We start from the raw sequence: 144179 nt of genomic DNA on the forward strand, positions 1-144179 counted from the left end.
CTCTCTCTCTCTTAAAAAAAATAATATTTTAAAATTATCTGTTGTTTACCCGAATTCAAATATAAGCAGGTGACCTGTATTTTATCTGACAAGTCTATCCCAGGGCCAAATGGTTAATCCTCATGTAATCCTGGGGAACTAGGCTTTGCATTTGGGAACAGTAGGAGCTTAACCTCAGAGCTTCACACAAAACTAAGACCCTGTTTCTATCCAAGGGAGCCAATATGGAAATTTGTCTGTCTCTCCTACACCTCTGAGTAGAGAAAATGCAGCCTTAATAAGTCTCCCCATGAGAACATAGGACTAGAATTCAAATTTGTATTTACAGTGTGGTGAAACTATAAACTGAGAAATTAAATTTCTAAAAGATTGTTAGAACCCCTAGTGGCAAGCAGAAAAAAAATGCAAATTCACTTTGAAGGAAAGCATCCTTAATTCAGTCTCTTAGAGTTTCCAAAAATGAAGTTCAGCAGAATATAATTCCACAATTTAAAAAGATAAACAAGTCATCAAGAGTTAGCAGAAATAACCAATTTAGATGACTTAGGACTGCAAATATTGGCATTACCAACTACATAATATAAGCTACATTTAAAATATATGTTGAGGTTTAAAAAAAAATAAGCATTGGAACAAGATGTGATAAAAATAACTAGAAGATTTGAAAGAGACTTCCTCCAATTAAAAAACAATGTCATTGAAATTTAAAATTCAATAAATAATTCATATGGTAAAGGCTAAGCTGCTCTAACCAAATGACTCAACAATAATTCAATGTCTTAAAGGAGACCAGAATTTATTTCCTCTCCCATAATGGCCAGAGGAAATGTTCAAAGTAAAACATTGGCCTCCTTCATTAGGCCATTCAGGAATACAGTGTGTTTCAGCTATCTTTTAGGAAATGGGTTGTCATGGGTTCCAAGGAACCAGAAGGGAAAGAGAGGAAGGAGGAGGTATGGCTAGGTTCTACATTTCCATCTTAGAATTGTATGCATCTTTTCTGTTCACTTCTGTTGGCAAGAACTTAGGCCTAAGTGTGCCCGTTGGCAATACTTCCTCTCACCCCTCTCCAACCCTCTGACTCCAGGCAAATACTGACCTACTCTCTCTTGCTGTAGATTACATTGCGTTTTCCAGAATTTTAAATAAATAAAATTAGATGGTATATACTCTTTTTCTTTTCCTGGCTTTTTTTCATTCAGTAAAACTATGTTGTTTTACATAATACAGACAAAAAATATTTGAGTCCAAATCTTTGCACGGACATGTGCTTTCATGTCTCTAGGTGAAAAGGTTGGGTCACATGTGAGGTATATGTATAACATTTTAAGAACATTAAAGCAACCTTGTATGTGTGGAATAAACCTCACGTGTAGTTCTTTTATATATTATTGGAACAATTTACTAAAATTTTATTAAGAATTTTGGAATTTACATTCAGGAGGGATATTGTTCTGTAGTTTTCTTTAGTTATAATGTTTTTTCCTCATTTTGGCATCAGGGGAAGACTGGTCTCATTAAATGAGTTAAAAAATAGTTCCTTCACTTTAGTTTTTCTTAAAGAATTTCTATAGAATCGCTATTATTTCTTCCTTAAATGGTTAGTAGAATTCATTGGTGAAACTAAGTGGACCTGCAATTTTCTTTGTGGGAAGATTTTTAACTGCAAATTTTATTTAATAGATATTGCAGTGTTGAGGTGATATTTTTTGCTTGAGTAAGCTTTATTAGTTTGGGTCTTTCAAGAAATTTGTCCATGTTATCTAAGTGTTAAATTTACTGACATGAAATTGTATGTAATATCCCCTTATTTTCTTTTTGATATTTGTCTTCACTGTTTGATATGTGTCTTTACTCTCCCTCCCCGCCCCCCTCCCCAGCACAGTCTGGCTAGATTTTATCAATTTTATTGGTTTTTTCAAATTGTATATGCTATTATTTTACTAGTTTCTAAAGATTAAAGAGGAAGTCATTTATTTTAGTGCCAAAAATCATCTGCTAAGTACTTTAACTGTGTTTCACAAATTTTGATAAGCTGTGTTTTCATTTTAATTCAGTTAGAAATATTTTATATTTTCTCTATTGATTTCTTCTTTGTCCCTGGGTTACTTATAAGTACACTATGGAGTTTCTCTATATTAGGAAAATTTTCTAAATTTTTTGGTGATTAGATTTTAATTTTATTCCATGTAGAAAAAACAACAGATTGTAATGAGTTGAATAATTTTAAATTTATTGAGACTTTTTTATGGCAAAGAATGTGGTCCATATTGGTGAATTTTTATGTGCACTTTAAAGGAATGAATATTCTACTGTTTGGAGTGAGTGTACTATAAAAGTTAATTAGGGGAGAAACGAAGATGGTGGCATAGGTAAACACCTGAACTTGCTGCCTCGCACAACCACTTTAAAACTACAACGACAAGACAAAACTGACATCATCCAGAACCACAGGAAGGCTGGCTAAGTGGAAGTTCTACAACTAGAAGGAAAGAGAAAAGCACGCTGAGACTCAGAGGAGCTGCAGAAGTAAAATGCAGAGGTAAGGAGGTGCGCGCAGGCGGAAAGAGCTGGCAACTGAGGACCGGGCTGTCTTTTTCAAGAAGGAGGGAGACAAAAATTCCCGACTGCTCTGAACTCCAGTTCCGGGCAAGACTCTGGGAAGCCATTGCTATTTGCTCTGCCCTGAGACTCCGCCCCATCCAAGCTGTTCACAGAGGCTTTTGCATATGAATGGCCTGGTCCTTTGAAATCTAAACTTACCTAACAAACTGCAGCTGAATCAGAGAGACCCAGAACATCCAAAAGAAGGCCCAAGGACCCACAGCGCTTGCATTGCTTCACACCTGGGCCTTATCTGGGCACCTCCAAAACCCAAACAAAGAAGAGGAATCTGCAGATCTCTCCTTAGCTCCTGCTGGGTGGCCTCAGGTAGAGCAGAGGCTAAATTAGCACCTCCTTGGAGATCCAAGAGCCAGTGTACCCAGTGGTCAGAGTGGGACCATCCAGATTACAACTCCTCAGATCCATAAGAAACACACTCAGGGGGCAGACTCAGTGAGCGCCAAAGCCCCACTGAAGCAAGTCTTGCCTCATAAGGGTGTCTCCAACACAGAAGTTCTCCCATCGTAGACACAGCTGATCCTCACAGCCAATTGGCCTGGAAGTCAATACTCTCCTCCCCCCCCCCCCCCCCCCATAACAACAACAATCAAGGATTAACTACAACAAGACTGTGCACACAGCCCACAAAAAGGGTGCACCAAGAGTGTCCACCTCAGGTAACTGGGGAGACTGAGCCACTGGGCCCTATAGGACACCTAGCACACAAAGCCACTCTATCAACACAGGGAAGTAGCCAAAATGTGGACACAAAGAAACAGATCACAAATGAAAGAAATGGAGGAAACCACCGACTGGATATAGAGTTCAAAACCATGGTTATAAGGTTTTTCAAGAATTTCCTAGAAAAGGCCGATAAATTTAGTGAGACCCTCAAGGATATGAACAAGGACTAACTAGAAATTAAGCATACACTGACTGAAATAAAAAATAATATACAGAGATTCAACAGCAGACTAGAGGATCACAAGAATCAAAGATTTGAAATACAAAGAATCAAAAAACACCCAACCAAAAAAGCAAAAGCAAAAAGAATCCAAAAATATGAAGATAGTGTAAGGAGCCTCTGGAACAACTTCAAGCATACCAACATTTGAATTATGGGGGTGCCAGAAGAAGAGAGAGAGCAAGATACTGAAAACCTATTTGAAGAAATAATGACCGAAAACTTCCCCCACCTGGTGAAAGAAATAGACTTACAAGTCCAGGAAGCACAGAGAAGCCCAAACAAAAGGAATCCAAAGAGGACCATACCAAGACACATTATAATTAAAATGCCAAGAGCAAAATACAAAGAGAGAATATTAAAATCAGAAATAAGAGAAAAACAGTTAGTTACCTACAAGGGAGTACCCATATGATTGTCAGCTGATTTCTCAACAGAAACTATGCAGGCCAGACGGGAGTGGCAAGAAATATTCAAAGTGATGAATAGCAAGAACCTACAACCAAGATTACTCTACCCAGCAAAGCTATCATTCAGAATTGAAGGTCAGATAAAGAGCTTCACAGATAAGAAAAAGCTAAAGGAGTTCATCACTGCCAAATCAGTATTTTTTTTTTCCAAATCAGTATTATATGAAATGCTGAAAGGTATTCTTTAAGAAGAGGAAGAAGAAGAAAAAGGTAAATGATAAAAATTACAAACAACTAATACATATCTATCAACAAGTGAATCTAAAAATCAAGTGAATAAAAAAATCTGATGAACAGAATAAACTGGTGAATATAATAGAATCAGGGGCATAGAAAGGGAGTGGACTGATAATTCTCTGAGGGGAAAGGTTTGTTGGGGGTGAGGTAAGAGACTGGACAAAAATCATACACCTATGGATGAGGACAGTGTGTGGGGGGGTTAAGGGCATGGGGTGGGGTGGGATGCGGGTGGAGGGGAGCTATGGGGGGGAAAAAGAGGAACAACTGTAATAATCTGAACAATAAAGATTTTTTAAAAAGTTAATTCGGACAAGTTGCTTGATAGTATTATTCAAGTCTTCTATATGCTTACTGATTTTCTGTTTATTTCTTCTATCAATTATTGAGATGAGTGTTTTAAAATTTGAGAATCTGTTTTCTCAATAATAGATACTTTAGAAGACTTTGTAAATATCAAGATGACACTTGAAAGATCAAAAGTACAACAAATTTCTTTTAAAACTACAGAGAATAATTTGGAGAGAAGTCTTGTGTTCATCCATGTGTAGGTGACATATGCTTGCAGTATGTCTTGACCTCTGTGGTACACTGTCCAATTCCATGTGAGTCCCTTAGACACAAGTCTTACAGCCTAATCTGTGCTGTGCTAACCAAAGTAGCTTTGCAATCTGGTATCAATTTGTGGAGGAAATTTGTTTCCTCAGCTTTTGGGTAGTTAAAATGGATATTTCTAAGGGAATATGACCATATATTTGATATTTGGAAAGAGGTAACTGGTTTTATTGGAAAGGCATGAGAAGAGGTAGAAGAATGTCATGCTTAGGGTAATAAAACTTTATTCCAGGTCCAGGATCACACACTGGTTTGGGAATTTCATCCATGTCCTTTCACTTCTTGAAGTTAGGTTTAAAAATAATATCTGTTCCTATTCCTCTTAGCAAGATGCAGCTCACCTCTAAATGGGAACATAGGGTTCCAACAGGAGGTCCCTACTCTTACTAAATATTCCTTGATTTGTTTTTTCATCTTTGTTCTTGGGGGTTTTAACTTAGGAAATCTATAATCTCATTAACTTTGAAAAATGATTTATCTTCAAACAACCTGTTTAAACTGGAAGCCATAGTTCAAATTATTTTCAGAGGGTTTTTTTAAAGTAAATTTCACATTTATAGAAACTGAATAGTAGTTTGTGTTGCAATTTCAAACCTTTAAGTAAAATGTTCAAAATTTCTGATTTACCCTAAGTTTAAAATCCGAACTTATATTTCAACTCTTAAACATTTTTTTTATAGAATCACTGGGAAGAAATGAAGAATATCTAACCATCCTGAAGTATAAAAGATTCTAAACTTTACCTAAATTTTTATGAAAATTAACTATTTATTGGCACATAATTTTCATCAAGACCCAATAATATACAGTAATATATTGTGAAATGAACTTCAAAAGTGGAAATTAGAGCTTTAGCACATTGACAATAAATATCTAAATTTAATATATTAGGTATATGCCAAACTGTACCACTTCAGCCCTCTCCATGAAAGAAAGCCCCTTGGAATTGCAATATTTTTGAAATTTTTGTGTTTGTTTTTGGGACTGAAGCTGCAACAGGACGGTGTCAACGATCTCAGGTTGATGTGCTGTCACTAAATTCCTTTCTAACTCAGGCCTGTAGCACTCCAGTGGTCCTGGGACTTCACTCTTGTGTCCACATAGCTGATGAAACCGTGGGCTGATTGAAACATCTATCAATTTCTCTTCCATGTCGTTCTGGGTCCCACACCGCAGGCCAATGTTGTGTCTCAATGGACATGCTCAGTGTTTAGTCTCTAGTTATATTGCAGACTGGGACAAAAGGTAATTTTCTATACTCTAACCTCAATTAAATGTCTGTATTCTATGAGCAATATTTTTTAAAATGGTCAGTTTTACCAAAACTTCTATTTGTGTAATAATTTCTGCTTTTGAATCTGTACACCATTTAAAAATCAGTGAAAAAAAATGTTTTCTCAAACCATGTTTATACGGAACCAAGGCTTTCATACCACACTGTTTAGTGAGCTGATATGGGCCCTCCATCTTTTTCTTCTAAGAGGGTCATCAGTTGAGTACACGAGATCCTGAGACATCTCAACAATACTTGTGACATGAAACAGCTTTATTGATTTCTAAGTAGCAAATGATCATGAAGTGTGAAAAAATTATCTAGCAATTAGGCTCTGAGATCTTTTAACTATTGAATGTATTTTAATTCTCAAATCTATATGTGTATGTATGTATGCATGTATGTATTATTGTTGACAGTATTACAGATGTCTCCCATTCCCCCCTCCACCCAGCCCCAGCCCCATCCCGGGCCTTCACCACACTATTGTCTGTGTCCATGGGCTTTGTCTATATGCATATGAATTCTTTGGTTAATCTCTTCCCGCCCCTCCCGCCCCCCTTTCCTCTGAGATCTATCAGTTTGTTCCACGCATCCATACTTTTGGACCTATTTTGTTCATCAGTTTGTTATGTTCACTAGAATCCACATGTAAGTGAAATCATATGGTACTTGTCTTTATCTGACTGGCTTATTTGCTTAACATTATAATATTCAGGTCCATCCATGCTGTCGCAAAGGGTAAGAGATTCTTCTTCTTTTTTTAAAAAATATATTTTATTGATTTTTTACAGAGAGGAAAGAAGAGGGACAGAGAGCCAGAAACATCGATGAGAGAGAAACATTGATCAGCTGCCTCCTGCACACCTCCTACTGGGGATGTGCCCGCAACCAAGGTACATGCCCTTGACCAGAATCAAACCGGGGACACTTCAGTCTGCAGACTGACGCTCTATCCACTGAGCCAAACCGGGTTTGGCTCTTCTTCTTTTTTAATAGCCACACTAGGAGCCCAGCATGCGATTCGAAATCGCGAGGCGCCTCCCACCCTCAAGTCGCTGGTCTGGCCCTGCCCCGCTCCCTGGGCCCGCAGCAGCTGCGGCCACTGTCGGTCCAGCCCTGCCTCACTCTCTGGCCCTTGAAGCAGCCACGGCCACTGCTGATCAGGCCCTCCCCCAGCACAGGCGTGCGAAGGCCCCCTCTGGGCCCCAGTGCAGAGCTGCTTCCGTGTCTCAGTGAACTTTGCAACCAACCCAAGGAGGAAACCGAGAGGGGAGAGGCCAGGAGCTGTGGATTCCCAGCACTTTAGTCACTTGAAAACAGGCCCCCTTGGAATGCAATGCAGCTGTACATTCAGCTGAGAAGTGAGGGGGCTGAACACCACCGTCACTGGGCTCCGGTTGGTCCAAGGCCTGAGCGTCCACCACGAGAAGGAAAAAAATGGAGGGAGGGGCCCGGAGGAAGGGAGGACAATCGAAGGACATGTGTCTAGACTTTCCCCAGCCCTCTCCCTCTTTCCGCTGCCTACAAAAGCCCCAGGCCTAGACACAGTTCTGTCTCCACCTTTTAGTCCCCTGTTCTCCAACCACAGAGGAAAGAAATAAGAAAGGAGCTCATGCTGCCTCCAGAAAGTATCTATCTACCTGATCAGCTGGTCGCCTCCCACAGGGGAGCGGGCCTAAGCCATCAGTAGGACATCCCAGGAGGGCTCCTGGACTGTGAGGGGCAGCAGGCCGGGCTGAGGGACCCCCCCCTCCCCTGTGCACGAATTTTCTTGCACCAGGCCTCTAGTCTATATTATAAAAGGCCAGTGGCTGTAACGCCGTAATGTTGTAATGAACAAACGACTGGTCACCAGGAGGTGCATGGAGCACCTCTCAGGCCCTCCCCCTGGCCCACGAGCTGCTCGCGGCGGTGGGGCGGGGCTTGCAGCTCACGTGGCATGGCAGGGCTCATGGCTTGCGCAGCATGGCACGGCGGGGCGGGGCTCACGGCTCTCGCAGTGTGAAGTGGCTTGAGGCGGCTAGCTACTTGTGCACAGCGTGTCTGGGGTACCGCCAGTGTGGCGGGTCTAGGTCTCGCAAGATTTTGTGCACTGGGCCTCTAGTTGTAAATAACGCTGCTATGAAATAGGAGTGCACACATTCTTTCTGATGGGTGTTTCGGGATTTTTAGGATATATTCCCTGAAGTGGGATCACTGGGTCAGATATCTGAGATATCAATGAGAGAGAGAGAAAATCAATCAGCTCACTTCATATGGCTACACCTGGAATAGAGATGGCATGTAGGACTTTATTTGGGGTAACAGTTCAATCAGCAAATCCTCTCTCAGTCTAAGTATGAAATTCATGATGTTTAACAACCCATCGTCATATTTTTGAGGACTAAAGTTATTTCTTTTCATGATGCTGATCATCTTTAAATTCTTACTTATTGCCATTGAACATCGATCTGTGCAGTTTTCTTAACTTAGTTTGTTGCCCAATATGCTGTCTTTCAATTTTCTTTCCATACCAAAAGCTGAAATAAACAATAAACTTTAAAGTGTTTAGAGGCAAAGACAAGATCTATGCAATTCTCACTTAATTTTCACCTGCCATTATATCTCTACCTAATAGATTTTATTTGATGACACATCAATTTTTATGGAGGGGGTGTTTAATGGGAGGCAATACAAAGTATAGGTTAAAAACATGATCACTAGCAGTAAAAAGATCTGGGTTTAAATCTGAATTCTGGTTGCATCTTCCACTAACCCTGCCACCTTGGGCAAATTACTTAATCTCCTAATCTTTTAAAGGAGTGTAGTAGTAGTTCATGTCTCATATAATTATTTTAATAATTAATTGAGTTAAAGTATGGAAAGTATCAGCACAGTGATTGGTTTACATAGAGAGAATATTTAGTAAGTGAGAAAAATAGTGTACATGCAAGTGAGAATGGGGGAAAGACAACGATTCTAGAGTGACATACAGTAACATTTGGCAATCCAGCTACCACAAAGTGATGTTTACTCCTCTCTTGGCTACCCCATAACTTGAATACTGTGATGGAAAATTAAAAACTTAAATACTGTGATATAAAGTCAGTAATATATTTTATGTTACATGATAAGGGGACAAGAGAGGAAAACAAAACAAAGATATTTGATATACACACAAATATATTTATAACAAAATAAAATAAGGAAGAAATACTCATTATAAAAAAAGAAAGTGAACATTTCAACATATTTATAGAGAAGAGTTAAGACAGGCATGTTTTCAAAAGTGCTTGTGTTGTCCTCCAAATACTGGCTGTGGGGATTGCCATTATAATAAGTGGTTTCATTCTATGGTACATATCTTAGATTTGATACATAAATATTGGCTTGCTTGTCAGTCTTCACAAGTATATCCCCTAGGCCAGGGCTAAATCTTCTATTTATATACAACATTTAATGGAGTGCCTAACACAGGGTAAGTGCTCAAGGCAAGTTAAATTAAAAAATCTTTAACTCGCACAGTCTAGTAGCACAAAATACAAATACATCACATACTTTAAAAATGCACAAACGATACCTAATAGGTATGTGCTTGTGTGCGCGTGCATGTGCACATACGTAAATTAGTGTAAAACAAAGACAAACTCAAAGTAAAACTAACACATCCTTGAAACAAGAGTTATATCTCACAAGTGTTAGTTTGAAGTCTTCTTTCAGATGTAGGTATAATTCAGATTATATCTTTCTACACAGGTCTACTTTCACAAAAGATATTTGTTGGGCTTATTTTTAGCTAGAAACAAGCCATGAGAGACATTCCCATTGTAGCTTGTTAAAAGAATCATTAGAAGAGACTTGTCTACATGGCTAGGCTCATGAAGGCTTTCTCACATTATTTGTCTATATGACTGAAGGACAGATACCATTAATTCTGAAACAATCACTTTCAAATTTAACTGACAATTTTCTCTTCTCTCCCTTGGCAACGATAGGGGAAATATATCACAGTTTATATGCTTTATTGTAACATAATCTGAGATGTTTCTTGATTGAAATTAGACAGTTAGGTCACACATCTTGTTTTCCATGATCTTCTGAGTCTGAATGGAACAAGTCTGAAATTGAGGCATGTAAGACACAAAAGTCTTCTGACCAGAAGTTCCTACGTTGAAATTGTTTTCTACAAGGTGTGAGCAGCTGTCCTGGAGGATTCTGATGTCAGTGAATAAACAGTGGGCTGGGAGTGGACACAACACCCCTGACTCATCTGTCAGAAACACACTACTACTCTCTTTCTTCATTGAGGTGACCCCTAAATAATAGACAGACTTTTCATCATTATGTTCTTCAGAGAAATTTCCTTCAGAGAAATTCCCTTCAAGGTTCAAAAGTTTATCCAATTCTTCGGAGAATGTAAGGTGTGGTGAAATTATATTGGGGTGCTGATCTGATAACATAAAAAATGCCTGTGTTTCTATCTCCCAAGGGCTAGTAGATAAAGAATCCTTTGTTGGAGAATTTTTGCTAGAGAAGCATTTGCTGACTGAGCTATTGATAAGCCCTTGCTCATCATCAGTTGCACTTGACTTAGAGTTGCAGAGCAGGGTGGCATATTTAACAGAGGATTGTCTCCTGCCTTCATCCTCACAGGTTATTTTGGTGCTGCCCGCCTCAGAGAAGCTAGCACTATTGCATTGGTCATTAATACAAATGGAACCCTTTTCAAGATCTGCAGTTGTCAAAAGTAGAGGAACCAAAGCAGTTTGCACCTTCTCATCTTTATTTTTCCACGATGTATCAACACTGATATCTTCTGAAATGGTTTCAGGCTCCAAAAGAAGAGGGCCAAATGTCACTGATTCTGTATGCTTGATAAAAAGATGCTCAAACGTTTCTGGCTAAAAGAAAAGACACATTTTAATGTTTAATTGTATTATTATTTTTTTTCCCGCTTCATTATGACATCCTTGCAGAAATGGAAGTGTGAAAGATTAATGCTAAAGGACTTAAGTCAACCAAAATTTCACTAGTTTGGGACTGACACAGATATATCAAAATTCAGAAAGGAAAAGCAGCTTAAAAAATAGGATGAGATTGATTTAGGTTTGAGTCCTATTTCTGTGGCCATGGGCAAGTACATTCATCTTTCTGCCTTACATTTCGTTTTCTTCATCTGTAAAAATATGTTCAATACTTACTTCATGGCATTGTGGTGAGGAATAAATTAAATAGCATCTGAAAGTGCTTAGCTCTCAATGAAGACTGATTTTTTTAATTAGGAAGTGCTACAATCTGAAGAGTTCCTTACATTTAATAACAAATTAGATTTCCACAAACTGAAAATGTAAAATTCAACTAAAAAAAGTAAATAGAAATAAAATCAAATGAGCAAAAAACATGACGTAAGATATGATGTGAAGGTAAAATATTTGTTATTGCTAAGAACTTATCTGCCTTATATCCTACTGAGAATCTGTTTAAGATATCAGAAAATAAGAACTAAGAAGGTGAAAAAAAAGATCACAGACTTTTAAATTACTATTTCTTATTAATAAATTCATATAAAATACATGGTATGGGACATGTGAAATGAAGACAAAGACACAAAGCAAATGCATATCATATATTTTATAAGAATGGTGGTTACAGCAAAAGAAAAATCCTCTCAAGCATAACACATCAAGAATATGTGTGCAAAAAATACAACTCATACAATGTGAACATACTGAAAAAATAAATGCAAAATAAAGAATACTGTGGACACATCACATTGAAAAATTAACACAACTAAATGAAGTGCTATAGAAAATGTGTGAAATTTGCATATCATACATATAAGTGAACTTTTGAATATTAAAAATTTTAAACTAATAAAATGAATTCAGATTTGTTACCTGAATTCAAAATGGCAAATCTATTCCATATAAAAACATAATTCATTTAGCAAAGTTTTGAACTGAAATGCAATATATTGGTAATTATAACCATAAAAGAATAAATATACCAAACAGTAAATATAATAATAATGGAATAGGCTTATAAAGATATTAAAATACTGCATAATGACAAATACCATGTTAACATAACCTTCCCATTATTCTATAAACATAATATAGTAAGAGGAATGGTTTCTGTGCCTAGTTTCTTTCTGACAGAAATCTATACTTAAATTTATTATTTCCTTCAAATATTTGCTTGTTCATTTTGTTTTTTCTTAAGGCTACTACTGTATATGTTTTTAATTTCTTAAAATTTTTAATAACCTAGAAATTAAGATCACCAAATAAAGGAATTACATACTATCAGTGTGAAAACAAAAAATACACAACGTGGCCCATGGAATGCAGTCAAACTCACATATGTTTTTCAAATGACATGTTTGGCATATTTAATGCCTTCTAGGACTTCATAATTGGTAACTAAAAACTGACCCAGGTCTACGATTGCATTCATTTTAGATGGAAGACTTCACTAACAAGTAATTAGAAATCATACACTCATATATTATTGAAGGGTATAAAGGGGTCACAAACCTTTATTAAAAGTATGCTTATTCAAAAGCATCTAAATTACTGTATGCATCTAAATTTTTGAGGTTTTTAGAAGAGTCTGGGAACATATTAAATATATGTTCAGCTGTGGGAAATAAAGAATGTCTTTTCTTAATTTCACTCAGATTTTACATTCCAATGATATCTGTTTAAAGTCAATGAAAGGGAAAAAAGATACCATTCTCCTCATTTTTTAGTTTTTGGGTTTTTTACATTCAAATAAAACTATGAATGAAATCTAAATTTAAGTGATCCATGTATAGCCTAAATTTAAAAAAAAAATTTTTTTGGTTCATCAAACAAAGACTTTGGTTTATTTTGAATGTGAGCAACAGAGCACAGTTAGTATGCTAAGTTCATAGACACAGCAGGTGGTCTTTTTCAGGGAGAAACGGTCTGTCCTCGCCATGAAATATTTGTAAGAGCTCCAGAGTCTTCCTTCTTGCACCACTGTGCACTCCCTTGCCTGCCAGAAGCTTTGGGAAGTTCCGTGTAAATATATTAAATTCAAGCAAAAATTTTACAAGGAGGCTGAATTGGAAACTAATGTATTTTCTGGTCAATCTGATCTTGCTATGCCAGGTCATGCTGATAGGAACTGTAACTTTCAGAGGCCTGTGACCAGCACAAACTGTAACTTCTGGCTTTTTTTGAAATGAAATGGAAGTTAGCACTTGACCATTTTCCAGAGTATAGCAAATGAAAACTCCCAGGTTGACCACATGGAAGTGTATATAAAGGAATATGAGGTGGAAAATTTTGAACATAAAAGCATAAACTAAATACTTTTACTTCATCTGTAATTAGAGTCAGTATATCTGCAAAACTGTCAGAATCTGCTGTTTTCATCTAATGACAACATTGTTTATATTTGATGATACCTAATAGATATGTAATAAGAACAACAGTTAGAGTTTTTCAATGTTTCATGATCAAATGATCAAACAAAAGCCAGATATCATGAACACTGCTTTTTAAACTTCAGATGACCTGAAAAGTAATCATACATCCAAACTGAATTGGACTCAGACCTTCATCTCCATCCCAAATTTACCCATCTGTTTTTAGTTCTAAATCAACAGATCCATCATAGTTTAGTTCTTAATAGTTCAACCAAATTTTATTTTTAGATTTTTCTCCCCTTCTTCAAAATGTAAAAATCTTCTAATACTCTATAGAATGTTGGAAAGTTGGTACATTGGGTTCATCTGTAGTGATCATGATTAGACTTCAAAGACTGTCCGTACTCTGTTTAGATAAAATAAAACAAAATAAGAAAGAAAAATAAAAAAAAATTACTCAGAAAACAAAATATAAAAGATTTCAAAACATTTTCTGTGAGGCATGGGTTCTGGACTGTACATTCCTGTGTTATATAACAGTACTGCATCTTTTTAGAAAAGGGTAAAATTTTGAACTAAGGTGACTTCTCCCACTTTCTTAATGCATGCCTTAATATTACACACGTGGACAGTCTTAATTACCTCAGCAAAGGAAAAACTATAGAGGAATAACAAAGTAAGTAAAAAGAGAGAAAAACAAAGAACAGAAAAAATAAAAAGGGTATGAGAAAGAAAAGTAATATTAGATAGTTTGGAACAAGAAAAAAATAGAGCAGTGAAAACAAAAATTTAAATGTTAGGAGGAAGAAGGACTAAAAGAGTGAAAAATAGAATCAGAGAATCATTATCATAATTTTTTAATCTAGAAAAAAGATCTAAGAGATCATCTGTACAACTATTCAACTACATATATAGCTATATACAACTGTTCCACTATATATACAAGTATGTACAACTATTCAACTAAATATATAGCACTATATACAACTGTTCAACTACAAATCCTGCTATATACAATTACTCAAGTATATATAGAGCTGGCTCTATACAACTATTTAAATGAATATGCAGTAGCAAAATACAACTATCCAACTAAATATACAACTATATACAGCTATTCAAACATATATATATATAGCTATATACTACTATCCTATATAATAAAAGGCTAATATGCAAATAGACCAAATGGCAGAACTGGAACAACCAAACAATCGGTCGCTATGATGTGCACTGACCACCAGGGGGCATGTGCAGAACATGGCTGGCGTTGGCCACTGTGGGATGGTGGAGCAGGTGAGCAGGGACACCAGACCAAGGAAGGGTGCCAGTAGCTGTCATTGGGGCGAGCCTCTAGTGGTTACTAAAAATTCTTTGCTCCCGCACACGCCATGGTCCAGCCCAGTGCTCTCACCTGCTGCCAGCGCCGGAGCCGCTGCTCTCACCCACTGCCAGCACTGGCCCTGCTTGCACCCACAGCAGGCATCAGAGCCGCTGCTCTCATCTGCTGCCAGTGCCTGACACCAATCACGATCACTCGGTGCCATCAGTGGGTGTGAGCAGCGTCTGCCAGCTGTGATTGCCCCTGAGGGCTTCTCCACCTCCCCCTGCTCTTGAGGAGCAATTGGGGCAGCAGCCGCCACTCACACCCGCTGACGGCGCCGGCCCCATCAGCGGGTGCGAGTGGGGCCCACTGCGGGCAGACAGGGGACTGGGGGCCACAGTGGGAGAGTCCGGGTAGGGGCGCAAAGAATGAGCCAAGACCTGTCCCTGTGCCCACTGCAGCCTCATGGCCCACATTTCCTTTCAAGGTGCACAAATTTGTGCTCTGGGCCCCTAGTTCAACTATATACAGTTATTCAACCATATATAGATGTGCAGCTATATACATCTATTCAACTAAATATACAGCAGCTATGTACAACTATTCAACCATATATCCTACCTAAAAATAGAGTAATATGCAAATTGACCGCACCTTTGCTATGCCTAAGCCACTCCCACCAGCCAAGCCACGCCCACCAGCCAATCAGGAGCAAATATGCAAATAAACCCAACCAAGATGGCTACAGCCACTGAGAGCAGGAGGGAGGCTTGGGTTTCCACGGTAACAAAAGAAGCCAAGCTTTCCGCGCCTCCTGTTGCCGGCCTAAGCCTCCACTCAAGGCTACAAACTTTCAATTATAGAAGGTGAATTAACTCCAACAGAAATTGCTGCTGGCCGCGGAGCGAGCAGCAGGCTTGGATTTGCTCCAGGCTACCAAGTTTCAATTGTAGAAGGTAAATAAATTCCAGATACCGGGGCCTCCTCTTGGGTCGCCAGGGGGCATGGCCGGCCTGCAAACCACCACAGGCCCCTCGCTCAGGCCGCCCCACGCCCCAAGGGAACCCCCACCCTTCAGGGCAAACCAGTCAGCCCCCACCTATGTACCAGGCCTCTATCCTATCTAATAAAAAGTAATATGCAGATTGACCATCACTGCAACACACAATATAGCTGCCCCCATGTGGTCAAAGATCCTGCCCCCATGTGGACACAAGATGGCCACCACAGGATGGCCAGCATGGGAGGGCAGTTGGGAGGCACCAGGCCTGCAAGGGAGGGCAGTTGGAGGTGATCAACCCTGCAGGGGAGGGCAGTTAGGGGTGACCAGGCCGGCAGAGGAGGGAAGTTGAGGCAAACAGGCTGGCAGGGGAGCAGTTAGACATCAATCAGGCTGGCATGGGAGTGATTAGGGGGTGATCAGGCTGGCAGGCAGAAGCGGTTAGGGGCAATCAGGAAGGAAGGCAGGAGAGCAGTTGGAAGCCAGCAGTCCTGGATTGTGAGAGGGATGTCCAACTGCCCGTTTAGGCCCGATCCGAGATTGGGCCTAAACGGGCAGTCGAACATCCCTCAAGGGGTCCCAGATTGGAGAGGGTGCAGGCTGGGCTGAGGGACACGTCCCCCCCTCGTGCACGAATTTCGTGCACCTGGCCTCTAGTATATATATATAGCCAGGGCCTTCCTTCCCCAGCTGCCTGGTGCCAGCAGAGGCCTTCCTTCATTCAGCACCGCCCCCTGGTGGTTAGCGCACATCATAGCGAGCGATCGACTCCCAGTCTCTAGTCGAACTCCAGAGGGGACACTTTGCATATTAGCCTTTACTGTATAAGAGATATACAACTATATACAACTATTCAACTATATGTACAGCCCTTCAACCTAATATACAGCAGCTATGTACAACTATTCAATGACAGGTAAAACTATATATAACTATTCCCCTTCCCCAAAGCAAAAGAGAGAAAGAAATCATCTGTTCCATGTATCTCCCCTTTTTTAGACAAAACAATTGAGGCTTAAAGTTACACAGCTACTTAGAGCAGCAAGGACCCTAAGTCAGTTTTTTCCAGTCCAACAATCGTTATAGCACAATGGAAGATGACAAGATATCCCAATAACAAACTGTCAGGAGAATATATTCTTTGTTTTGCTTTTCTACTTGCTGTGATAGATTTGAGCTCATCAGTTCTTACTTTCTTCTGGATACTTATAAACCAAGGGTATATGCATAAATATGAAGAGGAACAAGAAAATAAACAAAACTGAAGTCATATTTTAGGGAACTGGAATACATGCTTCTAAGCCCAGTAACGTGCACTTCTAAATAGAACGTCTAACTCAAAACTACACTAGCTCTTCCATACTTGTGCAAGGTCTGCTAGCAATGTCAGGATGCTCTGCCTCACATCTGTGAGGGTGGTGCTCTTCCATGGGCGACTGGGTTTCTTCTTTGGAGGTCTAGAGTAGGCTAAGGAACCTAAAATAGTCTTCAAATCACAAGGAAAAATCCACTTTGTTTTAGCTTTAACACTCCTAAAGGTTGTTAAGTGGAGCACAATCTTATGAAAATGGACATAAATGTAGACAACCAATGAGCTGAGTTAGATTTTAAAAATATAGATGATTTGGAATTAGAGAAAGAAAACAATAGATTAGGCAAAAATGCTAAACAAAGGGATAAAAATGGTTAAAGTCTTTTTAACACTGTGAAATTTGAATTAGAAGACTAATTCAACCTTTTGTCTAATATTCTGACTTTTACTTTACTTTTAAAAATTATTTGTTGAATTTATTGGGGTGAGATTAGTTAATAAAATTATATAGATTATGGGCGTGTATATCTTTCCTCATCAGTCTACCCACATAAGGCAACAATCCCTGTCTATATGCCTTGAGCTTCCAGTCAGCCTGTCTACTGTTTCAGTCTTAAACAAGAAAGGAAAACAAAAGATTATTATCAGATATTTGGGGAAAGTGAGATAAAAAAAAAAAGTAAGGCCAAGAAAAACAAAGGAAAAACATAATCTTAATAAAAACGGAGAATTCAGGGAGTAGAAGAAAAAAGAATTTTTTAAATAAACAACAATCTTCTAATTAATATTTCTAATAAGATTTAACAAAACATTGCATGCATAAAAACAGGACAGAATACTCTTAAAAATAATATTTGGAAACTTACAAATATATTAGTAAATCAACAAGTGAATCTAAAAATCAAGTAAATAAAAAATCTGATGAACAGAATAAACTGGTGAATATAATAGAATCAGGGGCATAGAAAGGGAGTGGACTGACAATTCTTGGGGGGAAAGGGGTGTGGGGGTGCAGGAAGAGACTGGACAAAAATCGTACACCTATGGATGAGGACAGTGCGGGGGGGGGGGGGGTAAGGGCAGAGGGTTGGGTGGGAACTGGGTGGAGGGGAGCTATGGGGGGAAAAAAGAGGAACAATTGTAATAATCTGAACAATAAAGATTTATTTTTAACAAAAGTAAATAAAGTTAAACTGAAACACTGGAAAAATAGGTTATGGCAAAGGTCTCAAATGTAAGACAAAAACAAAGAACAGAGAAAATATAATGAAATATAGAATGAAATATAATGAGAGAGAATCTAAAATCCAATGAATACAGACTCTAGAAAGAAAATCAAAGAAACAAGAGAAAATTGTCAAAGAAATAAGATAATTTCTTAGAGTTGAGTGGAGACAGAATTGAAAGTATTTTCAAATGATGACCAAGTTAAATGAAAAAAGACCCTTCCTATAAAGTACAGAATAGGGAATATAGTCTATAATCTATAATAATAAAAGTATAATATGCTAATTAGACCAGATGTCCTTCTGGATGTCCTTCTAGATGACCTTCCAGACGAATCTAGGGCTGGGAGGGAAGCCTGGGTCCCAGGTGCCAGAGGGAAGCTGGTGCCAGCAGCTGGGGGAAGGAAGGCCTGCTCTTGCACCAATTTCGTGCATCGGGCCTCTAGTGTTATAATAACTATTTATGGTTCCAATTGGGTACTGGAAATATAGGGGTGATCATTTTGTGAAGTATATGATTGTTTGACCACTATGCTGAACACCTGAGAGTAATATAGAATGATACTGAATGTAAACTGTAAATTAAAAAATAAAATTGAAGAAAAGAACTTCCCTAGACCCATCACTAACGTATTTTTCTTTTGTGTTAGAATTGAATATACCACAATTGCCTGTCCATTCATCATCATTGTGTGAATATATGATTTGATTTTTATTGGATATATATATGTAGGAGTGGAATTGTTGGGTCATATGGTAATTCAATGCTTAACTATTGAACTGTCAGATCATTTTCCAAAAGGGTTGCACCATTTTACATTCCCAGAGGCAGTGTATCAAAGTTTCAATTTCTCTACATTCTCACCAATACTATTATCTGTGTATTATATTCTAGCCACCCTAGCTAATGTAAAGTGGTATCTTGTGTTTCGGATTTATTTTATCTAATGCCCAATGATATTGAACATCTTTCCATTTGCTTATTGGCCACTTGGAGAAATGTCTATTCAGATCTGTTGCATACATTTTATTGCATTAAAATATGCATAACATAAAATTAACCCTTTCGACTATATTTTAAGTATACAATTTAGTGGCACTAAGTATATTAAACAATTAATTGTTAATATGGAGTTGATGGTAAGATAATCAGTTTGAGTCACATGAACCTCTGTTTGCACCGAGGCTTTTACGTGTACGTCTGGGTAGATCAAGACAAACTGAATCACTCTCAGCTTCAGTTTTTTCATCAGAAAATATGATGCAATTAGGCCATTGAGAGAATTAAATGAATATAAAAGCAAAGAGCAGTTAGCATATCTACCTAGTACTCTTAGCTAATATAACATGATTTCCACTGTATTATTTTTCTCTAAAAAATAAATTTTAGTTATTTAGGAGATTAAAGCAATGAGATTGAAAAGTTACTAAATTTTAGAAGATTTTTATCATTAGTAAGATATTTGAAATTATATTCTTTTCCACTCCAAATATTCTTGCTATATTTCAAAATCTGAGTTATTCCTAATTGTGTTATCTGTATACCTGTTAAGCCCTAGTAATAAACTAAGCATCTTGAGGGCTAGTTTTGCTTAAAGAATAGCTTATAAAATTATGAAATTAAATATTTGCAGAGGTTTAAAAATCCATCTTACATAAGTGTAAGTTTAATTTTGATAACTAAATTTTTAAAATTGCAGAGTTTAAGCATGGGATTATTTATATAGTTTTTTATTTGATTTAAATAATTATGGAGATAATTATAGGTATTAAAAATACTGATTCCAGCCCTTTGCCTAAGGACAATCAATTTATACCAAAACCCATTCTCCATCAGATTTGATTCTTAATATTCTAATATTTATTTTATTACATAGTGCTGTGACACATAAAATATATGCATATTATTAACTTTCATATGATAAAATACCTATTGAATTTTGTATCCCCCAGTACTAAATCCTTATATCCTGCCACCCTTGGAAATATACAGTAGATTAAACAGACTCCTATTAAAATGAATTGAGTGAAAAAGAACTTTTAAACCTTAAAAATGTTTAAAGCTCTAGAAGGCATATGACATCTAAAATACAATCTTATATTTTGGGTTAAGAAAATTGAAAAAGGGACCTTTTGAAAATTAAGTCCTTGTGCCCAGGAACAATTCTTGGGGTTTGGAACATCATCCCAAAACAGCTTCTTCATTCTACAAAGGAAAAATCAGGCATTAGAATCACAGAAAAGCATTCATATCAAAACTGTTAACAGTTAATGAATGTATAAACTAGAAATTAATCCCCCAGAGGTATGCCTCAGGAGGGGCAGATTCATTTTCACATGCTATCACACGAAGATTTCCACCAATGAGCTGCCTAGACCAAAGTTAATAATCATTTATATATATAAAAGCCTAAGCGACCTTTACGCCCAAATGACTGGAACGACCAGAACCACTGGTCCACCAGTCACTATGATGTGCACTGACCAGCAGGGGGAAGACACTCAATGCAGGAGCTGTCCCCTGGTGGTCAGTGCACTCCCACAGCCAACCAACCTCCCGCAGACACCCCCCCCACCCCCCGGCTGGCCAACCTTCCCCCTCGGCCAGCCAGCCAGCCTCCCACGGCCCCTCCCTGCAGCCGGCCGGCCTCCTTATAGGCCTCAATCGCCAACCAGGCCAAGGGACCCCAACAGTGCACGAATTCGTGCACCGGGCCTCTAGTTATAATAATAAAAATAGCAAAACACTTATTGAAAACTGTGTGCCAGGCACTTTGCATAGGTTTTCTCAGAGAAAATAAAATATTAAAAATGGTCATCAAGTGAGTTTCAGAAACAACTCTACTCGATATGGCACCATCAGGTCACTTGACCAAAAGATAAATTCTAATTCTAAAATGGACTCTCCCTCTTTTGTGCTAGAAGACAAAAGTTTCTACACAGATTGATTCTATAAAACTCATTGGTCCAGACCTCTTAGCACAAACCCACAAGAAATTCAAGGCCATTTGCCAAACCAGACTATCTAGAGCCAGCAGTGCTGATTTTTAAAAAGCAGAGTGCTTATTGGTTATAAGTGAACTGCTCCAGGTAAATTTTTAGCACTCAAAGTCCTCAACCCAAATTGCACAACTCTGAAAGCCATTTTGCCACCTCTAAGAACATACAGCCTAGGCTTTCCTATAATAGGCTTGTTATTTCCTGCATGCATTTCCGAAAAGAAGTCATTTTTTCCATGAAGTTTATGTTGTGCTAGCAAAACAGAATTTAGCTATCTGAAAATAGGCCTTTTCATTTTATGCCATCTTAAGAATATTTAGGATATATTACTTATGATTTGTATTTTAAATCAAGGTTTAAATATGCTACTAAAGGTTCATACCTTTGATGTAATATTAGCAATGCTCCAAGCAACAAGGTTAATGAAGAAATAATTATTGGCACAATTACATATAGACCTGCATCAGTCTGGTGTTTTTCAATATCATCTGGAAAAGAAATGCAATTCACGCAATTCAGAAGCTTAAGGAAAAAATACCTTTCTGTATCAAAATTATAATAGACTTTTTCCTAATTTCATCCTAGATCTGTATGACCTCTAAAATATAAAAATAAAAAAGAGGAAGATAAAATGATAGTTATGATCCCATTAATAAAATAATTATTATTGTGTTCAAAATTATGCTTATTGTAATTTAGTGAAATCTTGTTTTAAAAATTATTTGTGAATTCTCTCCCTCTGCTCCCTTTTAGGTTATGTGAGTCAAAGGGCCAATTAAAGTTGTTATGATGACTCTGTCTGAGCATCTGCTTCTCAAGAAGTCAACCTACAACACCTGCCAATTTCTAGCTTGTTCAGTCCAGACACATTGACCTCCTTGCTGTTTCTTGAATCACCAAGCATGCTCACTCATCAGTACAAAGCACTCCTCTGTACTTACTAGCCCTTGCTGAAATGCTCTTCCCCTTTGTGTTTGCAAAGCTCTACTCAAATATCAATTACACAACAAAAAAGACAAATGTTGGCCATTCTAACTACACCACCACATTTTAAGTCTATCCCTTCATCTTACTTCATGGTACTTTAATCTGACATTATATTATACACTAGAGGCCTGGTGCACGAAATTCGTGCACGGTGGGGGGGAGGGGTGTCCCTCAGCCCAGCCTGCACCCTCTCCAATCTGGGACCCCTCGAGGGATGTCCGACTGCCCGTTTAGGGATCGGGCCCAGTGGGATCGGGCCTAAACGGGCAGTCGGACATCCCTCTCACAATCCAGGACTGCTGGCTTCCAACTGCTCGCCTGCCTTCTTTCCTGATTGCCCCTAACTGCTTCTGCCTGCCAGCCTGATCACCCCCTAATCACTCCCATGCCAGCCTGTTTGCCTCAACTTCCCTCCTCTGCTGGCCTGGTCACCCCTAACTGCCCTCCCCTGCAGGGTTGATTGTCCCCAACTGCCCTCCCTTGCAGGCCTGGTGCCTCCCAACTGCCCTTCCATGCTGGCCATCCTGTGGTGGCCATCTTGTGTCCACATGGGGGCGGGATCTTTGACATCCCTCTCACAATCCAGGACTGTTGGCTCCCAACTGCTTGCCTGCCTGCCTTCCTGATTGCCCCTAACCGCTTCTGCCTGCCAGCCTGATCACCCCCTACCCACTCCATTGACAGCCTGTTTGCCCCCAACTTCCCTCCTCTGCCGGCCTGGTCACCCCTAACTGCTCTCTCCTGCAGGGTTGATCACCTCCAACTGCCCTCCCTTGCAAGCCTGGTCCCTCTCAACTGCCCTCCCTTGCAGGCCTGGTCCTTCTCAACTGCCCTCCCTTGCAGGCTGGGTGCCTCCCAACTGCCCTCTCCTGCTGGCCATCTTGTGTCCACATGGGGGCAGGATATTTGACCACATGGGGGCAGCTATATTGTTTGTTGCAGTGATGACCAATCTGCATATTACTCTTTTATTAGATAGGATAGAGGCCTGGTATAGGGGTGGGGGCCAGCTAGTTTGCCCTGAAGGGTGTCCCTGATCAGGGTGGGGTTCCCTTGGGGCATGGGGCGGCCTGAGCGAGGGGCCTGTGGTGGTTTGCAGGCCGGCCACACCCCCTGGCAACCCAAGCAGAGGCCCTGGTATCTGGAATTTATTCTTCTTCTACAATTGAGACTTTGTAGCCTGGAGCGGAGCCAAGCCTGGGGCTCCCTCTGCGGCCGGCAGCCATTTCTGTTGAGGTTATAATTGAAACTCTGTAGCCTTAAGCGGGTGAGCCCAGCCAGGGTGTGCGGAAAGCTTTGCTTCCCCTGTTGCCTGGGACAACCCTGGCCTGCTCTCTCAAGCTCCATTCTGCCACCATTTCTGTTTGAATTTGTTTACCTTCTATAATTGAAACTTTGTAGCTTGAGTGGAGGCTAAGGCCTGGCAAGGGCAGGCGGAAAGCTTGGCTTCCTCTTTTACCTAGGAAACCTTGCTCTCTGTGGCTGTATCCATCTTGGTTGGGTTAATTTGCATACTCGCTCTGATTGGATGGTGGGCGTGGCTTGTGTGTATGACTTGTAGGTGTGTTGTAGGTATGGTCAATTTGCATATTTGTCTATTATTAGGTAGGTTAGAGGCCTGGTGCATGGGTGGGGGCCAGCTGGTTTGCCCTGAAGGGTGTCCTGGATCAGGGTGGGGGTTCCCTTGGGGCATGGGGCGGCCTGGGCGAGGGGCCTGTGGTGGTTTGCAGGCCAGCCATGCTCCCCGGCAACCCAAGTGGAGGCCCTGGTATCTGGGATTTATTTATCTTCTACAATTGAAACTTTGTATCCTGGAGTAGAGCCAAGCCTCCTGCTCACTCCATGGCGGCAGCCATTTCTGTTGGAATTTATGTTTCTATAATTGAAACTTTGTAGCCTCGAGTGAAGGCCTGAGTCGGCCAGGACTGCAGAAGCTTGGCTTCCTCCATTGCCTGGGGCAACCCAAGCCTCCTGCTCTTCTAGCTCAGTGGCTGCCACCATTTCTGTTGGAATTTATTTACTTTCTATAATTGAAACTTTGTACCCTTGAGTGGAGGCCTGGGCCCGCCAGGGTGTGTGGAAAGCTTGGCTTCCTCCATTGCCAGGGAAACCCAAGCCTCCCTCCATCTCTCTGTGGCCGAAGCCATCTTGGCTGGGGTTAATTTGCATACTTGCTCTGATTGGCTGGTGGGTGTGGCTGGTGGGCGTGGCTGGTGAGTGCAGCGGAGTGATGGTTAATTTGCATATTACTCTTTTATTAGATAGGATGATTTGTTTATTGTCTCTCACTCCCATTGGAGTCCTGGAGGTTAGAGAATGATGTTCACTGTTCAATCCCCAGTGCTTAGAAGAATGCTCATTTGTTCAATAATTCATTAATGAATTTTTTCAATTATTTTCATTCTAAAACCAAGCTAAATGTTTCTCTCTGGAAACTTCATTATTGGTGTGCTTGGATTTGAAGACAATTTAAAAAGTAATAGTAAAATGTAAATATGTCAAATATGGTAAGATGAGTCAGAAATATGAGATGCCTAGTCTATGACAACCTCTCCTATTTTCAGAGGAAAAAATATTTCCTTTAGAAGACTGATTAAAATTTATGGACTCACATATATATGCTCCCAAATATATTCTTTGGGGAAGGTGCATTTATATACATTATATAGAAATGTTCAGAAAAATAATATATTTCTAACTTTATGAAGATATATTTTATTGTATAACTGTGTATTTCCCTTTATTTTGTTTGCATCAACTTTTTGCTCAATTTGAGACTAAAATTTTTACTTACCAATACAAGAATTCAATACCATGCCTGATTATTCTTTCTTACTACCACCTTGTAACCACACACCCTGATTGCATGCACCCTGGGACACATAAGACGCTGGACCCTTGCACTATTTTATCAGGAGAATAACCAGATGACAACATTATTGCTGCACAGGAAACCATTCATCTGCATAAAAAGAAACTGAAAGTAAAAGTTTTACCTTGGGTAAAACTATTAATTATCTTTGGTTTCCCCACTCCTTCCATAAATATTGGGTAAAGACTGAATTGATACTTCTCAATTGGGATAAAATGATCTGAGGAGAAAAACATATTAAAGGGTCATTCTTACTGAATTCATATAAATGAGTGAACTCTATATACAAAGCTTTTAAGTGACCCTCCTATATTTCCAAACATAAAAATTAGTTGTTATTATTGGTTGAAACTGAAAATTAAAGGAGTTTCAAAACAACGTAGGTACTCCAAATTCCCTTAATAATGACAATAATTTTATAAATAACATTTTTTAAAAATCTTACCCAGAGACAGGAGATAGCAATTTTTCAAAGACATGTTCCAGTGATAGCCACTTCGTTCAAGTTCGGGGTATATAAGTGTTTTATTTCCCTGTGCGGGACAGTATGCTCTACCTCTTCTCCTGTATCTCCAAGGTGAGCAATATTCCCTTTACATAGGAATTTAGCTACTTAGTTTTCCTATCCAAGGCAGCTAGAAGACTCAAGTCTTGTGAAATCCTATATTAAAAAGATGGGGGTGGGAACCAGGAATTTCCTTGCAATATCCAAGAGTCTAGATTCCTGAAGGATGGCCATCTCCATAGCAAAGCTCAAAATGAATCTATCAAGTGCTATTAATATACAAAAACGATTTCACAAGAGATAAATCTGTTTGAAACCTGAAGTCCACATGATATAATGAATAGCACAGAGAGTAACCACCTGGATAACAGTGGTAATGAAATTAATTTAGTTCTCTATCAAGAACTTGTTTCTATTTAGCCTAAGGCTAAATTCTAGACCTCTGAAATAAACATATGAGTCTTTGGATGATATTACATAACTAGAAGCCCAGTGCACAAATTCGTGCACTCGGGGGAGAGGGGTAGGTCCCTCATCCTGGATTGCAAGAGGGTGCAGGCCAGGCTGAGGGACCCCACTGGTGCACGATCGGGGCCAGGGAGGGACACAGGAGGTTGGCAAGCCTGGGAGGGACCACGGGAGGTCTCCAGGGCGTGTCCGGCCCATCTCGCTCAGTCCCAATTGGCCGGACCTCAGCAAGCTAACCTACTGGTCAGAGTGTCTTCCCCCTGGTGGTTAGTGCACGTCATAGCGAGCGGTTGAGTGGCCTTAGCATATCATTGGCATATTACGCTTTGATTGGTTAAATGGATGACCCAACACTTAGCATATTAGGCTTTTATTATATAGGATAAGATCATGGCAATCCTTAGCTTCTCTATACTTAAACCTAACTCAGAGCTGGAGATGCTGTATTGTGCACTTAAACTTTGTAATCATCTCCTGGGGCAACTGGTCTACTTTTGGGAGTTTGTGCTGGTTATGTCCCCAGGTCCTAGATCCTCAGACCTTCAGCATGGCACTTCCACTCATTGTGAGTGGAGTTATAAGTTGGTACACAATTCAAGAGAACAACTTGTCAGCAGATATCAAAAGCCATTACAAATTGGTTTAAAGATAAAGCTGAAAGCAATCAAAATAGTTCTCAAATAAATAAACAGTTTAAGTAGATTTTGGCATAAAATGCAATATGGTCATTAAAAATAATAGGCAAAGGGATAGGGGAGAAAATAGAAACATGTTTGTGATATATCAAAGGAACAAATCAGAAGGAAAGTGGTAGATGACAAGGTATGATGACCACTGTGTAAAATATTTAAATGAAAAAGGATCAAATGAAATAAAGTTAAATGTTTATGGTAAGGTGATAAAATTACAAGTATTCAGATGGTAGTGTCATTTATATTTTTGAAGTTTTATTTACTTAACTGGCTTTATTAATTGAATTAATAATCTGTAGTATCATACTAATCCATAAGAGAAACTTATTAAAGTATAGTAAACTTACCATGGATATAATACCTCTTAACAGACGAAGGGATTCTACGCCATTTAATTTCATTGTTTTCATTAAGAATTTTCCACTCAAGAATAAAATATATCAGATTGTAATCACTAAGTGATAGCATCCAGGAAAGAATCACACAACTACTATTTAAAGGATAAGCATTGAGTGACTGCACGATATTTACTGAGGAGAAAAGAAAAATATTTATTTTTAAAATGAAAATCTCCTAATACCCTTGAAGAACATATAAGCTCCAGGAAAGGGAGAGAAGAAATGGAAGGCAGACATTTTCAAGTCTGAGCAATTACTTGCATCCATATAATATGTCATACTATTACATATATTTATAATCCATATAACACATGTATAATCCATATAACACATGTAATTGTGCATATAAAGAGAGAGAGATTTACCTATGACACCATTGGTCCAAAAGCATTAGATTTATTAAAATATTCTCACATTATAATATCATTTCAACCATGTTCTACCACATGAAAACCCCAGGGCCATCAGAGTACCATCTAGTTTGCTATTTTTCAGACAAAGAAGAGATCAAGGTAAAACAGAGACTTCCAGATTCAGGGAATCACAGGCTTCTTGGAAGAACAGGCGTTTACAAAGATTAAATATTTAAAAGGGCACAGGTTTACTACCCTGTACTTTTTCAATTACCTTTGCTCATGGGCCATGAAAGTGTTAAATTAAAATTTGCAAAAGAGGCACCAATTGAATTGACGGCCAAAACTGTCACAGTATGTGTTTGCTCTGTCCATTGGAAAGTGAATTGGGTGTGATTGCCCACATCTTCTGACCATGTCCCATTGCCGGCAGTGTGATGCTTTACTACATATCTTCTCACATGGCACAATGAATCATTTTTCATCAGGGGCTGGAATAAACATAAAACTGGATTAGTTTAAGGGCTACAGTGCTCTTATACCAACTGTGCTCATGGAACTCTTATTATACATTTCTATAGGGAGGCAGGGGTCAGACCAGAGGCAGCACTGTCTATGTCCAGGCTGAGGTATGGGGAGGTGGGGGACGGAAGAGTCTGCCTCTGACCACAGGTTAGGTGAAGGTGTCAGGTGGTATGGAGCATAGCAAAGTTATTTTCCCCCTCCTGGTTTTTGTTTTTTTCTCTTAAGATTCAGAAAATAAATCATTGGAAGATAATAAAATGTATGAATACAAAGTTTTTCTACCAAAAAGTTTCACTCTCATTTTAAAGAAAAGAAAGACTGGCAGAGAAAAGCTGAAAAATGTTAATCATCATCTATTAATCACAGTAAAATTGTCACACATTTTCCCTTCCCTTGATATGTTTCTACTTCAAGTAACAGAGGTTGTCAGAACAGTGTGCATGGCACCCCAGAATTTCAGTCCAAGGCTGAAAAGAAACCATACCAGGTCACTGGCAATTCCAGTGTAAAATATAGATTTAGTCCAATTCTAGTCCTCCACTCTACAGAATACACCACTCCTCCACCACCTTCACCTGTTTCAGGTAAGAATAAGTGCTGCCAATCCTTTGTAAACCCACAGAAAGCTTGACTCTACAACAGACTAGACCAGTCCTGCTCAATTCCTTTCTGTCTTCTTTTTTTAATATTTTATTTTATTTTATTTTATTGTTACTGAGGTTCCTATACTCAGTTCCTATACATCAGATATCAGAAAAAAATAAACACAAGCACATATACATCTATCCCTATAGGGCCTGAAATAATCTGGGTAAATGAGGAGTGATATTTTTGCAGCAACCATTGCAAGAATGAAATGTCTGAAAAGTCATGCAAATTTCACATTTCATTTTTTAAAATCCATGTCAGTTTTCATATACAAATATTTACTTTTGTAAACATCCATTAGAAATGATGGTAAACTTCCTTACTTTTTGGTACTATGAAGCTGCTCTAGACTCATCTTGTGGATTTCCTGCCACAGTCCCAAACCAGCCATTTTTCAAGGAACTTTAGTTCCTTTCTTTGGAGAATGGTATTAGAAACAAATCTGAGTATGCTCCTTGTCACTGGAGTGCTGTTACCTCAAGGCCCTCGCAGCTTGCAAATCATGATAATGTATGTGTGTATACTAATATTCATATGTATAAATACTTCTAAATGAATCCATCTGTAGCCATATTAAGCTAAACAGAAGCTCATACTGATGTCTCCAACTCTAACCCCTCACCACATGGATCATTCCAATCTTCTGTCCCTGGATTCTCTATAACCTGGGTCCCATCATCCACACCCATTTCCTTGATTACTCAATTCCAGTTTACATGTATAGTAGTACAAGAATTGTTAACCCATAATAATTAACATTATCAAATAGAACGCAGTGCATAGTGCCACTTCTTTTGCCCTAGTTTTAAGAATCCATGTATTTACAAAGTTTTTTAGGCCTGCACTTTCTTCTCCCACCTCCTTCAGTGAGGTTTTGCATACACTTGTAATACAGTTAGATTCTTTTGTCTCAGTCTAGATTCCATCCCGGGATCCTCCAACCCCCTAGGTGATTTATTTTTAATTTGCATACATTAAGGTGTGCTCTCTATGGGTTTTGACTAATGCATATGTACTCATCATACTATGTACCCACCATGGCAATCTACAGAACAGTTTAACCACCATAAACAATCCCTTGTGCTTTACCTATTCAAACTTTTCTTCATCAGCCAAACCCCTAGAAACCACCAATCTTACTATCTTCTCTACAGTTATGCCTTTTCCAGAATGTCATGTATGTGGAATCATTATGTAGTCCTTTCAGATGGGCTTCTACCACTTAGCTACATGCATTTAAGATTCATCCACGTCTTTTGGTGGCTTTATAGCAATTTCTTTTTATCACTGAATAACATTCCACTGGATGGAAGTACCATAGTTTATCTATTCATCTATGGAAGAATATCTTGGTTGCTTCCAGTTTGAGGATGAATAAAGCTACTATGAACGTGTATGTGCAAATTTTTATGTGAAGACAAGTTTTCAAATCAGCTGGGTAAATAGCTAATAGTATAATGCCAGATCATATGGTAACACTATGTTTAACTTTGTAAGAAACTACCAAACTATCTTCCACTTTGCAGTCCCACCAGCAAAGAATAAAACTTCCTATTGCCTTGCACCCTTGCCAGCAATTTATTGTCCATTGTTGTTGTTGTTTTTATTTTAACCATTCTAAGAAGTATGTAGTGGTATCTCTACACACTTGGAATTTGTAATTCCCTAATGACAGATAATGTTTGCTGTGGACTGAATGTTTGTGTTTCCCCAAAATTGTGACAAAAAAATAATTCATTCACTTCAGATACAAAATTCATATGGTAGAGAGAATGTTTTGAAAATTGTTAGGCTGAATATCCACTGTTTATGGAAATATCCACTGTTTATATGTCATCATGCAAAAAGAATATCTCTTGTTTTAGATGTCCTTGAGGCATATGAAGAAGGAATCTACTTGTTTAGGATTAAATATAAATAGAATTCTTGGACTTGAAGGGACATTAGATGACATCTGGTGCAATCCTACTTTTATGCAGATGAGGCTAAATAATTCAGGTGACTTTGCCAAAATAGTACTGACATAACTATAATACCTTAAGCTGAGAATAGAACTAAAGTCTCCTAACATACCCTCCACTAGGGATCTTAGCTATCTGTGATCATCTCTCAAAATGGAAATGAAATATGGGATTGCAGAGCCTAAAATTATGAACAATGAAGAATAACATAAAAAAGCAGAAATACTTTCCAAAGTAAAGTGACATTTCTTTCCTTTTTTGTACTGTCTTCATGAATTGTTCTCCAAAATTCAGGTCCTCTGATAGGAACTGCAAAACAACAAGGAGCCCAAGTTGTACGTGTGTTCTCAGAAGTAATACTTCTCAATTGTAGTATTTGAAACACACATTTATGCATTTTTAAGACACGTTTACAAAATCTATACAGACCGTTTATATCCGTGACCACTGTGTAGGCTGGAGTACTCCAATTACTCCAATATCCCAGTCCATCCAGCCTCTTACAGCGCACCTGAGCAGCGTAGACTTCACACAGATCTGGCACCGGGAGACTGACAGATTTTGATTTTGCATCATATACCTCATACATCTGTAACATAAGTCAACGCATTAGATTGATCATGACTAACACATAGGTGGCTATAGGGCCCTGAAGTACATTTTATTTTAAACCTTACCACTATCCCAAATTGAAGAGTGAACTGACTTCATGTCTTCTGGCTTTGGAAATACTCATATCAGGCTTGGATCATGAGTTCCTTCAGGTTAAGGACTATCTTAGTCCCCTTGTTGTAACCAGATTGGGACTGGGTCACTTGCAGCCTCGATTCCCAATCGTTCTCTTAAGCCTATTATTACACATCTCTGTCCACTAAGCGTCTAACCATAAAAACTATTAAGAATTTTAACCAAGTGGTTAATAGGCCTGCTGTAGAGGATCTCTGATATTCAATCTCCTCAATAAGCAGGTAAAGGATCATACTCATTTCAGTTACAATCATCATGACCTAATGATGTTTGTAAGTCTTTGCAGGCTGCCATCAGAAAACTGACACCACAAGTCATCATATGCACACTTGCAACTCTGGGTATGATTCTGGTTATTTGGTAAAAGCAGCTTCTTCCAAAATGTATTTCATTGAATACGTGTACTAAAGAATATTATTAGATGTTGGAGGAAAAGGGGTTTATTGGTAAAATAAGTTTGAGAAGCATAGGGTGATGTAAATTCACAAATAAACGTTTCTTTAATGCAGGACCTTTCCTAACCTTTAATATGTAATAAACTATGACTTTAAACTAGAAACATACAGTGATGCAGGGTTTCCTAAACTTATTTAACCATGAAAGCTTTTTTTAAGAAACATTTTATGGGACCAATGATAAAAGCTCACTTTTGGAAATGATAGATTGTGGGAAATTTTATTTCTTTAAAGGGTTAAACTTAGATCACTGTAACAAAAATAGCTACAGAGGATATACTAAATAAATTTTATGACAACAAAATAAGTTTTATGAAATAAAATTATTAAAATAGTCGAAAATAACATTTAGTGAAGCAAGCTAAAGAAATTTCTAGATAAAAGTTACCTTCCACTGTATTTCTTTTCCATTTAAGCCATAACGAATCTGGAACTGAAGATCATTCTCTGGAAACATTGGCTTTTTCCAAGATATTTTCAATAATCCAACTTTTGCAGTAATTTCTGCTTTCACACTGGATGGAGGCAATGGTTTCACTAGAAATTAAAAAACAACAACCCAGTATATGTAACAGTAATGATGTTTAAAAAACCATTCTTATGATGTTATAATCTCCATACCTTATATTTATAAAGCAGTATCTCTTTTTCAAAAATGTCACATCCTTTATCTCATTTGCTCCCCTACAACTTTATGTAATAAATACAAAAGGGATTATTTTGCAAATAGGTTGATTCTTTAAAAATCAATACATTGTCCATGTCACTCTGTTTATAGTAAGACCTGATTAGAAATTGAGCCCTTGGCTCTGCATGCAGAAGATACCATACTGAACACAGGATAAACATCGAGAGCAAACTCTGTTCCATGTAGAGCTTTAATTAAAGGCAAAAAATTGGCACTGCATCCATTTCCACATGTGTGAATTTCAAACTCTTCTCCTACTATCTATTAGTAAGCATTTCTGGGTCAAGGTCAGAGGTAGTCTTGCAGAGTGAAGACTTGGCTCTCTAAAATCTATGAAAAACAGGCTTTTTTTTTAGCTGTATTTTTTTAATTAATTAATTTTTTTTACAATATACAAAATAAATCAGTTTCTATACGGTCTCCACTTTCAGTTCTCGGGTGTCAGGGTTCTTTCCTGCAAGTTTTCCATTGATTATTCGGGAAGTTTTTCTGTATTTTAGTTGTAATTCCAGTTTGTTCCTGGGAGCATGACCATGCAGCATCCACTTACTCTGCTGCCATTTTTAATCGCCTTTAGTTGTTTTTCTTTTTTAATTTAATTTTATTGTTTAAGATATTACAAATAGTAGTACATATGTCTCCTTTCCCCCTGCCCCCCATTGACCTCCCAGGGGACAGAAATGGAGGCAAAGGTGACTAGAATGGCAAGAACATTTTTTTAAATAGAAAAAGACAATGCGCCAACTCAACATATTGGGAAACCAAAAGCCCCAATGCCCAAGCACAACAATGTGACTTTATGTGGAAAAAGAAATCTAAACATTATGAATTTACCTTCTATTTAACAAAATGCAGGTTTTAACTCTGATGCGTACTAATTATTTGAAAGTATAATGAATGAATCAAATGGTGATTTTTGGCATTTTTCCCAACCAAATAGTACAGAGCTCTGCACAATCATAAATGGATCATTTCTCAAAGATTCCGCAGTAATAATACTAGAGGGATATATCAAATATTCCCAGCGTCCTCTTAATCCTTTGAAATCAAAATGTCTCTTGAAAAGAGTATTTAAAATTTTATCATGAATGTCATCATTCCTTATCTATTTTCTCTTCTTCACTTGACTTTAGCTATTGTGAATGCTGCTCCCTACACAGCTTCATAAATTAAAGCCTTGAGTTATTACTATTCAAATTACAACACCCATCAGAATACCTAAATTAAACTTTGAGATTTAAAAACTCCAAATGTTTCCATAAGTACATTGGGAGAAAAATACAAAGTAGTGCATTATTTATAACTAGAGGCCTGATGCATGAAGATTCATGCAAGAATGGGCCTTCCTTCCCCTGGCTGCCGGCACCGCCTACACTCTGGCCAGAGCCACCTTTTCGCTCTGGCCCAGAGCCGCCTTCCCGCCTTCCCATGCTGCCCAGAGGCTCAGAGTGGCTGGGGCGGTGCAGAACACCTGCGTTGTCACCATGGCAACGACACAAGCGTCCCGCCCCGCCCCTGGCCACTTGGCTCCTGCATATGCAAATTAACCCACCATCTTTATTGGGTTAATTTGCATAATCACTCCTGATTGGCTGGTGGGCATCGCAATGGTGCGGTCAATTTGCATCTTACTCTTTTCTTAGTGTAGATACTATAATGCACTTGGGGGTCCCTCAGCCTGACCTGTGCCCTCTCGCAGTCTGGGAGCCCTCGGGGGATGTCTGATGGCCTAAGCCATCAGTTAGACATCCTTAGTGTTGCCGCGGAGGCGTGAGAGGCTCCTGCCACCGCCACTGCACTCGCCAGCCATGAGCCCAGCTTCTGGCTGAGTGGCGATCCCCCATGGGAGCACACTGACCACCAGGGGGCAGCTCCTGCATTGAGTGTCTGCCCCCTGGTGGTCAGTGCGCAGCATAGCAACCGATTGTTCCGCTGTTCAGTCGATTTGCACATTAGCCTTTTATTATATAGGATTATTAAATTTCACTCATCAAATAGTATGCTGAAAATATTCCTATTGCTAAAGAAATTGTGCTACAAAAATTTTAAAATAAAATAAATATAGTAAAACTTTCAAATGCTGATTGTCTTCTCAATTTCACTGTAAGCAGAAAAAATATTTAAATCTAATATGATCAGAAAATAGTAAAATACAACAACTGCCCTGAATCAACCTAAATCCAAATCTGCTAGTAAAAATGAAGACACACAACAATTTAACTTACCGATGGAATCAGGAACAACACATGTTGGAGGAGAATCCAATGAACCCAGAGAGTGATTGATCCTTATCCACATTGTGTAGCCGGACAATAGAAAGATTGGCTGAAATATGCATTCATAAAAACCATCTCTCTGCAAATGGCAATCTTTGGGTTCAGAGGTGGAATGAATAGATGGAACATCAGAACAATAAAGGCTTCTCCTTGAAAGATATGAAAATAGTCCATTAATATACAACATTGATGAAAGCAGTAAGATTTGAGAATTCTGCTTTGCTGTTTAAAAGGTACCGTTTTTGCTTCATCTGAAAATAGTTGTCCTTATTAAAATAGGTATTTTAGAATTCCCAGCTACATCACAATCTTGACTTTCCATAAAAACAGACAGTAACCCTTATTAAATATTTCATTAGACACTAAGTGGGAATGCAAATAAATTAAATGGCATTGCTCTAACAAGGAGATAATGACCCAGTTAGAGAGAGAAGATATTAACACTTTGAAAGCTAAGCGAATATTATACCTATGTAATACCATTTTAAAACTATAGGCCAAAAGCAGCAGTGGGCATCCCTGAGATGGGAAGGAAAATAATTTCCTTACACTTTCAATACAAATTAAATTCTACAACAAACTGAAAACAGTTGATAGTAATTACAGCGTCCGACTATTTTCTAGTTCAAAGCAGTATAATTTTGAAGATATCAGTTCTTGATTTGCATGTGAATCATACAGTCAAGAATATCATTCATCTTCTCAGAGAAGAAAATAATTTTTTATAACTGAGCCCCTATCAACACCCTGCCTCAAAACATACAAAGCATTTCTCCTCTTCTTTGAAACAGCCCTTCAGCCACTATTTGCTTTTAATATGGCATTAAAATGGCTAAAAGTAACAGTTACTGTTTTCTAATGAAGTATATTCTACTATCCTCTTTCAAGAAGAAAATCTACAAGAATACCGTGATGGCGATATTTCTACAGGAAATTTTTATCTCAACATATCCACACAAAAATAAAAACAGCAAAAAGAACACATACCTATGATACCTCAATTGCAAAGTACTCCCCGCGAGTGATTGGATTGCATTAGTTGACCATCTGCAAGTCATTTTACTTAAGTACCCATCAGTTTCACATAATATATTGATATTGACATCTATTTAAAACACATAAAAATATTAATATATAGCAAAAATACCAAAAAAAAATGCTTAATGAAAATAAATGAGACTCTAATACAGGGTCCATAAGATAAATTTATCTTGTGGAACAAAAGGGAGAAAACCTCAGTGTGCTTACCAACCACATACAATTCAGCATAGCGATGGTGGCACTCATACTCGTTGCAGCAATACACGGCATCGTAGGTGAACTTGCCTCGTGGTCTGGTTGCACTCAAACTGGGAAGAGTAACTTTGCTAACATGGTCCCCCACAATGTTATACTGGCTTTCAGGAATTTTCTCAGCTAAATTCATCCACCAAACAATATTTTTTGAGGAAACAATCTTGTTTTCATTTTTGTAGATGCAGCGAAAAGAAACATTAGACCCAACACTTGTCAGAATTTTAGGTGGAAAGTATATGACATCTGTAATGAGGGAAGAAAGGTAGAAAATCAGATGAAGAAAGAAAAGATTGTGTAAATAATTTACTACGTAAAAAAGATTCATAAAAGCATTCAGGGATGACACTGCCAAAAACAAAACAAGTGTGCTAAGAGACTGCATAACTGTAACTGCCTATTTGTGTACAGCTATTTAGGGTCCCAAGCACTCCCATTCTCAAATACTTGACCTTCCATAAATATCTTCAGTTTTATTATAATACTAGAGGCCTGGTGCACAAAATTCGTGCACAGGTAGGATCCCTAGGCCTGGCCAGTGATCAGGGATGATCAGGTTCCCCACCTCCCTGCCTCCTCCTTCCCTCACTCCCTCAGTACCCCACCGCCGCCACCACCACCGCTGGTCACCTGCCATGTTCCGCACTGCCCCCTGGTGGTCAGCACACATCATAGCAAGCGATCAAACTCCTAGTCTCCCAGTTGAACTCCCGAGGGGACAATTTGCATATTAGCTTTTTATTATATAAGATATGATTTCATGAGTAATGGTCACTTGCTAAGCGACAGGTAGAAATTTAACGAAAGTGAAATGTAGTCTAATTCCACAATGACTTGTCTTCCATGAGACTTTGCTTTAAGAATCAGTGAAGCTTAGGGTGAGTTCTTAAATTTCTGTAAGATAACACCCCTCCACGCCAAAAAAAATGGTGGACTATTGTCTCATTTAGATATATGAAAATTTCAAATTAGCAGGAAAGGTACAGAAATAAGCTTTAAATAAGAAAACTAGCTAGGAAATGTACAATTAATGCACCAATATACAAAGCAGATTTGTATATTACTGCTCTGTAGCATCATTTTGGGTTATTTTATGCCAGTCTCCTGTGTTTGAAGACAAAGGGAACCCAAATTTTTCTAAAATATTATTTTTAATGCCTATACACTATTCCATACTACTTTTTCAGTCCCCTGTGGTTGGAAACATACTTTGTCTATATTTTTAATTAGAAATAGAATAAAAGTGAACAACTATTAACAAAGGAAGAAATTATTTCTGTCAGAGTGCATTATAAAATCAGTATATTTAAGGTAACCCATTTTCTGCTGATAAAATATGAATATCTGTTTTCTTACATAACATTTTTTGGTTTATCCCAAAAAACAAAATCGAAAACACTTCATTGGTTTTTAAGTTTTCTGCAATAGCATGCTAAACTCCAATATCTTTACTAGTATATTTACAATCTACACCAGACATTGGCAGTTAGACATGAACAGGAAAAAACATACTAGCATGAAAGTACTGAACAGAAGCCAGTGCATTAGGTTTATAAACTAGTGTGGAGTGGCATTCAAACCTCATAGTACATTACTTACTGCACACAAGTACCTAGCAGGGACCTGAGAGACCATTAACCTACCTTCCATGTGCTCCACATCTCGTTACTGAGCTGCTTCAAAAGACTCTGAATAATCCATTTTTCAAAAGATTACAAATGAACTTTAAAAAGTTAAGTTGAAGCTTTTTGTTTTAAAGGTAATAAAAACACAAAACATTTCACTTCAAAATCGAATGCGTATAATTATGGCTTAACTGGGAAGTCAGATTAAAGTCAAAGTATTTTGGCATTATTAAGTGCTAAAATGCTAGCTTAAAATAAGAAAGACGATTTATTAAAAACCTAACAATCTGTAAAATTTACATTAAACAAATGTATTGAAATTGATGAGGGAAATGTTGAATATTTACTTTTTAAATAATGTAAATATGGCCCTAGCAGGTTTGGCTCAGTGGATAGAGCGTCAGCCTGCAGGTCCCAGGTTTGATTCTGGCCAAGGGCACATGCCCAGGGTGTGGGTTTGATCCCCAGTGGATGTCATGTAGGAGGTCGCCAATCAATGATTCTCTCTCATCATTGATGTTTCTATCTCTCTCTCCCTCTCCCTTCCTCTCTGAAATCAATAAAAATATATTTTTAAAAAATAATAATAATATAAATATGTATTTTATTCTCATATGAGATACTATGCAATATTTAATTTTTAAAATAAGAAAACAAAAATTATTTTCTTCTCATGGCCAAGTAGCAATACCCTTTCAGAGTTTACATTAATGAATTTTATTAAAAGAGGAAATATTGATAAATATTAGTGAATTACTCAAAAGAATATATAGCAAAACATTTTAGATAAAGTTATTTGAAAATACGCTTTTTTAATAATGGAAAATAGATTTTTTAAATTCTTGGAGCAGATTACCTAAGTTTTTTATGGGGAAAATATTTTCTCTAACTGGTTATAAGAGCTTCCACATGTGAAATGTAGAAACCAGCTAATATCTATTTATCCTCTTCTTTGGCAGCAACAAGAATGCAGTTAATAAAGGTATTATAAGAATTCAGCACTTCTAATGTTTGTTTCCAGTATGTAGCATAACCTCAATGCAATATTATTAGACCAAAAGTCCTAGATTTTTTTCTAAAAGTCCAAGACCTCCCAGCAGCTATAATGAAAAAACTTAGCTAGCCAATTCATTTTACAAGAATCAATAATTCCTTGATTAGGAATAGTCAAAGCTTCATTAACTGTGGTGCTTGGTAGGTATAGCTTTAATATCAATAATATCAATGAATAAAAAGTGGTAACTATAAAGGTACTGATAATTAGCCTTCTGTTTGCTCCGTGGTCAGCAAACTGCGGCTTGCGAGCCACATGCGGCTCTTTGGCCCCTTGAGTGTGGCTCTTCCACAAAATACCACGGCCTGGAGGAGTCTATTTTGAAGTGGCGTTAGAAGAAGTTTAAGTTTAAAAAATTTGGCTCTCAAAAGAAATTTTAATCGTTTTACTGTTGATATTTGGCTCTGTTGACTAATGAGTTTGCCGACCACTGTGTTTGCTATAACAGCAATACATCAAGTAACCTCTGTTCAAAAAATAAATAAATGAAATCTTAACTATTTGGAAATGATAAAGCATTCTAAATAAATAAAACTATTCTAAGGCTCATGTGCCTCTATGTAAAAGAAAGTTGTAATAAGCTACAGTTTATCTGATGTTAAAGATAACTTTAAAAATATAAAAACTCTCAAAATTAAGCATCTGTAGTGAAAAAACTATTTTATTACATAATATATAATAGTCAAATATAATTTTTACATCATTGATGTTTCTATCTCTCTCTCTCTCCCTCTTCCTTCCTCTCTGAAATCAATAAAACAATATATATAGAAAAATATATTTTTTAATAAATATATCTGATTTTTCAAAATATGAGTTAAGGAGCCCTGACCGGTGTGGCTCAGATGGTTGGAGCATCATCCTGTGCACCAAAAGATGGCAGGTTCAATTCCTGGTCAGGGCACATACCCAGATTTCGGCTTTGATTCCCAGTCAAGTCCTATGCAGGAGGGCAACTGATCGATGTTTCTCTCTCACATCAACATTTCTCTATCTCTCTCTCTCTCCCTGCCTTCCTCTCTCTAAGATTAATTTTTTTTAAAGTAAGTTAAGGCAACATCAATACAAGTAGTGTTCTGAATTTGTGAGTTTGAAACTTTTATATTAACTGTACATTTTGAAAAAGAATGTAATTCAACAAGATACTGCTATCTTGTAATTCAACAAGACACCTGGGAGCTCTTATACAAGTTTTCATTAACAAATTAGCTTTTTCAAAACTTAAGTAGAAAATGTCTTTCTGGTTTAGTGCCACAAAATTTAAGAGTCTTATAATATACCAAACGCAACTTCAAAAAACATATTCCCTTTTCAATAGAAGGTACTGTTACAAAAACCTACCTTGTGTGGTAAAAATAAGAGGGGTGCTCCAGTCACTCCAGATGCCTGGGCCATCCTGCCTCTTGCCCCTCACCTGAACCTCATACGAAGACCCAGGAAGCACACCGTCTACTAGCAGAGATGTGGCTGAGACGATCTCATCAGCCTGTTAAATATTATTTGAAAACACCAAAGTATCAAGTCACTGTGAGCCCTTTACCGAAACTGATCACAAGCAAGTCTCAACAAATTTCAAAGAATTGATATCTTACAGAGGAGTTAGCTGGCCACAATGGAATTAAACAGAAATCAATAACCAAATAACAAAGGTTGGTATACTAGTCAATAAAATTTTACATAACCCATGAGTCCAAGAATCACAATGACAATAAACAAATATTTTTAACTGGATGATAATGAATATGACTTTTCAAATCTTGAGATATATAGCTAGTGTCAGTGGGAAGCGTCATGTCCCTGCTGACAACTGGAAAGCACACGGTGGAAAGGATGCGCAGGGTGAACAGAACTGTTTTGTTCCTAGAGGAAAACGTCACAGGAAGAAGGGCATGAATCATTTTTAACAACCTTAGACTGATGATAAACTACAGTGAATCAAAATACAGTTTATAAAGTAGAAGGAAAATATTTAAGAGACCTAACTCTGCATAAAACAACCACCAGCAAAGAACTGCTTAGCAAATAAATTCGGTTTTCTAATGATATACTCTAAAACTACTGGACTCCCCTGTGTCTTAGACTTCAAGGCACCATAGAATGAAAATGGTGAAAAGCAATAGGAACCCATTAAACAATATCACATTACCTATAGTATTTAAAATCATATTTTCTCAATTTTACAGATCAGAAAGCTGAAGCCCAGAGAAGTCTAAACTCTGCTTTTCCATACACATCATAAAAGGATTCCTATCCTGCTCTTTATGAAAATAAAGTCTCAAAAAAAGTTAGCCCAGATCTAAGAAAACAGATATTTATCTCTAAATTACAGAACAATTAGTCTCACAAAGTTCCAAAGTCCATGTATGGCCCATGCGGTTCTTTACAATCTCCATGTTCTCCTCCCCTAACCCTCTGGGTTTATATTGCATACTAGAGACCCGATGCACAAAATTCATGCAAAGGGCTCACCCTTCACAGCCCCGGCTTCCTCCGGAAGGTCATCTGGACAGTTGTCCAGAAGGTTGTCCAGATGGTCATTCTGCTGTTAGGTCTAATCAGCATATTAGCTCTTTATTATATAGGATTAGTTGATTGATTGGTTTTGATTGAGGTAACTGGTTAGTAACATTACATTGGTTTGGGGAAACTGAACAGTCACATGCAACAGAATGAAACCAGACCACTATTCCCTTTGATTTTATCCGCTTTATTTGCACTGTTACTCTTACTCTCATTCACTTCCCTGGCCTCCAGCCTCTCACCCAAGTTAGAACCTCTGAATGGCTGTTTTCTCTATTTGGAACCGGATTCCCCCAGATATCTACATTGCCATCACCTTCAAATCCTTGCTCAAATGTCAGCCTCTCAATGAGATCTTCCCCTACCTCCATTTAATACTATAACCCACCATCTCTCACCAGCACTCCCAAACTCCTCTCATTTTGGTCTACTACCCCAGTATATCCTGATAAAAGCATGCCCGTTCTTGCTTTCTAGCAGGAGCTCCACAAAAACTTACTGAAAGACTGAAAAAAAGGATTTGATGCACTTTACAGTGCAAATGCATACACTGCACTGCATGTAAACAAATATACTAAGCAATTTTTAAAAGGATTAAATGTAACATCAGAAATCAAAGAAGACCAGTTGGTGAAAAAATTATAAATGAATTCAACGATGAGGAGAGAGGAGAGAGATCAATCTAATATATGTAAACTTTTTTAGAAGAGGAGCTTTCTCTATCACTAAATTCTGGAAGGAATTTGTCATGCTCCTCAATATATAACATAGATCCATATATAAGCAACACTGAGTAACATCAAATAATTTGTCTAAAAGCATTTTACAGAAGAAGCAGAAATGCTGTTCATATGGTAAGTTCCTATGCTGATCTTAAATGAAAGCCAGTGGTGCAATGTTAAATTATAACAGATTCTGCTCTACAGGAGCAGGCACATTTGGTATGCGAAGAGCACTTTCTATGGGACTTGGATGGGTCTTACCTTTACTTTAGTTGCGTCTCAACTTTTCCTTTACTAAAATGTACTTACTTCTCTCCTACTTGTAGAATTCTCTGAATATTTCACTTGATATTGAAGTTGAAATGGTACCAATGTTGAACTGGACCAAGAAATCCTTAAATCACCACTGTCTGTGATTTCCATATGCAAACCTAATGGTGGATCTGGCTTCACTTAAGAAAAAAAAAACAAAACAAAACATGTTTTAGTCAAGCATTTCTTGTGATAATCATAAAACGAAGTCAAATTGAAATTTTAGCATATCTTGTTCTTTCAACTACTTAAAAGGTGACCTGGAGGACAAATTACTTGAAAGTCTTAATGTTAAAATATAATGTCATATGCAGATTCAAAAAGTGATATAGCCCCAATAACTTAGAAAGAAGTACAGGAAAAAGTGTGAGGAAAATTGTTTCAGATACCTAGAAAAGTGACTCTAGTGATGTCAAAAACAATGATGCAAAGATATGAGTAAAAAGTTTATATATAACTACCTAAGGAAATATGAGCTGAAAAAATAGTAACACTATTAAATTATATATTATATAATTATATATTAATAATTACATAATAATTATCTATACTAATAAAAGGGTATATGCTAATTAGACTGGATAGACCAGACATCCTTCTGGACAAAGCCATGGTGGTGGGAGCCAAGGCAGAGGCAGTTAGGGGCGATCAGGCCAGCAGGGGAGAGCAGTTAGGAGTGATCAGGCTAGCAGGGGAGAGCAGTTAGGGGCATCAGGCCGGCAGGCAGAGGCAATTAGGGGCAATCAAGCAAGCAGGCAGAGGGGCAATCAGGCAGGCAGGCAGAGGTGGTTACAGGTGATCAGGCAGGCAGGCAGAAGGGTTGGGGTGATCAGGTAGGCAGGCAGAGGTAGTTAGGGGTGATCAGGCAGGCAGGCAGAGGTGGTTAGGGGTGATCAGGCAGACAGGCACAGGTGGTTAGGGACAATCAGACAGGCAGGCAGGTGAGCGGTTAGGAGCCAGTGATCCCAGATTGCTAGAGGGATGTCCGAGAGGTCCTGGATTGAAGAGGGTGCAGGCCGGGCTGAGGGACCCCCCCATCCCCGTGCTCGAATTTCATGCACCAGGCCTCTGGTAATATATAATTTAACATATATACACAAAACTGAATTAAAAAGTTAAATATTTTAAGTTAACATTTACTTATATTAGTCACATTTGTAGTGACATATTCAAATTGGTCAAAAAATGTGGGGGGATCTTTGCACTGAAAATATGGAGCATTACCTATTAATTGAGTTTTTCTTTTGCTCAGATTTGTATAGAAAATTACTCCTCGTTTACTTTTTGTTTATCTCTGCCCACTATTATTTGTCCCTACTCTGTGAGGCAAGAATTTTGTCTCATTCACCACTGTTTTCCCTGGCTCCCAAATCATGAGCCTCTAAGAAATATTTATTGAAGGAATAAATCCAGGCCAAAAAGAAAAGGAAAAAAAAAGCTCCTAATTATTATCATAAATAGTTATCTGAGATGTAAAAATGTGATAACCAAATACTTTATATCTCATTAGACAGATGAAGGATTTAAAGAAATAAAACTGTTTTCAAGCAATAATTTAGGTTACAATTGCAAAGATAGCAATACTACTGTTACTACTGAATGACTGAATGCTACAACCATTCCAGAAGCTGCTCACAATACTCTCTAGCACTACATTTACCATGATTACAGAGTTGGTCAAAGCGAGATAAGCTAGTGACAAATTTTGTAATCCGTGTTTAATCTGTTTGTGTGACTGATGTTTAGATCTGTGATTTTCTTATGCACAACTTACCGATAGTGATGAGTTGAACGGACATTAAAGGTGACTGAAAAACCACTCCCCCAGATGTGATTTTTAAATACATAGAGAGAGTGCAGTTGAGTTTGGCTGCTGGCACAGACACATGGCATTCACATTTGTGAGCACTGCAGTTGCACTGAACAAGCTGGAAACTGCCTTTCTGGGGGACCAGTGGTGATTCTTCTAACACTTCAGGCCTACGTGAAAAAGAAGAGGCAAACATTGATATAGATGTAAAGGTACTGACTATATTTAAAATGTAGGACACAAAATCCAAATTGAAATAAGCTATTCTGGACACCCAGCATAAAGGGCATTGGCAAAGCAATACATTATATCAGGGAAACAAAGATAAGGGTTAAAGCAGGTTAGCTGTCAGAAATAATATAAGCAAGAAGAGAAGAACAAAAAGGAAAGAAAAATTGCTATCCTAAAATCCTATACCCAATGTAAATATCTTTCAAAATAAATGTGAAATGATGACTTTTTTGCAGGCATACCAAAACTGAAAGAATTCACCACCATGAGACCTGCATTATAAAACATGTTAAAGAAAGTCCTTCAGGCAAAAAGAAAATGAATGATAGCAAATGAAAGTCTAGTTCTACACAAAGAAATAAAATTTAATGGAGGGTAAATATTTACGGATGATCTAAAGCCAAAATAATTACCATGTAGTGTTAGGTTTATACCATAAGTAGAAGTAAAATGTATGACATTAGCACCAAGCTTAGGAAGGGGGAGATATGTTATTATGCAGTAAAATGGTATAATATCACATGGAGGTATAATATTAGGCTATCTTATAAATCCTAAAGCAACCACTAAAGTAATAAAACAAGAAGTTACAGCAGAGGGAGGATAGGGAAGGGTGGGAGGGGGATTAGAGATCAACCAGAGGACTTGTATGCATGTATATAAGCATAACCAATGGACATAAACAGTAGGGAGATGAGGGAGAGGTTAATGGGAGGAAAGAAGTCATATGTGATACTTTCAACGATAAAGAATTTTAAAAAAGGAAGTTATAGCTAATAAGCTACAATAATCAAGTCAATGGAGTATTGGTGTAAAGAGAGAAAAGCAGATTACTGGAACAGAATAAAGATCAACACCTATATGGACAACCAATTTTCTACAAAGGTAAAGAAGCAGCTCTGTGAATACAGAATCTCAGAGGGAAGGTGGAGGAGGGTGGGTTGGTGGAAAGTGATTAACCAAAGAACTTGTATGCATATGTGCATAACCCATGGACACAAGACAATAGGGTGATGAGGGCCTAGGGCGGCGGGCAGGGACGGGCCAGAAGGGGTCAATGGGGGAAGAAGGGAAGACATAAGTAATACTTTCAACAATAAAGTGTTGTGTTTTTGTTTTGTTTTGTTTTGTCTTTTTAAAAGAAGCAGCTCTGGGTGAGTGAGGCAAGAGGAGCCAGAGACTAGACCAGAGGCCGATTTTGGGATCTGACAAGATGGCCAGGCTGCCCTGCAGGATTATCAAGGAAACCCAGTGTTTGCTGGCAGAACCAGTTCCTGGCATTAAAGCAGAACCAGATGAGAGCAACACCCGTTATTTTCATGTGGTCATTGCTGGCCCCCAGGATTTCCCCTTTGAGGGAGGGACTTTTAAACTTGAACTAATCCTTCCAGAAGAATAATCGATGGCAGCACCTAAAGTACGTTTCATGACCAAAATTTATCATCCTAATGTAGACAAGTTGGGAAGAATATGTTTAGATATTGTGAAAGATAAGTGGTCCCCAGCACTGCAGATTCACACAGTTCTGCCATTATCCAGGCTTTGTTAAGTGCTCCCAATCAGATGACCCATTAGCAGATGATGTAGCGGAGCAATGGAAGACTAACGAAGACCAAGCCATTGAAATAGCTAGAGCATGGACTAAGCTATATGCCATGACTAATATTTAAACCGATCTGACCATCAGGTGTGCATCACTTCTCCTGTTCTGCCAAGACTTCTTCCTTTTTTGTTTGCATTTAATGGACACAGTCTTAGAAGCATTACAGAATAAAAGCCCAGACATCTTCAGTCCTTTGGTGATTAAATGCACATTAGCAAATCTATGTCTTGTCCTGATTCACTGTTATAAAGCATGAGCAGAGGCTAGAAGTACCATCTGGATTGTTGTGAAACATTTAAAAGCAGTGACTCCTCTCTGCTTTTATTCATTTCCCCCATCATGGTTTAAATATAATGCACTGTGAATGAAGGTAGTTATCAGAGTTAGCTGCAGGGGTGTGGGTGGGTTTTTTGAGAGGGTAGGTAATTTAATTTTAATTTTATGGGCTCCTTTCACCCTTTTTATGGTGATCTAATTGCATTGGTTAAAAGCAGCTAACCAGGTCTTTATTAACCAGGGAAAATGGTTTTAGCTTTTGTCCATTGGGTATGACAAAAGTGGTGAAAGTAGGCATCCCTGCCTTGTTCCTGTTCTTAGGGAAAATGGTTTTAGCTTTTGTCCATTGGGTATGATGTTGGCTATAGGTTTGTCATATAAGGCTTTTATTATATTGAGGTATAATCTCTCTATTCCCACTTTGCTGAGAGTCTTTATCAAGAAAGGGTGTTAGATTTTGTCGAATGCTTTTCTGCATCTATTGTTTTGGTCATTTAATATTTGATAGAGGAGGCAAGAGTATACAATGGAGTCAAGACAGTATCTTCAATAAATGGTGTTGGGAAAATTGAACAGATACATGCAAAAAAATAAAATTAGACCACCAACTTACACCATACACACAAAAAAACCTCAAAATGGATAAAAGACTTAAATGTAAAACTGGAAACCATAAAATCCTAGAAGAAACTATTGACAGCAAAACTTCAGACATGTCTCCTAGCAATATGTTTACAGATACATCTCCTAGGACAGTGGTCGGCAAACTCATTAGTCAACAGAGCCAAATATCAACAGTACAACGATTGAAATTTCTTTTGAGAGCCAAATTTTTTAAACTTAAACTTCTTCTAATGCCACTTCTTCAAAATAGACTTGCCCAGGCCGTGGTATTTTGTGGAAGAGCCACACTCAAAGGGCCAACGAGCCGCATGTGGCTCGTGAGCCGCCGTTTGCTGACCACGGTCCTAGGACAATAGAAATTAAGGAGAAAATAAACAAATGGGACTACATCAAAATAAAAAGCTTCTGCACAGCAAAGGAAACCATCAATAAAAAAACAAGAGTGCCCACTCCATGGGAGAACATATTTGCCAACAATACATCTGATAAGGGTTAACCTCCAAAATCTACAAGGATCTCATACAACTTAACAAAATTAAGATAAACAATCCAATTAAAAAATGGGCAAAGGACCTCAATAGACACTTCTCCAAAATGGACATACAGAAGGCCAAAAGGCATATTAAAAAGTGCTCAAAGTCACTGATCATCCAAGAGATGCAAATCAAAATGACAATGAGGTACCACCTCACACCTGTAAGAATGGCTGTCATCAACAAATGACAAGTGCTGGCGAGGATGTGGAGAAAAGGGAACTCTCTGCACTGCTGGTGGGAATATGGACTGGCACAGCCTCTGTGGAAAACAGTTTGGAGTTTCCTCAAAAATTAAAAATGGAACTCCCATTTGACCCAGTTATCCCACTTCTAAGAATATATCCCAAGAACTCAGAAACACCCATCAGAAAGAATATATGCACCCCTATGTTCATAGCAGTGCAATTTACAATAGCTAAAATTTGGAAACTGCCTAAGTGCCCAACAGCAGATGAAGGGATTAAAAAACTGTGGTACATCTATACAATGGGATACTATGTAGTCATAAAAAAGAAGGAACCCTTACCATTTGCAACAGCATGGATAGACCTAGAGAGCATTATGCTAAGCGAAATAAGCCAGTCAGAGAAAGGTAAGTATCACATGATCTCACTCATATGTGGAATTTAGTGAACAACATAAACTGATTAACAAAAATAGACCCAGAGACATAGAAACATCGAACAGCCTGTCAAACCTCAGAGGGAAGGCAGGGGTGGGGAGAGAGGGAAGAGATCAACTGATAAACTCATATGCGTATATGTATAACCCAAAGACACAGACAGTAGGTGGTGAAGGCTTGGGGGAAGGGGGATAGGAGATAGCAATGGGGAGAATAAAGGACATATGTAATACTTTCAACAATAAAGATTTATTTTTTTTTAAAAGAACAAATTGATAAACTGGACTTCTATCAAGATTGAAAATTTCTGTTCTTCAAATGACACTATGAAAAATAACAAAAAGACAAGCCATAGATTGAGAAAACACATTTGTCAATCACCTACCTGATAAAGCACTTGTACCCAAAAGATATAAAGAATGCTCAAAACTCAGTAATACTAAAATTAACAACCCAATTAAAAAATAGGCAAAGATGTCAACAGTCCTTTCACCATAGAAGATATAAGAATGAAAATAAGTCCCTGAAAAGAAGCCCAACATCATTAGTCATTCAGGAAATGCAAATTAAAAACACAATAAGATACCACTATCCACATATTAAAATGGCTAAAATTTTAAAAGTTAATCATACCAAGTGTTGAACAAGGACATGGAGGAATTAGAATTCTAATACAATGCTTTGCCTATCACTGTAAATCTACAAATGAATGGGTTAACCTTAAAATTTTAATTACAGCCCAGCTGGCGTGGCTCAGTGGTTGAGTGTCTACCTATGAACCAGAAGGTCACGGTTCGATTCTAAGTCAGAACACATGCCTGGGTTGTGGGCTCGAACCCCAGTGTGGGGCATGCAGGAGACAATCAATAATTCTCTCTCATCATTGATGTTTCTATTTCTCTTCCTCTCTCAATCAATAAAAATATATTTTTATAAAATTAATTATAATTAGTTGGGTAAGGTTACCTAAGTCAAGGCATAAAGACCAAGACACAGAGAGTTGTTATTTCTGATTTATTAGTGGTTTTTATTTAATCTGCATAGTCCCCTAGTCTAAGCCTTGTTGTAAACGAGAAGATTTAGAGTGAGAGTGTTGGCGGGGGTGGGGGGATACCAATGCCCCCATCCTCCTATCTTGCTTGAGCTACTCCCATTCTGTCCATAAATACCAGCTTCCTTCTATCCAAACCACAAACAAAACTTGGGGCTAGGGAGAGAATAGTACTATTTGGGCATGATCATTGCCTTCAGAAATGTTTCAGTCCTTTTGGAGGAAAAAACTGTAAGTGATGAATATACCAATTACAAATTCAGTGTGGAGGAAGTGTTGCTTTAGAAATTGTGCTAACTAGCATATACATGTGCATTCAGATATAAACACAACATGAAAGAAATGTACCCTAGTCTTTCCATACACGTCCCACTAGCATTAAATGTTTTGAATTATCATAATTTATCAAACTTCTGTATTAATAATTTTCATAATTTATCAAACTTTAGTATTAATTTAGTTCTAAAATACCAATCAGGAAACAACATATACAGACCTTTTAATGTGTAAAGCAGTCTACTGGGCACTGTGTAAGGAATAACATTGTTGCAAAAAGCACACTAAATTCATACTGAGACTTAAACTCAAGTTATTATGTTTGCTTATGAGCCATAGACATGTAAGGGCATTTTATGAGCCTCAGTTTCCTTAATCAGTAAAACAAAGAAAATGCCTGCAATAGCTATCTTTACAAGGTTGTAGTAAATATCAAAGACAATTACATAAAAGTATCTTTGAAAACTTGAAGTGTTGTACACCCATCAAATACTGTTTCTAATCAGAGGTGGATTGACTTAGCACTTTCCATTTTATATAAATCTTTAAACAAAGCCAATAAAATGTAACTTTTAAAAATATTATGCCTTGCCTTTTATGTGTTTTTCACATATTAAGATAAAAGCTTTTCTCAAAGGAATATGGAACAAATTGAATAAATTGTGGTTTTATGTCAGAAGCTTTGACTGAAGAACTCCCAAATTTTAAGGCAAAAATAGAACTGAACCAATAACAAGACATATATTTTTCACTGATATTTTTTATGTTTTTAAGGATAAAAAATTCTAGTGATATTTTTCTTTTTAAAATAAAAAATAAGTTAGAATTACACTCTCTTAGTCTTAGATGGTCTTGCTAATGCCATCCTTTTCTAAATACAGTGGATAATTGTAGAATAGGGCTGATAACCAATTAGATTAACTCTTTGGTTTCTATAACACTTCACTGTTGTGTTCTATTTAATCAATCTTCATTTTCTTTAAAATTTCAATATACACAAAGAAGCTAAAAATATATAGCAAAAAATCATAGTAACTATATATAATGACTATATATAACTATAGAATACATATCACAGTAATTCATAATTAGTTTTTCTTAAAAGCATCTCTATTCAAAAATTTCCCAAGCCACTCCAACAGAAAACCCTATTGTGAAACGCTAAGAATCAATCTAAAACTAATTTTCAAATGTTCTAAGCAGGAGTCAGGAAACTACAGCCCACAAGCCAAATATACCTCTTTTTGTACAGCCTGTGAGCTAAGAATGGTTTCTTACATTTTCAAATGTTTTCTTAAAAAAAAAAGAAAGAAAGAAAGAAAGAAAGAAAGAAAGAAAGAAAGAAAGAAAGAAAGAAAGAAAAAAGAGAAAGAAAGAAAGAAAGAAAGAAAGAAAGAAAGAAAGAAAGAAAGAAAGAAAGAAAAGGAATAATGTTCCATGATATGTGGAAATTATATGAAATTCAAATGTTAGTGTCCATAAAAAGAGGCATGCTCATTTGTTTACGTATTAACTATGGCTACAAGGTTGTGACAGAGACACTATGGCCTGCAAAATCTAAAATACTGGCTACCAATCCTGGCTGGCATGACTTAGTGGTTGAGTATCGACCTATGAACCAGGAAGTCACAGTTCAATTCCCGGCCAGGGCACATGTCCAGGTTGCAGGCTCAATTCCCAGTGTGGGGCATGAAGGAGGCAGTTGATCAATGATTCTCTCTCATCATTGATGTGTCTATCTCTCTCTCCCTCTCTGAAATCAATAAAAATATTTTTTAAAAATAATAAAATATTGGCTATCTGGCCCTTTAAGAAAAAAAAATTTCAATCCCAGCGACAGGCCAAAACACTTCGTATTCCTTAGTGGTGGGTACTTGATGGGTAAAGGACACAGAAATAGAGAAACAACATTAAATATATCAGTAAATTTCATAATATAATATATTTATAATTTACATAAAACACCTTGAGAATCAATATCTACTACAATTTTTTAATCCACCTTATGTGGGAACTAGTATCGCCTACTTTATAAGTAAGAAACTGAGGGTCAGAGAGAAGGTAGACATCATATGAAGTCTTGCCCTTCCATCTTCAGTGCTCATTTCATTACACCCAAGATGCCTTATTATTAGAAGATAAATTTTTCTGTTGCCATTGTCATTTTATGTACAGGATAATAAAGACTTTAAGGGCCACAACTAAAGAATCCTTAATATGAGCTGTGTTAATATTTCTAAAAATTAGAACATTAGAGAATTATATAATTACTAGTAGCCCAGTGCACAAATTCGTGCGCATTGAAAGGAAATTAATTAGAAGAAATAGTTTAATATCACTATTCACCCTTTCTCTATAATAGAAGTGTCAACCAAATTCATGATCAACGATGACAGATGGAAACACATGCATGTGATTGGCGCCAGCGAGAGCTTTATATTTATTGCGCATGTGCAAGTCAACTTAGTCTTCTTTATATACAGAAAAAACTTGCTTAATTAGACCTGCTTTCTGATTTAGCTAAACTTTTTCTAGCCCAGTGAAGCACCCCAACTTCTCTTTCAGGTAATTGTCAGCAATACAGCAGCAAATATCAACACGAAGCACATTATTATTGTAGATCATGCAGGGAGAACAAAGGGTAAAATATTTAACTGCAGCAGTGTTTGACTATATTCTGTGCAGTGAGAAAACCTGAAGTCATTTTCAATGTCCACCATTTCTTACCTCTTTTCAGTTGCGTCAAGTTTCTAAACTTTCTAAATCTCTGTTTCTGGCTAATGAAAAGAAAATAGGATTCCACCAAGTCTCCTATCTACCTACTCCAGGACTTCTGTGAGGAGCAAATGAGATGAGGCACAGGAAAACACTTCACAGAGATTTGGTTAACGTGTGAAATGTTTGCACCTGGCTGTAAAGCAAGTCATATTCCTGGGCTGAAGAAACTGCAAGGAGGCTGGTTTCTAGGAAGAGGAAGCAGAGCGTTGCTACATGATGTCATTACCTGGTGCCCACAGCCACCGTTTCTGGGCTGGGCTGGGTTGTGGGCTGCATTTTGCGCCATGGGGTCTCAGCAGCATAGGCTGCTATTTGGTAGGGTGTCACTCCGGCATGGTGGCGGGGCCTTTTCCCACTTGGGGGAAGCCAAATATTGCTTTGTGGGGGTCAGATCTGCGGTACCATTTCTCTGTAAATGGACAGTGTGCATCACAGCAGCTCCTGCATTGAGTGTTTGCCCCCTGGTGGTCAGTGTGCATCATAGTGACCGGTTGGATGGACACTTAGCATATTAGCCTTATATATAGAGAGATTTCAAATTATTTTTTTTCCTTGAGGAAAACATTCAATATTTGTCATATTTAAGAGAACAGAAATTTTTCCAAGTTTGTGTGAAACCTGGACTACACCAGCTTTGCTACTTGCCAAAGTCAGCACAAGAACTCCTTTTACCTTCAAAAAGACTTTTAAAAGTTTTAAGTATTTATGAACATCAAATGATACTCTAAAAATTTGATACTTTTAAACTATAAAGATTAAAATGATGATCAATATTTTAAAATAAAAAAAAGAGATACACTGGCTTAAAATAACCACAACAAGAATTACTGGCCCTGGCCCAACAGCTCAGTTAGTTGGAACATCATCCCGTACACCAAAAGGTTTCAGGTTCGATTCCTGGTCAGGGCACATACCCAGTTTTCGAGTTCACTCCTGGGTCAGGGTGCATACAGGAGGCAACTAATCGGGGGGGAAGGGGGGCACGAGGTGAGGGAGGGAGGAAAGAATTACTGAAATTCTTAAAATATTTTTATGCAACAAATTATTTTATGCCTTGCCAGTACACACACACACACACACACACACACACACACACACACACAGTGCTTCTATTTATTTAATCTCACTTTACTTGAAAGGGAAATAGTAAAAACAAACAAACAAAAACATCTGTCAAATAAATTTTAAATTTTACTTATTTGCAAATTTTACATTTGGTCCATTTTCCACTCAGAATTTACATATTTATAAGTACTTAGTATTGAAATTTCATTTTTGGTAGCCACAGTAGTTTACAGAAAGCACAGTCTGTCCTCTGACCTTTGGTCAAGTTATTTGTTCCCAGAAAATTTTTCTGTGACTGTATTAAAACTTCTATAAGCCGAGATTTATACTAAATTACTATAGGATTAGTTATAATCCTAAATTACTACAAATTGGTGCCACCCAAATTTCTGATTGTGACATAAACTTAGAGCAAAACATAATAGACTAACCAATTAACTAACAGGAATTGGAAAATTTAGTATCAGCTTTGTATGTAATTTAATCAAGTCACTTACTTTAAATCTCAGACTAGTAATCTATATAAATGTTACCCCAAAATTCTACTTTGCCAATCCCAAATATTTTCAAAGACAGGTTAGTGTCCCAGACTAGTCTTATCATAAGAGTCACATGGAGGCTTAAAAAATAGATTCCAAAATCCTCCATGGAGAATTCAGTAGGTCTGGGGCTGAGGCATCTGTATTTAATAAGTGTTACAGATTAGTGGTTCTCAAAGTCTAGTCCATAACCTGTCACATCAGCATCACCTGGAACTTGACAGAAATGCAAATTACCAACTCCAACCCAGATCTTGTGAATCAGGTCCAAGTGGGAAGTACGGAACTAGGTAAATCTTATCAAGGAAACAAGTTTAAGAAGCATTTTATAAAAACACAAAGTAATCTTCTGATGTAAAATATTACCAAGCAATGAGAAATCAATGAGGATGAGAGAAAGAAAATAAAAGAGGAAAACAAGAGCAATGAAACAAAAGCAAATGGACCTTAAAGTGTATCAAGTTAATAATATAACCACAAGGGACAGAGAAGGAGGAGAAGGAATCCTAATTAACTTTGTAACTAGTATTTTTCAATGTAAACTTTAGCCTTAGTAAAGACAAAACAAGTCTAAATATTATACTCTAATTAGTATGTTTTTCACAGTGGTATGGGTTAGCAACTTCAAAATAACTTGATATGTATTCTAGGACTGAGCGAATAGGTAATAAGATTGTGGGAAAGGGAAGTCAGGTGTTTTACTGCTGGAGAAAGGAGTTACAGAAAAAGAAAAAAAAAGAAAAAAGTCTAGAACAGATCCTGTGGTTTTAGAGTAAAATGGGAAATATTAGTATGAACACACACTTTTAATATACTTATATACAGACAGATGTAGATATGTAGATTTGTATATATACATGTAACATGTTTGTATTGTATTTGTACACATGTAACTAGCTCTATAGTGGAGAGGGCCTAGCAACAATGCAACCCAAGCAACAGCAAACATCTAGCCCCCAGATACTGCTTTGTAAATACCATTCTCCAATAAAAAGGAATCAGGGCTCCTTGGAGAAATAGCGGTTTCCAGTGTTATAGCAGGAAACGTATAAAATCAACCTGAAACATTGTAATGCCAGAAAGTAAAAAGTCCTCAAAAATAAATGTAAAAGATGGGACACATCAAAGGGACACAAGGACCAGCTTGAATAAGCTCCAACTAGACAAATGAGACAATTTGAAAAATAAAATAATGAAAGTGATTATAGCCCATAAATTAAAGTAATCCATGAGTCCATCTTTATAGGGAGGAAGGAAGAGAGAAGGAGAAGGAGAAGGAGAGGAGAAAAGAAAGAAAGAAGGGGAAAAGGGAAGAATGGAAAGTATATTTCTCACAGAGCCTAGCACTGTGGCCTGTACACACTAAATGTTTCTTGATTGAATAACACTATTTCTAAAATGACCCAATTAACGTTGAGCACTTTTATTTACTTTAAAAATAATGTATTTTTCTTCTCTAAAAATTTCATTCGGTTCTTTTTTATCATCAATTTCACGTTTTATATCCTCACTAGAGGCCCGGTGCACAAAATCCATGCACTGGGGGGAGGGGTCCCTCTGCCCAGCCTGTGCCCTCTTGCAGTCTGGGACCCCTCGGGGGATGTCCAGGATCCCTCTCACAGTCCGGGACCCCTAGCTCCTTACCGCCCGCCTGCTCTCTGCTCCTTACCACTCGGCTCGCTGCTCCTTAGTGCTGCTGTGGAGGTGGGAGAGGCTCCCACCATCGCCACTACACTCACCAGCTGTGAGCCCGGCTTCTAACTGTGCAGCACTCCCCCTGTGGGAGTGCACTAACCACGAGGGGGCAGCTCCTGCATTGAGCATCTGTCCCCTGGTGGTCAGTGCGCATCATAGTGACCAGTTGTTCAGCCCGTTGTTCTGCTGTTGGGTTGATTTGCATATTAGGGTTTTATTATATAGGACCAGAGGCCTGGTGCACAAAATTCATGCACGGGTAGGGTCCCTAGGCCTGGCCGGTTATCAGGGCTGATCAGGTTCCCCGCCTCCCCACCTCCTCCTTCCCTCACCATCCACACATGCCACCACTGCACAGTTCCCCGTCCCCGCCTCCCTGCCTCCTCTTTCCCTCACTCTCTCAGCGCCCCGCCACCACCACTGGTCACCCGCCATGTTCCACACCACGCCCAGTGGTCAGCGCATATCATAGCGAGTGATGGAACTCCCATTCTCCCAGTCAAACTCCCAAGGGGACACTTTGCATATTAGCCTTTTATATATAGAGACTAGAGGACCGGTGTATGAAATTTGTGCATGGGGGAGGGTTCCCTCAGCCCAGCCTGCACCCTCCCCAATCTGGGACCCCTTGGAGGATGTCCAAACTGCCAGTTTAAGCCCAATCCTGCAGATCAGGCCTAAACCGGCAGTCAGACATCCCTCTCACAATCCGGGACCACTGGCTCCTAACTGCTCACCTGCTGGCCTGGTCACCCCCAGCTGCCCCCACTGCCGACGTACTTGCCCTCAACTGCCCCCCTACTGGTCTGGTCACCCCTAACTGCCCTCCCCTGCAGGGTTGATCACCTCCAACTGCCCTCCCTTGCAGGGTTGATTGCCCCCAACTACCCTCCCCTGCAGGCCATCTTGTGGTGGCCATCTTGTGTCCACATGGGGGCAGGATCTTTGACCACATGGGGGCAGCTATCTTGATCTTGTGTGTTGGAGTGATGGTCAATCTGCATATTACTCTTTTATTAGATAGAATAGAGGCCTGGTGCATGGGTGGGGGCCAGGTGGTTTGCCCTAAAGGGTGTCCCAGATCAGGGTGGGGGTTCCCTTGGGGCGTGGGGCAGCCTGAGCGAGGGGCCTGTGGTGGTTTGCAGGCCGGCCAAGCCCCCTGGCCATCCAACCAGAGGCCCTGGGTATCTGGGGTTTATTTACCTTCTACAATTGAAACTTTGTAGCCTGGAGTGGAGCCAAGCCTTCTGCTTTCTCCATGGCAGCAGCCATTTCTGTTGGGGTTTATTTACCTTCTATAATTGAAACTTTGTAGCCTGGAGTGGAGGCCTGGGCAGGCCAGGGTGTGCAGAAAGCCTTGCTTCCTCTGTCACTGGGGGCAACCCTAGCCTCCCACTCTTTCCAGCTCTGTGGCTGCCGCCATTTCTGTTTGGATTTGTTTACCTTCTATAATTGAAACTTTGTAGCCTTGAGTGGAGGCTTAGGCCAGCAAGGGCAGGTGGAAAGCTTGGCTTCCTCCATTGCCTGGAAAACCCAAGCCTCCCTCCTGCTCTCTGTGGCTGTAGCCATCTTGGTTGGGTTTATTTGCATACTCGCTCTGATTGGCTGGTGGGCGTGGCTTGTGGGTATAGCGGAGTGATTGTTAATTTGCGTATTACTCTTTTATTAGGTAGGATATAGATTATATTCATGTTTTCCTTTATGTTCCGAGCATATGGAGAATATTAATAATAGCTATCCTTATCTGTTAATTCTATCATCTCTGTCATTTCTGGGTCTTTTTCTATTGACTGGTTTTTATCTTTCTCCTAGTTATGGGTTATATTTTTCTGTTACTTCATATACAGAAAAGTCTATTTCCTGTTCCTTCAGTATTTTTTACTGGATTCCTGACATTGTGAATATTATGCTTTTGAGTGTTGGGTCGTATTGTCTTACTCTAAAAGAATGGACGATTTTGTTTTGGTAGTCAGTTAAGTTACTTCAGCACTAGTCTAAGCCTTTAAGCTTCTTTTTAGTCTAGGGAAAGATAGTATAAAGAAACCTTGACTCTAGGAGTAATCTGGCCCTACTTGAAAGTAGGTTATTTTGGGGTTTCTACTGAAAGTCATTGACATCCAACAAGGCCTCTCCAATCTGCTTGGTGGAAAATTAAATTATTATTGGTCCCATGAGACTTCTAGGGATTATTTAGCTTATAGCTCCTGGTAATTGTTCTTTCCCAAGAAGCTTTCCTATCTACCAACATGGCAGACTGATATCCAGCCAAAGAGTCAAGGGGACCCCCATAATAGTTTCTGTGCACATCCCTGCTTCAGTACTCTGCTCCATGAATTCAAGCCCCTTTATACTATCTGAACTTCTATCTCTGTCTTCTTGAATCAGCAATATTTCTGATTGAGTTCCCCATCCCTGTGTCACGTTCAGGTACCCAAAAGGCAGAGCCACTAAACATGGAGAATTACTCCTGAGGTGGGGGAGTAAGCTTAACACAAGAGGTAGGAGCAGAAAGGGTCAAAGTGTGGGATCCTTGAAATGGAGATTATAGAAATAGCATGCTTATCATTAATGATAAGGTCTGGAGTATGTCCATGAGGAAGGGTTAAATTAGATGGGGTAAAAAAAAAAGTAACAGTGAAAGTAAAGCATTCAAGAAATTTAAGATGACCCATGTGGATGTTGAAATCACCAAGAGAGCTGACAGGAGTAATTGTGAAGAGACCAAGTAAACTAGGTGTAGTGAAATGGAGTGGCTACTTGATGAAAATGTGTGACCAAGGAAATCCACGTTTTAAACGGGAGTTACAAAAGTCCAAACTCTCTGGATAACCCTTGCTTAGTCATCCACATTTATCTGTCATCATCCCCAACTTCCGGACCCAACCACACGCAACGTTTCAAGTCTTCAAATGTCTACAGGCCTTTGCAAATGCTCTTCATTCTGGTTCATTCTTCTCTGCCCCCTCAGAATCTTGGCAGATACTTGTAGTATGTTTCCATGTGTCCCTGTGTTTATTACATGACAGCATTTTCAAACTATGTCCTTTGTCTTTACTATTAGCTCCAGGAGGGCAAGGGCTGAGTAGAGTTAACATTGTTCCCCACACTCAGCTCAGTGCCTGGTGTACACAGTAGGCAACTCACGAAGGAAGGAGAGGATTTCCAACCTAGGTCTAAGATAAAAGGTCTAAAGCAGTTCCAAAACAGCACATTTCTTTGGTATCTCTCCTTCAGATTCTCTGACAAACATTAATATCTGAGCTCAAACAATGCTTTCCCTTAAGGGACACATTTATAGGGCTTTCAAACTCATAAATATTAGGTGTTAGTTCTTTTTAAAAATATAATTATTTACACATGGAAGCATTTGAAAGATTTCTCTTATGAATTTCCTAATGTCCACAGAAGGTGATTTTGATTTAAAACTTTTCTATAGTAACCACCACTATGGAATTTCTCTTCCATGGAGTTCTCATGTGTTATTCTGGCCATCTCTTCCTCCAGATCTAAAGAGTCTTATTTGAATTACTTAGAGATATATTGCCCAAAGATGTGCACAAAAAAAATAGAATTAAAGGCAGAACTAGTATGTGACAATTGGTAAAATATACATATTCATCAAATTAACCAAATCATACAAAGGATAGAACAATTAATGAAGGACAGACCGCTTCTCAAATTGAATGCACTTAGGACAGGTTTTTCCTGTACTGATATTTTTAGAAACCCAAGTTAAGAATAAAAGCAGGTAAAAAGAATCTGCTAAATTCATCATATGAGCAAGCTTTTAAAAATCTAGTTAATTTACCATAATTTTTTATTGTTGTTTTTATTGTTGTATTGTTTGAAAAATGTCACCCAAAGACATTTTTCCCATTGATTTTTTTTTTTTTTTGAGAGAGTGAGAGAGTGAGAGAGTGGGTGGTGGCATCAATGTGAGAGAAACTACATCAAATAGTTGCCTCACACACACACCCCGACCAGGACCTCGGATCAAACCTGCAACCCAGGTTTAAAAACTATCTTTTAAACTTATGTAATGATGTTGATGCTTTTGCCTTTTTTTCTTCTGTTATTAGAGTTTGCATTTTCACAAAGAGTGCTTTGTAGCAAGTATTAATCTGTTTTGTACATAAATGTGTCAATAACTTGGTGGTGGCATTTTTGAAATGTAGAACCAAGTGCTTGTAAATTGTAATTTTGCAATTACACTTGTGTACTTTGTGTACTTAAAATAAAAAGTGAGTTTTTGATCATGATCCAAAGTATTTAGGTCACTGTAGGTATGTACTACATTGCAAATGAATTCTTTTCTCTGTGCTAAAATCTGTTTTACCCAGTAAAGCAGGAAATGTTCTTCCCCAAACTTCAGCTATATCTTCATCCCCATAGGCTTCCTTTATTGTCTCAGTACTCAGAAGACAAAGGGATTGTTCTTCATTCCTCTATCTGTGCTCTTTTCCTGGAACCTGCCTATTCAACTACTCACTATCTATCATATACGTCCAATAGGTCCCTTTCTATCATATCTTCAACTATTCTCTCCCTGCTGGGTCACTTTCTATAGACTAGAAATAAGCTCATTCTTTCCATGCTTTAAATGTCCACCCTTAGCCTGACACTACCTGTATTCCTCCACCTTCCAACCTTCACAATCTCAGCTAGGCTTCTTGGGCCTCTTGGATTTATAGTCCAGACATTCCTGTTGTGGACATTTATCTCGGTGCCTGGGCTGTCCAGCATCAGGGTGGAAAATCCACCATTCTGTAAGGCCGAAACACTGGCAGTGAGGGCACGTCCTCACCCATCAGCCACCCCCATTCAGGACACTGGCCCTGATGAGGACTGCACAGAGGAGCAGGGATGGCAGGGGCTTTTAGACTCATCAGTGGTAGCATCTAGGGGCCAGCACTGAGATGTGGAAATTATTAGCACAGAGACATTCAATGTCAGGTGTGACAGCAAGGACACCCTACCTGGGCTACTCTTGGGACAACCTTAAGAAATAGTTCAATGTAAGTTATAAGTATTAACCACAGCCTGATAATCAGCACAAAAATGAAGATTATGTCCATTAAGCATATTTTCTTCCTTTTTGGTTTACATTAACTGTATTTTGTATATAATACATACAAAATACATATATTAACTAATTTTTTATTTTTATATATTAAGTAATTTGCTCTGAATCACCTCCTTCCCCTATCATTTTACATAAGGATTCTTGGTGGTGGTAACTTTACAAGTTAGTATTTGGTTTACAGAATATTCATTTAGGTGAGACTGTGTCTGAATGTAAAGAGAAATTAATATTGCCCAGATATCAGAATTGTAAATGTTGCACAGAAATGGATACAACGACCATTGGCACAGAGCATCTCCCTGTTTTGGTGTCTCCTTTTGTTCAAAATGTAGTTGCAACTTAGTAAGTGAAAGCATGAAGCTACAGGGAAGTCATAGCTCCAGTGTATGTACAAAGGTGTGTGTGGCTGCCATGTAGCCAATGGGGTGAGCTATGCTGACGAAGCTTTTGTTTCTCATCTTCAAACCCACCCTCTACACTCTGCTTTCCCACGCTGCAGCTGAACCCTGCACAACTCCTGAATGCTGGTTAACCTCTACCTATAATGGGTGCTAGGACACTAGAAGGCTGATGGAGGAACAAGGGACTTGATCCTTCTTGTTTTGCTTCCTATTCATGACCCCAGCAAAGGCTCTTCCCCTGGATAGCTGCAGTTGATTTCAGTAACCAGGTCTTTTCCCCCCACATTCTCAGAACCAGCCATAACATGCCTCCTCAGAGACCCATCAATACAGGCGGTCTAGCATCCCCTCCTCAGATGTATGAGTTGCAGCTCTGCAGGGTCCCTCCGTCAAGTGCCTGAGGAACCAGTACCAACTCCTCAGAAGTCAGCTCTTCAGGATCCTTCCCCCAAGTTTTGTTTGGTTCTGGCTATCTCCCTTTCCACTCCTTGAAACAGCTCTGGCCAAAGTTTCCATTACTTCCACATTGTCAAGTCAATAGGTATTATTCAGACCTTATTATACTGTTCTGTTATATCTGGCACAATTGACCTCTCACTAGCCCCACCTTTAGACAATATTATTTCTTCGTCAATAACTTTCGCCTCGCCCAGCCTTCGTGACTCAGTGGTTGAGCCAGGAGGTCACGGTTCGATTCCCAGTCAGCGCACATGCTCGGGTTGCAGGCTCAATCCCCAGTAGGGGGCATGTAGGAGGCAGCCAATCAATGATTCTCTCTCATCATTGATGTTTCTGTCTCTGTCTCTCTCTCCCTTCCTCTCTGATATCAATAAAAATAAATTTTAAAAAATAATCATTTTGCCTCATCAATACATTTCTGAGGGGGTAAGTTAACAAAAATTTCTTAGACAGCACATTAGCAATATTGATTCAACAAATAATTGTGAAGCATTTGTGTGAATATGTCCAGTGAGTTAATTTCTAGAGTGAGGAATGCTGTTAAGCATAGCCAGTGCTGTGAGTGTACATTTAGTAAGTCGTAGAGCCAGGTGGTCCAATTCCAAAATATGTCTTAGTAACCTCTACACCAGGGATTTTCAAACTTCAGTTTCATCAGAATCACTTAAGGGCTTGTTAAAACCTAGACCAATAGGCCCCACTCTCAGAATTTCTGGCTCACTAGTTCTGGGGTGGCACTGGAATTTCAGTTTCTAAGAAGCGTCCAGGTAATGCTGATCTGCCTCTCAATAGTACCTACTCACATTTTTTTTTCTTATTAGCTCTTCTTCAGTCCTGAAAACTCAACTCAGCTGGTCTCCTTCCTTAAGCAGCCTTCCCACCTCTCTTCTCTCACCAGCTGTCCTAGATATCCTCACCAAGGCCCCCACACCACTCTTGTGCTCCCACAGCTTCATGTGCGGGCCAGGTACACATCAGCAACCACTAAAACTAAAACCCTGGGCACTTTTGCCCCAACCACTAGCCTGTGAAAAATAAAATAGAAAAAAAATTCCCACCCTCCACTCACATATCTAACACCCCTAAATTGAGCTCATACTTTTTTCATAATATATGCCCATTCATATCTGCAATGTCTTGCCACCTGAATAAAGAGGAGGAGAAAAGAGAAAAACTAATGGAAAAGAAAGTTGTATAAAAAATCCTATGTCATAAAAGGATAATATGCAAATTGACCCTAACAGCGGAACGATCAGGAACGACCAGTTGCTATGATGCACACTGACCACCAGGGGGAAGACGCTCAATGCAGGAGCTGCCTACTGGTGGTTAGTGTGCTCCCACAGAAGGAGCTCCGCACAGTCACAAGCCAGGCTGATGGCTGCAAGCGCAGCGGTGGTGGCGGGAGCGTCTCCCGCTTCCTTGGCAGAGCTAAGGATGTCTGTGACTTAGGATGTCTGTGACTAAGCCACAGTCGGACATTCCCCGAGGGCTCCTGGACTGTGAGAGGGCACAGGCCAGGCTGAGGGATCCCCCCACCCCTGAGAGCACAAATTTTCATGCACAGGGCCTCTCGTCCTATCTAATAAAAGAGTAATATGCAAATTGACCATCACTCCAACACACAAGATGGCCACCCCATGTGGTCAAAGATGGCTACCCCATGTGGACACAAGATGGCTGCCACAAGATGGCTTGCAGGGGAGGGCAGTTGTGGGGGATCAGGCCTGCAGGGGAGGGCAGTTGTGGGTAATCAGGCCAGCAGGGGAGTGCAGTTGGGGGGGACCCAGGCCAGCAGGGGAGGGCAGTTGGGGGGGACCAGGCCTGCAGGGGAGGGCAGTTGGGGGGACCAGGCCTGCAGGGGAGGGCAGTTGGGGGGACCAGGCCTGCAGGGAAGAGCAGTTGGAGGTGACCAGGCCTTCAGGGGAGGGCAGTTGGGGGGACCAGGCCTGCAGGGGAGGGCAGTTAGGTGTCAATCACATTGGCAGGGGAGCAGTTAGGCTATTAGGCTGGCAGGCAGAGTGGTTAGGGGCAATCAGGCAGCCAGGCAGGCAAGTGGTTAGGAGCCAGCAGTCCCAGATTGTGAGAGGGATGTCCAACTGCCGGTTTAGGCCTGATTCCGCTGGCAGTTGACATCCCCTGAGGGCTCCCAGATAGAAGAGGGTGCAGGCTGGGCTGAGGGACACCCACCCCAGTGCACAAATTTCATGCACCGGGCCTCTAGTATATATATATAAACTGCTACCTAGAAACTTACATAGACATCAAAGGAAATGTATGGATAGGAGAGGTTTCACAATCCACTTCTATACATTTTTTTAAAAAATGTGTCATAGAACTGTACAAATTAATTTAGTTGGTACTTACAGAACATATAAAAGATGGACCTTAAGGTCATAATTCTTGAAAGAATTCTTAAATAATGGCTCTATATAACAGATGAATAATTCCAAGTTCTCTTTCATCCAGCACTGTATGTTCCAGTTTGTACCTGAATTAAAAATAAACTACTTTAAATCTGAAAAACATTCTGAACAATTCACTGAAAGAGAAGAGCTAAATTAAATTTACCAGTGTTCTGATACAACTCACACTGCCCATTCCGAGAGAAAACAAAACAAAACGGGCTCTACCTAGTGGTATGTGTTTGCCAAAGTCGTTCAGTGCCTTTGGCCTTCGGTTTCCTTTTTGTGTAAAAAATAATTAAATTCAATTATTGCTTCTTAGACCTTTTTATCCTGAATCACTTACATAGGACAATCCTCAAAACAAAATCCTCACATAACTCAGTTCAGGCTCACTTTCCAAGAGAAAAGAGAACATTAAATATCAAAGTACAAGCAAATGTGGAGCAATATTTCTGTGTCTATTTTAACAATAAAAGCAAGGTGATTCACATTTGAACTATGATGCATGTCTTAAATTCTTGTTATTATAATATTACAGGTTCCAGATATAACTGATGAAAGTTTATTTCACAGCACGCTGAAAAACTCAGCTGGTAATGTAAGATAAACTACAGGTGGTTTGTAATTTAGAAAGCAAGAGTAGCAAAAAATGGAAATCCTGACTAGTAAGACAAAACTGAAACTATCTTAGGGCAACAGTAACATATTTCCCCAAACCTAAAAGATTTCTTGAACTCCTCTTGGCAGAATAATCAATGGAAATCCTCAGTAACCACCACTTAAATTAATAATTTTAGTTTTAAAGACTTTAACTCACTCAGAAGTAACTAGCTATTAGCCTTTATTTATACAGTATATAAAATTTATATCTACAGCATCGTAGCCATTCCTTTTATGTGAAGAAAATATTAACTTTTTTTTTTAATCACGTCAAAGCTCATCCTAAGGACCCTGATTTCTTAGGTTCATTCTTAATGCATTTAATAATCACTAGAATGGCTAAGTTTCTTTACAAATTTTTTAAAGTGCTTCATTTTAATGACAGTGCAGTGGAATAAAAAATTTATAACAAAGTTAAAAGACTATAGATTCAATTGGAGGCACCACTAACTTGTTTTAAAACTCTGGTTTTATTGCATACGTATTCTTTATCCTTATTCCTAAACTGATTTCCACAAACTGGAGTGTTTTTTCCATTGAATCAGTGGTGCTCCGCCAGGGCCATTTGGTCCTCCATGGGGCATCTGGCAAAACCTGGAGCTATGTTGTGATTGTCACAACTGGGGAGGAAGTGGTACAGGCATCTAGTGGGTAGAAGCCAGGGATACTGCTAAGCATCCTACAATGCACAGAACAGCCCTGCATAACCAATAATTATCTGGCCTAAAATGTCAATAGTGTAGAAGCTGAGAAATCCTGATTAATCCTACATAGGAATGCTATACATAGGTGTGCCTTTATTTTCATCCTGTAGGTCTCTTTATATTGCCACATCAAGTGACTCTGCTCTATTAGCTCTTCCAGAAGGCTTGGAAATAATTTTGTTGTTTAGATCTCCAGATGCAGCATTATTAACCACACTAGCTACATTCAGTAGGCATTAACCTCACACAACAAAAACTCCTTGATTTAAAAGATCTATTGGTTACAGAGCAATTCTTTGTTTGAACAAATATTATTACTCATAAATGCTTTAAAATGTAACTAATTTAACAATTGAATATTTTAAATGTTTTATCTGTTTAATAAATTAGGCGTGCCTTTTCTATTTTAAAGCACATTTAGAAGACCACAAGAAATGTATTTATAGTTTAAAAAAAGTTCCTTCATTACATTTTTATCTTATTTTATGGGACATAAAAAAAATTGAGGGCTTATTAGTTTGGTCACATGATGAATCCTAATTCTGTTACTAATATAAAATTATAATATGTGTTAAGAATCCCATCCATAAGACATCAATTCCATGTAGTTATCAGAGAACAAAAACATTTTGTTCAATACAGCTGAATAACAGCTAAATCTTGGAACATTAAAATACTTACCTATTTGTTGAAAAACTGAAGAATTTACTGGTGAAATGAATGCCTTCCCTTCAATGTTGTCTGCCTGTACAGAGCAGTTTTCATTTTCCTCACTCCAAACGCAACAGTGGAAAGTTGTTTTGGATGTTAAGTTAGAATAGTAGGCACCACTTGAATTAAATTTAGCTTCTAAAAGTGGCTCATAATATCCATTCAAATTTGAAGTGTTCTTTGAGATTCCAGCAGGCAAGAGAAAGTCATAAGTTGTGTTTGGTGGCATGCAAAACAGCTTAAATCTCCAAGGAGTACTGGGATATGCCAAGTTAAATGCCGTTATCACGTAAATAAATTCTGTTTGGACATTAAAAACACACATAAAAAATCATTTTGACTAAGACATAAATAGGAAGTATCTAAGATTAAACCATGCAGTGCTCAACAATAATTATTTAACTTTCCAAGTGCTCAATCAGTGCCTAATACATGGCTCTGTACATTTATTGTATAATGTGTTATACTTGAGAGGTGCATTTATTTATAGAGACAACTTCACTCTCTAGCACCCCTTTTTGGAAATTAATGCTTCTACTTTCTCATTAGTATAATTTATATTTTAATGAAAAGAAAGTTTAACTAAATATTTCAATTTCCATTTCTAAAGAATATTCTAATGAACTCCAGCGTAGATAAAAAATATCTGAATGGACAATTACATAGATAAATATTGAAGTGCTGTTTTAATATTTTTTTAAAAAATATGTTTTTATTGATTTCAGAGAAAGGAAGAGAGAGAGAAAAAGAGACAGAAACATCAATATGAGAGAGAATCACTGATTGGCTACCTCCTGCACGCCCCCTATTGGGGATCAAAGCCCGCAACTCAGGCATGTGCCCTGAGTTCATGGGTCGATGCTCAACCACTGAACCTCGCCAGCCGGGCTGTTTTAATATTTCTTAAAGAGAATGACACCAAAATATTAACAGTACTTTCACTGAATCCTTTCATAAAGGGTTTGTCTTCAACATCAGGATACTTAGATGAACTGATCCTGCCCATAATCCTCCATATATATGACATCATATGAGACATACCCTTAATGCACTCTCCAAGAATCGGTGCACAATAACAAGACTTCTTACAGGAATCTTCCATTGCTGATTAAAGACAATTATCACTTTTAAGATACATCAAAGTTAAGCACAATTATAAAAAATCCTGTACCAAAAATAATCCTCAAAAGTGATACTTGTTTTTAAATAATGAATTGTTTGAAAATAAAATATCAACTTTCTATAATTATTTCTTTTACAAGTTAACTAAATCCAACAGCTGTGTTACTTCATATATAGATTAATTCAGAATGAGAATTCTGAGAATTCTGCATGGATTTGTATGGAATAAATATTTTGAAAAATTAGGGTAGAATGAAAGAAAATAGAAAATTTTAAAAATCAATTCACAATTATTTTAAATTATAAAAATAAGACATAAAAATATCCAAACAATACATAAATACTGACTGTTAACAGCTTAGTCTCTAAACCTTTCTATAAATATAAATTAATATAAACATGTATCAGATGCAAAAATTAAGGCAAAAATGATTAGCATGACTAATATTCTTTTGCCCCGTGTTAATAATTAGCTACCATAACATCACTGAAAGTGGATCCTCATTGCAATAGTGTTCCTTTGTACTTCAATATTTCTAACACATTTCCAAAATTATAATATCTCAATGAAAAGAGAATAACTTATTTCTTTGGTATTACAAAACCCATGAATATGTAATGGTATTAATTAAAAGCATTATATTTTCTAGCTGCACATGGAGGATTCAGTTGGCTGAACTGAAGTTAGCCTAAATTCCTCAAAGAAGTATTTGAAATTTAAAATGTAATAATGAATGTCATAGACATAGCAACTATTGAATCAGTTCAATTAAAAGATAATTCTATTTTGTTTGCATGCTTCCTTTGAAAATGGTATTTCTTTCCCTCCAAATGAACCTAAACCTGCGAGGAGTCCAGAGCATGCATCTCAAAGCATGTTATCATGGTAACAATATCCCAGGAACTTTTCTGATTCACAGAACCTGATCACACTGCAAACCTTTGGGAAATTTAATGTGAAACATTTGAGTGGAACCTAATAAAATTAGGTAGAGACGATGAGAGAATTATATAAGAAAGAATGCGTGTGTTATTGCTTTTTAATAGTCTTTTGTGACATGGTTTGTTCTGAAATGTGTAACAGTGGAGTTATCCTGAGTATTTTCTGTAAATATATAGATGGCTACAATGAGAAAGAATAGTATGTACAACAAAGAAGTAGAGAAGCTAATAAGAGCACCTTTAGATTGGAATGGCCAAGTAGATGCTCACAAATAGTTGGCACACAGGTAATGATTGCCAGATAAGATGAGTTTTATAAATGATAACTTGACTTTAATTTTAAAAACTAAGAAATTAACCTGAATTAGATGATGAGTTTTGTTTTTGTTTTTAACATCAGAATAAAACTAGAATGCAGTGAGAAGCAAGTGAAAATAGTATGCTCAAAAGTCATCGGCAATGTGTGACTAATCTCAAACAGAAGCCTGCTGTGCTTCAGGGCAGTTAAAAATCACAAGATAAAGCTATCATTCAGAATTGAAGGTCAGACGAAGAGCTTCACAGACAAGAAAAAGCTAAAGGAGTTCATCACCACCAAACCAGGAATACATGAAATGCTGAAGGGTATTCTTTAAGAAGAGGAAGAAGAAAAAAAAAGGTAAAGGTAAAAATTATGAACAACAAAAAGACATCAAATACATACTTACCAACAAGTGAATCTAAAAATCAAGTGAATAAAAAAATATGAAGAACAGAATGGACTGGTGAATATAATAGAATCAGGGACATAGAAAGGGAGGCGACAGACAATTCTCAGGGGGAAGGGGGTCTGAGGGGTGCAGGAAGAGATTGGACAAAAATCTTACACCTATGGATGAAGACAGTGGCGGGGGGTAAGGGTATGGGGTGGGGTGGGGAATCAGGTGGAGGGGAGCTATGGGGGGGCGGGGGGGGTAAGAGGAACAGTTCATTGTCATGCTATCATTAAACAAATAATTACATCAGTAAATACAAAAAAAAAGGCATGGTAAATTGAAAAGCTGTTAAGTAGGAAAAAACACACACAAAAAAAACAGAACAGCCCCACCAATGTGGCTCAGTGGTTGAGCATTGACCTATGAACCAGGAGGTCATGGTTCAACTCCTAATCAGGGAATATGCCTGGGTTGCGGGCTTGATCCCCAATAGGGGGCATGCAGGAGGCAGCCAATCAATGATTCTCTCTCATCATTGGTGTTTCTCTCTCTCTTCCTCTCTGAAATCAATAAAAATGTATTTTGAAAAAACAAACACAGAGCAGTATATAGACACCAATTCTATTTTTGCAACTATAAATATGAAGTTTGTGTGTGTGTGTGTGTTATATTTCTGGTAGAATATAAATCAGGTTCTTTCCAAGAGTTTGGGAATAGTGTTCATTTTCACGCTATTTGCAAAAGGATAAAAGGTTTTCATTTTCACACTTATACTTTCATTAAGTGAGCATGAGAATGAGAATTCCTACCTGGAAACAGAAAATTCTGTTAGCAAATATAGGAAACTTCTGTTAGCAAGTATCTCCAAGAGAAAAATCTTACATATGGACATTTAATAAGAAGTACAAATGGGGTCCAACCAGTGTGGCTCAGTTGGCTGAGTGTTGTCCCATACACCAAGAGGTCTTTGGTTTGATTCCTGGTCAGAGCACATGCCCAGGCTGTAATCTCAATCCCCAGTAGGGGCATGCAGGAGGCAGCCAATCAATGTTTCTCTTTCATTGATGTTTCTATCTCTCTTTCCCTCTCCCTTCCTCTCTCTCTAAAGTCAATAAAAACATTTATTTTTTAAAAAAATAGTACAAATTGGTTGTTACAGAATAGTCATCCTAGATAATAAAATCCTAATATGCTAAGTGTCTGGTCATCCAGTCGTCCGTTCAACCAATCAAAGCATACTATGCTAATGATATGCTAAGGTCGCTCGACTGCTATGGTGCACTGACCACCAGGGGGCAGATGCTCCAACTGGTAGGTTAGCTTGCTGCTGGGGTCCGGCCCATTGGGATTGAGCAAGACAGGCCAGGCATGTCCTGGAGCCCTCCCACGGTCCCTCCCTGACTGGCCAACCTCCCGTGTCCCTGCCCAGCCTTGATAATGCACCAGTGAGGTCCCTCGGCCTGGCTTATGCCCTCTTGCAATCCAGGACCCCTCAGAGGATGTCAGAGAGCTGGTTTTGGCTGGATCCTACAGGCCAGGCCAAGTGACCTCACTGGTGCACGAATTTGTGCACTGGGCCTCTAGTGGGGATATAAAGTATAGCCTAGGGAATATATGACCCTAATATGCAAACGGACCAAACAACGGAACAACTAAACAACCAAACAACTGATCAACCAGTCGCTATGACGTGCGCTGACCACCAGGGGGCGCATGTGGAACATGGTGGGTGTTGGCTGTGGTGGGATGGTGGAACAAGTGAGCAGGTTGCCAGATCAAGGCATGGAGCCAGTTGCTGTCATCAGGACAAACCTCTGGTGGTTAGTGAAAATTCTTTGCTCTCGTGTGCCAAGGTCCTGCCCAGTGCTCACACCTGCTGGCGGTGCTGGCCCCACTCGCACCACTGCTGGCACCAGAGCTGCTGCTTGCACCCACTGCTGGCACCCAGAACCAGCCCAGATCGCTTGGTGCCGTCAGTGGGTGCAAGCAGCGGCTGCCAGCCCCGATCACCCCTCAAGGCTTCTCTACCTCTCCCTGCTCCTGAGGGGCGATCGGGGCAGCAGCTGCCACACACACCCACTACTGGTGCTGGCGCCAATAGCTCCACGCCATCAGCAGGTGCAAGCAGGGCTGGGACTGGCACCGTCAGCACATGGGAGCTGTGGCAGCAGGAGCCAGGCTGCCAGCAGACAAGGGACTGTGGGCCACGGCGGGAGTGGCCAGGTGGGGGTGCAGAGGATGGGCCAAGACCCACCCCTGTGCCCACTGCAGCCTCGCAGCCCACAGTTCCTTTCAAGGTGCACGAATTTGTGCACTGGGCCCCTAGTATAGTCATTAATATTCTAATAACTATGTATGGTGTCAGATGGGTGAAAGATTTATCAGGATAATCACTTAGTAAGTTAGGAAATGTCTAATCACTGGGGTATACACCTGAAACTAATATAATAATGTATTTCAACTGTAATTGAAAAACAGAAATGATTTTTAAGTGTAGGAAAAGACAAATAACTTACCCCACTGTAAGAAAGCCATACAAAATTTTTGACAAGCCATCTTACTTCAGAGAAGAACACCTGAAAAATAGTAAATCTTTATATTTTAATTATCAATAATACTCTGAATCAATATCAGGGAAGTGTTTCATATTAAAGGACAACTGTATTATAGATTTATTCCTGTGCACATGCTATCTTACATAGTTAAAGTATGCCACGTATTCATATATGACATAATCAATTGGTTGCCCCCCTCACTGCTCTGACCAGGGTGGGGAATGGAGCCTGCAACTGAGGTATGTGCCCTTGATCAGAATTGAATCTGGAACCCTTCCATCTGTGGGCTAATGTTCTAGCCACTGAACCAAACCAGCCAGGGCCCAATTTTTTTTAAATCTCAAATTGGGATTCAGTTCACCACACGCAAGTTAATCAGAGGTGAAAAGCCCTGGGTTAGGTGTCAGGAGTCTTAGGTGTCAATCTAGGCTCTTTTACAAATCAGCTATAGGACTTGGGACTTCAACACTCTAGACCTCAGGTTCCTCATCTACAAATCAGACAGATGATCTCTCCAGTCACTCTCTGAGCTTCCCATAATTCTGGGTGATTTTATTTGAAAACAGAAATTACATCTTTACCACAAATAACATTATAAAATATTAAATAAGATACATGCCTCATGAGTCATATCTGAGAATTGGTACCATGTGGTGAGTAAACAGAAAGACATGTTTGTTTAGTTTGCAACTTAATAACTCTTGGGAAGAAAATAGATCTTCTATTTTGTAGTCTGGTAAATTTGTTTTTCAGACAATTCATTTTTCATAAGAATATGAGTTATTTATACACTGACATTACAACATTTATTTTATTTAGGATTTCTAAAAAAGGGTTCAGTTTGAAATCCTCATTATTTAATACCATGAAATGTGTGCAAATTCTTCCTGGTTTTTTTTAATGCTACCTGTTTTTGACACAAAATTTTCTCATAAAATAAACCCAAGGACAAGTTTCATAATCAGAATGTGTCATAGATAAACATATCACTAGGCTAAGTGTTTCAAATGAACTGACTAGTGACTAATCATTCAGTCCAACAATTAATTTGACTCACTTTTAACTCAACTGAATATTATCTGCTGAGTTAAATGACAAAGTAGATCAGTTGTTTTTCCTTACATAAGCCAGCCATTCTTTTACTTAATGTTCCATGAAAAACACAAACTATTCATATGGCTTGAAATCTTGCAGTCAGGTTTCGCTCTTATATAACAAAGAAACAATCACAGGTATGAAAAGGACATAGATTGTGAAAGGTGGTACATTTAATAGTCTCAAAGACAGAAATATCTACATGCACCAGAAATTGTACCAGAAAGGAATATAAGAAGGTTTATAAAAACAAAAATAACACAGAAAAAAAAGTGATAGAAATTTTTAAACATGAGGGGAAAAATCAAGCAAAGGGGAAACTAATGGTAAAGTGACCAAAATAAGTCTAATATACAAAATGCCATTAATTGGAATTCACTTCCTAAGGATGACCTATTAATTTGCTTTAAGCTTTCTTATGGTTAAATTTCTCAACTGGAAATTCAGAGTACTTAAAATAAAATGAGAGCGAGAGAAAGAAAAGTCTGGCTGCTGGTGAAGATCAGACAGAAAGAGGGAGAGAAAGAGAGAGAGAGACTATCCTTGAGGGAGACAAAATGGCGGTGGAATAGACGAATGTGTCCTGAGCCTTGTCCTGGAGCAAATAGAGGGAGCAGCCGAAATGAGTGGAATCCATCCCAAATTGGTGAAGGAGATGCAGCTGGTGATACAGTTTGCAGCCAGGAAGGGCAGAGATCACCCCGATAAAGGAAAAATCAAAGATCTAGGCAGTAGAATCTGCCGAACCTCTGTGCCCAGAAGGTCAGGGAGAAACTACACAGCACCAAGCCGCGTCGCTGAGGACATGCAAAGCATCTGTCTGTGGAAAAAAAAAAAAAGGGTCCACGGGACTGCGGGAGGTAGTGGATTTTAGACCTTGGAGTCTGGATTTGGGATCTGAGCTCAAAGGCAGCCCTGAAGAGCTGCCGGACCGCGCAGTGCCGGCAAGAGAGGAGCTTGCAGAGACGCGGTCCCTCCTCGCGCTGGGGCCTGCGCTTTTCTCCACTGAACCTAGTTCGTAGGACCTTTCGGATACAGACACTTACCTGTGGCTGAGGTGCAGGAGAAGGGGTGGAGTTGTGGAATCTGGGGACAGTAGGCAGCGGACGCTCCAGGAGAGGTGGTAGCGAGTCTGGCGCTGAGTCATATATATATGCCCCGGTCAACATTTTCTCCTGAGAGATAGCCCCTCCCTCCAGTCTCCAGGCAACCAATATAGCCACACCCAGATTCCACCCTGAACAACACCATGGAATCTGAATACTCCCTGAGGCCATAGGAACTGCCCTAAAGAGAAATCTTTAGAAGCTAGGCATCTCAATTATGCGGCTACACTGCCAGGGCCCTTCAGAGTGCTTCAGTGTGCCTCGCTGGCAAACTTACCGCGGGTGCTCCTGTGAGCCGCCACTGGGAGTAAATGTCTATCCACCATAGGTGCAGCAGCGAAAGCTGAGTCTGCCCACCCCACAACTACAGAACTCTAGGCACCACAGTCACGCCTTTCCAGAGTGCAGGCCCCCTGAGCCACATCACCCCGACAGACAGTTCCTTGGTGCCACTGTGAGTCCCCACTGGGCACGCGTGATTTCAATTAAGGGTGCATGACAGCAAAAAATTGGGATACTCCCCTCTACGGCTGCTGACTTCTAGACACCACAGTTGTGCCTCTCAAGCTCGCAGGCCTACATCAAGAGAACCCAAATAGCTCAAGTAGGGAGCTACACTAGATTACCAAGCCAAGGAGAACTTAGAGATTACACTAGTAGCACCATCACCAAAAGAACCTGGGTAGCAAAGCATTTGGATCTACAATTAAAACATTACAGGAAAACATGGGGAGACAAAAAAGCAATCCCCAAAGGAAAGAAAAAGAGGAATCACCAGAAAGGGAGTTAAATGAAATTAAGGCTAGCAGCTTAACAGAGAAAGAATTCAGAGTAATGGTTATAAGGATGTTTAAACAGCTGGATGACAAATACACACAACTCAATGAGAACTATAAGGAGCTGAATGAAAATGTCACTAACATGAAAAGAAACCAAGAGGAGATGAAGAACGACATGGCTGCAATAAAAAACACATTGGAAGGCTTAAACAGTAGACTAGAAGAGGCTAAGGACTGCATCAGCGAATTAGAAGACAAGGTAGGAAAAAACACACAAACACAGCAGCAACTGGAAAGAAGACTTAAAAAGCAAGAGGAGAGCCTAAGGGAGCTTTGGGACAACACAAAACGAAACAACCTGCGAATAATAGGGATAAAATAAGGAGAGGAAGAGAAGCAAGGAATAGAAAACCTGTTTGAAGAAATAATGACAGAAAACTTCCATGATATTGGCAAGAAAAAACTATGCAAGTCCAAGAAATACATAGAGTCCCAAACAAGTTGAACCCCAAAAGACCGACACCAAGACACATCATAATTAAATTGGCGAACACTAACAACAAAGTAAGAATCTTAAAGGCTGCCAGAGAGAGACAGAAAGTTACCGACAAGGGATCTCCTATTAGAATATCAACTGATTTCTCCACAGAAACACACCAGGCCAGAAGGAAATGGAATGAAATATACAAAGTGATGTAAAGCAAGGGACTGAATCCAAGAATACTATACCCAGTAAGGCTATCATTCACAATTGAAGGTGGAATCAGGAGCTTCACAGACAAAAAGGGGCTAAGAGAGTTTATCACTACCAAGCCAGCAATGCAAGAAATGCTAAAGGGTCTGCTGTAAAAAGACGAAAGAGAAAGGCAAAAAGAAACACAAACACTAAGGAAAAATATGACAACAAACATGTACTTGTCAATAATAACATGAAACGTAAATGGATTAAATGCACCAATCAAAAGACATAGGGTAGCTGAAAATAAAATGAGAGCAAAGCTTAGGGAAATGTACAATAATCCTAACACTGAAAACAGAAAACAATTTTGCTTAACTTTAACATTGCCTAACAGGTAACTTTCCCTTTTTTTCCCCTTGAGTCTGGTTAAAGGTTGTCAATCTTGTTTATCTTTCAAAGAACTAGTTCTTTGTTTTGCTAATCTTTTGTATTATTTTTTAGTCTCTATGTAATTTATGTCTGCTCTAATCTTTATTATTTCCTCCTATTACTTTAGGTTTTGTTTGTTGTTCTTTTTCTAGTTCCATTTAGGTGTAAGGTTAGATTGTTTATTTGAGATTTTCCTTGTTTCTTCAGGTAGGCCTACATTGCTATGAATTTCCCTCAGAGGACTGCTTTTGCTGTGTTCCATAAATTTGGGATTGTTGTGTGTTCATTTCCATTTCTTTCAAGATAACTTTTGATTTCTTCCTTGATTTCATTGTTGACCCATTTATTGTTTAGTAACATTATTCAGCCACCATGTGTTTGTGTGTTTTCAGTTTTTTTCTTGTGATTGATTTATAGTTTTATACTAATGTCATCAGGGAAGGTACTTGATATGATTTAATCTTATTGAAAGTATTAAGACATGGTTTTTGTTCTAACATGTGAGTATATCCTAGAGAATGTTCCATGTGCACTTGACAAGAATGTACATTCTACTGCTTTGGGGTACAATGCTCTGAAGATAGCAATTAAACTCATCTGGTCTCATGTGTCATATGAGGCCACTGTTTCCTTATTGATTTTTTTGTCCTGAAGATCTAGCCATTGATGAAAATGGTGTGTTAAAATCCCCTACTAAGCGGTATTATTGTCAATCTCTACCTTTATATTCACCAAGATTTGCTTTATATATTTAGGTGCTCTTATGTTGGGTGCATATAGTTTACAAGGGTTATATCCTCTTGTTGGATTTATCCCTTTTGCATTATGTAATGTCCTTCTTTGTCTCCTGATATGGCCTTTGTTTTGAAGTTTATTTTGTCTGATATAAGTATTGCTACCCCACTTTTTGTTTCCTTTTATATAAAATATATTTGTCCAGCCTGGCTAGCATGGCTCAGTGGTTGAGCATTGACCTATGATCCAAGAAGTCACAGTTCAATTCCCAGTCAGGGTATATGACCAAGTTGAGGGCTTGATCCCCAGTGTAAGGCATGCAGGAGGCAGCCAGTCAATAATTCTCTCTAATCATTGATGTTTCTATGTTTCTCTCCCTTTCTCTCTGAAATCAATAAAAATATATATTTTTAAAAAACATATGTATGTGTGTGTGTATATTTCATCCATTCCTTTACTTTAAATCTGTATGTATCTTTCTTTTTAAAAAATATATTTTATTGATTTTTTTACAGAGAGGAAGGGAGAGTAATAGAAACATCGATGAGCTGCCTCCTGCACACCTCCTGCTGGGGATGTGCCCACAACCAAGGTACGTGCCCTTGACCAGAATTGAACCTGGGACCCTTCAGTCTGCAGGCTGATGCTCTATCCACTGAGCCAAACTGGTTTCGGCCTGTGTGTATCTTTCATTCTGAGGTGGGTCTCTTATAGATAGCATATATATGGGTTATGTTTTCTTACCTATTCAGCTATCCATTCTTTTCACTGGAGCACTTAATCCATTTACATTTAAAGTAAATATTGATAGGTACTAACTTATTGCCATTGTATTCTTTATATCTATGTTCCTCTCTTTTCTTTCTTTTTTTTTTTTTTTATTCCTAAAGAAGACCCATTAACATTTCTTGTACTATTGGTTTGGCGGTAACAAACTTCAATAGCTTTTTCTTATCTGGAAAGTTCTTTATTTCACCTTCAATTTTAAATAGTCTTGCTGGGTAGAGTCATTTTGGTTGTAGGTCCTTGTTATTTATCACTTTGAATATTTTATGCCAATCTCTCAATCTCTTCTAGCCTGAAATGCATCTGTTGAGAAATCAGTTGACAGCCTTGTGAGAGCTCCCTTGTGGGTAACTGTCTTTTGCTTGCTGCTCTTAAGATTTTCTCTTTATCTCTAACCTTTCCAATTTAATTATGATGTGTCTTGGTGTGGGCCACTTCAGGTTCATCTTGATTGAAACTCTCTGTTCTTCCTGGACAGGTGTGTCATTTTACTTCACCAGACTAGGGAATTTTTCAGCCATTATTTCTTCAAACAGGTTCTGGTACCCCTATGATGTAGATTTTGTTATGCATGATGTTGTCCAAGAGGTCCCTTAGACTTTCCTCATTTTTAAAGAATTCTTTTTATTGCTCTGCTTGGGTGGTTTCTGTTATCTTGTCTCTAAATCACTGATTCAATCCTCTGTTTCACCTAACCTGCTGTTATTTTCTTCTAATGTATTCTTCATTTCAGATGTTGTATTCTTTGTTTCTGACTGGTACCTTTTTATGTATTTTATGTCCTTTTTAATTCTTGATGTAGATAAATAGATGGAGTGTTTATACCTAAGGCAATCCCCCACAATTATAGCTCCCTAAATTGAGCCACCTATGGACACCAAGCTAGGAGGAGTTTGAGATAATACTGTCTACAATTCCCCTGGAATGTAGTCATTCTATGTTGATGGTTAAAGGAATAATGTGTCTTGTTTGACATATTTGAAGAAATCTTTCTGAAACATACAAAGATTCATCCATAGTCTAATCTAAATGATGCATTCAAGATACCTGGATGTAGAGGCAATAATTCAATTCAATTTGCATAACATACCAAATACAGTAAGCACATTTAACATATCACTAACTCTAGTGATTACTATAAACTTTAAACAAAAGGAAAATCAAGATCCATATTCTACTGAATCTATAATAATAAAAACATAATATGCAAATTGACTGAACAACCAAATAGCAGAATTACCATCAGGATGACCTTTCAGATGACACACACTGGCACCAGGCCAGCCAAGGTGGGTGCGATGCGATTGGTTGGGGGAGCCATCATTGCCTCACGATCACCCCGCAGAGGGAGGCCCAGGCCACCAGCCAGCAGAGCAATCAATCAGGGGACTCCACAATTGCCCCAAAGAGGGAGGCCCAGGCCACTGGCTGGGGGGAGGGGAGGGCAATCGATTGGTGGGGGCTCCACAAAGAGGGAGTCCCAAGCCATGCTCTACAGGGTAATCAACTGGAGGGGTCCACAGAACCAGAAAACTGGGGATGTGTGGCAGCAGATATAGGTGTGGGCGGGGGGCAGGGCAAGGCAGCCAGGGCCATGAGGCAACCAGGGCCATAGACGTCCCTCGCAGCCGGGGCTGTGAGGGCCCTAGCATCGGGCCTGTAGTTATGATATAATGGGTTTTCATTAAAAAATCAGACTGTTTAATTTCTATCACAGGGAACTCTCTTTGTGTCATTTTTATATATCAAATTCTACTTAAACATAAAACAGAACAGTCTCAATCAGTGCTTGAATGGGTGATTGGGCAGGAAATATATCGTTCACAACTTGCTCTAATGATCCCAGAGTCTCTAGGTTTGTAAAAAAGTTTATGAGTAAGAAAAGCAATTCTGACAATTCTGCTGCTTTGATGAATAAACTCAATGGGCTCCATCTGCCACTAATTTTTGCTTTTACTTTTCACAGGATCAGTACCCATCTATCGTTCACTTAAACAAGTGTCAAAAATTTAACAATATAAATACTGTCTGGTAGATTTGTAGTAATTTGTCATTTTAAGTATGTTTACTTTTATTTCCTCATTTAAGATAGAAATTGGTTGTGTTATTCCCATCAAGTAGCTTTAAAGACTTAAATTATTTTCTAAATTTAAAAAATATCTATTTCCATCATCCTGACTTATGCATGTCACTTTGAAAACATATTTTCAAATACTTTAATTCCTGATATGATTCTAATTGTGTGATCTTCTCACAAATTAACTCCTTGAAAATGCAGAGATATAGTGGAATCTAATAAACAAAATAAACTAAGAAAGAAAATAAAAATGAAGAGGGATCAGCTATGATTCAAAAACTTAAAGTCAACAAAGTTTAGTCAGAATAGGCATCTTTCCCTGGCCGGAGTGGCTCAGTTTTTTTAGCATTGTCCTGTGCACCATGGGTCGCTGGCTCAATTCCTGGTTGGAACACATGCCCAAGTTGTGGGCTCCATTCCTGGCTTAAGATATGCAGGAGATTCCATCTGTCACTAATGTTTCTCTCTTTCCCTTTTCCTTTCTCTCTCTCTAAAAATCAATAAAAACATATTTTTAAAAATATATATATAAATATATTATTGCTTTCAGAGAGGAAGGTAGAGGGAGGGAGGGAGAGATAGAAACATTAGTGATGAGAGAGAATCAGTGATCGACTGCCTTCTGCATGCCCCCCACTGGGGATTGAGCCTGCGACCTGGGCAAGTGCCCTGACCAGATAGGTATCAAACCATGACGTCCTGGTTGGGCAAAAAAACCTTTTTTTTTTCAAAGTAAAGATTAAGCATCTTAGCCTTGGCCAGTGTTTCTAAGTGGTTAGAGCATCAGTTACACACTGAAGAGTTTCAGGTTCAAGTCCCAATTAAGATCACAAACCTGGGTTGCAGGTTCAATCCCCAGCCCCCCGGTCAGGGCACATGCAGGTGGCGACCAATTGATAAGTCACTCTCACATCAATATTTCTCTCTCTCCCTCACTTCCCTCCCTTCCTTCCACAGTCTCTCAAAAAAAAAATCAAATGAACAAATATCCATGGAAAAGGATTAACAAACAAACAAAGAACAAGTATCTTACTATAAAATAATTTATAAATATGTACATATATCAACTTATTTAAATATTAACTGGATATTTGATAAAATGTAAGTTACCACATAAGGTGCTAGAAATAGAAATATTGATGAGATCATAATTCAATTAAAAAAATAACATTAGCCCTAGCCAGTCTGGCTCAGAGGTTAGAGCATCGGCCTGCAGACTGAAGGGTCCTGGGTTCAATTCCGGTCAAGAGCACATACCTTGGATGCAGGCTCGCTCCAGGGCATATGTAGGAGATAACTAATTGATTTGTCTCTCTATCTCTCCCCCTCCCTCCCACTCTCTCTAAAAATCAATTGGGGGGAGGGTGTCCTCGGGTGATGATTAACAAAAAAGAAAAAAAAGAACATTATCTTATGATTTTTTTTTGTATGTCGTAGTACTACAATACAAATATGAATAAAATATTATGAGATTTCAGATTCAAGATGGTAAAAAGAGCAACTAAATTGATCTTTTCTTCCTCCCAAGATGCATTTGGAATTATAGTAAAATAAATCATATCAGCCCACAAGAACAGAGGGAGATCAGCAACAAAAGAGAGATTTAAACAAATTTTTGGAAAATGAAGCAAAGAAAATTGTTCTGAATGGTAAAGGTCAGAGGATGATATGGGGCTGAAAGAAGAGGACATTTTGGTCTATATAGATAATATCTGACTTCTTCATCCCCTTATAGACAATTCACAGCAGTGAAATCTCCCTCTCTATAACAGTCAGGGGAGTGGTTTACAAATAGCTGAAAATAACTTACAAGTTTAAGTAGAAAAGGAATTTATTAAAGCATTTGGGATACTTCACAGAACCTCCACATGGGCCAGAAAACCCAACTAATAAAGCACATAGCCAAAACCATACCCAAAATCCCATGTAGATTGCTCTACAAAATACAGGCCTGCCACCACACCAAGACACCACATGTTAAGACTGAAATTTCAATGTTTACTACATCTGAGTTCCTCTGAGCTCATCTGCTCTTTCATATCCCACACTTCTCATCTAAAATCTGGCATGAATGCCTATAATTGGTAGAGCCTAGTTCACAGTCTATATCCAGGCAGAAAGGCAACCTGGGAAAGTATGGATTTATAAAGCAGAGAATTCCCCAAACATAGGTGAAGTATGGTAGCAACCATACTTAGGTAAAACCTGCTGTTTAAATTTTAACCCTGCTATTCTGGCTTCTGCACGCACTTACTTGCTTAAACAATAGGGTAGTTACCTCAGTTTCCAGACTGAGACCTGGAAACTCACAAAGGTAATTTTCCTGTGCCTGTGGACCAGGACTACAGGAGATTGATTCCCACTGACTCAGTAGCTCCAGGAGTAGAAACTGTAGATAACCTTTAGAGATTACTAACTCTGCTTGATTCTGCTTCTGTAAAAAAATTGCTTTCGCAAGATAGGGCCACATTCCAATGTCCAGCAGGATGTGGCTAGAATGGCCCTGTGGGCTGTTCCCAGCATTTAGAATTTAGAATTTAGAACAAAGGAAAATTTTTGTGGTTTGGACCTTTAAAAGGACTGCCTACACGTGGGACAGCGTGGTCGTGAGTGTGGACTCCACCTGCATGTGGTGCTCTCGAGGCCGTCCTGGCCAGCTCAATAAATCCTTGCCTGCTTTTTTTAATCAATCAGTAGCCTCCGGTGTTCTTATTCTGACTCCAGGGTTTGACCCCACAACATTTGGAGGCCCCAGCGAGATACCCGAGAGAGAGGAGAGAGGGACCCCCCAGAAGGGGCTGGAGGCTCTCCCTCCTTTCGGGGACCTTAGCCAGAGACAGGAGCCGCAAGGATTTATTGAAAACGGGGAGACTGGTCTCACAGGAGGTAAGGCGCCTAGGTTGAGATCTCAAGGGTAAGAGTCTGTCAGAGGGCTGGACGCAGCATAACCTCCAGACTCTGGCCAGAGGGCATGATGGTGTCCTCGGCCTGGTACAGGTGTCCGGACTGGTTGTCTTGTGTTTTGTCGAGTTGGTGTCAGAAGTATTTGTTTTGTGTTTTGGTCTTTGTCAGAATGGGTCAAGGTTCGTCTGTGTCTCAGTGTTCCCCTCTACAATGTTTTTCAAAAAATTTCCAGGACTTCAGAAAGCGGGCGGACGACTACGGCTCTGATGTTAATGCTTTTGATTTACAGAAATTTTGTGAACAGGAATGACCTACCTTCGTGTGACTGGATTACTGAGCTTTTTATCAAGGTTCCTTGCAAGGTTTTGCCTCTCCTGGAATAACGCTCTATGTGTAACCTGTCCCTCTCCGACTAAGGTCAACGCCGGACTTAGGATAACTTCTTCCCAGGTCAACGCTGGACTGTAGGATAACTTTCCCCTCACAGTTCCTGGAGTATTAGTCTTGTTTCCTTTGTCCAACATGAGTGCCATTTCTCTTTTGCTGAAACATGAGTTGAGAATCCTGTCCTGGGATGTGGGAAAGGGAGGCCCCCAACAGGGGACTTAGGCAGTGTTCCTGTTATCTGCTCAGATCCCAAGACTGTAAGAGTACTTGTTTACTGAAAGGGTATAAGTACAGATGTTTGTTTGATATTTTGTTTGTCTGCCTGGGTATAATTATTTGTTCATGTAAGTGTGGAAGTCTGTGAGAAAAAAAAAAAAGAAACATCTAATTTGTTTAAGGCTGAGTGCTCTGACAGATAGCAACCCCCCCGAGTGGCCACTGGGATTCCTTTTTTTTTTCCCCAGGGGTGCTTGCTCTCTGTCAGAGGGGGAATCAGCCCGCCTAACAACATTTCTGTCTATGTTTATTAATTTGAAGGTATAAAGTTGTAACAATTGTGGTCCAAAGAGGTTTAAAGCAGGGACCAAATTCTAAAGTTAACTATTTACAAGAAGGAAGCTTGAGCTGGCAAAGTCACCAAGTCTGCCCAGCAAGCTCAAAAACTAAATGAATCTTATTTCTGACACCTGCTGACACCCAGTCTTAATCAGTGGTAGAGAAACGATCTCAGAACTGTTTGTCTCAATTGGCCATTTAAGTTTGATGTGATTAATGATTACAGTACATTGCAAAATCTTTAGAAGAAAAGGAAAATATTTTCTGGGCCACTTGGTCCTTGTGTGTGTGTGTCAACTCTTAAGTTATAGTTTTAAAATCAGTGATTTTGATGGAAACACACACAAGCAGAGGGGCTTTTCAGAAATGTCAGGGAGTCTGATTGCAGTGTAGGGGTTACCGGTTCCCCCACGCCACCTTCGTTGACAGGAGGCAAGCGCTTTTCCCAGTGGGAACAGAGATTGAACTGCCAAATGAAAACGCTTCGGTGGGAACACCTCCTTCGCCACCTGGGACCCCAGCCGCGCTCCCTGCCTCCGCCCACCTGGTGTCCATCCCCTCCAGGGGTTGTTTTGAGTAGCTGGCAGCAGCAACAAGGAGGGAAATTCCCTTGTGACCCCCTGTGCCCCAATGAGACCCAAAAACCCCCAGCGACTCCTTGGACACTTTTCACCATGTTCTGTTGGGGGGCTTAACCCTTTGCACTCGCTTGCTTTTTTCTCAATTCCTTTATTTTACTCGGGATTTAATTTTTTAAATACCCCAGATTTTACAAAGCGTGGCAGTAGAATAAAAAACTGGAGTTTCTTTTCATACAAACTTATTTATTTGTATTTTTTTATATTTCAAATTATTGATGCATTCAAAGAGTATAAAAAGAGCTGCTACCGATGCTAACCGTGTCGAGTCACACTCGACATCCGAGTGCAAAAGGTTAAAGGCAGCAGCTAGAAATTCCCCCATTCCCCTTTTCAGGCTTATCAGAAACTGAGATCTTTATCTTTTAGGAAGAATGTGGCATTTTGAATTTCAAGCAGCTGGAGGCCTGAGAACAGGGTGCTGGGCCTGCTCCCTCCTCCCTCTGCCTTTTCTAGCATACAATACTGAAACATTGATTGCTAGACATGTTTAGAAATACTTAATGGAAGATTTGAGGCATGGTTATGCATTTTTTAAGGACATAGAAAGAAGAAATTAGTATGCCTATTGTAGAGAGCAGGGGCAGTGGAGGAGAGAATGTCCTGGCAGGTTAGCTAGAGAAGCAAAAGGGGAGACTCAGACTCCAAGGGTCTTTAACTTAGAGGAAGAGGACTAGCAGGGCTGGGGCTCCTTTCCATTAAGCCCCCAGGAGTCCAGGGTAACCTTACAAGTAGGGGGGCAAACCTGTTAGTTTCCTGGTGGACACTGGGGCAGCCTATTCAGTCTTGACAGAGCCGATGGGACCCATAACTTCTTAGAAGACATCAGTCCAGGGAGCCACCGGACAAATTGCCTGTTTTCCTTGGACATCAAAAAGGACTGTGGACCTCGGAAGGAACACGGTAACGCATTAATTTCTGGTCATGCCAGAATGCTCATACCCCCTGTGTAGACGTGACCTCCTACAGAAACTATTTGGACGTGCCACCATAACCTTTGAGGGGGATGGAGCGGGAATTCCTAGGGGCAGTTGGATACTGCAACCTGTGGATACCGGGGTTTGAGGAAATTGCTAACTGTCTATACTCAAGTACTGGGGGAACGTAACCGCTGAACTAGACCGAAGTGGAACAACGGGCCTTTGAGGAGCTAAAGAAGGCTCTTGTCTCAGCACCTGCCCTAGCCTTGCCAGATGTCATGAAGCCCTTCCACCTCTACGTGAGTGAGGTAAGGGGCATTGCCAAAGGGGTTCTAACTCAGACTCTAGGTCCCTGGAAGAGACCTGTTGCCTATCTGTCTAAGAGACTAGACCCTGTGGCAGCAGGGTGGCCAGCGTGTCTCTGGGCAGTGGCCACCACAGCATTGCTGGTGAAGGAGGCAGATAAGCTGACTCTGGGCCAGGAACTAGCGCTGACAATACCCCATGCTCTGGAGGCCCTCCTTCGAGGTGCTCCAGAGAGATGGATGTCAAACACCAGGATCACCAGTGCCAAGCTCTTCTCCTGGACCAGCCCTGTGTCCGGTTCCATAAGACACTGGCCATCAACCCTGCCAGCCTGCTTCCAGATGATGATCCAGAGAAACCCATTCATGACTGCACAGAGGTAACAGATGCAGTACAAACAGCTTGCCCAGGCCTGACAGATGTCCCGCTATCATCACCATACAAGGTACTGTTTACGGATGGGAGCAGTTATGTTCAGGATGGCATCTGATATGCAGGGGCAGCGGTAGTCACCCTGGACCACACCATTTGGGCACAGACTCTGAACAGGGGGACATCAGTATAAAAAGCTAAACTTTTGGCCTTAATCCAGGCCCTTTGATGGGGACATAGTGCCATCCACCGGGAAAGAGGGATACCAACTTCAGCCGGAAAGGACATTAAAAATAAGGAAAAGATTTTAGCCTTATTAGAGGTCATCTGGCTCCCAAGGGCAGTTGCAATAGTGCACTGCACAGGACATCAGAAAGGGGAGACAATTGAAGCCAGAGGAAATAGAGCCGCAGACCAAACTGCCAAGGAAGCTGCCCCAAAACCAGTGGGGCCTTTACAAGTCTTAGTAACCCTGCCGGACCCCGACCTACGACGGACCCCCTCCTACACCAAACAAGAGGAGGAATTGGCAGAACAGAAGCAAGCCATCAAAGGACCAGATGGTTGGTGGACCCTACCAGATGACAGATTGTTGGTCCCAGAGGCTCTAGGTCAGACGTTAGTTGCCCAGTTACACCAGGCTACCCACTTGACGTCAACAAGAATTCTGAACTTCTGCGAGGCAGATACTACCAAGCTTAGATAAGATAATTAAAAGCATAGTCACTAGAAGTACTGTCTGTGCACAGGTAAATGCTAAGCAAGGTAAAAGGTCCCCCTGGGAATTCAGGCCCCAGGGAAATTCCCTAGGAGAGCATTGGGAGGTGGATTTCACAGAGATTAAGCCACCAGCGTCAGAGTACAAATACCTGCTAGTTCTCATAGACACCTTCTTGGGTTGGGTTGAAGCATACCCCACTAGGACAGAAACTGCCTCTATAGTTGTCAAGAGATTACTCCAGGAGATTATACCTAGATTTGGGCTGCCAGTAGTCATAGAATCAGATAACAACCCCGCCCTTGTAGCCAAGGTATCTCAAAGTATAGCTCAAGCCTTAGGACAGGCATGAGCAGGACTCTAAAAAGGAGTTTAACTAAATTTGTCCTAGAAACTGGTGAAAACTGGACCAACCTCCTGCCCTTCGCCCTCTTATGGGCCAGGTGTACCCTCTACTGGGAGAGGTTCCCCCCTTTTGAGATCATGAATGGTAGACCTCCTCCCATCCTTCCTAGGGTCAGGGAGAAACTGAAAGCTGGAATTCATAACCATTCCCTTGCTCAAGTCCTTACAGGCTCTGCAGTATACCCAGAGAGCCACCCATAAGCTTGTTCGAGATGCTCTGCCAGTGCCCACCCCGGACCCTGTACATCCCTTTCAGCTCGGGGACTCGATGTGGGTAAAGAAGTTCACTGCCCAAGGACTCACCCCAACCTGAGATGCTACACTGTTATCCTGAGTACCGTGGTACTAGGGGCCTTGGTAACTGTAAGAACATTTTTGCTAGCCAGTGAGAAAGTCCAGGGCTAAGTAAGGCTAGATGTGCTAGGGGACGGGAGAGCAGGAACAGAACAGAGAATGCCCTTAAAGGAAGTAGGATGAGTCCATGATTTGACTCAGGCACATACAACCAGTGGGGAATGAAGTAAGGTAGCAACCATACTTAGGTAAAAACTGCTGTTTGAAATTTAACCCTGCTATTCTGGCTTCTGCACGCACTTACTTGCTTAAACAATAGGGTGGTTACCTCAGCTTCCAGACTGAGACCTGGAAACTCACAAAGGTAGTTTTCCTGTGCCTGTGGACCAGGACTACAGGAGATTGATTCCCACTGACTCAGTAGCTCCAGGAGCAGAAACTGTAGATAACCTTTAGAGATTACTAGCTCTGCTTGATTCTGCTTCTGTAAAAAATTCTGCTTTCGCAAGTTAGGGCCACATTTTCGCAAAAAATGATTCTGCTTTCGCAAGATAGGGCCACATTCCAACATCCAGCAGGATGTGGCTGGGAACATTGGAATGTGGCCCTGCGGGCTGTTCCCAGCATTTAGAATTTAGAATTTAGAACAAAGGAAAATTTTTGTGGTTTGGACCTTTAAAAGGACTACACGTGGGACAGCGTGGTCGTGAGTGTGGACTCCACCTGCGTGTGGTGCTCTCGCGGCCATCCTGGCCAGCTCAATAAATCCTTGCCTGCTTTTTTTAATCAGCAGCCTCCGGTGGTCTTATTCTGACTCCAGGGTTCGGCCCCACAACAATAGGCAAAATATTCAAAGATGGCCCCAAAAGGAAATGGTTGTAGGAAGGTGGGACTGGAGGTAACTCAGTACATAATATGATCCTAAAGCTGCAGAAAATAAAACAAAACACAGAATGGAACAAAGGGGGAAAAGGAAGTAATAGCTCAAACTGGAAGCCACTATTTCAAATAAGAATATGAGTTCAGAGAGCTTCAAAGAATGAAATAGAGCCTAAAAAATAAAGAGATTAAGTTAAAAAACTGAAAATTAAGAATATAATGAAGAAGACCCAGATTTCCTCTACGAATAAGAAAATATAAAGTTAATTGAAAGACACTTTATAGAAATTCCTGATCTAAATATGAACCAAAATAAAATATGGCATAAATTTGTGCAAATGCTGGATTTAAAGAATCCATTTGAAAAATCAATATTTTAAATAGCAAAAAGTGATTTGCAACACTCACCAATTTATTGATTTTTTCAATTGTTTTGGTTCAACCGATAGACAAAAATGAAATATTTAATTAATTACAATACTGACATAAAATATTATCAATATTCTCACCATAGTTGTCAACTTTGGGTGGTATAATTATATAAGGAAAGATAGTGGGAAGGCAAAGGGTTAAATATCTCAACCTCATGAAGTTGGAGGTCAAGAGAAACTATAGTGAATGGAACAAGAAATAGTGGTGGGAATTACTAATGTACCAATAAAAGAGCTCAGAAAATTAATGTAATTATATGTAGAGGAAGGAGAAAAAAAGGTGAAATTAATAAGCTAAATTCTCTTCTACCATGGTATCTGTTTAACATTGTTAAATGAAAAGAATAGAAAAAGCAGTCCATATAAGCATATTATTTTAGCCCTAGAAAGGTAGCCACAGGTCTAAGAACCAAAACCAGAAATTGTTCAAGTTAGTTGTTCCCCTGACCAGGGCTCGCATAGTGAGGGTAGAGAGCTTAGGCACTACGGTTTTTAATTACAGTTGGTTTTTGTAGTCATATGCATAGATTATTTTCATGCAAAAATTATTATTTAGTCCTTTTAATTAAATAAAGTGTTATGAAATTTCAGAGAACATAACTACTATCAAAGTCCAAGGGGCCAACAAAATTTCACAGAAGTGAAATTTTAGTTGAACTCCAAGAAATACAAAGGAAGAGAGTATAGTGTTGCATTTCTTCTATTTTACTAGTAAGACTCACAATATTTTCACTCCTCTGAAAGCAGGCTCTCTGCTAAAATCAATGTTATCTTACAATCACCAATGGCCTGCTAGCAGCTGTGATTTAGTTGTCATTGACTGCATGGGGCACTTGCCTCATTACAGACTGGACAATTTTAACCCATCAATATTTTGGTCAACAAACCATTTAAGTAAGGACCATTTAATGAAGGAATATGAAGCAAAGATTAATGAGACCTCTGTGTATTGTCTAGAAACCTTAAAGATTGTCTAGAATCCTCTGTGTATTGTCTAGAAACCTTAGATTGTCTAGAAACCTCTGTGTATTGTCTAGAAGCCAAAGATTGTCTAGAAACCTCTGTGTATTGTCTAGAAACCTTACATTGACATCTTATGGTAATATCAATAAAGAGCCAGCATAAAATTTGCAAAATGGGCCAGCCTAGAAGAAAAATCTCATAAATAATAGTGAAGCATTCTTTTATGAAGTGCCATGTCACAAATATTCTTGGTAAAACAGAGTATGATATTGTTAGGGAAAACATTGACAACAACACTGAGTTGCAAAGTGATCAAAAAAAAAACCAGATTCTGAATATAAAAAAGAATTCCTTAACCAATTTCTTTGATTTGCGCTTTCTTATGAAAGTAATAGGATTTAAACAAAAAATCTTCATTTAAGTAATTCTAAAAGAGTCTCTCAGTAGGTAGAAAAAAGTTCTAAAAGGTAAGAAAGCATTGTGAAATAGTTAAATAGGCAGAGCTCTTTCTTTCTTAACAGTACAAAACAATGGTTTATCTTAAAAATCCACAATGTCTAGTTTTAAAGAATCACAACTACCTAGAGAGAGTGTTAATTAGGAGAAATCAAAGAGACTTATTTCTAGTTTGGGGAAATTATAACAGATCCCAAAGATGAGTGAAGATTTAACTGCTCCTTTGAAGAATGGTGAGGATATGAAGCATATTGTAAATATTATTTTAAAATAAGATTCAAAATCAAACAAAGAATATCAATAAAACACAATAGGAACTCTTGTGAAAACTGATTTGCAAATTTGGAATCAAAAGACCAAGAAGCCACTTGTCCAAATGTCTGCTTTTTATGGGAAGAATATTTTACATCCTGTTTGTTCTGTGCAAAACCCTTTCTCCCCCAAATCAAACCTGTGTCTAGCAGTGTTGATGCAAGATACTCGGGTCACTAGAGAAATACCCAGCTACCTCCTAGGTAGGTCTAATGTAATAAGTATATTAAAATTCTAAGAGATAACATTTTAATAATATAATAGCCAGCTGCAACTCATGGGAGCTTATGACTGTCAATATACTTTCTATCTATTTACTATATGTGTGTACTTATCTGTGTGTTTATAATTTATTTTCCCTTTCCTCTCCTAAATGCTGACCAGTTTGGTTCAGAAATTTAGTTGGTGTATACAAAAATCTAATTATTTTATTATCTCATGTTTATAGTTTCTTAATTTTCATAGGTTTAGATACCCAGATAACAGCTGCTAGTTAAAGTAAAATGAGAAAATATAATTCTAAGAAAAACTAAGTTGTCCTATGTCTTCACAAAACAGATATTTGGTAACAGCTGTTATCATAAGTTCACATTTTTAAAGCCTATTATAATACTACTAGAAGCCCGGTGCACGAAATTCGTGCACGGCGGGGGGTTGTCCCTCAGCCCAGCCTGTACCCTCTCCAATCTGGGACTCCTGGAGGGATGTCCGACTGCCCGTTTAGGCCCGATCCTGGTGGGATCGGGCCTAAACGGGCAGTCGGACATCCCTCTCACAATCCAGGACTGCTGGCTCCCAACTGCTTGCCTGCCTGCCTTCCTGATTGCCCCTAACCGCTTCTGCCTGCCAGCCTGATCACCCCCTAACCACTCCGCTGCCAGCCTGTTTTCCCCCAATTTCCCTCCTCTGCCAGCCTGGTCACCCCTAACTGCCCTCTCCTGCAGGGTTGATCACCTCCAACTGCCCTCCCTTGCAAGCCTGGTCCCTCTCAACTGCCCTCTCCTGCTGGCCATCTTGTAGTGGCCATCTTGTGTCCACATGGGGGCAGGATCTTTGACCACATGGGGGCAGCTATATTGTGTGTTGCAGTGATGATCAATCTGTATATTACTCTTTTATTAGATAGGATAGAGGCCTGGTGCACAGGTGAGGGCCAGCTAGTTTGCCCTGAAGGGTGTCCCGGATCAGGTGGGGGTTCCCTTGGGGTGTGGGGCGGCCTGAGCGAGGGGCCTGTGGTGGTTTGCAGGCCGGCCACGCCCCCGGCAACGCAAGTGGAGGCCCTGGTATCTGGAATTTATTTTCCTTCTACAATTGAAACTTTGTAGCCTGGAGCAGAGCCAAGCCTGCTGCTCTCTCTGGGGCGGCAGCCATTTCTGTGGCAGTTAATTCACTTTCTACAATTGAAACTTTGTAGCCTTAAGCGGTGAGCCCGGCCAGGGTGTGCGGAAAGCTTTGCTTCCTCTGTTGCCACCGGCAACCCTGGCCTGCTCTCTCAAGCTCCATTCTGCCATCATTTGTTTGAATTTGTTTACCTTCTATAATTGAAACTTTGTAGCGTGAGTGGAGGCTTAGGCCTGCAATGGCTATGGAAAGCTTGGCTTACTCTGTTACCTGGGAAACCTTGCTCTCTGTGGCTATAGCCATCTTGAATTGGGGTTAATTTGCATACTCGCCCTGATTGGCTGGTGGGCGTGGCTTATGTAGCGGAGTGATGGTTAATTTGCATTTTATTAGAGAGGACTAGAGGCCCAGTACATGAAATTCGTGCACTGGGAGCAGGGGGGGGGAGTCCCTCAGCCCAGCCTGCACCCTCTCCAATCTGGGACCCCTCAGGAGATGTCCAACTGCCAGTTTAGGCCCGATACCTATGGGCAGTTGGACATCCCTCCCACAATCCAGGACTGCTGGCTCCCAACTGCTCACCTGCCTGCCAGCCTGATAACCCCCTAACCACTCCCCTGCCAGCCTGATTGATGCCTAACTGCTCCCCTGCTGGCCCTATTGCCCCCAATTGCCCTCCCCTGCTGGCCCAATTGCCCCCAACTGACCTCCCCTGCTGGCCCGGTAACCCCAACTGCCCTCCCGTGCCGGCCCAGTCACCCCAAACTGCCCTCCCATGCAGGCCTGGTCCCCCCAACTGCCCTCCCCTGCAGGCCTGGTCATCCCCAACTGCCATCCCCTTCCAGCCCAGTCACCCCTAACTGCCCTCCCCTGCTGTCCTAGTCTCCCCTAACTGCCCTCCTCTGCTGTCCTGGTCGCCCCCAACTGCCCTTCCCTGCTGGTTCTATCACCCCTAACTTCCCTCCCCTGCTTGCCTGGTCACTCACAACTACCCTCCCCTGCAGGCCATCTTGTGGCAGCCATCTTTGACCACATGGGGATGGCCATCTTTGACCACATCGGGGTGGCCATTGTGTGCGACGGCATGAGGGTCAATTTGCATATTACCTCTTTATTATATAGGACTAGAGGCCCGATGCACAAAATTTGTGCAAGGGGCTCAGCCCTCACAGCAGCCTCAGCTGCCACCACAGCCCTCACAGCAGCCCCGGCTGCCTCACACACCAGCCCCTGCCCACAGGTCATTCTGGAAGGTCATCCCAGAAGGTTGTTCCGGAAGGTCATTCCGCCATCCGGTCTAATTAGCATATTATCTCTTTATTATATAAGATTATAGAAGCTCCTGAGAATCCCTATTTGACTTAAGCCTTTAACTATTACCCAGCACAAACAGATAAACACTTATACACTCCCATAAAATTTATAGAAATTACTAGAAGACTGGTGCACGAAATTTGTGCACTGGATGGGGTGTCCCTCAGCCCAGCCTACACCCTCTCCAATCTGAGAGCCCTCAGGCAATGTCCGACTGCCGGTTTATGCCCAATCCCTGGGGGATCCCTCTCACAATCTGGGACTGCTGGCTCCTAACTACTCACCTGCCTGCCAGCCTGATCTCCCCCTGACTGCTCCCCTGCTGGCATGATTGACACCTAACTGTTCCCCTGCCGGCCCAATCGCCCCCAACTGCCCTCCCCTGATGGCCCAATCACCCCCAACTGCCCTCCCCTGCAGGCCATCTTGTGACAATGTGGGGGTGGCCATCTTGTGACAACATGGGGGTAGCCATCTTGTGGTAGCCATCTTGTGACAATGTGGAGTCAGCCATCTTGTGATGCAAGGGTGTGAGGGTCAATTTGCAAATTACCTCTTTATTATATAGGATTGGCCCAGCAGTACAGCCTCTTGCTCTCAAAAATTTGCTGGCTCTTTCTCCCCTTTTTCCTTCCCTCCCTCCCTTTCTCCTCCTTCCTCTTCTTCTCCTCCTCCTTCTTCCTCCTTCCTTCCCACTCCCCCTCACACTCCCTCTTTCCCTCTCCTCCTCTCCTTACTCTTCTTCACCTTCTTCTCCCTTTCTCTCTCTCTCCACCTACTTTCCCTCCCTTCCTTTTTCTCTTTTTCACTCATTATTATACACATATGTTTGTAAATCTATATTATTTCTAGATTTCCCCCACTAATTGGCAAAAACTTTAAAATTAAACTAATACCACAATGCCCCTAAGAGTCTTCAGCAGGTCATTTTCATTTGCTAGTCCATAGTACTCTAGTTTGATTTAATATGTCCACAGTATAGCACAAAATTTTTTTCAAATAGTTCTCAAATGCATGACTCTCTCCTTGAGATTATTCACAGCCCACCAGGCAATGGCTCCCACAACTCTGACCTCTCCGCAGCAGTCTCCATGCTATGCTAAGCAGAGCCACAAGTGTAACCCAGCTGAGTACATTACCTAAGCATTTCAATGACCAAGCAAATGCTCTCCCACTCTTATTGAAAATGAACTGTTTTCACTTTGGGGGAGATTTTATTTGGTACCATAAAATTGTGTAGTGGGAAGAATCTAACCTACTAATTTTATGAAAGAATAAGTGACTGGCTGACTTTCATTCAGTAAGAATCAATATCTCCCCAAATTTCCCATAGCCTACTTTAAACATATTAAATGTTCCCAATCCTAAAAAATATTTTAAACTTCCAACTTCACTGCACTTAAATTTGACAATTTTTACTACATATATAGCATTTGTGTCTCTGATATTTCTTATACTTACTAAAATTCGCTGGAAAATATTAAAATGGCATTCATCACATCTTTAAGCTTGGCATGTTAGATTCAAGAGTTACAGAGTATATATATTTGGTTTTCATGTTGAAGGCAATAGGAAGTATGAGGATAACCCTAACACAGAACTATTTTAAAAGGTTGTTAAATGTGTAAATATGTATTTTAAAATAATATCTCCCCCATAAAACCCTACAGAAGCAGAAACATAGTAACTTAAGAGAGTCACTCCAGTTAATGAGAGCTTCAATTCAGCAGGAATATGTAACTTTAAATGTATATATAAATTATAATATAACCTAAAAATAACATATTACAATGTAGCTTCAAATTATATAATGTGAAAACTTATAGGGTACTATAGGAAAAAGGCAGAAATCCACATAGATGGTGAGATATTTTAACACACTCTCCTAAAGAATGAATAGAATAAGCAAAATAATAGATACACAATATATGAGGATATATGAGATGGGAACAACATTAACAAAGGACATTGGGACAACATTAACAAATTTGACACACACTGAACTCTGCTCCCCCAAATACAGACAGCACATTATTTTCAAGGACCAATGTTGCATTTACAAAAACTGACTATACACAAAGATATAAAGCATGGTACAAACAGAACCAAACGACTAAAATCAGACAGACCACATTATTTGACTACAGAGTTTTAAGGCAGAAATAAATAGCAAAAAATATGACTGCACAAATGCCACATGTTAGAACATTTTTAAAAAATCTTTTGAGCAAAACCAAAATAGATAAAATTAAAATCAAAATATATCTTAAACTGATAATAGTTTTTTTAAAAAAAAAATCACCTCAAAATTATTTCATGCAGATTAAGGATTCCTTAAAGGGAAATTTCAAATAATAATTTTTTAAAAATTCCAAAAAATAAGAAAGACCAAAAATTAATGAGCTATTATTCATCTTGAGATGTTAGAATAGAACAGAAGAAAAGGCTAAGAAAATAAAATGGAGAAAATAAAGATAAAAGTTAAAATTAATAAAATATAAAACAATATTCAAGATGGCAGCAAAATAGGTAGAAACTAAATTCATCTCCTCCCAGAATGAACCTGGAAGTACAACTACAATATAGAGCAATCAACCAGGGTAGCCAAATGAAGATCAGCTGAAAAGAAACCTTATAAATAAGGATTTACAAAAGAGATCACTTCGAGACAAGTAGGAAGTATAGAGACACAAAAAGGACTGGCCCTGCTCCCACAGGCAGCAGCTGAGATTCTGGAGGCACTACCTGAGAAGTGTGAGGTTTCATGCCCAAACTGGGCTCCACAGCCCAGAGCATCAGAGTCAAGAAGAGAAACTCACCTGACATCTGGCTGTGAAAAGCAGCAGGGTTTCTCTCCACCAGAGACGAGAGTCTGCTAGAAAAATAAGAATGAGTCTAGTGCTGTGTCATATGTAAACCCCGGTCACCATTTTCTCCTGAGAGATAGCCCCTCCATCCAGTCTCCAGGCAACCAATATAGCCACACCCAGATCACACCTCGAGTAATACAAGGAATCTGAATACTCCATGAGGACATAGGACGGGCCTAAAGAGAATCTTTAGCCCCAGCAACCGGAATCTGAGAAACAGTACAGTACAGACGAATGGAATCAAAAGCCAGCCAAAGGAAGACACTCCACTTTTTTTAACTTTTATTTTTATTATCCCTTTTTTCTCTCTCTTTCTTTCTTTCTTTCTTTCTTTCTTTCTTTCTTTCTTTCCTTTTCTTCTTTGTTTTCCTGTTTTGGTTTGTTGCTTTTTTTAACTTTTATTTCTGTTCACATTATTTTTCATCACTATTTTTTATTTGCTATTTTTAAGTTTTTATACCATTTTTGAAATCAATTTTTTGTAAATTTATTACTTTTTCTTCTCATTCTCTTTCGTCTCATCCACTTATTCCCTTTCTACTTCCTCAATACTAAATTGAGGTCCTCCCCATATTCATCCAATTCTTAATCTTATTTTCACTATATAAGCTCAGCCTCTACAGATTCTGCCCCAATCCTCTTATTCTTTTGTCTTTTATCCCATATCTTTTTCTCTCTCTTCCATAGCATTTGTGCTCTCTTTTCTCTTCCTTATCTCTCTTTTCTCAGGTGGTCACTTATATTGGGGTTATTGGTGTCGTGAGTACATTTGTCCTTAGTTCCCTCCGTGTTGTGTCTTGTTGAGGTGAATTTTATCCAGTCAGGCCAAGGGGCTTGAGAGCAAGCCACATAACCAGACACCTGGAGAGGAAACTCCATCCATGAAAGGATCAACAACACCCCAGACCCAACTACAGAGGCAGGAAGAATGCGGCAGTGAGGGAAAGAGCATAAGTGAGTGAGGGAGTAAAAGAGGAGCGTGTGGTCAGGTGGTGTGTGTGTGTGTGTGTGTGTGTGTGTGTGTGTGTGAGTGAGGCACAGTTAGATCCCACAGGACCTTCAGAGGCAGGCTAATCAGGCTCGCCTAACTAGGCAGCTTCTGCTACCATTGCAAACAGTACAGGAAGGCCAGCTTGTCCTTAAGGGCCTAGCCTTTTTAAAGGGGAGAGCTGCTGTAACTGGGTTCCCAGCCTCAACTCCACCCAGAGTGCCCTCAGATAACACCTGGGACTCTACAGCCACCCCTGCCAGGAACACGCTACCTAGGCTGTAATCACATGGTCAACAAGGCTCCAGCTGCCCAGGGCGCAGGCTCCTGAGTTCCCCTCTGACCGGACCAATGTTTTAGCCCAGGGCACTGCAACCACATGAACAGCAGACACGTGAGCAGCCCGCACCTGTCCAAGGAGCAGCAGCCCTGCGAGCAACCCGCCACAGGCCTAAGAGCAGCAGCTTCATGTGGCCTGCCCCTGTCCAAGGAGCAGCAGCTGTGTGAGCAGCCAGTTCTGCAGCAACCTCATAATCAGCCCACCCCCATCCAAGGAACAGCAGCTATACGAGCAGCCTCCCCCACCAGCCAGAAGAGGCACCACTCCTGTGAACAGCACCCACCAGAGGAACCGCTGCCAACTGAGAAGCAGCTGCTACTATAACTGCCCAAGGAGCAACTGTAGCCAGAAGAAGCGACTGCCACCCAAGGAGTATCCCCTGCACAGCTAGACATCTAGATCAGTCGGTGAGACCAAAAAGGGGTAGACAAAAATACCCCCAAAGGAAAGAAAAGGAGGAAGTGCCAGAAAAGCAGCTAAGTGAAACAGAGGAATGCAATATGTCAGAAAAAGAATTCAGAATAAGGGTCATAGAGTTCATAAATCAGATGGAAGAAAAAATTAACACCTTATGCCAGAGTCAAGAAGAAATAGATGAAAAAATCAACAACTTATGCAAGAATCAAGAAGAAATGAAGAGTGATATAGCTGCAATAAAAAAACACCATGGAAAGTTTCAACAGTAGACTAGGAGAAGCGGAGGACCGAATTAGTGAACTAGAAGACAGGGAAGCAAAATACAGCCAAACTGAATTGCAATTGGAGAAAAAAATTAAAAGACAGGAGGAGAGCTTAAGGTAGCTATGGGACAACATCAAACGAAGCAACATACGAATAATGGGGGTGCCAGAACAATAGGAAGAAGAACAAGGGTTAGAAGAACTATTTGAAGAATAATGTCAGAAAACTTCCCTGATGTGGCAAAGAAAAAAGTCACACAAGCACAGACAGTCCCAAACAGGATGAACCCAAAAAGACCCACACTAAGACACATCATAATTATGATGGCAAATATTCAGGACAAAGAGAGAATCTTAAAGGCTGCAAGAGAGAGACAGAAAGTTATATACAAGGGAACTCCCATTAGATTATCAAATGATTTCTCAACAGAAACACATCACGCCAGAAAAGAATGGAAGGAAATCTACAAAGTGATGCAAACCAAGGGACTGAATCCAAGAATACTCTATCCAGCAAGGTTATCATTCAAAATTGAAGGGGAAATAAGGAGCGTCACAGACAAAAAAATGCTAAGGGAGTTTATCACTACCAAGCCAGCAATGCAAGAAATGCTAAAGGGACTGGTGTAAAAAGAAGAAATAAAAAGGTAAGAAGAAACACAGCCTCAAAAAATAAAAATGACTAAAAACAAGTACCTTTTAATAATAACTTTAAATGTAAACGGACTAAATGCTCCAATCAAAATACATCAAGTGGCTGAATGGGTAAAAAAACACGACCCATATATATGCTGTCTATAAGAGACCCACCTCAGAAAAAAGGACTCATACCGATTGAAAGTGAAAGGATGAAAAAACATCTTGCCGAAACCAGTTTGGCTCAGTGGATAGAGCGTCGGCCTGCAGACTCAAGGGTCCCAGGTTTGATTCCGGTCAAGGGCATGTACCTTGGTTGCGGGCACATCCCCAGTAGGGGGTGTGCAAGAGGCAGCTGATCGATGTTTCTCTCTCATCGATGTTTCTAACTCTCTATCCCTCTCTCTTCCTCTCTGTAAAAAATCAATAAAATATATTTAAAAATTTTTTAAAAAAGAAAAAAACATATTTCAAGCAAAAGGGAATGAAAAAAAAGCTGGGGTAGCAGTACTTATTTCTGACAAAATAGACCTCAAAGTAAAGGCCATAACAAGAGATAAGGAAGGCCACTTCATAATAATAAAGGGATCGATACAACAAGAGGATATAACCCTGATAAACATATATGCACCCATTGCAGGAGCACCCAAATACATAAAAAAAAAAAAAAAACTCCTGGGAGATATCAAGGGAGAGATCGACAACAATATAATCATAGTAGGGGGCTTTACTACACCACTGACATCACAGGGTAAATCATCTAGACAAAAAATCAGCAAAGAAACAGCAATTCTAAATGACTCACTAGATCAGATGGACCTAATTGACATCTTCAGAGCATTTCAACACAAAGCCACGGAATATACATTCTTCTCAAGTGCACATGGGAAATTTTCAAAAATAGACCACATATTGGGTCACAAACAAAGTCTCCCCAAATTCAAAAAGATTGAAATCATATCAAGCATTTTTTCAGACCACAATGACATAATATTAGAAATAAACTACAATAAAAACATTCCAAAAAATTCAAACACTTGGAGGCTGAATAGCATGCTATTAAACAATGATTGGGTTAACAATGAGATCAAAGAAGAAATTAAAAACATCCTGGAGACTAATGACAATAAAAACATAACTATGCAAATACTATGGGACACAATGAAAGCAGTCTTGAGAGGAAAATTTATAGCTCTATAGGCCTACCTCAAAAAACAAGAAAAAATGGTAATAAATCATCTAACTCAACAACTCAAAGAATTAGAAAGAGAACAACAAGAAAAGCCCACCGTGAGCAGAAGGAAGGAAATAATAAAGATCAGAGCAGAAATGAATGACATAGAGACCAAAAAAACAATACAAAAGATCAATAAAACCAAGAACTGATTCTTTGAAAGGATAAACAAGATTGATGAACCTCTAGCCAGGCTCAACAAAAAGCAAAGAGAGAGGACCCAAATAAACATAATCAGAAATGAAAGAGGAGAAATAACAACAGACCCCACAGAAATACAAAGGATTATTAAAAAAATACTATGAACAACTCTATTCTAACAAACTGGACAACCTGGAGGAAATGGACACATTCCTAGAAAAATACAACCTTCCAAAACTTACTCAGGAAGATACTAACGTCAAGAAATCTATGACATTTCTATACACCAATAGTGAACTTACAGAAAGAGAGACTAAAAGAGCAATCCCATTTACCATCGCACCAAAAAAATTAAGCTACCTAGGAATAAACTTAACTAAGGAGGTAAAAGACCTCTCCGCGGAAAACTACAGGACACTGAAAAAAGAGATAGAGGAAGACGTAAACAGATGGAAGAACATACCATATTCATGGATTGGTAGAATCAACATCATTAAAATGTCCATATTACCCAAAGCAATCTATAGATTCAATGCACTCCCCATTAAAATACCAATGGCATATTTCAGAGACCTAGAAAGAACTCTCCAAAAATTCATCTGGAATAAAAAAAGACCCCAAATAGCCACAGCAATCCTGAGAAAAAAGAATAAAGTAGGAGGAATCTCAATACCAGATTTCAAGCTGTATTATAAAGCCACAGTTCTCAAAACAGCATGGTACTGGCACAAGAACAGACATATAGATCAATGGAATAGAATAGAGAACCCAGAAATCGATCCAAATCGCTATGCTCAATTAATATTTGACAAAGGAGGCATGAACATACAATGGAGTCAAGACAGTCTCTTCAATAAAGGGTGTTGGGAAAATTGGACAGATACATGCAAAAAAAAATGAAACTAGATTACCAACTTACACCATAGACAAAAATAAACTCAAAATGGATCAAGGACTTAAACATAAGACGGGAAACCATAAAAATACTAGAGGAATCTATAGGCAGAAAAATCTCTGACATATGCCAAAGCAATTTCTTCACTGATACTGCTCCTAGGGCAATGGAAACTAAAGAGAAAATAAACAAATGGGACTACATCAAAATAAAAAGCTTTTGTACAGCAAAGGAAACCATCAATAAAACAACAAGAAAGCCCACTGCATGGGAGAACATATTTGCCAATGATATCACTGATAAGGGTTTAATCTCCAACATTTACAGGGAACTCTTGCAGCTGAACAAAAAGAAGATAAACAACCCAATCAAAAAATGGGCAACTGATCTAAATAGACACTTTTCGAAAGTAGACAGAAGGAAAGCCAAGAGACATATGAAAACCTGCTTAAAGTCACTAATCATCAGAAAGATGCAAATCAAAACAACAATGCAGTACCATCTCACACCTGTCAGAATGGCTATTATCAACAAGTCAACAAATGACAAGTGCTGGCGAGGATGCGGAGAAAAGGGAACCCTCGTGCACTGCAGGTGGGATGCACACTGGTGCAGCCACTGTGGAGAACAGTATGGAGTTTCTTCAAAAAACTAAAAATGGAACTCCCATTTGACCCAGTGATCCCACTTCTAGGAATATATCCCAAGAAACTAGAAACATCAATCAGAAAGGATATATGCACCCCTATGTTCACAGCAGCACAATTCACCATAGCTAAGATTTGGAAACAGCCTAAGTGCTCATCAGCAGATGAGTGGATTAAAAAACTGGTACATCTACACAATGGAATACTACACTGCGGTAAAAAAGAAGGAGCTCTTACCATTTGCAACAACATGGATGGAGATGGAGAACATTATGCTTAGTGAAATAAGCCAGGCAGAGAAAGATAAATATCACATGATCTCACTCATTTGTGGAATAGAATGAACAACATAAACTGATGGGGGGAAAGTAGATCCAGAGACAGAGAAACATCAATCAGAACGTCAAACCTCAGGGAAGAAATTGTGAGGTAACCAGAAACCCAAGAATGCCTGAGAACGTCTTTCTAGCCATGCAAGCAATCATCAGCTGTACAGTAATATTACCTGGGGCAAATGGGGAAGTATTTTGGACTTATGCTCCTGACCCTTCATGGGTAAGACCCCTTATGTGGGCTGATCCCCCGCCTAATGTAGTCACCAATAATACCAAACACCTTGGTCATCCAGGAGGACCATGGGTGGGGCAAGGAAGTATAATTACACAGGGGTCTCCACCCAGCTTCCCTTTTGTATGACACAAAATCAAACCACTGCCTCTTTGTTTATAAAATTAAAGAGAGGTTTCTGGCTTGTGTGGACACCAAAGAAAGGTTGTCACTACTATCACTACTTGCCCCTGAGAGAAGTGCAGAAAATGTAACTAAGACCTTGTCTATACAAAAAGGAACGGACAGCCAGTTTGAAATGGAATTCCCATGGCCTAGAACAAAGAATATCCTTACATTATATTATTCTACAATGTCATTATAATTTTTCCCAGATTTGTGTTACCCCCATTACCTATAATAGTACCTCGCACCCTTGGGGATCAATAAAAAATCATCTTTTTGGTGCTTGGAGACAAAGGTAACACATCTCTTGATATTTTAGAATTACAACAGCATAATATACAATTATCCCAAGCAAACTTACAAACTAATTCTTTGAATGTCAGGCAGCAATTTAAAAAGGACATGAAAGGATTTAATCCCTTCCATTGTGTAGAGGGCCCCCTGGGAAGGCACCTGAGCATTCTATATTGGTCCCTCTTGCCCTTTTGGCCAAGAGGGACCCTCTTCTCACAATCCAATTGCCCACAGTTGTTGCCTGAGTTTTCTGTTCATGTTGAGGTTGAAGCCTCGTGATGACTGGTACCATGGATTTATCTCTCACCCAGTGGGGTGAGCTGGGCCCTCCCTGGAGAAGAAACCCGGTTTCCCCAAGATATGTGATCAGTGCTGGGGCCCCGCCAGCAGGTGAGGGGATCCCAAGGCAGGTGCTGGGCGTGGAGGCCATGGGGGCATAATCTACCAAGGAGACAGAACTGAACCTCACATCAGCCTGCTTGGCCCCAGAGGTTGGCTGGCTAGCTAGAGAGGGGTAAGATTCCCCAAGGAAGGAACAACCTAAGACAGGCAGTCACAGAGGGGCCATCAGGAGAGCTCTTGGGGGTCAACAGAGGTGGGGCACAGACCCTCACCGCCCCCCCCAACTTTGCAGGGTCCTGAACCCTCACCCCTTCTGAGGGAGGTCTCCTGCCCCCATGGTTGCTTAACTTCCCATGCCCAGCTCAAATCGGGACCCAGGTAACAGACAGAGACGTGGCCGACAGCAGCTGCCCTCTCACTGCAACAAGACTTGTTTGAGTTGTCTTGTACCCATGGTGTGGGGAAGTGGGTTTTTTATATCTAAATCCAGCCTACCACCAGGAATACTCAGGGCCTACTCAAGAAGGCAAATAATCCTTTCCACTAATATTTACAGGGTAAAATAAGATTGTTGTTAGAGTATTAATTTTGACAGTAAAATAGTAGTCAAGTTTTCAGGCTAATTTAAATTGGCTAATTGAAATAAGCGAATATTCTAGAAAAATTAATTGTACTGGACAAAAAGCTATTCCTAAAGTGTTAACTAAAATTTTTATTGGTAGTTCATCTCATGGTAAAATTGCGTAACATGTAATGAACCTAAAGCAGTCATATTTTAATGCAAAAAATTAAAATTTAAAAGCTATCAAGACTACATTATAAAATTTTCAAAAGCCTCCTAATATTTAAATAAAAAAAGGGGGGATAGTAGAAGAATATCATGTAAGGAAAAATATCTTGTAAGTAAATTACATCTAGAAAATTTTTACTTTAGAAAATTAATTGTAATGCTAACAGCAAGACACCCATGAAAAACACAAATGGTGTCAAAACAAGCCAGAGGAAAATCATTTGGGCAAAAAATGAAAAAGGATCCCAAGTCAAATTTATAGAAAAGATTCCTTTATTAACTTTTGGTCGAGAATATGTTTGTATATTTTCGGAAAACAACTCCGAGACCATGTGGATTCCTGCAACAGAGAGGAATTGACAGGACCACTCCATCCATGAAGACAGAAGAGAAGCAGTCCAGAGATGGAAGACGCTGACGTCGCCTTGCCATACTAGCAGTCAGCAGCTGTGCATCACTGCAGGTTGCCCAGGACCAAACCAGAGAGGGTCGGACCTGCATTACCACCACTTGTCCACCATCCAGAACTGAAATATCATTGCTGACATGTACATCAAAAGAACTGTTGGCCCAGAAAGAAACTCACTACAGACTGATTCATTTGCCTGTCACCATAATCATTATTGCTTGTCTCATTTTCGGTTCTTATAAGTGTATTTCTAGTAGCACATGATCTCACTCATCTAAGGGAAATGATGAACTACATAGACTGATGAACAAGAAAAGACCCAGAGACAAGGAGGCATGGATCAGACTGTCGGACCTCAGGGGGAGGTAGGGGAGGGTGGGGATAAAGGGGAGAGATCAACCAAAGGACTTGTGTGCATCCATAATAGCCTAACCAGTGGTCAAGGACAACAGGGGGGTGGTGGCATGCATGGGGAGGGGTTTGGTATGGGAATGGGGGGATGAGGACAAATATATGATACCTTAATCAATAAAGAAATTTAAAGAAACAAACAAAAAAAAGAACCCCCTTAAAGGGTCAACATATAAAATCTCTTTTGCAGCCACTCGCTCTGGGCTCTGACAGAATGAGGGCAGAGCAGGCTACAGTTGTGTGAGGAAAAACTGGGGTTTGTGGTTCTGGGGAGAGAGCTGAGAAAACAATTGCCAGGATATCTATGCTGAGTTGCTCTACAACACTACTGATGCCATCTTTCTTTGGTTGAGCTTGCCCTTCCATACAGCATCAGCCTGGGGGAAAGCAATAGCCCCACCCTCTAGACTCTCTGTTGACCCATCTTGTAGAGCTTCTGCCCTGCTGAGGAGTGAGAGGCCTGGGATGAGGTGTAGAGGTCTGGGCAGACTCAAGGGATGTTAGTGACTGAGTTGTGTGGCTTTCCTTTGAACCTGACTGGTGCCTCCTCCTTACGGTAAACCACTAGCCCTACTCTCTGAGCTCCCACAGGCCCCAACCTCATGACTCTTGGTGGCTCCACCCCTCTGACCTCTGGACAGAATCCAGGACAGTCTGAGGAGAGTGGCTCTGGGACGGAAGCCACTAGTAAAAAACTAAAATGGCAATAAATAAGGACCTATTAATAATCACCTTAAATGTAAATGGTTTAAATGCTCCAATCAAATGACATCGGGTAGCTGAATGAGTAAGAAACCAAGACCCATATATATGCTGTCTACAAGAAAACCACCTCAAAACAAAAGATATACACAGACTAAAAATAAAGAGATGGGAAAAGATATTTCATGCACATGGAAATGAAATAAAAGCTGGAGTAGCAATACTTATATCTTACAAAATAGACTTTAAAACAATGGCTATGGTAAAAGACAATGAAGGACACTATACAATGATAAAGGGAGCAATCCAACAAGAGGCTATGACCCTTGTAAACATTTATGCACCCAACATAGGAGCACCTAAATATATAAAGCAAATCTTGATAGACATAAAGTGAGAAACGACTGTAATACATTCACAGTAAAGAACTTTAACACCCCATTGACATCAGTGGATGAATCTTCCAGACAGAAAATCAACAATGAAACTGTGGCCTTAAATGATACACTAGATCAAATGGATTTAATAGATAGCATTTTGCCCCAAAGTAGCAGAATATACATTATTTTCAAGTGCACATGGAACATTTTCTAGACCACATGTTAGGACACAAAATAAGTATCAATAAATATAAAAAGATTAAAATAATATCAAGCACCTTCTCTAACCATCCTATCTAATAAAATAATATGCAAATTACCATACCTCTGCTACACCCACAAAGCAATGCCCATCAGCCAATCAGGAGCAAGTATGCAAATTAACCCAACCAAGATGGCTGCAGCCATGGAGCTACAGCAAGCAGGAGGCTTGGGTTGCCCCGGCAATGGAGGAAGCCAAGCTTCCCTGCTGCCCTGGCCAGTCCAGGCCTATACTCAAGGCTCCAAAGTTTCAATTATAGAAGATAAATAAATCCCGACAAAAATGGTGGCAGCCACGGAGCTGGAGAGAGCAGGAGGCCTGAGTTGCCCCTAGCGATGGAGGAAGCCAAGCTCCCCTGCCGCCCTGGCCAGCCCAGGCCTACAATCAAGGCTACAAAGTTTCAATTATAGAAGATAAATAAATCCCAACAAAAATGGCAGCAGCCACAGAGCTGGAGAGAAGAAGAGGCTTGAGTTGTCCCCGGTGATGGAGGAAGCCAAATTCCCACAGCCTTGGCCTGCCTTGGCTTCTGCTACAAAGTTTCAATTATAGAAGATAAATAAATCCCAACAAAAATGGCTGCAGCCACAGAATGAGCAGGATGCTTGGCTCCACTAAAGGCTACAAAGTTTCAATTATAGAAGATAAATAAATCCCAGATACCAGGGCCTCTGCTTGGCTCGCCGGGGGTGTCGCTGGCCTGCAAACCACCATAGGCCCCTCACCCAGGCTGCCCCATGCCCCAAGGGAACCCCCACCCTGATCCGGGATACCCTTCAGGGAAAACCAGCTGGCCCCCACCCATGCAATAGGCTTCTATCCTATCTAATAAAAGAGTAATATGCAAATTGACCATCACTCCAACACACAAGATGACTGCCTCATGTGGTCAAAGATGGCTGCCCCATGTGGTCAAAGATGGCTGCCCCCATGTGGACACAAGATGGCTGTGACAAGATGGCCAGCAGGTGAGGGCAGTTGGGAGGGACCAGGTCTGCAAGGGAGGGCAGTTGTGGGCGATCAGGCCAGCAGGGGAGGGCAGTTAGGGGTGACCAGGCTGGCAGAGGAGGGAAGTTGGGGGTGACCGGGCCTGCAGGGGAGGGCAGTTAGGGGTGACCAGGCCTGCAGGGGAGAGCAGTTTGGGGGAACCAGGCCTGCAGAGGAGGGAAGTTAGGGGCAATCAGGCTGGCAGGGGAGCAGTTAGGCATCAATCAGGCTGGTAGGGGAGTGGTTAGGGGGTGATCAGGGTGGCAGGCAGAAGCAGTTAGGGGCAATTAGGAAGGCAAGCAGGCAAGCAGTTGGGATCCAGCAGTCCTGGATTGTGAGAGGGATGTCTGTCTGCCCGTTTAGACCCGATCCTACTTGGATCGGGCCTAAACGGGCAGTCGGACATCCCTTGAGGGGTCCCAGATTGGAGAGGGTGCAGGCTAGGCTGAGGGACACACACCCTCATGCACGAATTTCATGCACTGGGCCTCTAGTAATGGTATAACATTAAAAATCAATCACAAGAAAAACACTGAAAAACACAAAAACACATGGAGATTAAATGACGTTATAAAATAATACATGGATTAACAATGAGATAAAAGAAGAAATCAAAAGATAATTTGACCAATATTGTACTCAATGGGCAAAAACTAAAACCATTTCCCTTAAGAACAGGAACAATGCAGGGATGCCCACATTCACCACTCCTATTTGACATAATACTGGCAGTGCTAGCCATAGTGATCAGACAAAAAGAAGAAATTTAACCTTTTGCACTCAGATGTCGAGTGTGACTCGACACGGTTAGCATTAGAATAAAGGAATCAAGAAAAAAGCAAGTGAGTGCAAAGGGTTAAAAAAGGCATCAAAATTGAAAAAGAAGTAAAGTTTTCATTATTTGCAGATGACTTGATATTGTACGTAGGATACCCTAAAGACTCCATCAAAAAACTACTAGAACTAATAAATGAATTTGACAATGTAGCAGGATACAAAATTAACCCAGAAATCTATGGCTTTATTATACACCAATAATGAACTCACAGAAAGAGAAACAAAAAAACAATCCCATTTACCATTGCAACAAAAAAATTAAGATACCTAGGAATAAATGTAACCAAGGAGGTAAAGGATCTGTACTTAGAAAATTACAGGATGCTGAAAAAAGAAAGAAAGTCATTAAAAAATGGAAGAATATACTGTGTTCATAGATTGGAAGAATCAACATCATTAAAATGTCCATACTACCCAAAGCAATCTATAGATTCAATGCAATCCCCATTAAAATACCAACGGCATACTATAAAGACCTAGAACAAACTCTCCAAAAATTCACCTGGAATAAAAAAAGACCCTGAATAGCTGTAGCAATCTTCTTTCTCAAAGTTCTTCTTTCTCACAATACCAGGTATCAAGCTATAATACAAAGCTACTGTTCTCAAAACTGCCGGGTACTGGCACAAGAACAGACATATAGACCAATGGAACAGACATATAGACCAAAGGAACAGAACAGAGAACCCAGAGATCAACCCAAGCCATTATGCTCAATTAATATTTGACAAAGGAGGCAAGAGCATACAATGGAGTCAAGACAGTCTCTTCAATAAAGGGTGTTGGGAAAATTGGACAGATACATGCAAAAAAAATGAAACTAGAACACCAACTTACATCATACACAAAAATAAACTCAAAATGAATAAAAGACTTAAATGTAAGATGGGAAACCATAAAAATCCTAGAAGAAGCCATAGGCAGCAAATATCAGACATATGTTGTAGCAATATCTTTACCGATACAGCTCCTAGGGCTATGGAAACTAAGGAAAAAATAAACAAATGGGACTACATCAAAATAAAAAGCTTCTGCACGGTGAAAGAAACCATCAACAAAGCATTAAGAAAGCCCACTGCATGGGAGAACATATTTGCCAATGTTATCTCTGATAAGGGTTTAATCTCCAAAATTTATAGGGAACTCATAAAACTTAACAAAAACAATTCAATCAAAAAATGGGCAAAGGACCTAAATGGACACTTTTCGAAAGAAGACATACAGAAGGCCATGAAACATATGAAAAAATGCTCAAAATCACTAATCGTCCAAGAGATGCCGATTAAAATGACAATGAGATATCACCTCACACCTGTCAGAATGGCTACCATCAACAAATCAACAAATGACAAGAGTTGGTGAGAATGTGAAAAAAAGGGAACCCTAATACATTGCTGGTGGGAATGCAGACTGGTGCAGCCACTGTGGAAAACAGTATGGAGTTTCCTCAAAAAATTAAATATGGAATTGCCATTTGACCTAGTGATCCCACTTCTAGGAATCTATACTAATAAAAGGGTAATATGTTAATTAGACCGGGAGACCTTCCAGATGTCCTTCTAGACAAAGCCATGGTGGTGGGGCTAAGGCAGAGGTGGTTAGGGGTGATCAGGCCAGGAGAGGAGGGCAATTGGGGGCCAGCAGCCCATCAGGGGGCTGCCAATTGGGGGTGAGCAAGCCGGCAGGGGGGACAATTGGAGGCAAGAAGGTGGGTGGGGGAGGCCGTTGGGGGCAAGCAGTCAAGCAGGCAGTGTGGTTAGGAGCTAGCAGTCCCGGATTGTGAGCAGACATCTCCCGAGGGGTCCCAGATCGGAGAGGGTGCAGGACAGGCTGAGGGACAACTCCCTCTCATGCACAAATTTTGTGTACCAGGCCATTAGTATATCATAAGAAACCCAAAGCACCAATCAGAAAGAATGTATGCACCCCTATGTTCATAGCAGCACAATTTACAATAGCTAAGATCTGATAAAAACAGCCCAAGTGCCCATCAGTAGAGGAGTGGATAAAAAAAGCTGTGGTACATTTACACAATGGCAGCTATAAAAAAGAAAGAACTCTTTATCATTTGCAACAGCATGGATGGACCTTAAGAGCATTAGCCAGTCAGAGAAAGATAAATATCACATAATCTCACTTATATGTGGAATCTAATGAACAAAATAAACTGATGAACAAAATAGATCCAGACACATAAAAGCGTGGAACAGTATGGAATCTCAGAGGGAAGGTGGTGGAGGATGAGTGGGTGGGAGGATAGCAACCAAAGAACTTGTATGCATATATGCATAACCTATGGATACAGACAATAGGGTGGTGAAGGCCTGGGGCAGGAGGCAGGGCAGACTAGAAGGGGTCAATGGGGGAAAAACATGATATATGTAATACTTTCAACAATAAAGATTTAATTCTTTTTTTAAAAAGAGTAAAAGAGGACAGTTTGTGCTCAGCTCAATCTCATTGCTGTAGATAGTTCTAAATTTTTTAAAGGAACCAGGAATATATAATTGAGTATATAATCTCAAAAAGTTTTAATGTTGGCTCAAATTACTTTTAAATATTAAGGAGGCCAAAATAAAGTCATTTTATAAACTCTGAGCAATACAAATATACATAAATATCACATAATCTCACTCATATGTAGAATCTAACACAATAAACTGATGAACAAAACAGATCCAGAGACACTGAAACATGCAACAGACTGGCGTATTTCAGAGGGAAAGGGCGGGGAGGAGGCACAGGAAGAAATTAACCAAAGAACTTATATGCATACTAGAGGCCCGATGCATGAAATTCGTGCAAGGGGTTCAGCCCCCACTGCCACTGTGGCTGCCTTTGCCTTGGCCCCCACCACCATGGCTTCATCTGGAAGCTCCTGCTGAAGGATGTCTGGTCTGATTAGCATATTATGCTTTTGTTATTATAGATTATTATTATAGATACTAGAGGCACAGCACGCAATTGAAATCGCGTGAGGAGGTGCCCCGCCTCCCGCTGTGCGAGGAGGCACCCCACAGGGGGCTGGGACCCGCGCCTGACTCATGCAGCACTGGCCACTGTGGGAGTCAGGCCAGGCCAGCGCCACGGGGTGGTCAGGACCCATGCCTGACTTCTGCAGTGCTGGCCGCTGCAGGAGTCAGGCCGGACCGGTGCCACAGGGGGCCGGGACCCGCACCTGACTCACAGTGTCCCCCAGCCCCCCTGCCTGCATCCGCTCCAGGGCTGCCTGAACCACAGAGCCTGCTCAGGCAGGCCCCCCTGCCTCTGTCTCTGTCTCCATTCTGGGCCTCACCTGCACGCACAACCTCCTCCTGACTGGTCGTGACACGTTACGGAGTCATGGCCTAATTTGCATTATATATATATATATATATATATATATATATATATATATATATATATATATTAGAGGCCCAGTGCACGAAATTCGTGCAGGGGGGCAGGGGGGTGTCCCTCAGCCCAGCCTGCACCCTCTCCAATCGGGCCTAAACGGGCAGTCGGACATCCCTCTCACAATCCAGGACTGCTGGCTCCCAACTGCTCTCCTGCCTGCCTTCCTGATTACCCCTAACCGCTTCTGCCTGCCAGCCTGATCACCCCCTAACCACTCCACTGCCAGCCTGATTGATGCCTAACTGCTCCCCTGCCAGCCTGTTTGCCCCCAACTTCCCTCCTCTGCCGGCCTGGTCACCCCTAACTGCCCTCCCCTGCAGGGTTGATCACCTCCAACTGCCCTCCCTTGCAGGCCTGGTCCCTCTCAACTGCCCTCCCTTGCAGGCCTGGTGCCTCCCAACTGCCCTCCCCTGCTGGCCATCTTGTGGTGGCCATCTTGTGTCCACATGGGGGCAGGATCTTTGACCACATAGGGGCGGCCATATTGTATGTTGGAGTTATGGCCAATCTGCATATTACTCTTTTATTAGATAGGATATATATATTGCCCTCCCCTGATAGCCTGGTCACCCCTAACTGCCCTCCCCTGCAAGCCTGGTCACCCCAAACTATACTCCCCTGCAGGCCTGGTCCCCCCCAACTGCCCTCTCCTGCAGGCCTGGTCCCCCACAACTGCCCTCCCATGCAAGCCTGGTTGCCCCCAACTGCCCTCCCCTGCAGGCCTGGTCACCCTTAACTGCCCTCCCCTGCAGGCCTCATAGCCCCAATTGCCCTCCCTTGCAGGCCTGATCCCTCCTAACTGCCCTCCCCTGCTGGCCTGATTGCCCACAACTGCCCTCCCCTGCCGGCCATCTTGTGGTGGCCATCTTGTATCCACATGGTGCGACCATCTTTGACCACATGGGGACAGCCATCTTGTGTGTTAGTGACAGTCAATTTGCATATTATTCTTTTATTAGATAGGATAGATGCATAGCCCATGGATAAACAATAGTTTAGGGAAGGCCAGAGGAGGGGGCAGGAATGGGATGGAAGGGGCCAATGGAGGAAATAAGGGGACATCTGTAACACTTTCAACAATAAAGATTAAATAAATAAATAAATAAATAAATAAATAAATAAATAGGAGAGGAAATGTTCCAAAGAGATGAATTGGAGAGAGGGAATACAGACAACTCTTTTTAAAAGTTGTTGCTTTAAAGGGGAACAAAGAGCCCTGGCTGGTGTGGCTCAGCTAGTTAGAGTGTCATCCATAACCAAAGGGTTGTGGGTTTGATTCCCAGCCAGGGCACATACCCAGGCTTTGGATTTAATCCACAGTTGGGGCACCTATAGGAGACAACTGATTGATGTTTCTCTCTCACATGAATGTTTTTCTCTCTCCCTATTTCTTCTTCTCTGTCTAGAATCAATGAAAAAACTATCTAGGGGTGAAGATTTAAAAAAATAAAATAAAGGGAAACAAAGAAATAGTTTAATCTTACAAATATAATATTAAGCAAAAGAGTCTATGAAAGAATGCCTCCAGAAAAAGTAGACATATGTAATACTTTAAACAATAAAGAATTAAAAAGAAAGAAAGAAAGCCTCCTATCTATATATATAAAAGGCTAAGTTGACTCGCACATGCACGATACCTATAAAGCTCTCACTGGCACCAATAGCATGCATGTGTTTCGATCTGTCATTGTCGATTATTAATTTGGTTGACACTTCTATTATAGAGAAAGGGTGAATAGTGATATTAAAATATTTCTTCTAATGAATTTTCTTTCAATGTGCACGAATCCATGAACTGGGCCACTAGTCTACACTAATAAAAGAGAAACATGCAAATTGACCGTACCTCTGCTACTCCCACAAGCCACACCCACCAGCCAATCAGGAATGAGTATGCAAATTAACCCAACCAAGATGGCTGCAGCCACGGAGCGAGCAGGAGGCTTGGATTTCCCCGGCAATGGAGGAAGCCAAGCTTCCCGCAAATCCTGGCCAGTCCTGGCCTCCGCTCAAGGCTACAAAGTTTCAATTATATAAGATAAATAAATCCCAACAAAAATGGCTGCAGCCATGGAGCGAGCAGAAGGCTTGGGTTTCCCTGGTGATGGAGGAAGCCAAGCTTCCTGGCCTGCCCTGGCCTCCACTCAAGGCTACAAAGTTTCAATTATAGAAGAAAAATAAATCCCAGATACCAGGGCCTCTGCTTGGGTCGCCAGGGGGAGTGTCCGGCCTGCAAACCACCACAGGCCTCTCGCCCAGGCCGCCCCATGCCCCAAAGGAACCCACACCCTGATCCTGGACACCCTTCAGGGCAAACCAGCCGGCCCCCACCGGTTCACCAGGCCTCTATTCTATCTAATAAAAGAGTAATATGCAAATTGATCATCACTCCCCATGTGGTCAAAGATGGCTACCCCCATGTGGACACAAGATGGCCACCACAAGATGGCCAGCAGGTGAGGGCATTTGGGAGGAACCAGGTCTGCAAGGGAGGGCAGTTTTGGGCGATCAAGCCTGCAGGGGAGGGCAGTTAGGGGTGACCAGGCCAGCAGAGGAGGGAAGCTGGGGGCGACTGGGCCTGCAGGGAAGGGCAGTTGGGGCGGACCCAGGTCTGCAGGGGAGAGCAGTTGGGGGAGACTGTAAGAAGCAGTTATAGGGTTAAGCCTCGGACTGACCTGCTGGCAAAGTCGCAAACAAGTCCCAGCTTGGAGGGCACAGTCCTCTAAGCATAATTAAGCTTGATCTTGTAACTGCTCCCTAGACCTTTCCTGGGTAGCTAGTGGGCTGTGGGAGGGGCAGCAAGTGCTGCCAAAACAAGTGAAACTTACAACAACATTGTGGATTACCTTGTTTGTCCCTGACTATAAATAAAACCTCAACTTTGCAGTCTGGATCTGTTCTGTGGCCTCAGCCAGGCACAGAAGATCCACCTAGACCAGTGATGGGCAACCTTTTGAGCTTGGTGTGTCAAACTTCGCCAAAAAACTGAACATAACTCGGGTAGTGTGTCACTTTGAGGAAAAAAACATTATTTCACAAATGTTTCATCCTCAGGAGCAGCAAATGTTTCATCCTCGGCATGCGGCCGCCTCAGCGACCGCGTGTCATCAGAAATGGCTACGCGTGTCAGTGCTGACACGTGTGTCATAGGTTCGCCATCACTGACCTAGACCCAGCTTTTTGTCTTTGTCTATCATTTCTCCATCCTTCGTTGCCCCCGCCCAGGCGCACCGAACCCTTGGCTGTGCTGGTGTGGCACAGGAGACCAGGCCTGCAGGGGAGGGCAGTTAGGGGTGACCAGGCCTGCAGGGGAAGGCAGTTAGGGGTGACCAGGCCTGCAGGGGAGGGCAGTTAGGGGCAATCAGGCTGGCAGGGGAGCAGTTAGGCATCAATCAGGCTGGCAGGGGACTGGTTAGGGGCAATCAGGAAGGCAGGCAGGTGAGCAGTTGGGAGCCAGCAGTCCTGGATTGTGAGAAGGATCCCAGATTAGAGAGGGTGCAGGCTGGGCTGAAGGACACACACACCCCCATGCACGAATTTTGTGCACCGGGCCTCTAGTATTTATATAAAATTCCAAAAAAATCTTGTGACCAGGAAGGAACAAGGAAAAGTTTTCAGAGTAATAGCAATGTGTGTTTTTTCTTACATGGTGAATAGTGGGGTATTTGCATATTATCACAAAGTTTTAAAAAGTATTTGAGAAGACCAGATTTAAATTGAAACTCTAAAACTGTGGTTCTCAATCTTCTCTAAAACATTATATACATAGGTTTGGCCAGTAGGTGAACATTTGTACCATTCTGGTTTAATTAAAAGCAGAATTTGAAAACCACATAAAATCTTAAGAATTAAATCAGACTATAGCCATTTTATTCATTTTTAACTCCATAGAACTCTCTGTTTAACTCCATAGAACTCTCTGTGTGTTTGGTTCTGAGTAAAAAAAATGCAGTACAATAACTGCCAAGACATTCATTTTTTAATGGATATTTTAGTTTTATTTCCACCTCCTGAGATACTGCACTTCACAAACACAAACCATTTGGTTATATAATAGTGATCTAAGTGTGAAGACATGACTGTTTTTTTCTTGGTAAATTCGTGAGAGTAAAATCCCCACATTACAAAAGAGAAACAGAGCTTCTGCCAACCGCAATGATGCTTCTCAGCCATGAATGAGTTGGCTGTGGACTATGAGCAGTCAGATCCACCCATTGTTCCCAGTTGTTTTGCAAAAAGCAAGGAGAGCCCTAGCTGGTTTGGCTCAGTGGCTAGAGCGTGGGCCTGTGGAATGAAGGGTCCCGGGTTCGATTCCAGTCAAGGGCAGATGCCCCAGTTGTGGGCTCAATCCCCAGTAGGGGGTGTGCAGAGGGCAGCCAATCAATGATTCTCTCTCATCACTGATGTTTCTATCTCCCTCTCCCTCTCCCTCTCTGAAATCAATAAAAATCTATTTTAAAAAAGCAAGGAGAAGCCAGGGTATATCCATTCTACTACTGGGCGTTCATTCAACAGTTTGTTGAATTCTTTGAACACCTGTTTCAAAGGAGATGATCATCTACTTCACCAGAGATATGAGAGAAGGCAAATGCCTGAATGATTGATTTATGACACTTTCAGCCCCAAAGCAAAAAGGCCCTGAAACTAAGAAACTAAGTTCAAATGTGTTCATAAAAGAATACTCAATAAGCATAACCAATGGACCCAAGACATAGGGGGGGAGGGGGATGTGAGTGCAAGTGCCAGGGAGTAGGAGAGGCTGGGGGAAGATCAATGGGGAAAAAAAGGAGACATATGTACTACTATTTGTAATACTTTAAACAATAAAAAAAAGAATACTTCAAATCCATTACATTCTCCCTCACTGCATACAACACACATGCTGGTGGAAAGACATTATTTTATATCGAAGCCACCAAAAAAGCCAGACCACTTCTAAACCTATCCTAATAGCTGATGACTAAATCTTAAATAATTCTGAATTACAAGTAACAACAAAAGCCATTCTATCATTCTTTGTCTGCTTAAGCCAATAGTTGTCTGTTGTTGTTCTTTTAATAAAAAAGAAATGAAAGGTTCAATGACACTTTATAGTACACGCTGCTTGTATAACTTTGTGTGTGTGTGTGTGTGTGTGTGTGTGTGTGTGTGTGTGTGTGAATTCCTAATTTCTGGCTTATCAGTTAGTTAACCTCTGCTATTTTCTGGGATTCATTCCAAGGGGATCAAAATGCATTACTAAAATTGGCATCTCTGCTCCTAAGCTTAATTCAGAGAGGCTCTGAAGTAGACTGAAACCATTTTTTTAATATTCTGCACACAACTTTATGCTAAAAAGTAACAAACACTGTTTAAGATCAGTAATTGATAGGAAATGTGAAATTTTTAGTTCTCCTCCAAAACAATTTTTATGTATTCCAAATGTACAATACTGAAAGAGAGTATGTACTTTGCTGATGTCACATGTTTTTGTTGCAATGTTGCAAATACTCTACTTGACTTAAAGTTGAACAAGATTCTTTCAGGAATTGTGAGAGATGATCTAAGTATTTACATATAAACTATATATTTCTGACCGCTTTTATAAGTGTTTTTTCTCTTTAATTTTTGTTTTTAAAAAAAACCCTACAGGTATAAATCATAAATGCCTATAAACAAAAATGCCAAGAACCAATGTCATGAAATTATGAATCTAACATGCTAAAGAGTTAGAGCATTATACATTTTTTTAGTTGGGATACATCTTAGATATGATTAAAATGCCCTCGGAATCTCAACCCAGCCCCCTAATTTGACAGATGAGGAAACTGAGGCCCAGAGAAGGTAAGCTAACCAGTGTCACAGACAAATGGCACATCATACCAAAATTCTGACTTCAAGTCCAAAGCTCTGAGAGAATATTTGTTTCAATATCCTTTAAGATTTTGGGAAAGAATTTTAACAGAGGACACTCTAAGCAACCCCTCACTATAAGGACCTCCTTCAGGGTTCCAAGAGCCAGTGTCATCCTGTTTACAAAGGCAAGTCCCAGCAATGGCACCCACAATACCCAATTTCTTAGACGGCCTCGTCATACCTGAGGTTTCCGAAGTGATTCCCCAGTTGGGTCTCTTTTTCTCACCTCTACGAATCCCTTTAAACAAGTGCTTTGGTCGGGATTGGGTCTTGTTATTTTGTTTTTAATTTGCTTGAGGACAGCAGAAAGGGTGGAAAGCAGAGGCTCGAGTCTATAACACACTTTTTTTTTTTTCCTTCTGTCATCCAAACCAATAAATCCTTCCTCCAGGGCCCAAGGCTTACGGTTTAAGTCGCAGTCCCTTCCGTCCCAAAGCCCCAAAGTGCAGGAAGGAGACGGAAAAGAAGTTGTCGGGCTGGCACGTCCTTTCAGTGGCGCCCGGCAGGTGCGCCCAGGCTCAGCTGGCTGCCCTCGCTTCTGCGCCCCGATCCCCCTCGTCTCTGCTCCCTTCACCCCACCCCCTACCCCCGATTCCCAGCCCCGGGGGAAGCAGAGAGCTCCCCGGCGCCCCTCCAGCCGCCCCCCTGCCGCTGGCCTCTCAGGTGGCGCCGCTGAGCTGCCCCGAACCCCGGGTCCCCAGGTGGCCCACGGGCTCCGGGCGGGCCACGCGCGCCCCAGCGGCCGGCTCTTGGATTGCCCGGGGCCAGAAGAGGAGGCAGTGGGGGGAATGGAAGAGAGAGAAGTGGGTCCCACCTCGATGCCGGGGTCCAACCCAGACGGGAAGCAGAGATGGCGGCCGCACCCGGGCTCTCGCACTCGCGTGGCTCTGGCTCAGCCGGTGTGGACTCTGCAGTGGGGCGGCTCCAAACTCCTCACCGAAGGGGCCGGGCAACTCTCCGGAGAGTGGAGCGCAGCCGAGGGTGTGGGGAGGAGGGGCTGAGGGGGAACGGGTGGGGAGAGGAGCGGGGAGGGAGAGCGGGCTGCCGCCGGCGCCCCTCGCCACGCTCGCTCCGGGGCGGGAGGAACGGACCCAGCGGGCGGCCAGGTGACCCGGGGCGCAGGTGACCGAGGCGGCGGCTGGGATACCGCCGCGGGTGGCCGCGGGGAGGACAACCGGGACTCGGGAAGGAGGACCCCCTGCGTTCCCTGAGGCAGAAAGCAGAGGCAAGCCCAGCAGGAAGGCGGCGCGGCTCCTGGATGCTGCAGTCAGCTACAGCGCGCCCACCTTAAGCCAGTGCTTCTCAGACTCTTAGTTGGGCTAGGAGTCCCCCAGTTCCTCCCACTTCCAGACTCCCAGGCCTCTGCTCCACCAGGGGTGGGAAGTGTGCCATAGTGAATTCAGTAACTGCGGGGAGTGGGAAAGGAAAGCGAATTGAAAAGCCCAGGAATCGTGAGGTAGTGAGTTTCCTGTAACCAAGGATGTCAGCCAACCATATTGGTCATAAGAGGCCACTTATGCATCAAGTGTGGGGCTGGACTAAATGGCCACTTACCTTTATCTTGAAATTTAATGGCTTTTGATATAGGGGGGAAAAAAAGCGTCCTTGAACAGTCTGATTCCGACCTCAAAGTAAATAGACATTTTCTTGCTCTCCACTCAAAATGTTCGCCCATGGATTTGTTTATGAATTGAGGAGGTGCTGTGTGCCAGACAATATGCTAGGTGCAGTTATTATGTTCCTTGAACTCGTGGTTGTGGCAGACAGACAAGCAAGTACTCCTATAACTATCCATTGTGATATCCAGGGTGAGGAAGAATGAATTAAGTGGAGTAGACATACTCTAGGCTGGTTGGATAGTTAATTTTAGAAGGTTTCTAGACATGAACTTGCCTAACACCCTCACAGAAAGAGGCATCAGAAGCACAGAGAGAAAGTAGCCCAGAGATAGGTAAGGCCAAAAGCCAGCTGTCCTGTCTCCCTAACCCAGTCACTTTGCCAATTTTGTTAATGGTCCTTTTCCCCCATGGAAATATCCTTCCAGGACCAGTGTCACTTTCCTGAAGAGTATTTGAATCTCCAGACCACTTGTTGAGGCTACTTTTTTCCGAAATTTCATATTTGCGCACTGAATGGACTTTCTGGGCCATCTGTGATAGGCAAAAATAACCCAAAAGCACTAACCTTTCAGTTTTCATCAAACCTCACAAAAACAGATAATGTCTCCAGTGGGTGGAGACAAAAATTGGAGTAGAGATACTGACTTCCCTGAATTATTATTAAAATAAAACAACATAGCAGAATCCTTAATCAGATAATTGGTATAAAATAGCATGTTAGTGTCTTAGAACTGCCTTAACAAATGATCATAAACTTAATGTTTAAAACACCAGAAATGTATTCTCTCACTGTTTTGGAGGCCAGAAGTCCAAAGTCAGTGTGTCATTTGGTCTACACTTCCACAGCTCTCGGGGAGAATGCTTTCTTGCCTCATTCAGCTTCTGGTAACTCCAGGAATTCATTGATTTGTGGTTGCATCTCTCTGATCATTGACTCCATCTTCACATGGTCTTCTTCTCTGTGTCTGTCTTCTTCTCTTCTGTCTCTTATAAGTACACTTGTCATTGGATTGAGGGACCATCCAGATAATCCAGGATGATCTCAATTCAATATTCTTGCTTAATAACATCTACAAAGACTTTTATTTTTAAGTAAGGTCCTGACAATGAACTCAGGTTTGACTGCCTGCCAAATCGAAAGCCAATTCTCAAGAGGGAGGTGCTAGTGCAAGGAAAGAGGGTTTATTCAGGTGTTGGCAGCCTGAGAAAATGGTGGACTCCCATCCCAAAAAAACATCTTAACATCTCAGTGGAGGAGAGAGTTTTATTAGGAGGAAGAGGGAGAGCAGAACAAAGAAATCAGGAGGAAGGAGGTTGAAGTTTCTCTACCTGTAAGTCAGCATAGTCCATTCCAATGATTTCCCCAAAGCTGGTCAAGCAGAGGTCTAGTTTTTATGGTTGAGAATCACCAAGTCTTCCAGAGCCAGGACAGTTGCTGTAATCAGCCTCCTCAGCTAAAGCTAGTTCCTGGAACTCTTACACAAATATGCCACTTACCCACGGGTTACATAGTAGTTAACAATACATCCTTTACAAAAACACTTTTAACAGAAACAATATTAAAAGAATAGTAGGGTGGGTTACAACTCCCCACTATCAATTTTTCTTCCATTTCTATGGAAGTTTCTCTCTCTTTTCCCCATAACTAATTGGTAGCAGAGCCTTGGGATATTAATTTGGCATGAAATGCCAAAATCTATTGTGGGATATATTTTCTAGTTTGATCAAGAGATGAAGCCTCAAGATGCATTTGCTTTTTAATCCTTGAGGCTTGTTTACATATCTTATGATACATAACATGATTAACTTAAATGATATATAAAGGATTAAAATTAATACTGGAAGGGTTTGGCCTAAATTTATAATTCCTCCCAAGGGAGACTTTAGTCCACTCAGTATCCAGAATAGGTCAGAAAACCAATCTCCTACCCCTTGAAACAATGGGGTATGGTGATCTAAAGTCTGTTGTAGCCAAGTGGCTTGCTGTATAATTTTATCACTGCTGGTTTCAACGTGTGAAAAAGTATTTATATAGGTACAACAAGTGAATTATTAGTCATACATACTCCTCCTTCTTCAGCAAAAATATAATCTGTTATTCTATTACCTAATACTACTTTTGCTAACGAGTCTACAGATTTTTGCAGATTGGCAAGTGAAACAGCAGTTTCATTGGCTGTAATTATTAATGTTTTAGATAGGTTACATAAAATATGACAGTGGACTACCATGTCCCACCATGGCAGAATGGTATAACCAAAGCAATACTTGTCCCTGTCAGAGAGGTATCCTAGAAGATCTAGAGCTACTTGAGTGAATAGCTCAAGCAAGCTAGTCCAGTGGCGGGTCTCATTTCCTGGGTTGACTGATAAAGGAGTAACTAATGATCCTAGAAAACATTGTCTAGCATCAGGCTTTGCCTGCAATACCTATAGATTTTGGTGAATTCCTCGAGTTCTAGAGGTCACAAAAAAGATGTTGAGGGCTTTTCTTGCAATCTTCCAGGAAAGCAAACTTTGCTCCTTACCTGGAAAGACTGCCATGAGCCATGTGAATAAGCAAGGTACCAGGCCATTTCTGCAGAGGGCTTTATTTGGTTTCAAAGTCTATCTTAATTCCTTAAACCGTTTTGGTGACATGCAGAGAGTAGGCATGTCTCTCTCAAACATGACATTTCAATCAAGGTCTTGGCTAATAAAACCATAATTGGAAACCAGTTTTGTGTCCCATTATTAAAAAAAAAATCAGATTCTCATTTAATTTATGCAAACAAACATATTGCCATGGAAATAATAATACTCATTAAGAGTTTCTACGTTCTGGAGGGATCAGGTATGGAGACAAATATATAATTTACCAAATTGCTTTCAAAAATAAGTCTCCTTACATCTGGCAAGTAAGAGGAAAATCCTTATTGTTGTTTTTAACAAATTATAAAAGAATCAGATTCCAATACTGTATTATCTAACTTTGGATTCTTAAACTTATATACTTAATTAAATTAATTATTCAGCTTACCTATATAATTTCCTTTCAAGATTCCTCTTCCCAAACCTTCTACAAACTTTCACAAACCTTCTTACTCATCTATATATATAAAAGCCTAAGCAACCGAACGACCAGTTGACTGGTCACTATGACACACACTGACTATCAGGGGCAGACGCTCAATGTGGGAGCTGCCCCCTGGTGGTCAGTGTGCTTCCACAGCGGGAGCACCACTCAGCCAGAAGCCCCAGCTCACAGCTGGTGAGCACAGCTGCTGTGGCGTGAGCCTCTCCCACCTCCACTGCAGCACTACCAAGTGGTGGCAGTGGCAGGTGCAGCGGGGCCCGGATGAGCATGAGTGATACCGGGCCCCAGCTCAGGCTCCTCCCCAGCTGCCTGCCACTTTGTGCACTACTGCATCCCTTGGGGGATGTTGGACTGCCAGTTTCAGCCTGATCCCCACAGGCCAGGCCGAAACCAGCAGACTGACATCCCCTGAGGGGTTCCAGTTTGCAAGAGAGTGCAAGCCAGACTGAGGGACCCCACCCATGCACGAATCCATGCACTGGGCCTCTAGTTCAGAAATAACCAGCTTTAGAACAGTTCATGTTCTTCCTTTGCCTTCAAAAAGTATCTTCATACTTTATACCTTCTATTCACAAAACCATAATTCTTAACTTTTAAAAACCTTAATTTTTTTTAGTGACAACTAAAAAGTAAGCTATTAGCATTCTTTAGATTGGCAAAACACATTCATAACTTCTAGAAACAGGTTCTTTCATTGGCAAACAACCCACATTTTCAAGAGCTACACCAGAGATAACAAATTTTTTATACCCAGGATTGAACAAATATATATTTTGTATTAATAACTCTAAAATAGGTCATATATCATGATCAGTGGGGTTTATTTCATGGAAACAAGGTTGGTACAATAGCCACAAATCAATGAACATGATACTCCGCAGAAACAAAAGAAGGATAAAACCACATGATCATATTAACATATGAAGAAAAAGCATTTGATAAAATCCAGCACCCATTTATGATAAAAACTCTCAACAAAGTGGGAATAGAAAGAACATACCTCAACATAATTAAGGCCATATATGATAAACTCACAGCCAACATCATAATCAACGGGCAAAAGCTGAAAGCATTTCCCTTAGATTGGGAACAAAACAGGGATGTCAACTTTCACCACTCTTATTCAACATAGTACTGGAAGTCATAGCCACAGCAACCAGATAGGAAGAAGAAATAAAAGGAATTAAAATTAGAAAGAAAGAAGTAAAACTGTCATTATTTGAAAATGACATGATATTGTATATAGAGAAACCTGAAGATTATGCCAAAAAACTACTATAACTGATTAAATGAATTCAGTAAAGTAGCAGGATACAAAATAAATATTCATAAATCAGTTGCATTTCTATACACCACTAATGAACTACCAGAAAGGGAAACCAAGAAAAGAATCCCATTTACAAGTGCATCAAAAAATATATATACCTAGGAATAAATTTAACAAGGATGTAAAAGAAATGTACTCATAAAATTATAAGACACTAAAGAAAGAAATTGAAGAAGATACAAATAAGTGGAAGCATATACTGTACCATGTTCATAGATAGAAAGAACCAACATCATTAAAATGTCCATACTACCCAAGGCAATCTATAGATTCAATGTGATTCCTATCAAGATACCAATGGCATATTTCACAGAACTAGAACAAATATTCCAAAAATTTATGTGGAATCACAAAAGACCCTGAATATCCACATTAATCTTGAGAAAGAAGTACCAAATTGGAAGAATCATTAAACTATACTATAAGGTAATAGTAATCAAACCAGCATAGTAATGGCATAGAAAGAGGCATATAGATCAATGGAACAGAATAGAGAACCCAGAAATAAACCCATGTCTTTATATAGTATATGCTTTTATACAGTCCCATTAACAGGTTCTAGGGTTTAGGGTGTGGACATGTTTTAGAGAAAAGCTACCATTCAACCCACTACGTCAGTAAACTAATAGGGACCAAAATCATTGTCTATTGTGGTATCAGGGTGTCATTCCAGCATCATTATTCAAAATTGTATTGATACTAAGTATAATTAATTGTTTAATTGTGAACTATTAAATATAAGTATCATTAAATCTGGAAATTATGAGGAATAACTACCAAAAGGAAAAGAATTACAGAGGCCCAACCCTTCAATTCACAGGCAATACTTGAAAGCCAAATCTGGATTCTCAGAAGCTACTATTGTTAAACTAGAGGCCTGGTGCACAAAATTTGTGCATGGGGGGGTCCCTCAGCCCAGCCTGCACCCTCTTGCAAACCGGGACCCCCCGGGGAATGTCCAACCACCAGTTTAGGACCAATCCAGTGGGATCGGGCCTAAACTGGCAGTCGGACATTCCTCTTGCAATCCGGGACCACTGGCTCCTAACCGCTCACCTGCCTGCCCGCCTGACCACCCCTAACCACTCTGCCTGTGTGCCTGATTGCCCCTAACTGCTTGTCTACCTGCCTGATCACCCCTAACTTCTTGCCAGCCTGCCTGCCTGATTGCCTCTGACCACTCTGCCTGCCTGCCTGCCTGATCACCCCTAACTGCCTCTGCTTCAGCCCATGCCACGGAAGCTTCATCCAGAAGGTCGTCCAGTCTAATTAGCATATTAAGCTTTTATTATTATAGATTAATAGAGAAATATACTCCATATCCATATGTACAGACTTCTGATAATATGATCCAGTAAGCATGTCTAATAAGCACCAGGCTCTGAGCCAGGAGATTCCATGGAATTTAAATTCTAGACTATGGGAAACTATTGAATCTCATTCCCTCTGGCACAGGGCCTGCTGCATAGCTGAAGCCTGATAAAGTGTTGTTGAATGACTAGATGAGTAAAAATAAATCACTACCAATTAGCTAGGCAATTAATTATTACCACATTGAAAAACATCTCTATAAAAAGAAGATAGGGTTTACTAGAGCAAAACAGATTAACACTCTAATTCACTATTTTCTTGAGTGAGGGAAAAATCACTAAAAGGAAACCTTTGGTTTTAAAAAAGAAAATAATAAGATCACCTATCTTCTCTTTCTTAAAAAAATCAATAAGATGCCTATTTACACATATACAGATCCTGCTAAGAACAATCAATCATGACTGAAAGCACAGTTACTTAAAAAATATTTTGTCCAAGTATTTTAGTTATTAGTCTCAAAAACATAAATCTTATTGAACTATTAATTTCATAATATTGATACAGCACTTCTTGAAACTCTTTATAATAACTTTTTTTAGAAATAGGCATTTTTTATTATATGTAATGTAGGCTGCTACAGTCTTTTTGGATGTCAGTTTGATAGCATATCACTTTTTAACAATAATTTTAATGACTCTACTCTCTCCTGGTTCACTTCTTCCCTATTTGACTTTTTTTCTCACTCTTCCACTCTTAGAATTTTAAACAATCAACTATATGTTAATAACTACAAAACCAAGTCTCCTATTTATTGACTTACTTGGGTCATGGGCCCATACATGAACCAGTGGTGCTGGCCAATGAGTTGGAATATGGTAACTGTTCAGGTGTGACTCACCTGTGCATTCCAAGAAAACAAGAAATGGAAAGAGAGTTGATCTCACCCTAACCAAATAACTTAGAGCAAGGGAAAAGTGGTACGCCCAAATAAAATTAGGGTGATCTTACTAAGGGGAAAGTGAAAAAAAAAAAAGCATAGATATCTACTACAATTGACATTCAAAAAAGTTTGTTTGAATATAATTTAATTCAAACAATTAGCACTTCACCCTGTCTATGGTATTCTAAATGTTTTCTGGAAAATCTTTTAAAATGAATTGATAATTATAACTATTGATTATTTGTCTAATTATCTTACAAATCTTTAAAATATACATTTGTAAAGGACTTTGCAAAATGCTTTTTTATATACATTGGTGGCCATATTGCTGAGTTTTTATGCACACCTATGAGACTTTCAACTAATTCCTACCATCTTTCTGTCTCAGCCTTTGTTGTAAAATGGAGATGATAATAATAATAATAACCTATCTGAAATGTCATGAAAGTAATGAGGCAATGCCTCCAAAATAGTACTTTTTACCTAGTATTTTAGTATGTTTGCTTATTATTATGTCATTTACTCTTCACAAAATTTCTAGAGACCATATTGGGTAGTCATAGTTTGATCATTTAGATAATCAGTAGCTACTATATATCAGACACAATTACCAAGATAAATGGCATGGGTCCTTTATATCCATGAGTCAAGCAAGGATTCCCATAATTCAACTAGGTCATTGTAGGACACTCCATGCAGGGGAACAGAGTGTGGAAAGAAAGACACAGAGAGGATAATGCATGGTACCTTAGGGAAGTGCAAGTAGTGTAATCAGAGTCCAGGATATGTTCAGAAAAGTGTGCCTAGAAAAATACACAGAAGTCTAGTAGGAAGAACTTTGAAGGTCATTTAGATTTTCACCTCTACTCACAATGAAATGTTGAAAACTCTTAGACTCAAGAATTATGTTTTCAGAGTTTAGGAAGAAAAGCACATCCTGCATATATGAAGTATGGCATAAAAAGTAAGCCAAGAGCCAGGGTGAAAGAAGAAACTAGGCAATCACAGTAGACCAGGGCATCTCAAACTTCAATGTGCAGCTGAATCAAACTAGGGATATTTAAAGCACAGATGTGATTCAGGAGTGCTGGTGGAGGGCCCTGGAGTCTGCAGTTCTAATAAGCTTCCAGGTGATATCAATGCTGCTGGGACCAGTCCCTCTGATCACATAAGCCTTATAATAAAAATCTCACTATATCTCCTACTGGTTCTGCTTCTGTGATTGAACCCTAACAGATTTTGGTAAGTGGAAATAGGGTGTTGCTGGAACAAAAAACAACACCAAAAGATGCGGGAATGGCTTTAGAATTGGCAATGGATAGAAACTGGAAGAATTTTGAGGAACATGATGGAAAAAAAGCCTATCGGATCTTAAACAGATTATTAATAAAAATATGGGCATTAACAACTCTGTGAGTGAGGACACAGAAGGAGGTGGGGAGCATGGTAAAGAAACACACATCACCTTATAGAATACCTAAACCATCATGAACAGACTGGTGGTAGAAATATGGAGATTCAAGTGTCTGGTGGTGATGATTCAGAAGTAAGTGAGGAACATGTATATTTAAAGTTCTTTTTTACATAGTGACAGAAAGCTTCGTAGAATTCTGTCCTGCAGTTATGTAGAAAACAGAACTCAGTATATAATGAAATTGGATGTAAAACTGAGGAGATTTCCAAGCATAGTGTTTAAGATGCATCCTGGCTTCCTATTGCCCAGAGTAAAATGCAAGGAGAGAGCAATAAATTAAGGAAAGAATTCTTAAACACAAAGGAACCAGGACTTAATGATTTTGGGAAGTTCTCAGCTTATCCAGTTTCCAAAAGAAGCACGAATTAAGAGATTCGTTGCCAAGAAAACATGCTGTAAAGAAAAAGCCAAGAATATAGCTGGTCAGTCTTTTGTTAATACTTCAGAAAGACTAAAACATCAGAGTGTTCAGTCACACGCACACACAAAAAAAATGCTCTTTGAAGAGATTAAGTATGTAACTCATAGATCTCCTCAGAGCCCCAAAATAGAGGGATGGGATTATCTAGGGAAGATCTATAGGCAAGCCTCATTTCTTCAGGAGTGAATTCTTTTAATATACACAGGACATCTACAAGGTTCTTGAGAATTTTATAGCAACAGAAACACTGCAAGCTTTGAAGTAAAGGGATAGAGTACAAACTAGAAGGAAGCCACTGGACCCCCAAAATTCTGCATACAGAAAACAGGCTGATGAAACTACAGAGCTACAACCACAACTCAAACTACAAAAACAAACAAAATTCCTGGGGTCCACCAAAGATCCAATGAATAAAAGCCTCTGGATGTAAGGAAACAGAAATCTGTACTGTAATCGGCATGCCAAATGAAATTTGAAAAAATTAGCTTGCAGAGGAAGGCAAGAATGATAATTTACTTCAAACACTGTGAAGACAATCATAAAGAAGATTGCAATAGCCCGGCTGAAATAAAAGTAAACATTAGAAGAGAAAGCCTTTTACGTAAGTGTGTTTAAACTATGAGGTCATTTGACATGCCATTTGCAGATAATTAGCGGGTCAACTTATTTGATTGAGTAAATGGTAGCCAGTGCCACTGACTACACTAGAAATAAGTTTAACAGTGGAAAGTTTAGAGGAGATCATGTAAAAGCTGATTTAATAAAAGCCTAAAATCAATTTTCTACATTAAACACAAACAGTACTCCTAAAATACACTTCAATTTTTTTCTAAAGGTTTTAGCAATTCACAGTTAAATAAAATAGTTAAAAAGCAATGAAATAAAAACACTTTAGTCCTGGCCGGTGTGGATCGGTGGTTGAGCATCATCCCATGCTCCTAGAGGTTCCCCAGTTTGATTCCTGGGCAGAGCACACACCCAGGTTGTGGTCTCCATCCCCAGTAGGGAACATGCAGGAGGCAGCAGATCAATGATTCTCTCTCATATCACTGATGTTTCTATCTCTCTCTCCCTCTTCCTTCCACTCTCTGAAATCAATAAAAACTTTTTTTTTTAGAGCATCATCCCTCTAGGTGCATGGGATAATGCTCAACCACTGAGCCAAACCAGACAGGCAGTAAAAAATATATTTTTTTTAAAAAGAAAGAAAAACACTTTAAATGTATAGAGAGGAAATTGAAGAACAAATTAAGAAAATCTGAGTTTCTAAATATTTAAATAACAGAATCATTAGTATCAACTATAAAATTTGGCTATATTAAATGCTAGCAATTTTTTCCTTACATGAATGATATTCAAACTTTCTTTTACTAAAATACTATCTCCAGGCCCAGAACTTAAAGTTATTCAGAAGACATATGTCATATAATATAATACTATATTCATATAGTTGCTCCACAAACCCTTTTTGAGTGAATGAAGCATTTTTTGAGAAAAAGATAAGTGCAAAACAAATGAACACTTAATTGTCAAGTTATAAATGATAAAAATAAATAATGATGACAAGAAATTTTAGACATTGGAATATTTCAGGAAATTCTTATGCTCTTCTAAGAAGTTCTAAAAATCTATTCTTGGGGTTTAGAATGAAAAAATAAAGACATATCCACTATTTACATAATAAAATAAAAAGATATGTACAAAACAATTATATGAACATCTACCTACACATAAATGGGCAAATCATTAATAATAGGTCCCACATAATATTCTTAAGCTATAGTCCTGATCATTTTATTCTGGTATTGTACTCAAAAGTATCTGTGGTTCTCCACTGCCTACAGATGAGTCTAAACTCAGTCAGACATTCAAATTCATTCTGTCTATTGTCTGAGATTTATTTTACCAGCGTTTTCTTCCACTACACAGGAAAACTTGTAGTTATCTAAACACACTGAATACAAAGGGCTTTCTCTTTTTCTTTGTCACTTCTTGCTTTTGTTCAGCATCTATTCCATCCTGAATGTTCTTCTAAATTTCACAACACACCTTCCCTTAACAATCACTCATCATCGTCATCTGATGGTTGAAACCCAAGCCAATATGCCAAGATCCAACTAAATTGACCTTTATTTTATTTTATTTTATTTTATTTTATTTTATTTTATTTTATTTTATTTATTGATTAAGGTGTCACATATTTGTCCTCATCCCCCCATTCCCATCCCACACCCCTCCCCACGCATGCCCCCACCCCCCTGTTGTCCTTAACCACTGGTTAGGCTCATATGCATGCACACAAGTCCTTTGGTTGATCTCTCCCCTTTACCCCCTCCCTCCCCTACCCTCCCTCTGAGGCCCGACAGTCTGATCCATGCCTCCTTGTTTCTGGGTCTGTTCTTGTTCATCAGAATTGACCTTTATTTTTAATCTCCCAAGTTGGAACTATGCTATCTATGGGCTATGATAATTTGGATATTTATTTTGTATCCATTTTATCATAAAATGTTTTCTTTAAAAAAAAAATTTTTTTTATGGATCGTCTAGAGCAAGCATGTCAAACTCAAAGGCTAACACGAGACAAATAAACAAGGTTTAAGTTTATGTGGGCCACAAAAAAAAACAAAAGCTTCAATTTTCATAGAAACATAGGTTTATTTCTATAGAGACATGCTGAATACAAAGGGCTGAAATAAATGAGTAATCATTAACATAAAATAAAAAAAAACATTTTAATAAAAATTAATATTTTTTCTTGAACATTAACTTACCAGACACTGAATAACTGCACAAATTAATAAGTATAACTCAAATAAACCTATTTTTCTTGTTCTCCGAAAGCGAAATATTTCCTGTTGCGTACACCAAACAAATCAGTACAAGACTAATGACATGGCAATCTGCTGCTAAAATATTCGCCGCTAGTATTAGTGGAGAGAAATTGTGTGCCTCCCTGTAAGGCATGTAAGGGAAATGAATGCAACACAATTATAGCAATCAGCCATTAGCAAACATTGTAGTTCATTATTGATTATGTATAAAAGGATATTGTAAAAATTAAGTTATAAAATTTTTATTAAAATGTTTCTTACATACTGTTATATTGGCTGGGCCACAAAAAATATTCATTGTGCAAATCAAAAAAGGACAAGTGCTGGAGAGGATGTAGAGAAAAAGGAACCCTCGTGCACTGCTGGTGCAGACTGGTGCAGCCACTGTGGAAAACAGTATGGAGTTTCCTAAAAAAATTAAAAATGGAACTTCCATTTGACCCAGTAATCCCACTTCTGGGAATATATCCCAAGAACCAGAAACACCAATCAAAAAGGACATATGCACCCCTATGTTCATAGCAGCACAATTTACAACAGCTAAGATTTGGAAACAGCCTAAGTGCCCATCAGCAGATGAGTGGATTAAAAAGCTGTGGTACATCTACACAATGGAATATTATGCTGCTGTAAAAAAAAAAAAGAACTCTTACCATTCACAACATGGATGGACCTGGAGAGCATTATGGTAAGCGAAATAAGCCATTCAGAGAAAGATAAATATCACATGATCTCAATCATCTGTGGAATGTAATGAACAATATAAACTGATGAACAAAAATAAATACAGAGACAAAGAAGCATCGAATAGACTGTCAAACTTCAGTGGGAAGGCAGGGGAGGGGTTGGGGTGGAGGTAAGAGATCAACCTAAGGACTTGTATGCATGCATATAAGCATAACCAATGGACGCAGACACTAGGGGGGTGAGGGCATGTGTGGGGTGGGGGGAGGGGTTGGCCAAGGGGAGGTCAAGGGGGGAAAAAGGAGACATATGTAATACTATATGTAATACTTTAAACAATAAAAAAAAATATTTACTGTGGGCCACATGCGGCCTGTGGGCCAGGAATTTGACATGCTTGTTCTAGAGAGAGAGGAAAGGAGAGAGAGAGATAGAAACATCAATGATGAGAGAGAATCATCAACCGGCTGCCTCCTGGATGCTCCCTACCAGGCATGTGCCCTGGCCACCTCTTGGTTTATGGCCACTGAGCCACACTGGCCGGATCATAAAATGTTTTCTGGTTCATCTGATGGTTAGTTGTGCATATCCTATATAATAAAGAGCTAATATGCAAATGGTCATCATGCCCTCACGCTGTCATGCCGTAACGGCTCAGACACTCAACACTGGGGAGAGAGGAACGGGGACCAGCCAGGCACAAATGAGCTCACGAGGGAGGAATGGGAACCAGCCAGGTTGCAGCCCAGGAGAGGGACAAGCTGCCCACTCTGCAGTCCCATGTGCCAGTGCCTGCGCATGCAGCCCGGGAAAGGGACAAGCCTCCTACTCCACGGTCCTGGGCACCAGCAGTTGGGGCTGTGGTCTGGGAGAGGGACAAGCCGCCTGCCCTGCGGTCCCAGGCACCAGCGCCTGCGGCTGTGGCCCAGGAGAGGGACAAGCCACCCACCCTGTAGTCCCAGGTGCCTGCAGCTGCGGCCCAGGCAAAGCCGCCCACACACAGTCCCCTGTGGCTTCGGCCGGCCCAGGCAAAGCCGGCCCAGATCCAGGGTGCCTGTGACCAGCCAGAGGAGGGAATCCTGGGTCCCGGGTGCAGGGCGAGGCAGAGGCGGTTAGGGGTGATCATGCTAGCAGGGGAGCAGTTAGGGGTAATCAGGCTGGTAGGGGAGCAGTTAGGGGTGATCAGGCAGGAAGGCAGAGGTGGTTAGGGGCAATCAGACAGGCAGGTAGGCGAGCGGTTAGGAGACAGCGGTCCCAGATTGCGAGAGGCAGTCAGACATCCCCTGAGGAGTCCCAGATTGGAGATGGGTAGGCTGGGCTGAGGGACCCCGCCCCATGCACGAATTTAGTGCACCAGGCCTCTAGTCTATACTAATAAAAGGGTAATGTGCAAATGGTCATGACGCCCTCACACCGTAATGACTGATCAGCAGGTGGCTGCTTGCACGGCAGGTGCGGGTGGATGGGGCTGCATGTGCGGTGAGGCCTGGGGACATGAGGCTGAGTCCCCCGCCCACTGCCTGCCGGGTTTTGTGAAGCTGCGTCCCCCACCCGGCACAGGCCAGGGACATGATGCTGTTATTGTTTATTTATTAATAAATTTATATACTATTTTCATATACATTTTACTAATTTTCCTTCATATCTGACACTTCTATTATAGAGAAAGGGCAAATAGCAATATTAAAATATTTCCTCTAATTAATTCCCTTTTAATGTGCACAAATTTCATGCACTGGGCCACTACTATCTATATAAATGCCCTGAGGGCAAAAGTTGTGTCTTATCTACTTTTTATCACAGTATCTTAGATGTAGAAACTGCTCAGTTAATATGCATTAGACAAAAGTATAAAAGGCATATCTTGTGATTTTCCATTTGTATAATTAAGAAAAACAAAAACAAGAGTGCTTTATTTTATAAATACTTTACAATGATTATTTACCTACAATATTATTTAAAATTCACATACCAGGGCCAAGGGCGGGCGGCAGCGGCAGAGTGGGGGTGGGGCAGCACGGTCTGGCTCGGTCAGGCTGGGGCGGGAGCACGGCGCGGGACGGAGGGGCCCACGGGCTGAGGACAGCGGCCTCAGAGGCCAACAGAGTGCTTATGATTTCACGTATTTTTGCTGAATTTGTAAAAGAGGCACGCCAATGATGGATTAACACGAACATTGAAATTCTGTGCACAGTTTCAAATTGGAGCATATTGAATTTTCACCCTAGTTCAGAGCTCTGCTGCTCACTTAAATGCAGATGAATGAAGACCCCATTCGGGAAGACACCTGGCCAGCGGTCCAGAGCTGATGCAGGCCATGCTGGTGTATCTGCAAGCATGATGAAGAAAATGACGTCCCACAAAAAACACCGGAGCAGCGTGGGGCCGAGACCGTGTCCCAGCCTCGGCGGGACGTCGTAGGCTGCAGGATTCAGCATGGGTGGAAGGAGGGCAGTGGCCCTGTCACCCGGTGGAAAGGAACCGTTCTGGACCAGGTGCCTGTAAACCCTTCTTTGTATCTTATAAAATACGATGGATTTGACTGTGTTTATGGAATAGAACTTAATAAAGATGAAAGAGTTTCTGCGCTTGAAATCCTCCCTGATAGAGTTGCAACATCTCGAATCAGCGATGCGCACTTAGCCGACACAATGATTGGCAGAGCTGTAGAGCACATGTTTGAGACCGAGGATGGCTCTAAAGACGAATGAAGGGGGATGGTCTTGGCACGTGCCCCTATAGTGAACACATGGTTTTACATCACCTATGAGAAAGACCCAGTCTTGTACATGTACCAGGTCTTAGATGATAATAAAGAAGGTGACCTTCGCATTACGCCTGATTCTAATGATTCACCTCCAGCAGAAAGGGAACCAGGAGAAGTTGTGGACAGCCTAGTAGGCAAACAAGTGGAATATGCCAAAGAAGATGGCTCTAAAAGGACTGGCGTGGTCATTCATCAAGTAGAAGCCAAACTGTCTGTCTATTTCATCAAGTTTGATGATGATTTCCATATTTATGTCTACGATTTGGTGAAAACTCCTAGATGTCGTCATGAACTTTGCCAAATTTGTGGAACTATTAAATGTATAATTTGTAGACATAAAGACTTTCTGCTTTCCAGTTTAATGAAAGCTTAAAGGTCCCTGCGAACCCACAATCTCTGCCAGCAGAACGGGTTTTGTTCTGAATAGTACAGATTTATGTGAACACAAAGCCTTTTGTGTAAGCAACTCCTTCCTCTTAAAAGAAGTCTGTCTGTCTGGAGGGGAGTTACAGGTAAAAGTTAAGCTAGTATCATTGTCAATTAAAATTGTAATCGATTTTTAAAAAAAAAATAAATAAAAAATAAAATTCACATACCAAAGAGAGATTTTAATTTTAAATTTTCATAGAATACTAAAAGCCCGGTGCATGAAATTCGTGCACGGCAGGGGATTGTCCCTCAGCCCAGCCTGTACCCTCTCCAATCTGGGACTCCTGGAGGGATGTCCGACTGCCCTCTCACAATCCAGGACTGCTGGCTCCCAACTGCTTGCCTGCCTGCCTTCCTGATTGCCCCTAACCGCTTCTGCCTGCCAGCCTGATCACCCCCTAACCACTCTGCTGCCAGCCTGGTTGATGCTTAACTGCTCCCCTGCCAGCCTGTTTGCCCCCAACTTCCCTCCTCTGCCAGCCTGGTCACCCCTAACTGCCCTCTCCTGCAGGGTTGATCACCTCCAACTGCCCTCCCTTGCAGACTTGGTCCCTCACAACTGCCCTCCCTTGCAGGCCGGGTGCCTCCCAACTGCCCTCTCCTGCTGGCCATCCTGTGGTGGCCATCTTGTGTCCACATGGGGGCAGGATCTTTGACCACATGGGGGCAGCTATATTGTGTGTTGTAGTGATGATCAATCTGTATATCACTCTTTTATTAGATAGGATAGAGGCCTGGTACAGGGGTGGGGGCCAGCTGGTTTGCCCTGAAGGGTGTCACAGATAAGGGTGGGGGTTCCCTTGGGGTGTGGGGCGGCCTGAGTGAGGGGCCTGTGTATGGTTTGCAGGCCGGCCACGCCCCCTGGCAACCCAAGGGGAGGCCCTGGTATCTGGAATTTATTTTCCTTCTACAATTGAAACTTTGTAGCCTGGAGCGGAGCCAAGCCAAGCCTGGGGCTCCCTCCAAGGCTGGTAGCCATTTGTGTTGGGGTTATAATTGAAACTATGTTGCCTTAAGCAGGTGAGCCCGGCCAGGGTGTGCGGAAAGCTTTGCTTCCCCTGTTGCCGGCGGCAACCCTGGCCTGCTCTCTCAAGCTCCATTCTGCCGCCATTTGTTTGAATTTGTTTACCTTCTATAATTGAAACTTTGTAGCTTGAGTGGAGGCTTAGGCCTGCAACGGCTATTGGAAAGCTTGGCTTCCTCTGTTACCTAGGAAACCTTGCTCTCTGTGGCTGTAGCCATCTTGGATTGGGGTTAATTTGCATACTCGCCCTGATTGGCTGGTGGGTGTGGCTTGGCTGGTGGGCATGGTTTATGTGGCGGAGTGATGGTTAATTTGCATATTACCATTTTATTAGAGAGGATATATTATATATGTATTCTATGAAACCCTATATGTACCATAATCCTTAAAGCAGCCCAGTTACTGCTGTGTACAAGCATTTAGGTTCCTAATTTGTTGGGACATCTTTTCTTGCCCTTTAGCATGCTACTGGCATGGATGTGGAAAGCATGTATTAGTCTGTCTGAAAAGCTACATAATGGCATTGAGACTCACAGCAGCTATTTAAACTGTGATCATAAGGCTGTTTAGAGTTGAAAGGCAAGTCAATTGAATTGTTTATTTACAACAACAAAAAAAGACTACTATAAATAGTTGGCTAGAATTATTTCAGAATTATGCAGCTAAATGAAGTTTTCATAGAAATGCATTTCAGATTTAAGTCCCTCTGAACCTTGAAGGAAAGTGGCCAACATTTCTGATAATCCTGATGATTGGTGCACACATACTATAAATCAATTTTCACATAGCACTAAGCACTTTGTTCTTTGCAGTAGTATAATGGGATTTGAGAGCAAAAAAGCACCAACTCTATAGACTGGCCTATAACTCAAGACTCAGAGTTAAGCTCTGTACAGTTCACAAATTTATAATGAAAAGATTAAGTGTTTGTTTGTTTGTTTGTTTGTTTGATTTTGGCAGAGAAAGTACTTCTGCATCTTCAAGTCCATGAATCGGGGTGGGGAGGGTGCTGCAAGTTACAGCATCCTGTCTTCAGAGGCCACACAGCACATGGTCCAAGCAGAATCTATCATAACATCTCACACTACAGATTATAATTGGTCAATGGGGTGGGAACATGGATAGAAGAAGGCCAGTCAAGATTGTCCTTTGAGCCGAAACCGGTTTAGCTCAGTGGATAAAGCATCAGCCTGCAGACTGAAAGGTCCCAGGTTCAATTCCGGTCAAGGGCATGTACCTTGGTTGCGGGCACATCCCCAGTAGGGGGTGTGCAAGAGGCAGCTGATCAATGTTTCTCTCTCATTGATGTTTCTAACTCTCTATCTCTCTCCCTTCCTCTCTATAAAAAATCAATAAAATATATATTTTTTAAAAAAAGATTGTCCTTTGAGGAAATATAGCCAATAATACTGAGGTAAAACAATGAGGTCAGGTTTGGCGCTTGAAGCAGTGGGGGAACTACTCTGTAAAGTGTATGATTTTCTAACTACTTTGCTGTACATCTGAAATTAATACAGAATAATTTTGAATGTTCTATGAAGCTTTGCAAACAGGATCTGGGATGGGGGACTAAGAGGCGGAAGACAAAGAGGGGTGAAGAGCTTTTCCCCCTCAGATGGTGAGTATATGTGGTTGTGAGCTGCAGCTGCCAGCAGCCAGGTTTTCTGCCACATAGAAAAAACATAGTCTGCAGGAGGAGACAGAATTTGAATTTCAGGCCATATAAGCAGGTGTTCAGAAAGTATAACAATTTTTTATGCAACTGAACTTAATTTTTTCACTAAGATCCTATTTTAACAACAGTAGGATAAACTAAACCTCAATGGACTTGGGTTCCTATTTGTTTTCCTTGAGTTCACTTCTAACTTCTAAGCAGAGGACAGGGGGAAGGAAGGTAGGCAGGGCCCAGGATAAGCAAAGGTTTTGACCTTTGGTCATCTGTTGAATTTGTCATCTGACTCCTCATCCTGTCTGTTTTGCAGGTGTTGATCTACATGGGTCCATGACAAAGGTTACTTCAGGTTCAATGACTCCCCTTACTCACCCCTAATTCTTTTCTGAAATGCATTGAGTAATGTTCTACAAACACTTCTAAGTAAATTTTTGTTTCAATTATAGATTGGTTGTACAGTAGTCCCCCTTACCTGCGTGGATACATTCCAAGACCCCAGTGAATGCCTGAAACTGTGGATAGTACCAAACCCTATATATATACTATGTTTTTTCCCCACACATACCTATGATAAAGTTTATTTCCATTTACATGAAATATTTTTCCCATCCCTTTACTTTTAGTCTGTGTATCTTTCATTTGGTGTGAATCTCTTGTAGAAAGCATATACCTGGGTCTTTTATTATTATTATTACTAGAGACCCAGTGCACAAAATTCTGCACTGGTAGGGTCCCTAGGCCTGGCCGGTGATCAGGGCCAATCAATGGGACCTTCCTTCCCCAGCTGCCAGTTGGGGTCTTCTTTGTTCTGCACTGCCCCCTGGTGGTCAGCGCATGTCACAGCGAGTGGTCGAACTCCTAGTTGGTTGAACTCCTGAGGGGACAATTTGCATATTAGCTTTTTATTATATAGGATTATTATTGATTTTAGAGAGGAAGGGAGAGGGAGAGAGACATAGAAACATCAATGATGAGAGGGAATCATTGATCAGCTGTCTCCTGCATGCCCCCCAATGGGGATCGAGCCCTCAACTCAGTCATGTGCCCTGACCGGCAATCAAACTGAGATCTCCTGGCTCATAGTTTGATGCTCAACCACTGAGCCATGCTGACCGAGCTATACATGGGCCTTGTTTTTGGATTCATTCAGCTACCCTATGTCCTTTGATTGAAGCATTTAAGCCATTTACATTTAAAGTAACTATTGATAGGTATGTATTTATTGCCATTTTATTCTTTATAACTGTTTCTCTTTCCTCCTCCTCCTCCTCCTCCACTTCCTTCTAGTCTCCCTCCTCCTCCTCCTCCTCTTTCTTCCTAAAGAAGGCCTTTTATCCCTAGCCAGTATGGCTCAGTGGATAGAGTGCCAGCCCACAGACTGAAGGGTTCCAGGTTTGATTCCTGTCAAGGGCACATACGTAGGTGGCAGGCTCAATCCCTGGCCCTCGTTGGGGCACCTGTGGGAGGCAATCAATTGATGTGTCTCACATCGATGTTTCTCTCTCTCTGTCTCTCCACCTCCCTTCCACTCTATCTAAAAATCAATGGAAAACTACCTTTTGGTGAGGATTAACAACAACAAAAAAAAACCACACACACACACACACCAATAAACATAAATGCCCACTGTTTTTTGTGTAATGACAGGGTCACCTGTAGGCAGAGCCTCTTTTTTTAGTGGTACACCAATGTAGCTCTCTTTGCTTTCCCCGTGCCTTTCTTCTTTCCCCCCTAACTTGGGATGGCTCTGCTGGTCTTCAGAGCCTAAATTCACTTCTGGTCTGCATTTTTGAGACTCGAAACACAGTCTGCCATAACATCTTCTTCTGTGGCAATGGATAAAAAAACGCCCATGAATGGAAGAGGATTATGGGTTGACTAAATGAAAGTACTGGGGGAAAACATAGCAGGCAATATATCAAAATATTTCTCTATAGAGAGCACATGAGGGTCAAGTGAGTCCTGATGGTAATTAACTTCTGACCCCAGGCTCTAGAATGCCTGTTCCTGCCTCCCTGACGCTTGGCTGGTCAACTCGTCCTTTAATTCTGGAAGCTACCTCAGGATATTTCCTCAATTTCCTCTTTTTACTTACGTTAATTCAATACACATAGCTACCCTAACCTAATAGCGTAGCTAAAAAGGAGAATTTTTATTTCACGGAATCAGGAAGATTTAAACAGCCAAATAACAAGAGCAGACATACAGCTGGTCTTCAGGAACCCAAAAAATACCAATAACCTTCTCCATCTCTTATCTCTGCTTCCTAATATAAGTGCGTTTCATTCCCTCTTACTGACGTTCTCCATGTAGTGGGAAACATGGCTACTGATGATTCCCAGGTTTTCCATCGATTGGCTTCCACCACCAGACAGAGGAGGAAATAAATCAGTGTTTAAAGTTCCCATTAATTTGTTTCAATAATAGAAATGTAAAGGGGAAGAAAATCCTTGAGTTAACCAATTCTTCTTTCATCCTATGTTGACAATAGCTTGTGTTTGGATTATAACTGTGTAAAAAAAATCCCTCTACATTGGGACTAAGCTATTCAGCCCTTCTAAAGTTCCATTTAAAAGTGTCTAAAAGGAAACAATAAATTTTAAAAGATTGCTTGGTGTATTTTCTTAAGCTAAATGCAGAGCAGGGAAAGTCATGAGAACAAAAACAACAAAATAATGTTTTAAACAGATGAAAACTAAAAACCAATCATGTGTTAATGCCTTTGCATTCAAAATTAAATGTAATATGATTCAACAAAGAAGGATATTACATTTCCAACAAAGAAGAATTTTAAAGTCAAGGAGATTGAACCAGGCTAAATATATACCCTAAGTTCTCTACCCTGCCCAAGCATAGGGTACTTTAAATTTTTTATTTCAATTATAGATTGGCTGTATTTGACATTATGAAACACATTCAATTTCAAACATCGATAAACACATATGCTCAATGCGTGTTGCTCAGTAATGAAGTCATCCATAAATGAGCTTCTTTCATAATTAAAAATACTTGGAAAAGTGCAAATACAGACATTTCTGGAACAAAGAAGTTCTAAGTCGCTATCACCAACCATCCACACTTCATAGACGAGTGATTTCAACATCTTGCTAAAACTTTCAGATGCACTCATATCCTCTTCTTCTGTCCCTTCCCCATCAGCTATCCATGAAATGTAATATTAAAAGATGCAGAAATAACCACTTCAATTTTTATAGTTTCTCCTATTTTCCCCTGATACTATTGCTCTCTTTACCAGGAATGAGAAATAAGTTATACAAACAACTGAATCCTAGTAACTTGAGTGCCTGCCATGACAACTTTCACATTGGCAACTTTCACCAAATTTGTAAGATTCTTGTGGTAAAATGAATTATAGCTGAATTCCCTTAATATTTCAAAGTCAAAGACTCATTTAGATCAATGGTTCCCAGACTCTGGATTTCAAACGTGAAATTTAAAAAATGTGTGGTGAACCAGCATAGGTTTGCCAACTTATTCTTTTGCCAAGTAAGGGTTTAGGGAAAATAGTGTTCTCTACTTTCAGCATCATTTCACAAAATAGAGGATATTTTTAAAGCCAAAAAAGGCAGTCCGGGCATTTTCTCAAGTTAAAATAAAAGGGGGGGAATATTATTCCCAAGAACAGAGAGTAGACAACTATACACTGTATCAGGCAGAATTCTGACAGGCAACAGATGACTTCCTCAAAGGGTTAAACTAAAAATATTTCAATGAATAGACTATCTATAGAGGTACAGGCAAACATTTCAAAAATCCAACCAGGGATGGTGAGTTACCAAAGACTAGCCACAGCCAAAGCCACTGCTTCTCCTGGGCCTAACATGGTGAAGAAAGGGAACAATGTCAGAGCCAAGTGGGAGTTGGAGTTGGGACAAACACAGCCACTGGCAGACCAGAGTGAGAAGGATAAAGAGTGGTGCTAAAAATACCCTACCTATCTCTTCCATCCTGTCTGAACCCACTGGAAACCAGAAGGCCAGGGGCCAGGGTGTTGCAGTCCATAGAGTCAGCCTCCTAGAGCACAAAACAGGTCAAAAAAGGGTAAAACAAATGAATCCAGGGTGGGGGTTCGCTAGAATACATTGATATATTCTGGTGGGGGGACTGGGACCAGACAAAGAAAAGGGTGTGCATGTGAGTGTCTTTTTCATTTCAATTGCAGGAAAAATTGCAAGAGACCTTATACTTTAAGAGATAATAGTGCTTGTTATTATGCACTTGAAATATTTGTCAGTGTCTCAATACTCAATAGTGTTACATCAAGTGGTGCTCAAATGGGCAACTTGTTCCAGTATTTTATTTTTATCACACTCATTAAAAATTCAACTTCACATAGGTATAAAATAGAAGCAACACTCAACAGTTTCATTTAGTTTGGAACATTTTGAGTGAAGTAAAGAATGCCAGAATATAACAGCCTCCATGCCTCAGAGCTTCTATACCAGAGGTTCCCAAATTTTGCTGAATATTGGTATTTTCTGGGTTCTTTTAAAAACGTAATGATGCTTAGCTTACACTCCAGATATTCTGATGTAATTGCTATGAGGCGAACTTGGCATAGGAATTTTTAAAATATGTTTTTATTGATTTCAGAGATGAAGGGAAAGGAAGAGGAGAGAGGGAATGGAGAGAGAGAGAGAGAGAGAGAGAGAGAGAGAGAGAGAGAGAGAGATCAATGATGAGAAAGAATCATTGATCGGCTGCCTTCTGCATGCCCTAAACTCTGGGGATCGAGCCCACAACCCAGGCATGTGCCCTGACTGGGAATGGAACTATGACCTCTTGGTTCATAGATCGATGCTCAACCACTGAACCATGACAGCTAGGCAGCATAGGAATTTTTTGATACACTTTTTATTTTAGAAGTTTTAGATTTAAAGTTATATATATGATTTCACTCATATGTGGAATATAAAACTTAAAGCAACAAATGAACAAGTAAGAAAAACAAACAAATAAGAACTCATAGACACAGACAACAGCATTGTGGTTACCAGAGGGAAGGGAGTAGGGGGAGTCTTAAAAGATAAATGGGGTCAAATATGTGGAAGATGATTTGACTTTGGGTGGTGGGCACACACACTACAATATACAGATGATGCATGACAGAATTGTATACTTGAAACCTATAAGATCTTATTAACCAATGTTACCCCAATAAATTTAATAAAAACAAAAAAAAAGAATTCCCATGTACCTCATACCCAGAATCCCCTATCAATTAACATCTTACATTAGTATGGTGCATTGGTCACAATCAATAAACCAATATTGATACAAAAAGTTTGAATAAAGCCCATACTTTATTAAAATGTCATCAGTTTTTACCTTATGTCCATTTTTCATTCAAAGGATTCCATCCAGGATACCACATCATAGTTAGTCAGCCTGTCTCCTTAGATTCCTCTTGGCTGTGATAATTTCTCATATTTTTTTGTTTCTGGTGGACTTAATTATACTGAAAAATACTGGACAAGGATTTTCTACAACTTTCAATTGAGGTCTGTTTTTCTTATGATCATTTATGGTTATATGTTATATGGGGAGGAAGACCACAGAGGTAAAGTACTATTCTCATCACATCATATCATACTATGTACATATTATCAACATGATACCACGATTCATCTCCTGGCTGAAGTAGTGTTTATCAAGTTTCTCCCCTGTAAAATTACTCTTTTTACAACCCTTCCCATACTGCATTCTTTGGAAGGAAGTCTCTATAAGCAGCCCACATTTAAGGTATGGGGAGTCACACTCCAATTCCTTGAGAATGAGGGGCCACACAGATTATTTGGAATTCTTCTGCATGGAAGATTAGTCTATTCTTTCACAATTGTTTAGTTATTCGATCATTTATTTATATCAGTATGGACTTACAGATGTTTACTTTATATTCTGTATTATATTCTAATGAAACTTTTTTTTTTGCTCCAATTGCTCCATCTTTGGCTATTAGAAGCTCTCTCTATTGGCTCTTGTCTCCTTTTGACATGCCCCATCATGGTGGATAAATTTTTTTAGCACTTTCATACTTTCTATCACTATAAGATGCTCCAGGCTCATCTTGTATGTTTACTATATAATCAGCCATTTTATCCAAGGATTCCTGGTTCCTTTTATTGAAGAATAATATAAGGGTGCTAGATGTGTTCTTGCTTCTAAGCTCTTTCAGCTGACAGAGCAAAAAAAGTTCATATAACTAACCCCTGTCCATACACATATCTGTAAATATTTCAATATGTAAATATCTGTATCTATAGTAGGGTAAGCATGAGTTCATACTGCTGTCTCCAACCATAATCCATAACCATAGGGATCATGCCTGCCTCCTCCGCTTGCTTACATATAAACTCCTACTTCAACAGTGAGAAACCTGGCTCCCACTATCTGACCTGCATTTACGTAATTATTTAATTCCAATATAAACATACAGTGGTTTCAGAATTGTTAGTCCATTCCCCCATGGAAGACTTTATCAACTAGAATGCAATGTTTATGCACAATTCCTTTTTCCTCTAGTCTTACAGTCTTCACTCATTGCCAGCTATTTTGGTGAGTCAACTTTCCCCCTAATCCTTGCAGTGAGGTTTCTAGTCACACATTTGTAACATAGTAGGACTGGTTTGTCACATTATGTGTTCCACCCTGAAATCCCTTGACCTCCTAAATGATTTTTTTCATTCGCATACATTAAAACTTACTCTTTGTGCGGTAGAGTTCGATAGGTTTTAACAAATGCATACTGTCAGGTACCTGTACATTAGTTTCATACAGAAGGAATCCACCATTATCCTCTGTGTTTCACCTTTTCAACCTTCCCCCTGCCCTGACTCCAGAAATGACTGATCTATTTACTGTCTCTATCGTTTTACCTTTCTAGAATGTCCTATTAATACAGTCATAGAGTAGTAGGTAGCCTTTTCAGACTGTCTTTTTTCACCCAGAAATATACATTTACCATTCATCCATATATTTTGTGTCTTGATAGTTCGTGGGTGTTTTTTTGTGCTGTTTCTTTTTTTTTTTTTACTTCTAAATAATATTTCATTGTATGTATGTGCCACAGATGGACTATCTATTCACCTTAGTTGTTTCCAGATTTTGCTGATGATGAACAAAGCTGCTAGAAACTTTCGTGTACAGGTTTTTGAAGCAATACATTTAAGCTGTTTTAAGCCCTCCAGTTTGTCATACACTTTTAAGGTAGCCCTGGAAAACTAATATACCCACTGAGAAGACTGAGAAAGGGAAGCCAGGTAGGTAGTACGAAATCTAGGGTTTCAAAAGTTAGAGGGAGAAAATGGATGGAGAGTTATTTGTAATGTCAAATAACTACTCTTTACAGGTTAGATAATATCTAAATTGTAAAGTATCCTTGTGTTTAGCATTATATAAATGTATGGCATTTATTACTAATATTATAAGGAATTGTTAGGCAGTTATAGAAGTAGAACGATCACTTTTGTCTAAAGGATTAAGGAAGATTTCATGGAGAGCATGGCATTGAAGCTGGGATTTTTTGGGGGAAGATAATGGGGGGATGAGGACAAATATGTAATACCTTAACCAATAAAGAAATTAAAATGCAAAAAAAAAATGCTGAAATGGGAAGTATTATAGTTGGAGGGTATTGAATGAAATTATGAAGAGAGAAAAATCAGGACATGTTGAGGAAATGGCTAACAGTAAACAAGGTCTTTATAAGAAAATGTTATTTGAGGTCAGATCATGGATGTCCTTTAATACTATGATAAAAAAGTTCTTCTCTAGCCCAGCCAGTGTGGTTCAGTGGTTGAACATCAACCCATGAACCAAGAGGTCACTGGTTCGATTCCCAGTCAGAGCATATGTTGTGGACTTGATCCCCGGTGAGGGGTGTGCAGGCAGCAGCCAATCAATGATGTTTCTCTCTCAGTGATCTCTCTCTCTCTCTCTCTCTCTCTCTCTCTCTCTCTCTCTCTGTCTCTCTCTTTCTCTCTCTAATAAAAGCATATAATTTTTTAAAGTTCTTCTCGCCCTATCTCAGTGGTCGGCAAACTGCGGCTCTCGAGCCACATGCGGCTCTTTGGCCCCTTGAGTGTGGCTCTTCCACAAAATACCACATGCGGGCGCGCACGTACAGTGCAATTGAAACTTCGTGGCCCATGTGCAGAAGTCGGTTTTCAGCTCTCAAAAGAAATTTCAATCGTTGTACTGTTGCTATTTGGCTCTGTTGACTAATGCGTTTGCCAACCACTGCCCTAGCTGGTTTGGTTCAGTGGATAGAATGTTGGCCTGAAGGGTCCCGAGTTTGACTCCAGTCAAGGGCACATGCTTGGGTTGTGGGTTTGGTCCCCAGTAGGGGGCATGTAGGAGGCAGCCAATCAATGATTCTCTCTCATCATAGATGTTTCTATCTCTCTCCCCCTCTCCCTTCCTCTCTGAAGTCATTAAAAAATATATATATATATTTTAAAAGTTCCCTAGAAAATGGAACATGCCA

The 144179-nt window shown here is 40.2% G+C and overlaps 1 protein-coding gene and 2 pseudogenes across 4 annotated transcripts; 2 read left to right on the forward strand and 1 right to left on the reverse strand.

The window, feature by feature from the left end:
- Nucleotides 1-11761: 11761 nt before the first annotated feature.
- On the reverse strand, nucleotides 11762-116934 carry LEPR (leptin receptor). Of its 2 annotated transcripts, none has more exons than XM_079776627.1 (19): nucleotides 116914-116934; nucleotides 71312-71371; nucleotides 66007-66336; nucleotides 63921-64044; nucleotides 44279-44484; nucleotides 42502-42644; nucleotides 40292-40436; nucleotides 36227-36517; nucleotides 35966-36083; nucleotides 34928-35127; nucleotides 32403-32551; nucleotides 31242-31401; nucleotides 31039-31121; nucleotides 27953-28169; nucleotides 27275-27457; nucleotides 25387-25482; nucleotides 21786-21891; nucleotides 20534-20609; nucleotides 11762-13947 (listed from the first exon to the last, which is right to left on the reverse strand). In XM_079776627.1, exons 2-19 carry the CDS (start codon nucleotides 71349-71351, stop codon nucleotides 13930-13932), a joined length of 2685 nt encoding a protein of 894 aa, XP_079632753.1. In that variant the 5' UTR covers nucleotides 71352-71371; nucleotides 116914-116934; the 3' UTR covers nucleotides 11762-13929. The 2 variants fall into 2 exon arrangements, with proteins under 2 accessions (XP_079632753.1, XP_079632752.1); XM_079776626.1 differs by lacking the exon at nucleotides 116914-116934 and adding an exon at nucleotides 73492-73587.
- LOC307102545 (ubiquitin-conjugating enzyme E2 N-like) lies at nucleotides 45751-46215 on the forward strand (annotated as a pseudogene). The gene has a single exon. The product of its transcript is annotated as a ubiquitin-conjugating enzyme E2 N-like (transcript).
- Nucleotides 116935-132043: 15109 nt separating the features above from the next.
- On the forward strand, nucleotides 132044-132921 carry LOC307103474 (spindlin-1-like; annotated as a pseudogene). The gene has a single exon. The product of its transcript is annotated as a spindlin-1-like (transcript).
- Nucleotides 132922-144179: the final 11258 nt, after the last annotated feature.

The sequence above is a fragment of the Cnephaeus nilssonii genome, assembly GCF_951640355.1.
Source record: "Cnephaeus nilssonii genome assembly, chromosome: 7".
Classification (NCBI taxonomy): domain Eukaryota; kingdom Metazoa; phylum Chordata; class Mammalia; order Chiroptera; family Vespertilionidae; genus Cnephaeus; species Cnephaeus nilssonii.

What these genes read in the sequence shown, in the direction of transcription:
- LEPR (XM_079776627.1), bottom strand. Translation starts at nt 71,351, where the DNA reads ATGGCTTGTCAAAAATTTTGTATGGCTTTCTTACAGTGGG. An exon ending in GTCCATCTTTTATATGTTCT is followed by an intron (nt 44,485 to 63,920) that starts GTAAGTACCAAC and finishes TTTTTCACGTAG; the next exon opens with GCCTGAAGTGTTAGAAGAAT. An exon ending in GAAAAGAAATACAGTGGAAG is followed by an intron (nt 31,402 to 32,402) that starts GTAACTTTTATC and finishes CTTATGTTACAG; the next exon opens with ATGTATGAGGTATATGATGC.